Source organism: Trichosurus vulpecula, chromosome 3 (assembly GCF_011100635.1).
Source record: "Trichosurus vulpecula isolate mTriVul1 chromosome 3, mTriVul1.pri, whole genome shotgun sequence".
Taxonomy (NCBI): Eukaryota; Metazoa; Chordata; class Mammalia; order Diprotodontia; family Phalangeridae; genus Trichosurus; species Trichosurus vulpecula.
Window position 1 is genome coordinate 158,268,714 of NC_050575.1, and position 144,179 is coordinate 158,412,892.

Below are 144,179 nucleotides of genomic sequence, written 5' to 3' on the forward strand. Positions count from 1 at the left end.
CCATGAGCCTTAGAGTTAAGAGAACTGGTTCAAGGCTCAGCTCTACTGTTGCTTAGCTAAGTGAAGTTGGACAGGTCACTCAATCACTTTGGGTCTCAGGTTCCTCATACAGAAAATGGGAATGACTTTCCTTATATACCCTCCTGCACAGGGTAGTAGTGAAGACAACAGGCAGACTGTCAAATGCCATAGAAATGTGCAATATAATTGTCCTTAGTCATTTCCATCTCCAAGAGTCCCTGGGGCATCTGACATGAGGCATAGACCTGGCCTGGCCCACGGGTAAATTCTAGACTTTAGCCAGTGTGATCTCATTGGTGTTCATGGTCCTCTCTTCTCAGGAGGGAGGGAGCCCTGGCTGGTTTCATTTTGCAGTTGATTCATCTTCACATGATCATGAGTCAGGAGAGCTGGCCTTGGTTTTATCCTGACTTGGCCTAGCCTCTTCACCTTTTTGGGCATCAGTTTCCCCAGGTTGTTAAATGGGAAGAGTCATGCTTGTTATCCTTCTCCCTGGGGATGTTGATGGGGTAACTAATAAAGTATTGTCAAGCACTTTGGCATTTCAATAGCACCTCATCCTTGGACTGAGGATGCTAACAGCTGAGCTTCTCCAACACTCTGGCCTGGGGAGTGGAGAGAGCCCAGCTGTCAGGCACCCACCCAAAACCCACTTTCCTTCTGGCAGCAACAGTGAGTTTTTATAGAAGAAGGCATGTGCAGGCAACTAAGCAGTGTGGCTATGTGGGGGAAAGATGGGTCCCATGGGCAACCTTGACCAGTCTTCCTCAGTTTTCCTGGGCAGCACTGTATTTCCCCCAGGACCTTAGAGGGAACCTGCCCTGAGGGATCCTTTGGGAGGAGGTAGGGGAAGTACATCAAGGCCCAAGTCCTCACACACACACAAAACCCCAATTTTTGTCCTCAAGTAACATACCTTTCAAACAACTATATAAAAATAGTTACAGAGTATATTAAAAATAATCCGAATGGGAAAGACATTATCAGCTTTGGGGACCAGGAAAGGCCTCTTGTAGGAAGTAGGTTTTGGGATAATAATAATGTTATTGTTGTTGTTAAGTTGCTTAAGTCATATCTGACACTCCGTGACCCCATTTGGGGTTTTCTTGGCAGAGATACTGGAGTGGTTGGCCATTTCCTTCTCTAGCTCAATTTACAGATGAGGAAACTGAGGCAAACAGGGTTAAGTGACTTGCCCAGGGTCACACAGCTACTAAGTATCTGAGGCTGGATTTGAACTCAGTCCCAGCACTCTATCCACAGTGTTGAGTCTTAAAAGAAGCCAGTGGGAACCAAGAGGTGGAGGTGAGGGGGCAGAAGATTGAAGGCACAGAGGATAACCAGTGCAAAGAAAACAGAGATGGGAGATAGAGGAAGCGTGTGTGTGAGGAACTGCAGTGTGACCAGATCATAGAGGATATGTAGAGGAGAAGAGGATGAGAAGACTGGAAAGGTAGAAGGGGTCTAGGCTGGGAATTTAATTTAAATGGAAAATAGAGGACTTTATATTAGGTCTTAGAGGAACTAGGGAGCCCTTAGAGCTCTTCGGGCCATGGGAGGAGGGGTGACATGGTCAGACCCTCCCTTTAGAACAATCACCTTGGGAGATGAGTGGAGGATGGGGTGTAGTGGAGAGAGACTTGAGAGAGGGATAGAAATTGGGAAGCTATGACAGTGGCCAGGTCAATGGCGGCCTAACCTAGTGTTGTGGCTGTGAGGTGCGAGAATAGGAGGTAAAGGCAAGAAGTAAAGGTAGAAATGAGGGGCAGGTAGGTGGCATAGTGGATAGACTGCCAGCCCTAGAGTTTGAATTTGAATTTGAACCTGAGTTAAAGTCCGGCTTCAGATACTTACTAGGTGTGTGACTCTAGGCAAGTCACTTAACCCCAATTGCCTTGAAAAAAAAAATGAAGATAGAAATGAAAAGATTTGGCAATGAGTTGGACATATGAGATAAATAACAATGAGGAATCAAGGATTACCCCCCTAGGTTTGGGGCCTTGGTGCCTGGAAAGATGATTGACAGTAAAGGAGAAGGGAGAGTTTCTGGGGGAAGGATGAGTTCTGTTTTGGACAGGTCGAGTTTAATATGTCTACGGGACATCTGTTTCTCCATATCCAAGAGGCAGTTAAAAATGCACAACTGTAGCTTAGGAGAGAGACTGTGGCTGGACATATAGATGTGAGAATTCTCTGCATAGATATGACAATAGAACACATGGAATCTGATGAGGTCACAAATAAGATGGAAGGAGAAGAGACTCCCGGACAGAGCCTTGGAGGATCTCCACAGTTAATTGTTGTTTGTCCTTCATTTTGAAAGAGGACCAGTGATATAACAGGGTGATGCCTTGACTTGAGAGTGAATTAGATTTAAGTGAGGCAAAGTCATCAGTCTCACTCTCTCTTCCAGGTCATCAAAATTCAGTGGCAAGAGTAAAGTCAAGACAGCTGGAGATGGCCCAGGATGCAGCGCATGACCTTGGTGTCTTCGATGTCTGACCAAACTCTAAGTGCTCCACAGCCCTTGCTGCAGCTACTGTTAGTGGGCATGACAGGAATGAAGAACCGGCAAAGGAGACTGAGAAAGAATGATTGGATAACCAGGAGACAGTAGTGTCATGAAAACTTAGAGCGGAAAGAGAATTCAGGAGGAGAAGGTGATCAACAGTGTCAGAGCTCAAGCACAGTTAGGATGGCGAAAAGGCCATTCGATTTGCCTATTAAGAAGTCATTGGTAACTGATGAGGGTAATGTTAATTGAATGATGAAGTCAGAAGAGGAAGTGTTGGTATCACCTATACATAGCTTTTTCAAGGAATTTAGACAGAAAGGGAGGAGAAATCTAGGACAATAATTACTGGGGATGGTCAAATCAAGTGAGGTTAGGGTTTTTTTTTTTGGAGAGGGGAAGGCAGGGCAATTAGGGTTAAGTGACTTGCCCAAGGTCACACAGCTAGTAAGTATGTCAAGTGTCTGAGGTCGAATTTTAACTCAGGTCCTCCTGACTCCAGGGCTGGTGCTCTACTCACTGAGCCACCTAGCTGCCCTCAAGTGAGGGTTTTTTAAAGATGGAGGAGATATGGGCATGTTAGTTGAAAGCAGGGAAGGAAGCGGTAGATATGGAGAGACTGAACATTAGAGAGGGACATAGAGGAGTCAGTCTGCTGGAGAAGAGGAAGGTGGATATAATTAAGGGTGCATGTTGAGCTGTTTGCCTTGGAAAGGAGATAGGCCACTTCTTCACATGAGACGGGGTGAAGGAGGACCTAATGGAGGAAGAAACCTGAGTGATGTGAGATGAGGAACAAGAGAGAAGGGAGGGTTTTCATCCAATAACCTTTTTTTGTCCTAGTATAAGATGAGGTCCTCATTCCAGGCAAAAGAGTTTAGACTTTTTTCTGTGGACAATAGGGAATCACTGGAAGATTAAAAAAATTAAAATTAAATATTTTGTTAAAAGTGGGCAAGGTTTTAAGTGGAGGAGAGATGTGGTGCATTAGGAAGATGATTCTGCCAGTTTGTTCAGAATGGGTTAGAGAGGAAGCACCTGGAGGCAGGGAGATGGATGAGGAGGCCATGATAATGGACCAGGGGCATTTTGGGAGGGGCAGTGAAGTAGAGGACAGCTGTGGGAATCGTGAGGAGGGTCTCCCCTCTCTGTACTCAACCTGCTTAGACTCCTAAGGCTCATCAAATACAGAACAGTTTCTTGTGTAAATGGTCCAGGCAGGGCCTTAGCAAAAAATGTCAAATTGGAGGATTTTGTCTTCCTCTTTGGAGCCTTCTCTCTCTTCCTCCACTTGATAATCTTGCCTCTTCCATGTGCTTTACAATTAATGCATTGTGGCATTGCAGTACATTGGATCTGGGGTAAAAAACCAGCTTAGTTACCTGTATGATTTGGGTAAGTCACATCCCTCCGCTTTCCCTCTGTTTTCTCATTTGTAAAAGGGCTAGAATGATGGATGATCTCTCTGGTACCTTCCAGCTCTAATTCTATCATCCTACGAATGTTGATTCTTTTGCTTCCAGACAATTCATAGGCCTTCTGAGATAAAGGCACATACTGTGTTACTGGTGAGGATTTGTCTCCCTCCCTGAAGTCCTCCTTTCCTATGTAATTTTTTCTATGCCCATCTCTGTGACCCATCTGTATATTAGGTCTACCTCTCCCAGATCTAGGCAGATCTCCCAGATCTTGCTCTCAGCTGTCTCTCAGCTAACCTTTTCTCTCCTTCAAGGCTTCAAATATTCCCCTTCTAGGGGCACTTGCATTTTAATAGATTTTGGTATATAGAGATATTTCTAAGGTAGTGTCACTTATTCAGTAGAGCTGTTCTAGTTATTCTAGGGTTCTAGTTGTTCTGGGATTCCTGAGTTGTCTGGAATTTCTGCCTCTGCTACTACCTTGTCATGACCTTGGGCAAATCACTTTCCCAGTCTGATAGTTTATGGCTTCATGAGCTAAAATCCCGTCTTTTCCAGTAAGTCTTTCCCAATTATCCATAGTGCTAGTTTCTTCCCTCTGTTGATTATCTCCAATTTATCCTGTCTAATCTATCATCTATCTGTCTACCAAGTCTCTATGTATCTTGTTTGTACATAATTGTTTGCACTTTGTCTCCCCCATTAGACTGTGAACTCCTTGAAATCAGGTATTGTCTTTTGCCTTTATATACTCAGTGCCTCAGCTCAGTGCCTGGCATATAGTAGGTGCTTAATAAATGCTAGAACGTATAGAGCTGTGGGTGGGAACAATTTTATGATTGAATTAATGCATTGGAGGTGTTACATTGCAATTACATTACATTGCTTTACAATTAATGCATTGAAGGCTTTAAGTTACAATTACATTATATTGCTTTACAATTAATGCATTGTGGCATTGCAGTACATTGGATTGGAATTCAAAGGATCTGGGGTAAAAAATCAGCTTAGTTGCCCGTATGATTTGGGTAAGCCACATCCCTCCACTTTCCCTCAGTTTTCTCATTTGTAAAAGGGCTAGAATGATGGATGATCTCTCTGGTACCTTCCAGCTCTAATTCTATCATCCTACGAATGTTGATTCTTTTGCTTCCAGACAATTCATAGGCCTTCTGAGATAAAGGCACATACTGTGTTACTGGTGAGGATTTGTCTTCCTCCCTGAAGTCCTCCTTTCTTACGTAATTTTTTCTATGCTCATCTCTGTGACCCATCTGTATATTAGGTCTTCCTCTCCCAGATCTAGGCACCCCAGGAATTTCTGGTGTATGGTGTTGTCATTTGGGAAGGGTGGAGTCTTTCTATATATTTTATATTTGGCGTCTTGTAGCCCTCACTAGCAGGCTGGTACCTGTCATGGGGAACTTGCCTCTCAGAAAGCCCTGGAGACTTTGACAACCATCAGTTTCTACAGTGGATTCTATCTAGGCCAGGCCCACCCAATTTAGGATGCCTGGAAGTCCCATGGGGGCTTTAGAACTTAGGATATTAGAACTGGAAAGCTCACAGGTGGAGAGCTAGAAAGGGCCAGTCCCACCATTGTATAGATGAGGAAACTGAGGCCTATGGAGGTTAAGTACTTAATCCAAAGTCCCACAGACAGTATACTTCAGAGATAGGAAGGGACTTTGGGACACAGAATGCCAAAATTGGAAGGTACCTTGGGACATAGACAATAGAATATTAGCAGGACCTTAGTCTAATACTTTCATTTTACAAATAGGAAAGGTGAGGACCATGGAGGAAAAATGATTTGCCCAATGCTACAACAGTGGCAAAGGCCCCTGGAAATTAAATTATATAGTTTCTGTGAGCTCTCATTCTCCTTGACCTCTCTGAAGCCTTTCACATTACAAATTGCCCTCTTCTCTTTGATAATCTCTTCTCTCTAGCTTTATGTGACACTGCTCTCTCTTGGTTCTCCTATCTGACTGCATCTTCTCTGTCTTCCTTGCTGGATCTTCATCCAGGTCATGTCCACTAACCATGGTTACCTCACAGGGCTCTGTTCAGGGTCCTCTTTTCCTCTCCCTCTATACTATTTCACTTGGTGAGCTCGTCATTTCCCATAGATTCAATAATCATCTCTATGGTGATGATTCTCGAAACTTCTTATCCAGCCCTGACCTCTCTGCTCACCTCTAGTCTCCTGTCTTTTAAAGTGGAAGCTGAAAGATCCTGCATGATCCTGACTGTAGTTCCACGATATTTGAATTGTTTCTTTTTGGCTGCTTGCAGTATTTTCTCTTTGATTTTGCAATTCTGAAATTTGGCTATAATATTTCTTGGAGTTTTCAGTTTGGGATCTCTTTCAGGGGGTGATTGGTGAATTCTTTCAATGACTATTTTGCCCTCTGGTTCTAGGACCTCTGGACAGTTGTCTTTGATAATTTCTTCGAAGATACTGTCAAGGCTCTTTTTTTTATCGTGGATTTCTGGTGGACCAATAACTCTTAAATTGTCTCTCCTGGATCTATTTTCCAGGTCAATTGTTTTCCCAATCAGATATTTTACATTTTTTTTCTATTTTTTCATTCTTTACATTTTGTTTTACTACTTCTTGATGCATCATAGAGTCATTAGCTTCCACCTGCTCAACTCTAATTTTTAATGAGTTACTGTCTTCATTTTGCTTTTGAGTCTCCTTTTCCAATTGGTTGATTTTACCTCTCAGGGTGTCATTTTCTCTATTTAGTTCTGAATCTCTGTAGCCATTTCGCCAATCTTATTCTTTAGGGACTTGATTTCGTCAGTGGATTTTTTTTTCCATTTTTTCTTTTACTTCCCTAATTTGGTTTTTAAAAATCCTCCTTTAGCTCTTCCAGTAATGCTTTTTGGGCTGGAGACCTTTTGAGGTATCAGATGTGGGTATAGTGTCATTGTTATCCTCTTCGGAATTGGTGTTTTGATCCTGCCTGTCTCCATAAAAAGAATTAATGGTCCTCGGTTTTTTTGTGTTCTTCATGTTGGTTAGCCTTTTCCTGGATTTACGATAAATTTCTGCTTTTGGGGCTCAGGGATCTCTGTCCCAGCTTTCTTATTCTGGGGATTGTGAGTCTCGTTGTTGGCTTTGTGAATTATAGCCTTCAGTTTCCTGAGGTGTGGGGGAGGGGGTCTGGCTGCCCGAAATCTCCTCTTCCTCTGGGGTTGTCCTCCAGCACTGTTGTTCTTCAGCAATGGTCTCAGCTTTTTGTTGTTTGAGCTGAGTGTCTGGCACTTCCCCTGGGGGAGCAAGAGTATGTTTGGGCTCTTGGTGTTGATGCTGGCTCTGCCCCTCTGGGACTCAGGTACTCCTACTACTTGGCCACTGAAGCCCCACTTCTGTCTCCTCTATTCCAGCGTTTTTGTTTTTGTTTTTTTTTCCCCCAAGGAATTCTCTGGGTGGGGAGGGGAGGGATTAGTGCCGTTTACCTGGACATTATGTCTCCCGGAAGTTCAAGAAGTGTTTTGTACCTTTGGGCTGCAAGCCTCAGGAGTTGGTATCTCACAGTCGGTTGCTCTGCCTCTCGTGGCTTCCACAGACTGCCATCCTGTGTTGGGAGGCCTGGGGATCTCCGCTGCTTTCGGGTGCCCGGCCTTCTCCCAGCCTGTCTCCCACGTGGGTCTGCTCACCTCTAGTCTCATATCTCCAACTGCCATCTTGAACTGGATGTGCCACAGACATTTTAAACTCGACATGTCCAAAACTAAACTTACTATATTTCTCCTCAAACCCTTCCCCACTTCTAGACTTCCCTTTTGCTGTTGAGGGTACCACCATCTTCCCAGTTACTACTCAGGCTTACAACCAAGATATCATCTTCTGCTCTCTCTTTCTCTCCCCCCCCCCCCCCGCCCCCTTAGACACACACACACACACACACACACACACACACACACACACACACACACCCCTTTCATATCTAATCGGTGGTCAAGTCCTATAGTTTCTATTTTCATAATATCTCTCTTTCCCCTTCTTTCCTTTGACATTTTGACATTGTGGCCACCCTGGTACAGGTCCTCATCACCCACACCTGAACTACTGCAATAACCTCCTATGCGTTTCCCTTCCTCACGTCTTTCCACACTCCAATCCATCCTCTTCTCAGCTGTCAAATTGATTCTCCTAAAACGTAGATCTGACCGTATCATCCCACTCCCATTCAATAAATTTCAGTGGCTCCCCATTACCCTCAGGATAAAGTATAAAATCCTCTGGCTTTCAAAGTCCTTTATAAATTCATTCCTTCTTACCTTTCCAGTCTTTTATTTTAATTTTCTTCCACTTAAAATACTTTATTTTTCCAATTACATGTAAAGATAGTTTTCAACATTCATTTTTATAAGATTTTGAGTTGACTCCCTTCCCTCCTTCCTCCCTAAGACAGCAAACAATCTGATATGGGTTGTATACATACAATTATGTTAAACATATTCCCACATTAGTTATGATGTGAAAGAAGAATTAGAACAAAATGAAAATACCACAAAAAGAAAAACAAAAAAAGCAAAAACAGTATGTTTTGATTTGCATTCAGACTCCATCGTTCTTTCTCTGGATGTGGATAACATTTTCTATCATGAGTCTTTTGGAACTGTTTTTAATCACTGTATTGCTGAGAAGAGCTAAGTCTATCAAAGTTGGTTATCACAAAATGTTGCTGTTCCTGTGTACAACATTCTCCTGGTTCTGCTCACTCCACTCAGAATCAGATCATGTAAATCTTTCCAGGCTTTTCTGAAATCCACCTGCTCATCATTTCTTATAGGATAATAGTATTCCATGACATTCATATAATACAACTTGTTCAGCCATTCCCCAATTGATGGGCATCCCCTCAATTTCCAATTCTTTGCCACTACAAAAAGAGCTGTTATAAACATTTTGTACATGTGGATCATTTTCCCTTTTTTAGTGATCTCTTTGAGATATAGACCTAGTAGCGGTATTGCTGGATCAAAGGATATACACAGTTTTATAGCCCTACTGGCATAGCTCCAAACTTCCCTTTTCATATCCTTTGACTATCTATCAACTGGGGAATGGCTTGTATTCTTACAAATTTGACTCAGTTCTCTATATATTTGAAAAATGAGGCCTTTATCAGAAACACTGGTTTTAAAAATGGTTTCCCAGCTTTCTGCTTTCATTCCAATCTTGGTTGCATTGGTTTTTATTTGTGCAAAACATTTTTAATTTAATGTAATCAAAATTAACCATTTTACATTTTTATAGTGTTCTCTATCTCTTGTTGGGCCTTCCTTTTCTTCCCTTCTCCGTAGATTTGACAGATAAATTATTCCTTGCTCTCCTAATTTGCTTATGGGATCACTCATTATGTCTAAATCACGTACCCATTTTGACCTTATCTTGGTAAACATTGTGAGATGTTGGTCTATGCCTAGTTTCTGCCATACTATTTTCCAGTTTTCCCAGGAGTTTTTGTCAAATGGTAAGTTCTTATCCCATTGAGTCTTTGGGTTTATCAAACAGTAGATTACTATAGTCATTGACTACTATGTCTTATGTACTTAACCTTTTCCACTAATCTACCACTCTACTTCTTAGCCAGTACCAGAGAGTTTTGATGATTGCTGCTTTATAATATACTTTTAGATCTGGTGTGGCTAGGTCATCTTTCTTTGCATTTTTTTTCATTAATTCCCTGGGTATTCTTGAACTTTTGTTCTTCCAGATGAATTTCATTATTATTTTTTCTAGCTCTATAAAACATTTTTTTGTAGTTTAATTGGTATGGCACTGAATAAGTAAATTAATTTAGGTAGAATTATCATTTATATTATATGAGCTTGACCTACCCATGAGCAATTGATATTTTCCAATTATTTAGATCTGACTTTATTTGTGTGAAATGTTTTGTAATTGTGTTCATATTGTTCCTGGGTTTGTCTTGGCAAGCAGACTCTCAAATATTTTATATTGTCTACAGTTATTTTAAATAGGATTTCTCTATTTCTCTTGCTGCTGGGCTTTATGGGTAATATATAGACGTGCTAATGATTTCTGTGAGTTTATTTTATATCCTGCAAGCTTCTAAAGTTGTTAATTATTTCAAGAAGTTTTTTAGTTTATTCTCTAGGATTCTCTAAGTATATCATCATATCATCTTCAAAGAGTGATAGCTTTGTTTCCTCATTGTCTATTCTAATTCCTTCAATTTCCTTTTCTTCTCTTAATGCTAAAGCTAACATTTCTAGTACAACATTAAACAACAGCGGTGAGAATGGGCATCCTTGCTTCACCCTTGATCTTATTGCAAAAGCTTCTAGCTTATTCCCATTACATATAATGCTTGCTGATGATTTTAGATAGATAATACTTATCATTTCAAGGAAAACTCCATTTATTCCTGTGCTATCTATTGTATTTAATAGGAATGGGTGCTGTATTTTGTCAAAAACTTTTTCTGCATCTACTGAGATAATCATATGATTTCTGTTAATTTTGTTATTAATATGGTAAATTATGCTGATAGTTTTCCTAATATTGAACCAGTCCTGCATTCCTGGTATAAATCCTATTTTGTCATAGTGTATTATCCTTCTGGTAAATTGCTTTTAATCTCTTTGATAATATTTAAAATTTTTCATTAGGGAAATTGGTCTATAATTTTCTTTCTCTGTTTTGGCTCTTCCTGGTTTAGGTATCATCACCATATTTGTTTCATAAAAGGAATTTAGTAGAATTCCTTTTCCACCTATTTTTCCAAATAGTTTATATGATACTGGAATTAATTGTTTTTTTTTTTTAAATGCTTGGTAGAATTCACTTAGAAATCCATCTGGCCTTGGAGATTTTTTCTTAGGGAGTTTGTTGATGACTTGTTCAATTTCTTTTTCTAAAATGGTGTTAAATATTTTATTTCCTTTTTTGTTAATCTAGACAATTTATATTTTTGTAAATATTTATCCATTTGACTTAGGTAGTCAGATTTATTGGCATACAGTTGGGCAAAATAGCTCCTAATTTTCGCTTTAATTTTCCTCCTCATTGGTGGCTAATTGATCCTTTTCAATTTTTGATACTGGTACTTTGGTTTTCTTTTTTTCCCAATCAAATCAACCAAAGGTTTGTCTGTTTTATTGTGCTTTCCCCCCATAAAACCAGTTTTTATTTTTATCAGTTCAATAGTTTTCTTACTTTCAATTTTATAAATCTCTCCTTTGATTTTCAGAATTTCTAATTTGGTATTTAATTGGGGATTTTTAAATTTGTTCTTTTCCTAGCTTTTTTAGTTGCATGTCCAATTCATTGATCTGCACTTTCTCTATTTTATTCATGTAAGCATTTAGAGATATAAAATTTCACCTAAGAACTGCTTTGGCTGCATCCCATAAATTTTGGTATGTGGTTGCATTATTGTCATTCTCTCTGATGAAATTATTGATTGTTTCCATGATTTGTTTTTTGACCCACTCATTCTTTAGGATTAGATTTTTTAGTTTCCAATTAAATTTTGTCTTTCCATGGCCCTTTATGACATATAATTTTTATTGCATCATGATCTGAAAAGGATGCATTTAATATTTCTGCCTTTCTGAATTTGATTGTGAGGTTTTTATGCCCTAATACGTGGTCAGTTTTGTGTAGTGCCATGTACTGCTGAGAAAAAGGTATGTTTCTATCACTATTTAGTTTTCTCCAGAGGTCTATCATATCTAACTTTTCTAAAATTCTATTCACCTCCTTCACTTCTTTCTTGTTTATTTTGTGGTTAGATTTATTTAGTTTTGAGAGGAGTAGGTTGAGGTCTGCCACAGTTTTGTTGTCTGTGTCTTCCTGTAATTCATTTAACTTCTCCTCTAAGAAGCTGGACACTATACCACTTGATGCATATATGTTTAGTATTGATATTACTTCATTGTCTATGGTACCTTTTAGCAAGATGTAGTTTCCTTCCTTATCTCTTTTAATTAGATCTATTTTTGCTTTTGCTTTGTCTGAGATCAGGATTGCTACCCTGGCTTTTTTTTTTTTTACTTCAGCTGAAGCATACTATATTCTGCTCCAGTCTTTCACCTTTACTCTGTTTGTATTCTGTGATTTCTTGTGTTTCTTGTAAACAACATATTGTGGGATTCTGGTTTTTAATTCACTCTGGTATCCACTTCTGTTTATGGGAGAATTCATCCCATTCACATTCATAGTTATGACTACTGTGTATTTCCCTCCATCCTATTTCCCTCCCTGTTTATGCTTTTCTTTCTCCTTTCACCCTGTCCCTCCTCACCAGTGTTTTGCTTCTGACCACTGCCTTCCTCAATCTGCCCTCCCTTCTATCAGCCTCCCTCCCTTTTCTTTCCCCTTTCCCCTCCTACTTCTGCCCTTCCTTCTATCAGCCCCTCTCCCATTTCTTTCCTTTTTCCTCTCCCATTTCCCTATAGGGTAAGATAAATTCATGTACCCAACTGAATGTGAATGTTATTCCCTTTGTGAGCCAAATCCAATGAGAATAAGGTTCAAGCAATGCTCCCTCCCTCCCTTCTTTCCCCCTACTGTAATGGGTCTTTTGCTCCTCTTAAAGTGATATAATTTACCCTATTTTGCTTCCCCCTTTCCTCTTCTCCCAGTACAATTCTTTTTCTTCACCCCTTAACTTTTTAGACATTATTATTTTTATTATTGGTAAGCCTTATTTTTCCAATCTCTTCATTTTTATTTGTTTATTTTAAAATTTTCATATTTTTATTATTTAATATTTTTAGTTTTCAACTTTGATTTCCACAAGATTTTGAATTACAAATTTTCTCCCCATTTTTACCCTCCCCCCAAGATGGCATATATTCTGATTGCCCCTTTCCCCAGTCTGTCCTCCTTGCCCCACCATTAGCTTTCTTTCTTGCCTTGGGATGAGCCATCTCCCTTCACTATGGAAGTTCCTTTGAATCTCTAAAGGCTGAGAAGGGGACTGCTTCGGGAGGCAGGAAACCTGGTCCTGGGAGCGGATGGAGAAGAGGCTGCTAATATCATACCAGCTCCCTCTGCTGACCTCTTCCCAGACTGCAGCTGACTGAGCAGGGATTACCGTTCCTTTTTATGGCTGAGGAAGCCTTCTTCTTGCTACAGTGATGGATGGGGTCTGAATCATAAATTTAGCTCCCACATCAGAGGTGTACTCCTCTCTCCATCCTGGGATTGTGCTGTTATAAGCATGTTGGCCTGAGGGATCTGACAGTCTGTTCCCAGGTACTCTTCCCACCTCCAACCACCAGGTACAGCCCTCAAACCACTTCCTTCGTGAAGTCTTCTGGGATCCATCTCTCCCTCCAACCTGTGAACTTTCTCTTTCACTCCAAACTCCTCCTAAGCCAAGATCAGTCTGACCTCCCTTGGGACCTTGTTCATCACTGTCTTAAGAGTAAGGTGGGGTGGTGGTGATGCCTGACATACATCAGGTATTTAATAAATGTACTTTGATGGATAAACTTTTGCTGTTCCCCACTACTTGTTTGCCTTTATCCTCCCTCCCACCCATCTGAATCTTACTTCAATGGCTAGATTAAGCCACATATCCCTATGACTCCTCCAAAATGCTTTCCTAATCACCACAGCTCACACTGACCTTTCCCTCCTCTGAGATCCTATTCATCCTTCAAGGCTTAAATCCAGTACTACCCCTTTCATTGAAGTCTTCCTTGAGACACCCCAGGAATCTCCTTTCCTTCAAATTCATACCATTTACATTTATCAGGAGGTTGACACATTCTACTCATGACTTGGCATTAGCTATTTTTTCGTATATGTGTAAATGAATCCTGTTTTCCGAATGAGGCAGAGCCAGGACCGTACTGTGTTTACTACCTTTGTATCTATCTTGATCCCTGAGCATAAGGCCTTTTTACATATTAGAGGCCTCAGCAAATATTTGCTGATTGGTTGAGAAAGAACATGTATGGGATGAACAATTCAAGAACAAAGAGTTATTGAAATTCATCTATCTATCCATCCATCTAGAGGTGACTGAGAACTTCAATTAAAAAACAAGAACATTTTGATAGCTACATTTCAATAAATTGGTTTCCTTTGTAATCCTATGTATTTTATGTATTTAAAATATGCATAAAATATGCATAAAACTATGCATAAAAATAGGATTCTGAGGAGGCGTTCATGCCAGAGAAAAGATGGTGCAGAAAAAGGGTAAAAACCCCAAAGTACTTGAGCACCTACCTTCCGCCTGGAATGTCATTTTCTTCTAATATCCCTTCCCCTAAAGTGAGATGTTAAAATCCTGCCCATGCTTTGAGATTGCCATCCAAATCCACCCTCCACCCACCATTCTTCTGAATCAAAATGGCACTTTGTACCTCCCTGAACCAGCTGATTGTTAAATTTTCAGGATGAGCATTTACACCTCAGAAATCTACAAATTAGGGAATACAAAATATTGTTTTTTGATTGTCTAGACTTAAAGTGTTGGAGAAAATCTTAATGCAAACTAAATTTAAAAGCAGAATATATTTTCTCCCCCACCCTTTTTTGGAGATCCAGTTGTTAAAACTTTTTCTATTGCTTTGTATAGACCTTATCCCCTTTACTAGACTGAGATTTCTGAGAGGGTAAGGATACAGGAGTCTTAATTCTTATTTTTTTTTTGCCTTTTAAAAAATTTTAGTATTTTATTTTTCCTCAATTATATATAAAAACAATTTTCAACATTAGTTTTCAAAATTTTGAATTCCAAATTCTCTCCCTCTCTCCCCACCCCTCCCCCCTTTGAGAAGGCAAACAATTTGATATAAGTTATACATGTGTAATCATGCAAAACATATTTCCATATTAGTCATGTTGTAAAAGAAAACATAGACCAAAAAAAACCCCCAAGAAAAATAAAGTTTAAAAATGTGCTGTAATCTACATTCAGACTCCATCAGTTCTTTCTTTGGGGATGGATAACATTTTTCATCATAACTTGTCTTGGATTATTGTATCGCTGAGAACAGCTAAGTCAGTCATACTTGATCATCTCACAGTACTGTCGTTTATTTGTACAACGTTCCAGGAATCTTGATTCTTGTACTGAATGAATGGCTAAATCATTTTCTCCATAGCCTTGTGGAGAAGCAGGAGCCAGGTTCTGGAAGCTTTACCGTCTAAGCTTTCCCCACCTTTACCCACTTTTCCCCTCCTCCACTTCTGGAGCAATCAATCAACAAGCATTTTAATAATTGCCTGCTATCATCCAGCCACTGTTTGTTCTAAGCACTGAGGATACAAGTATAAAGAATGCAGTGATACCTAATCCCAAAGAGTTCACATTTTTCTTGTTCAATCGTGTCCAACTCTTTGTAATACCATTTCAGATTTTCTTGGCAAAGATACCGGAGTGGTTTGTCATTTCTTTCTCCAGCTCATTTTACAGATGAGGACCCGAGGCAAAGAGGGTTAAGTGACTTGCCCAGGGTTGCAGAGCTAGGAAGGGTCTGAGGCTGGATTTGAACTCAGGAACATAAGTCTTCCTGACTCCAGGCCACTGTGCCACATTCTGACCATGATCAAATCAACTCTACCATTGTTCCTGGAAGGTTTGGGCCAATCTACCCTAAACACCCACAATACCTAAATATTGCCAGAATTCTCCCACCCTGGCCCCCCCTGCTCTGTTTTATTTCCTCCTTTTAGAATGTTTGCTCCTAGAGAGCCTGGCCTGACTTTGCTTTTTCTCTTGACTCTTAACAGTAGAAACATTGACCCTTTGGGATGGAAGAAAGTTCTAAGATAGTCTCATTTGTGGTAGCAAAAAACCTCAAACAAATAGATAGCCAAACAAATTGGGGCACAGCAACGTAATAGGATATTAAAGACTGTGAGAAACAATGGATTTGATGAATATAGGGAAGACTTATATGAACTGATGCAAAGTGAAGTGATCAGAACCAGGAAAACAATATTCCAAGTGACCACAATGATATAAATGGAAAGAACATCACCACAGAAACTCAGGGCTGTGAAATCATGGGAGACATTGGAAAATGCACCTCCCTTCTTTTCTTTCAGAGATGGAGGACTATGGGGATGAAATATTTCATACATTGTCAGACTTCATCGACATATTGGTTAGTTTTGTTAAACTGCTTTTAAAAATTCTCTTTTCTATACTTTGTTGTAATAATGATGATGATGATAATAGCCAACACTATAGAGCATTTACTATGTGCCAAGGCACTGCTGCTAAGTGCTTTACAGTTATCTCATTTGGTCCTCACAACAACTCTGGGAGATAGGTGCTATTATCATCCCCATTGCACAGGTGAAGAAAGTGAGACAGAGAGGTTAAGTGACTGACCCAGGGTCACATGACTAGGGATGGTGTAGTAGGTGGGGAGATGGGAAGGACATAATGAAGGTAAGGTAAAAATAAAGACAAAAAAACTTAATAATCCTTAAGGGTTTTTAACCTTTTTTGTCACGGGCCCCTTTGACAATATGGTAAAGCCTAATACTACTGTGGTTTGCTGCCTATATTCATAGTGGAAGGAAATGCAAAAGTTTGGTTGGAGGCTAATGAAAAGAGAAAAGTAATTTTTTTCCCATCCAAGTTCATGGATCCCGTAAAATCTATGGATTTTATGGGTCCCAGGTTAAAAGCCCTTGATCTAGATGGAGCCTTCTTTTCTTCTCCCATTACTCTCTTTTTACAGGGGGGGCGGAAATGAGACCTGGAAAGGACAAAGATGCCCCAAATTGTAGAATGATCTGGTGACAGAGACAGGCCTAGACCCGGGGTTTTCTGATACCCAGTCTAGTGTTTTTTCCCCCCACTATACCCTGATAAACTGGGTGGAGATCTGGAGGAAGAACCAGACCAGGAACCTTTGCTGGGGGAGACGGCATTTGAAATGTGGGGAAATCACCCCTTCCTTGTTTGGGTATCTGAGGGTTATCAGATGGGCTTGTTTGTTTCAATATTACCCAGCCACATTCTCCTAGCCAGAGTCATCAGTGAGGCTCCTGGTCTGCCTAGTAATTGGTAGCTTTGGGCAATATTGTTTAGCTTGTTTGGGAAATGCCCTATGCTTAAAGCAAAATCATCAGGGTTCAGCCCTTCGGGGGTAGGGGTGGAGAAGGCAGCGGTGGGTTACAGTCTCCCAGTAAATAAGTAGCAACCAAACACACTACAGAATTAAAATACTAGGTAGTTGGGATGCTATAATTGGTTTTAATTTCTGTACCGGGCATAATAATAGGTTATATAAGTGATACAGCTGAAAATGATAGGGGAGAATGCAGTAAATCATACCCCAGGATGACATTGCATCCCCACCTTTGCCAGGACGATGTGATGGGGACCTGGGAACTCACCCACCTCCAGCCAGAGTATTTAGAACTGGAGGGGGCCCTAGGAGTCATCCCATCCAAACCCCTCATTTTACAGATGAGGGAACTGAGGAGGAAGTGACTTCTCTCGGCAACACGGTGCATAAATAGCAGGGTCAGGATCTGAACCCAAGGAGGTGAACTTTCGACTGCTAAGCTAGTGATCTTTGCACTCTTGCATGTTGACTTTGGCTGTTCTGGGTCCTCTGCAGCATGGCCCCCTAGTACCTCCTCAACCTTTCTGCCCACAATCCCCAGCACGCCCTCTGGTCCAGTCGGATTGCTCTGTGTTTCCTGTCCACACATCTGAGGCACCGTTTTTCCTTGTGGGCCTTGGTCTCCTCATGTATAAAATAAGGGAGGATGTTAGACTGCATGGTTTTTTAAGCTCTCTTCCATTCCATTCCGCCCTCCATGTCGCACCTCCTCCTCTGCCTTGAATGCTCTCAATCTGTCCTCCTTTGCCTCTCTGAATTCTGACTTTCCTTCAAGGCCCAGTGAGAGCACACCTCCTTCAGGAAGCCTTCCCTTTGCAGTCAGGCCTTTGGTGACCGTGCCCCCCCTTCTGAAATCCTACAGCATTCATCATCTGTGCCACTCACTGCACATACAGCCAGGTCTGATGATGCTCGTTATCGATCTGTTCATATAGCGGCATTATTTTAAGAGAATCATTGTGAGGTTGGGGAAAGCCCTGAGGTGTGAGTCAAGAGAAACCTAGGTTCTAATGCAATGAAGACTGGCAAGTTTGAGGAACACAAAGAAGTCTGGGAGGATGTGGAGTAGAAAGCGAAGAGTGGATTACATGCTCAGCTCAGTCCTATGAAGAAGAATGTAGAGACATGAAAAATCCTGAAAAAGTGTAATGATGTTGAAATTAATGAATTCAAATGACTAAATTATTTAAATGAATTATTACTTAAATGAATAATTTAAATGAATGCTCTAAGCTACCAAACAACTCGCCATCCAGTCTTTACTTGAAGACCTCCACTGATTGGGACTTGGACCTCCCACCCCACTAGGCCCATTCAGTATTTGGGTAGCTCTAATGTTACAAAGCTCTTCATTCTATTGAGTAAAAAAAAAAATCTCTTTCCTATGACATGATGTTGTTTCTGCACTGTGAGGGAAAGACATTATGGACAGGGAAATAGGAGAGTGATGTTAATGGCGAAGACGCCTGAGAAGCCTTGATGCTGGGAAGGAGGTTTGGGGGCAGGTGGGCGGGGGACTGCTGCTTCCCAAAGAAATTTGTTATACGCACAACTGTCCCATCTTTGAACCCCAAACATACGCATGCCTCTATACCGCCACATCTCTCCCAGGACCCCACACCCCTACACGCAGTCACTCCTATCCATATTGCACCACCCTGCCACCCCAACAAACTCCAAAGCAAGTACGTACACAAGTGAGTATATAGCACATCACCTCACACTCGTGTGCCTCAATTCCATTTTATTACTGTCCATTCTGACAGCCTTCTCCTAGACCAGGGATGGGGAACCTGTGGTCTTGAGGCCACATGTAGTCCTCTAGGTCCTCGAGTGAAGCCCTATTCAGTCAAAGAGCTGCGCTTGAGGACCTGGGGGACTTGTGGCCTCAAGGCCACAGGTTCCCTACTCCTTGTCCTAGACCCTCTGGCTCTTATTCTTCCCTCCTTCATAGGTAGTCTCTCCATGTCCCTGAGAATACTTTCTCCCACCCCAACGCCCCCTTTGTTTTTCCAGAATCCTTTACCACCTGTGGCTTTTTCTCACGGTTCCCTCATTATTTCTTTAGGTGGAATGAACACTGGCTTTGGAGTCAGAGGACCTGGGTTCAAATTCTACCTCTGATGCTAAATACCTGTGTGATTTTAGGCGAGTCACTTGAACCTTTCTCTGCCTCAGTTTCCTTATCTGTGGAAAGTTGGATTAGGTGGGGTCTCTTCTAATTCTATATCTATGACCCTACACTCCCTCTTTCCACCCAAATCAACTAATTAAACTCACAGAAACTGGCCGTGCTAAAGATGTGTCCACAGGGCCTTGTTCTTGAACCCTTTCATATGGATGAACGTTTTCTCGGACTAGACTGTGAGTGTTTTGAAAGCAGAGACTATTCCATTGTTATCATTAATTCAGTCTGACCTTGGGTAAGCCTATCTAGGGCTCAGTTTCTTTCTCTGAAATCAAAGCATTGTTCTAGATTATATCTAAGGTCGCTTCTAGTCTTAATATTCAATGTACTATTTTCTTATGTTCCTTCTAATTCCGACATTCTATGATTAGTTATTTTAATATTCCATGGTCCAAGGTCCATTTTAGTCCTAGAATCTCAAGGTCTATATTCTAGTATAGGCATACTTTGCAAAAGCTTGTCTAGCCCAACAACAATGTTTTCAGCATATTATAACTAAACCTTTCATGTAAAGTCATGAAAGCCCACAGGAATCTCAGCTAATTGTTCAGGTATAACATTGTTCCTATGGGACTTAATGCCCCCAAATATAACTTTATCTAACATCAAATCAAACAATCCTGCAATGTAGGCACTTACAGGTGAGTAAACTGAGGCAAAGAGGTTAAGTTACTTGCCCAGGGTCACACAGCTTGTGAGTGTCTGAGGCTGGATTTGAACTCAGGTCTTCCTGACTTCAGGCCCCATGTTCTATCTATTATGCCACTAAGCTGTCCATTCATATTGAAGAAATTCAGGAATTGCAAGTGAGAAGGAAACAAAAGTAATTTTGTCATAGAGGTATACAACAGACCACTTGGACAGATGAAGGAAACAGATGAAAAAATTCAGGAAGTGGGACCATGAGGGGCAGAGAGATTGTGACTCATCTGAAATAGTACAAGACAGTAAGTGGCAGAGCCAGGATTAGGTCTCAGCTTCTCTGACCCCAGACCCAGGGCTTTTCCCACTCCATAGCACCACTCTGCTGGGCCCTCACAACACCAGCTCTCCTTCATACTTTAAGGAGTAGAGGCCTCAGTTGAATACCACTACTATCGGCTGAATTCTGCTCCCCACCTTCCCTTACCAGATGGGCAAGCAAAGTAGTTCTTGGAGGCATCTTTGCTCACAGGAAGTCACTAGAAATAGGGCCCGTCCCATCCTCAATCGCAGCAAATTTTCCCATTTTCCTAAGTTTCCATCTCTCCTCTACTCCAATCTCACGTAACATGTAACTATCACTCAATATTTTTTTTTTCAAAAAAGGAGTGGGGAGGGGACAAAAAAAGTCTTGTAAAGGAGTAGAGCCAAAAACGGGGTACCTGCATGTACTCATCCTCATTCTACAGATTTCTGGTCCTCAAGCCCCGGCCCCGCTACCTTTTCTAGGTCTAACATCCACTACCCTGGTCCCCCACAATTACAAGAGCTTATCCCCTTACAGGGAACCATATCTCAGGCACCTGAACTCTGCCTCGGGGCAGCTGAGAAACATCCCTGAATCTTAGTTCTGGGAGTCTTGGCAGAGGCTCCAGATCTACCACCTGTTGCTCTAGCTACATGATCAAGGAACAGAACAGGTTTGGCCATGTGTATTGTTTGCGTAGAGCAGAAAGAGCACATGTATATGTAAGACAAGTACAAGGGGCATATGATATTTTTTGGATGTGCCTTATTGATAATCATTCTTTTAAAAGTAGGGTAAGGGATTTGGGGGGAGCTGATATCTTGGACCTGATTCTGATCCATAAGGAGGTGGCTGCTAAAGTAGAAATGATAGGAACATTAGGGGCAAGGGATCATTTCATCTTAGAATTTGTGATTGAGGAGAAGAGGAAAGACAGGGATAGTCCAATATACACAGTCGATTTTGGAAGAGCAAATGTCAGAGGGCTTCAGAAAAGTGGTAAGTAGGATCCCTTGGTTTAAAATTCTTTAGGGGAAGTCAGTCAGTCCAAGAGGAAAGGGGAGCTCCTAAGAATGAAATTCTGAAGCTACAATTAGACAAAAATTCTGAGGAGTAAAAAGGGAGAAATGTATTTAGAGACTCATATGGATACACAGGGAACTCACTGGCTCACTTAGATTTTCACCGATTAAAGAAGCTTTTATTGGAAAAAAAAAGAGGGGGAAAAACTCACAGAAATCCTAGAGTAACTCTTAGTCCCAAAGAGCCTGAAATATAAATGCTCGGTGTCAACTCGTTTCAAGAATAAATGTTCCTCCAGCCTAGGCTCTCTCTGAGTCTTATCTCTGCCTGTTGTATTTTCTAGGGCCCACCCATGCCCAGATAGTGGAAGCTTCAGCCATTGCTCTTGGCTGCTCCTAACCAGCGTTCCCTTGGCATTGCTGTCTGGCTCCATGGTCTGGCAAGGTGAGGGAAAGACCCCTTAACAATGTCCTCATCTGCTGAGAGTTATGGCTTTGTCTTCGATGTGTCCCAGCTCTAGGGATACTTGTTTTTCACAGGGGATTCCCTTTTCACTTACTCAGGTTATAAACGGATACGGATTGAGATAGGAGCAAGGGCGAGTTTCACAGGATGAATGCAAAAGCCTGGCCCAGGCCTCGAAGAAAGGAAGGAAACAAGCATTTAGTAAGCACCTACTATGTGCCAGGAGCTTTACAAAAACTACCTCATTTGATCTTTGCAACAACCTCCCTTTCCCCACAACACAGGTTGGAAGTCCCCCTTTTTTTTTTTTGGCAGTTCTGGCTTTACCTAAGCAACTTCCACAGACCTCTACTTAAAGCAGTTTCTATGCAATGCAAATTTGCCAGCTGACACGGGGGAGGAAGGGAGGCAGGGAGGAAGGGGACCATGCTCCAGCTGGTGAAGGGAGCAGGGGACACAGAAGCAAGAGCAGAAGGAAGGAACACACAGGGCTGGGGCCAGCCTTGGGGTGGCCTGGCTTAATGGAGAGGAAGAACACAGGAGTGGGAGGGAGGCAGATGTGGGGGCCAGACACAGGTACAGACAGGAGAGGATGGGCAACATGTTGGGGGCAGGGACAGATATGTGGTACTCTGTGCGGACAGAGGGATGACAGACATGCAGGGGCCAGACGTACGGAGGTGGGGATGAGGTGGGTGGAGCAGGGCAAAGGTCTTCTCTCTTGTGGTCTCAGGCCAAGGCCATGATTTGTGGAAGCAGTGGCAGTCTCTCTGTTCCTCAAGTCTGTTCTGCTTTTACTTGGAGGATGTTTTATTTTTTGGGGGGGGTTCTTTTGGAGGTCAATGGTAGGTTGGAAGAGTGGAGGGGCATGAGGAGGAGGAGGAGGAGAGAGACAGAGACAGAGACAGAGAGACAGAGAGAGAGCCATACTGTACAGTAAAATTAACATAGGCGGTATTGCAGAATATGAATTTCTTTCAGAATTCTTTATGTAAAGCCAAATTCATATAAAGCAAGAACTGTATATTATCCCTCTATTACATTTTAGGAAACTGAGGCAGACAGAGGTTAAGTGATTTGCCCAGGATCACATAACTAATAAGTATCTAAGGCCAGATTTGAACTCTGGTATTTCTAACTCTGGGCCCAGTGCTTTACCCACTGCACCACCTAACTGCCTCATCTAAGAAGAGCGTCAAGAGTGCTGGCATTCAGAATGACCTGAGGAAGATGGGCAAGAACAGCTAAAAAGAGCCAAAAAAGGAGGCTTCCAACTTGTGTTGTAGGGAAAGGGAAGCTCCAAGAAAAGACATGATAGCTACTTGGGAAGGACAGGATAACAGACAATGGAGACCAGGGAGGAGGACCGCTTACAAGTCTAGCTGAGAGTTAAAACCCAAGCTAAATGAGGCAACAGCAAGAGAACACCAACCAGACCTAAATCTGTTCAAGTTATTGGAGTCATGACCAACTATACACCAGGGCACTGGAAAACCTGGCAGGTGAGATTATTGAACGGCTGTTCCTGATCTCTAAAAGATCACAGTAAACAGGACAGGTCTCAGATATCTGCACACAAATGCACAGATGATGAGTAACTAACACAATGCACCAGAGATCCACATTCCACTTGGTAGTACAATATTGATTATGTGTAATACTATTTCTGTGATGATCTGGGCTGTGATCACCACAGAACATAATGTGGAAGTATTTGAATAAATTAAAGACATCCAGAATAAAATAACGCTTTCTGCCGATCACTAGTTCCTCCAGACTGGCGGCCGTGGCAGAGGCGGTCATCCTTTGTGGTCAAAGAGGACCAGAATGACATCACTCTATTGGGTCAAGGTACAGAGTGTCTGACTGGCTGATCAGCGAGCTCAAACGACTCTACCACGGGTCGGGTACACACAGTCTTTAAGAACATTTGGAGGGGAGATGTCTCCAAATCTGAAGATCTCATGTTTCTTTTGAGATAATGCAATTCTGCTTTGCTCACAGAGCACAGCACCTTCTTTGATGAGGGCACACCCTGCTGGGCAAATGGAGACAAACGAAAACCATTTTTTTAAAAAGGAAGAGGGTAGTCTATGAACTATAAACCAGTGAGATTTACTTTAATGGCAAAGTTCTGCAATGTATTATTACAAGAATGGTTTGTGAGCATATAAAAAGGGAAGCGATGATTGCTAAGAAGCAGCATAGCTTTAACAAGAATAGGTCTGTCAGATTACCTATTTTGAACAGGCTATCAGACTAATTGGAGAGGCATCATGACATGTTGTAGTTCAGTCATTTGGTTGTGTCTGACTCTTCATGACCCCATGGACCGTAGCACGCCAGGCCCTCCTCCATATCCTAGTATCTCCAGAATACTAGACTTGGAATCAGGAAGACCTGGGTTCAAATCCTGCTGCTGATACTGGCTCCATGACCATGGGCAAGTTCTGAGCCTTAAGCAACCAAGCAACCAAGATTGTAAGTTATTGATGAGTTGTGACTTGTATCAGAGGAGGAAGTCCCTACCCCAATGAAATCACAGGTCCTAGATGTAGTGACAAGACTTGTAGATGAGGCTAGTATTGTAGATATGGTCGGTCTGGAGTTCAAGAAAGCATTTGACAAAGTTTCTCATGTTATCCTTGTGGACCAGAGGGAGAGATGTGGGTTAACTTATAGCACAACGGGGTAGATTTAGAACTGGTTGAATGATTGGAACAAAAGAGTGGTCATTAACGTCAACTTGGAGAGAGGGCTAGAATGAAATACCCTAGAGATTCATCCTCGGGCTTATGGTGCTTAACAGTTTTATGAGGGGTTTGGATAAAGGCATAGACTGGCATTTTTAGCCAATTTGTAGATGACATAAAGCTGGGGAAGATAGTTAACACATTGGAACACAGAATCAGAACCTAAATTTTTTTTTGGCTAGAATGATGGCCTGGATCTACTAAGATTAAACTTAACAGGGATAAATATAAAGTCCTACACTTGGATTTAAACATCAACTTCACAAACACAATATGGGGGTGGTGTAGTTGGATAAAATTTGTGTGAAAAAGATCATAGGTTTAGTGGACCACAAGCTCAAGCTTAGTCAACAGTTCCACACGGCAGCCAAGAATTCTGACCTGAAGTTGTTTTTGTAGAGACATCATGTCTAGAACAGGGGAGATGACAGCCCTGCTGCTCTCTGTCCTATCATCATATTACATTGTGTTAAGTTCTAGATTCTGCATTTTAAGCTGGAGGTTCTCCAGAGGAGTAGGACTAGGGTGGGCAAGGGAATGGAAACCATACCACATGGGGATCAATTGAAAGAACTGGAAATATTTAAGCTGGAGAAGACTTAGGGAGGATATGACCACTGGCTCCTCCCTGAAGCATTTGAAGGACTGTCACGTGGAAGAGGAATTGGACACATTCTCTTTGGCTCCAGTGGGTGGAACTAGAATAAGCAGACATTGCAAGGTGGGTCATTTCAACTCAATGCAAGGAAGAACTCTGGGACAATTAGGACTATGCCAAAATGGGATGAGCTGCCTTGGGAGCGGCAGAGTCCTCCCTCAGCAGAAGAAAGGCTGGATGACCATTTGTTGGGGATGTTGCAGAAGGGATTTCTATAGGATGGGTTGAACCAGCTGGACTTCCAGGTCCTTTGCAGCTCTCAAGATGCTGTACTCTCCAGTCCTGACATTGCATCTTTTAAGGTTCCTTCAGGCTTTAACAGTCTATGTCTGAAAGTCTCTTCAAGGTGTTTCTCCTAAGGTATCTTCCACCTCTACTACGCTCCAATGTCTACAGTTGTAGGATCTTTCTTGTTAAATACTTTACTGAAACGAGTGAACATCATGAGTGTGCTCTGGAATTGGGGAGGGGGCATCTGCTGGGTGGTATAACAGAGAATGCTAGTCCTTGGAAGTGATGATGGGTTTTGGACTAATCTGAACTAATTAGATACTAGTCTAAGTGAAAGTTCTTCTCCACCTGTGTTTATTTCTTATCCTTTTCTGGTTGGCTTGTCTGTTTTGCTCACACTGAGCCATGAGGCTGATGGTTCAGTTAGGCAGGGGCAGTACCTCTTTCTATCATTTTCATAGCCCCATGAGTTGGGAAAAATAGAAGGAAAATGTCTACTATAATGTCACATCCCCAAACACCCTAGACTTGGAGACAACCCATGGTCTCCTTCCATGGATGGAGACAAAATCTCCTCTATTCCCTTCCTTCTATATGGGAAGAGCTCCCCATTGGTTTATTCCCTCAGTGGAAAGAACCCTGGGGCCAAAAGCCTAGAGACTCGGAATCTATTCTTGGCTCTGCCACAAAAGACACTTCTCTTCCCTAGACCTAGTTCCACAAGGGGGAGGTTGGACGACATCATCTCTAAGGGTTCTTCCAGTTTTACCTTTTTAAGATCTTCTCCAGCTCTGACATTTTGGGTTCTAAGGTCTCCTCCAGCTTTCATTTACTATGTTCTAAGTCCTTCTTTGGCCAGGAGGCTACAACCCATCAAACTGATTTACAGAAATCTGAGAGAGTAGAAATGGAGGTGGAGGGTAGTGGTGCTAGAAAGCCTGGAATATGGGGGCAGATCTCTGGGCTTCTTAACTCTGCCCAAGCTTGGTGATAGAGAAGGTTATGAGAAGCACCTTCCTCTGAAGGCATGAGAGTAGGATGTCCTTCAACATCACTGTTGTATAACATTTTTTTATTATCATTATTCAATGTATGGAGTTGTATCTTGTGGCAGGTTATATCCCCCAAACCCTCATGCCTGAGGTATAGCAGACATAGCACAAACATTCATCTCAAGTCAGCAAACAATCCAAACATCATCTTCTTCCATGACAGGGAGGGGAAAAATACAGTGGAGTGAGCCCTCAACTTGGGATCTGCAGATTTGGGTTTGAATCCTGCTTCTGCCACCATTTAGCTGTGTGACCATAGGCAAGCTGCTTAATCTTTCTGACTCTCAATTTCTCTATCTGTAAAATGGGGATAAAAATCCCTACCTTGTCACCCTCATGGGGTTGCTGAAAGCATCCAATGAGACAATGGATGTGAAAGCCCTTTGTAAACTCTAAGACTTACAAGCAGCAATGAGCTTGGGGGACTGTAAGGCATTGAGTCAAAATTACGGGGACTATTATTATTATTTCTACCCTGAAACTTCAATGGTCAAGTGGAGTACAATTCAAAGGCTTAGAGGAGAAGCAGAGGGGGCAGCCTGAGGAGGAATCACCTGCTGGGGAATGTGCAAAAGTGAAACGGGTGCAGCCTTTGCAGACACCGCCTAAGAAGTAGGTGTGAAAGAGAGAGAGAGAAAGAGTATATGAAAAAGGGTGTAGATGTGTGTGCTAGAGAAAGGATGCGTATGTGAGAAAGAATGTCTGCGAGAAGGGAAGGTGTGTGAGCGGCCTGGGTCTTGGGTGGGCTTTCCAGGCAGGACAGCCCTGGCTGAGTGACATGGCTGCTTCCAGAAGCCCTTGACCCCAGTCCATCCAGGCAGGAGGGGAGCTGTACAGCAGATAGCTCCAGCCTCCTCATTCGGTCACATCGACAGACAGGAAGGCCTTGATCGCTGGGAACTTGCTGCAGGAGAAGTCAATGAGCAGCTGTTTGGTGCCGCTCCTGAGGGGAGTGATCTCAAACTTGAAGTTGGAACGCTCCTTAGGGCGTAGGGATGGCACCCTAAAGGGAAGAGAAAAGCAAGAATCATGAGGAGAGGTCAGGAGAAAAGAGACCAAGCCACTGCAATCACATGTCACCTGGGTGACACAGCTGTGGCCAGAACTCCACTGGAAGTCAGGAGACTCTCTGCCATTGCAGCCATGTGACCTTGGACAGGTCACTTCTCTCTATGGGCCTCAGTTTCCTCCTCAATTCTTCCTCCCAGACAGACTGTGATCTCTGAGGTCCTTTCCAGTTCTGATGTCTTATCTTCTATGATTTAAGTTCTCACGGCTGGTGGGTTGGTGACACCCAAGTAACATCCCTGCAGGGCGGCCAAGTTAGGAGCAGGACTTGGTGACAGCCTCCCAAGTCACTGACTCAGAGCTGGAAGGATCTCAGAAGTCACCTTGTCCAAACCCTCACTAAGTGCATAGATTTCCTCCACTTTTGGGAAAATAAGCCAAAACTCCTCTAGTGATGAGGAACTTGGTGCTTCTAGGGACCATTCATTTCATTGCTGGGAATGTTAGAAATCTTCTGTGTGGTGAGCTGAAGCCCCTTCCCCACTGGTCCTCAGCGTGTGGGCAGAACAAACCTAACCACTCCGTCCTGAGGCCCCGAACCAAGAGCGAGCCTGGAGGACACCCCAAGTGTCCTGTCACTGGGCCCTCTTCCTCCAGTCCCTCCTAGAATTAATAACGCCTAGTCCCGTGAGGGGCCTGGGGGCAACAAAGTCTCTATTTGGTTACAGGACTTTGGAACTTGAAGGTATCGTGGAGATGGTTATATTATTCTATGTGTTTTATAGGTCCCTATTCTTCAGAGGAGGAAATTGAGGACCAGAAGAAAGAAGTAATTTGCCTGAGGTCACAGATCAAGTTGGCAACCCAGCCTTAGATCTGGTGGGACCCAGAACTCTGTGTGTTTATGTGCCAGCACCTCAGGCCTTTGTGAGTGCCCGCTGGATGGTGCGGCTTCCTTGTCTCCTCCCTCCCACCCTTGTCCCACAGGCTATAACCCCTGGGTCTCTATAGGAATTGGCAAGGACAGGGTGGAGATAGGAGAAGGGGTGTAGAACACAGGCCCCAATTTGCCACACCTTAAGGATGGCACTGTCTCTGAGCCTTGGGAACTACAAAGGCCCTCCAATCACATTACATTTAATCAAACCGGATTCTTGAATCACACTAGTCCTAGCCCAGGGCTGAGGCCCCCAAAACTCACTTAATCCTGAGGTTGCCCCGCATGAGACCACTGCCTTCCACCGTGAGCACACAATTATTCACTGGTTCATCCAGGGGGTTGGCAAACAGAACACGCACATTTACAGGGGTCTGCACTCTGGCCTGGTCCAGCAACTGTGGAGAAAAGATGTAGATTACATTATGGCATCATCTCCCTAGCCCAACCAGTACCTGCTCCTCTGTACCTGACCTAGAAGGCAGAGGTGAGAGGATGGTGTAAGATGCAGTGGAGTGTTGGGGAAATGATTAGGAGTCAGGAAACCTGGCTTTTAATTCCAGCTCTGCCACTGACTTAGATTTAGAAACTTGGGACATTAGAGCAGAAAGGGCTCTCAGAGGTCATTCAGACCACAGACATCCATAGTGAGGCCCAGGGGCAACACTCTAGAGTAACTGTACTTGTAATTGGGAATAATTTAATGATGATTGGGTAATATTTAACAAAATAAATTTTAAAATACAATACAACATCAATAATGTTAATATGAGGTTTCTAAGTTTCCTGTGGACCTCTGAGATCTTTGGTGGTCCCGTTTCTATTTGAGTTTGATACCACCGAGCTAGACCAATGCTTATTTTTTAAGGATGAGGAAGCTGAGGCCCAGAGAGGAGAACTGACTTCTCCAAGGTCACCTGGAGATAATGACAGAGCCAGGAAAAGAACTCAGGATACTTGGTGGCTAGGTCAGGGTTCCTTCTATTATGCTCTACTTCCTCTCCCAATTTGACTTTGGGAAAAATATTTGAACACTGACTCAAGAAAATTGGAAGCTGGTTGATAATATTTTGCACTAATGTATGTAATAATAATAATAATAATAATAATCCCTTAACATGACATGTGAGTTTAAACTATTCAAATGGACCGGTGACCTCAATGCCATGGCCAGCCTAACCTGTTGGTGCCTCACTACACCATGTATTCATGTCCCTGCTCTTCTCCTCGTTCGCCAGAGGGATCCCCCAACATGCTGGGGCCTCCCTCGATTGCTCCTGACACCTTGTTGGTGATAGTGGAGGACAGAGGCTTATTCCTCACTCTCACTACCTGACTACACATTTTTTATTGGGCCTTTCTTCAAAAATATCCTTTTATTTGATGTTTCCTTACTTATCAGGTGTTCTAGCTGGCTCGCACCCCCCTCCCACCCTCCATGTCCTTCTCTACTGCTTGCTGTGGAACCTCATTTTAAATATTCTTCAGAGACTGTAGCGTTCCACATTGTGCTATGAGACAACCACGCTGGAGACCACTGGTATGGAAAAGATGGGTTGATGAAATGGGACTTTAAACCTGGTGATACTACTCTGAAACAGACATGTCTCATGAGTGTGTGCCAGAGACAGTCCATTTGTCACCCCATCAGGCTCTCCTTTAAATCAATCTGTGGTTAGAGGGGAGTCCCCTGTATGTTGTCACAGCACAGACTGGTCAGATATGGGGAAGAGTCCCCTATGGTAGAGGTGGGCTTTCCAGGGGCCACGGACAGAACCCTGATCTTGTACGACTTTGGTGGCTTTGTAATTGAATTGCTCATGTCCCAGCTGGCCCCTGGCTCTACTGCAGATACTGGCAGGGGAGAGACTGGCCCCACTTACCTCTCCTCCGCAGTGGCTGTCAGACTCCAGAGGCAGGGCCATGAGACCTTTGTGCCTCAGTGCTCTCCAGAGAGGACAGGGTGGGACCCTTGGGGAGTCATGCAAACTGGGTTCAAATTCCAGCACTTCCACTGCCTAAGAGGGCGACCCCACAGGGGATGCTGCATCCTCAGTTCTCTTGGTCTCAGGTTCATTTGTAAGGGGGGTGGATATACCTTGCTACATCCTAAGCTGGATCCTTCTGAGGATCCAAGAAGATAATGGAGGCAATTAATCCATGCTAATAATGTATTTTAATGGTAATGGGTAATAAGTGCATTTTATAAGTTGTAAAGTCCCACATATGTGTTAAGAACTTACTATTCCTATGGAATTTAAAGCTGGAAAGGCCATCAGAGGCCATCTAGTCTAACTTCTTCATTTGACAGCTGAAGAAACAGGCTCAGAGCATCACAGATCTGGGGCTGGAAGGGACCTCAGATGCCCTCTAGTTAAACCCCCTCATCTTATAGGGGAGTAAACTGAAGCTGTGGGAGGCTGTGACTTGCCCAAGGTCACACCAGTGGTGTGGAGCAGAACTGGATTTCAAACCCAGGCCATGAGACTCTGCTCAGTGTTACCATTTTAATATCTCTTTCTACTATAAGTAATTGTTGAGATATATAGGTTGGGGAGAACAGGTGAGGTCCCTGGAGAGGAAACCCCATTTCAAGCTAGAGAATCCTCCATTAGAATGAGGACTCAGCTTAGACTGAATTTGGAAAGACACAATCTCAGAGGCTCTTGTGGGCCAGCAGGCCTCCACATGTCTAGCCCCTGAGGGAGATGGGGCACTAGTCTGCCTTTTGCAGGATGAGTAGTCAAGAAGGGATCAAGCTTCTGAAAAGCTGGTAGCTGCTTCCCAAACAGGGCACTGGGTTACTCTGTAGAGTGTTGTCCTGGCTTCCTTCATTACCCCTATATTGTGTGGCTCCAGTGTGACCTGGGAAATTCACAGATGTGTCTTGAACCAAAGAGGTTGGTAAATGTTGGGACATAGGAAAAGGGGAAGGGAAAAGGGGAGTATGGTTATTTATCTCCTTGGGCATGTGAATATGGCACCAGTCTAGTACAAACCCTTGGGTTGAGACATGACTAGGTCCTAGGCAAGAGTCATGTCTGCACCAAGTTTCCTGGCTTTGTGCATATTTAGGAAGGATTTTCTTCTTTGAAAGAACTGAGGGTTGTGGAAATGGCAGTGGTTTCATCATCCTCAAGATGTGGCTGTACTAATTTCAAAGTAATGAGTGTGTATATGTATTGGTGAGGGTCCCCTTACCCTTAACCCTCACTCACAGGGTCTCTACCCTTTACTACTCCCACATCCCCCAATCCATAGCAGGAGCATCCTTCTACCTCCAGAGTGATGGAAGGGTTGTCCAAGATGACATCTCTCTCCACCACAACCTCGGCTTCATCTGTAACTTGACACACAGCAGTGATGCGGATCATGTTGTCTGCCGTCAAGAAGTTTTCATATTGAGCGTATGTGAGCCTCAATGGGTACTCCATCTCTGGAAGGAGAATTCTATGAATGAGTGTGTGTTTTCTTGGGAGGTGAACATGAAGCTGGCCTACTCTGGTGAAATGTTTTCTGGTCAATACTTGGGTGATTTCCCTCTTAGTTTTTATCACTGATAAAAATATCTCCTTCCCTGAGGGTGATGAGATGACCACACACCTAGTGCTGACAGCTGCCCTGGAATTAGGGTGGGACATCCACCATAAAGAAGCTGAGCAAACTCCCAAGAGGCCAGGCACATAAGGGAGAGTTTTCAGAAGCTAAAGCACTGTTGTTCCCTCCCTTTCCCAGAGAAGAATGAAGGACATGTAAGCCCCCAGGGCCTAGGCATGTCTGGGCCAAGAGGACTGCCCAACCTGTGAGTGATGCTCTCCTTCTTACCCTCACTCGCCAGAATCATAGAAAGTGGCTGGAGCCACAGGTTACATTTGAGTTAAACAGGAAAACCCACATGAGCCAGGATGGCATATCTCAAACTCAAAGCAAACTCTGAGGGTACCAGGTTAAGGAGAGGTATGAAGCTTAAACCTGCAGTTTCTGCACTGGTTTCAGACCCTCCCACCTGCCTACTAGTCTCACTACAAAGTTTTAGGGTGGATGTGGGTCTGTGCTCTTCACCCTCTTCCTCTGTAGGGGGGACTCTGGGGCATTCTGTCCATTTGGGTAATACCAATGCCACAGGTTTATGTATCACTTTATGATCCCAAGATGCTTCACACACATTTGACTGTCACAACAACCCTGTGAAGGAGGCAGTGCAGGGGTTATTATTCCCAATTTAATAGACAAGGAAACAGACTCAGAGAGAAATAATTTGCTTCTGGTTTCCTAGTGAGTTAATGGCAGAGATAGGCCTCAAGCCCAGGTGTACTGGGTCCTAGTCCAGTGCTCTTGGCTTCATACTTTGTTTCCATTTCCCCCAGAAGATGAGAGGGCTCAGGTTTCTTCCTTTCTTCTTTCTCCTCCTCTCCACCCTAGCCAGATGGTAAAGATATTCCAGGGCCTCTACCAGGGTCAGACTTCTCTGGGGATCAGTCTGGTCCATGTCCCTTACTCCAAGTACTCTCTGGAAACAGAGCTCCAGTCAATTACACAATCCCCAAAGTCAGACTGGGCAGGCCCATGCCTGAGAGAGGCAAAGAGAAAAATGATCGTCTTAGACCAGGCCTCCGAGGCTCATCAAGCCACTTCACCATTCCTGGCCTGTTTCCACATCTGTGAATGACGATGTTGAATTAGATGATCTCTATTGTCCTTTACAGCTCTGGCATTCTAGGATTCTACAGCAATAGCCCCCTACTCTGTCCCTCTCCCTGCCTCTAGTTCCAATCTAGCCTGCCAAGGCAAACTTCCTAAAGCACCTTCCTCCCCTGCTTGAGAATATTCAGCTGCTTTAAAAGCAATATCCCATTGCTTATAGGTGAAGTGCAAAGTCCTAAACTTGGCATTTAAAACTCTTTATAATCTGCTCTGGGCCAGCCTACCTGGGAGGCTGCTCAGAGGTAAAGAGAGGAGAGGGAGAGGGTGTGAAAACCTGAATTTAAATCTAGTCTCAGGCACTAGCTTTATGACTCTGGACAAGTCACTTAGCTGCTGTTTGCCTCAGTTTCCTCATCTGTAAATTGGGGAAAATAAAAGCACTTATCTCCCAGGGTTGGTGTGAGGATGAAATGAGATCTCTGAACTTCAGTTTCCCTACTTGTAAAATGGGGATAAGTTTTACAACAACAACAACAACGTACTATCTACCTCACACAGTTGTTGTGGGGGAAAATGTCATTTTTTTAAACCTTAAAACACTATTTTTTGCTATTATTATGATATTCTGCCACTAGGAGAAGGTATAAGGGAAGGGCTGCTATTACTATAGTTTCTTCCCAACCAGATCCCAGGGAAGAAGGATGCTGTAGTTCTGGTTCGGCAGAGGCCCCTGGAGCTCAGGAATTGTTCTGTAATATACAACCCAACTTTGAGAAAACCTTTCATTGGAGAACCTCAGAGCACTTGGGCCACTTCCCGGCCTGCCCCACTCTCTCTTGGACCATCTTTACCTCTCCTCACTAGTGACCTGGACTCTGGCCCTGGTCTCTCAGTGCTGATAGGTCAGTTTCTGTCTGATTTTGCAGGACCCAGATAAGGGCACGCTGGCAAAAGTTTAACAACCAGCAGTTTAATCTACATTACCAATATTTACACCATCACTTTCTTAAATCTAGACCAAAAAAGCAAATAACCCAAGCCCTGGTTTGTAATATTTGAAGATTTGCAAGGTGTAAATGCTCACCCTGAAAATTTAACAAATGGCTCTTGAGAGCTGGCACACCCTGGCTCTAGCCCCTGCTCTGTGTGCCCCTCTCCCCAGCCCTCTGTGCCCATTAGAACAGAAGTTCCTGGAGGGCGGGCTCTGTCTGGCTTGCTTGGATCTATACCCCTAGAGCTTAGCACAGCACCCAGCACATAGTAACTGCTTAATCAATGTTCTACCTATGAATGAATAAAGCATTTGTTAAGTGACTACTGTGTGCAAAGTGCTCTGCTAAGTGCTGGGAATATAAAGAGAAAAGTGAGATAGTCCCTGATTTAAGATGCTCAAGCTCTAATGGGAGAGACAACATAGCACTCTATCTCTATCATTCTCTGTATTTCTATATCTATCTATCCATTCATCTATCCATCTCTAGTCTGTCTCTAATCTACCTATCAATCTATATTCTATCTATCTATCTATCTATCTATCTATCTATCTATCTATCTATCTATCTATCATTATCTTGCCCTTCGATGCTTGTCCTCTCTCTCCATCTTTACTCATCTGGCCAATGTGGAATCCTTCAGGTCTCTTCTTGACTTGTACTACGTGCTACCACAGCCAGCTCCTATTATTTTCTATCCTGCAGCATGGAATCAATAAGCAATCAGTAAACCTTTTTTAAGCACCTACTATGTGCCAGGCATCGTTCTAGGTCCAGGGGATACAAGAACAAATGTGAAGCAGTCCCTGCTCTCAGGGACCTTTCATTCCATTGAGAGGGACAGCATTCCTACCTTCTTTAGAACAGTATTAATGCAGTGACTTTGGGCAAGTGGCTTGCCTCCTCTGAGCCTCAGGTCTGGTACCTATGTAGTGGGGGCAATAATCTCTGCAGTGCCCACCTTCTTTGTAAGGCTGCACATAAACCACCTCAGATAACATACATGTGAGAATTCTGTCAACTGTATATTGTGATAGAAGAGGAAATTATGAAGGAAAGGGCTCACAAATTACCTTCTTGAGGGTCCAGAGAAGCTGTGATGGAGTCCTTCCACACCTCATGTACCAGAGTCCCATTGTACACAATGGTCCAGGCTGTCATGTTCACCGAGATGGTCTTCAAGTCCTCACTCAGGTTTTTCAGCTGCAGGGACAGGTTGACTTCTTTCCCCACTTCCAGAACGCCATTGACCTTGAACTTCCCAGAGATGCTGGGTGACCTCACTGGGTTTTCTGTCCCAGCTGCTGTGGCGCCAAACCCAGAGCTGGGCTTCAGTTTCTGCAGAGCCTTCTTGAATACCTCCCTCTCCTCCTTGGAACCTGTACAAAGGAGGAGGGAGATGGTGTTGGAGGGAGTCTTAGGTGTGTGGAAGAGGCATTGTAACAATGGCAAGAGCACCAGACTGCAGGATTTGAGGTCTAGTCTTGCCTTTGCCATTGATTCGCTGGGTGACTTGGGGCAAGGTGTTTCCCTTCCTTGGGTTTCAGTATCTTCATCTGTAAAACAGGGAAGTCAGACTCCTGGACAATCTCTATTTAGGTTCCTTTCAGCTTTAAGATTCTACGTTTGCAACATTTATAAAGACTCTACCACAAAGCACTGGGCTAGGCTCTAGGGATACAAACATCAATACAAGACAGATGTTGCTCTTAAGGGACTTCCCATCTCAGGACAATTCCAGGCCTGACATTCTACGTTCCAAAGGCCACTCCACCTCTAACAGCCTCTATTTTAGGTTGTAACTGTTGGACTGTGAGCCAATGTAAAGCCCCAGTCCCTTACAGTGCCATACAAAATAAGGCATCTCAATGGAAAGAAGGGAGATGAAATTATTGGCCCTGCCCCTAATCTCCTCTCCTGTTTGCTGGAGGAAGCATCAGCTCCAGCTTTCAAGGGAGAAGAAGAGTCAATCAGATTACCAGAGCAGCCAGGTCCTTGCAGTGTTGGCTCCTCTTGGCTTTTTCCCATCCTTTAGTTGAGATGCAGGCTGAACACCTGGGGCCAAGAGCTATGCTGGCAACTGTATTTTTGTGCCCAAGCTGTCTGTGGAAAGAGGCTCCCACTGGGGCTGGGGCTATGTAGGTCAGCTGCTGGGGTTTGCCCAGGGATCTGGACTTCCTACTCCTGTTTTCAGTCTTTAGCATTTTTGTCATGCAAAATGCTTAGCAACTACTTTTATGAGCTAGTCCTTGGGGCACAGTTAGCATCATTAGGTGAGGAAATTGAGGTTGACTGGCAAAATGACTCGGCTTCATGTCACACAGGGGCTGGGGCAGAGCCCAGAACGCAGGTTAGGTCACCTGGATGCTACTGGGTCATTATTCCCCTTAAAGTGTCCAGGAAGGGGATAGAAGTACACAATCCAAGCTGCATGAGGCCCATGGGGGAAAAAGCAGCAGACTAACAGCCAGGTCCTGCATCTGCCAATGATTCTTGTGTGATCCTGGGTAAGTCATTTCACATTTCTGAGTTTCAGTTTTCCCATCTGTCAAATGGGGTTAATAATACCTGCCTTGCTTATATCATAGGGTTCTTGTGAAGCAAAAATAAGACACTGTATATGAAAACTTATACACAAATGCTTCCCTTTGTAACTACACTTTACAAAGTGCTTGTTACAATAAGTTGTGGTCTGTTTTTCAAAGAGTTCTTTTGTTTCTAGTCTCACCTTGTATTCCAGGCCTTTTGCATTAACATGACATTAACTTGGAATGGGTCACACACTCTTTAGAATGCTTGGGACATTTATTTGCTGAGACCTATTTTCAGTCTGCACTCTTAGGCACTTCTTTGCGATTTTGGGCTGGGGGATAGTCTCTACCCTTGGTTATAGAGTCTCTTCAGAATGGTGACATAAAGCTGATATAGTTGAGATTGTTGGTGGGGATGGAGCAGACAGTGTCTGTATGCAGAGGAATCTTCTTCCTGGCACTGAGTCTGCCCATGACTATTTCTCATGTAAGAACCATACAACAGACCATCAGAGCTGGAAAGTACTTTAGAACAGATGATGCTAGCTCTGAAAGGGACCTAGGTCATCTACTCCAACCCTCTCATGTTATAGATGAGGAAACTGAGGTCTGGAGAGAAGAGATTTATCTATAATCATACAGGGAGTTGATGGCACAGCCAGGACAAGACCTCAGGCCACCTGACTGCCAGTCTCCTGTTCTTTTCACTACCCTCTCTTGTCTATATTTCAAATCAGTGTGTATTAGGGGTGGGAGCAATTGTTCGTAACAAGGCTAGGGGGCTATCTGGAGCTGGGCAGGAAAGAGGCAGAATAAAAACCACTGTGTTAATCCTGTGAATCAGGCATCAGCCAACAGGAAGCTTTGGCATTACCTGTAGGGATAAGCTAGGCTGGCAGGGGCTGTCGATGGGCCCAAAGCAGTCTTAGCAAGGGAAGAGGGAGAGGGAGTAGAAAGGAATAGAAGAGGAGGACAAAATCTAGAGAAAGGAGAGAAAGAAAGATAAAAAAGGAGTTAATAAAGAGTACAAGCCTAGGAATCTAGAGACCTTGATTTTAGTTCTGGCTTTACTACTAATGAGCTGGGTGACCTCAGGCAAGTCACCACCTCTCTGGGACTCAGTTCCCCACCTGTGGAATTCACGAGTTGGACTATATTATGTCTCTAAGGTTCTTTTCAGCCAGAATATATATATATTCTATGTTCTCAGATTCTGCATTCCTTTTAGTTCTGACATTCTGTGGTCTGTGTCTTCAGTGACATTTTTAGATTCTACAGTCTAAGGCATCCCCAACAATGACATTCTTTGTTTTAGGCTCTAAGGTCCTTTTGACATTGTGCATCCATTCTGTGCTTTAATAAGATTCCTTCCTACTCTGACACAGACTGTAGTCTAGGATTCTACATGATTTCAGGTGCCATTCTGTGATGCCAGTTCCATAACTCACCCACTTAGGAAACATTTACTAAGGTCTGCTGGGGACAGAGCTCTTTGCTGGGCATGATGACAAAGATGACCAAACCTGGTCACTGATATCTTGAGGTCTAGATGGCTTTGATTTTTCTCCCCGTCTTTTCTTGCTTCCCTTCACAACAGCATCTCCTGGCTTACTTTTCAGTGACTGGTGCTTGTAGGCAACCCTGCCTTCTTCAGAGACAAGCCACTCCTTTCTTTTTCTTTTTTTTGAGGCTGTTCATATCATGTCACTTAACTGCTGAAAATTAAATGGCTCCCTATTGCCTACAGCACACAACCCAAACACAATACTGGCACCTGAGGGCATCCACCACCTGGTTTCAGTCAGCCTTTCTGCCCTATCATTAGTTCTCCCCTTCTTAATGTAGCCTGCGTGCTTTTGTTCCCATTGACCCATGTGTCAGAAAGCCTCATCTTTGCCATTCAAAATCCTACTTTGCTTTTAAGACCACCTCTTCCATGAAGCCTTTCCTGATCTCCCTGATAATTGCCATCTCTTTACTTCTACAATATTTCATAACTTGCTGACACTTATTTCATACTCTCTAAGAGAATTATTTGTAGACATGGCTTCTACCTCCACTAGCCAGGAAGCTTTATGAGAACAGAGATCATGCCTTATTCATCTCCCTATCCCTCAGGACATCAAATACCAGGAGTTATCCAGAGCAGGTGCTTATATATATTCGCCAAATGAGTGAATGAGAGAGTGAGTCCTGCCACACATATTTGCTAAATAAGTGAATGAGAGAGAGTGAGTCTTGCCACGTTTGGAATCACAGAGAATGAGATGGATGGCCCTCTTCCTGGGTATGATGGCCCCTGTCTCTGGACCAGGGCCCTCACCTTCAGCATATTTGTACTTGTCTGTGACATCCATGCGGGAATTGCTGCCCACGGCCTTTGTGCTGATGAATCTGCCCACAGAGCTGGTATTAGATGAGGTTTGTTTTTTGCTGTTATTAGGGCTGATAATCCAGGTGATCTGGTCAGCATTCACTTCCGAAAACACAAAGGGCATATCAAAATCCAGGTTCACATCACCCTGCCGGACGGCAGTGACAGAAGCAGGACCACACTGGAACACTCCTGGGGCACAAGAAGTCAGACAGAGCATGAAGATACAGCCCAGACATCCCTGCCCCTGTGCCATTCCCTCCATCCTGAGAAGGCCCTCCAATTATGTCTATGTCCTTCCTTTTTCTGCTCTGCCTCTCCAGATCCCATCTGTCCCTCAAGAACCTGATCAAGTCCTACTCCTTCATCAAGTCTTCCTTGAACACCTCATCTCAGAAGGATTGCTCCCTCTTCTCACCTCTGATAGATTATACTGCCTGTGCCACTCACTGAGTTCTCATCATAAGCTTCCCAGGATTGTTAGATTCAGACTGGGTTGAGACTCCTCATGGACAGGGTGCTGTAGCAGAGTCAAAGTGAGGCATGGCAGGTCCATCTTTGCATTGCTCCTCAAGGCTTCTACCCTTTGATGAGCACAGGCCCCAATCCTTATTCAAGAAGCACCAGAGCTGGCAGAAGGATCATTAATTTGGACTACATTAAAGAATGATCAATGTGACAGGCTATAATATAAAGCTAGAAACATTTTTGTTAAAGTATCAAAGGTGAGGGCAGGGAACACATCCTATCTGAATTTTGTAACTTCTTTGGCCCCAGCAAGATGTTCTACGTATAACAAGCTCTTGAGAAATATTTTCCCAATTGAATCCTTTAATATTAGGAAAAATCAAAGCTGAGACAAAGCATTTATTTCTGGGCCATGTAACTCTATAACTGAAACAGCAACAGACTTGCTGTCATAAGACTGGAGTTCAAATCTTAGATCTCTTCCTTACTACTTGTGTAACTTTGGTTAACTCAGGTCACCTTTCTCCATCTCGGAGGGAGTTGGATGACGTGATGTCCAAAGTCCCTGCCAATTCTAAGTCTTAGGAGCCTATGAAAAGTGAATGACCTCTATTTTGTGGAATTGCTGAGTGCCTTAGCCCTGAGGAGAATTTGAAAGGAGAAGACATGACCCCTGACCTCACGGAGGTCACTGTCTAGATAGGGACATAAGCCTCACAACAATGAGAAATTATGAGTCATACCAGGCTATGTGTGATCAGGGCCCAATGAGTGGTAAAAAAAATTAAGAGCTCTTTGAGTCTATATAAAGATGAACTTCTTTACAACCAAAGCTATTAAGACCAAAGAATGAGCTGCTTTGGGAGGCAGTGAGCTTTCCCCTGCTGGAGATCTTTAAGTTAAGGCTGAATGACATGTCATCAGGGCTGCCATAGATAGGGTTGGACTAGTTAACCAATGAATTCTTTTCTAATGATAAAAATTTTATGATTCTCTGAGTAAAATGGGAAGGAGAGATCAAAGAGGGCAGTAGCAGCTGGTGTAGGCTTCATACCAGACTTTAGTGGGGGTCTTGAAAGAGAGGTAGAATCTAGATTCAAAGAGAGAAGGAGTGGGGGCATTGTAGACACTGAGAAAAGATGTAGAAACAGGAGAACAAAAGGCATGCTTGTATTTGGGATGGAATGATGGCCACTCTGGAACAGAGGATCTGAGTTTGACAAATATGGGAGATAAAGTTGGGATATATAGGTAGTGAGGCTGGATTATGCAGTTCAGACTTCATCCTGAGGGAATATAGGAGCCAGTGGAATTTTGGAGGCAGAGAATGACATTCTGAAAGCATGTTTGTTTCTCTCTGGCAGATGTTAAATCCCAGGATGGCTTCCTGATACCTGTACTAGGGTAAGAGGCAGCTACCTTCCCGCCTTTAAGTGTTATGGGATCAGAGAATACAAAATCATTTTATTATCAGTCAAAACCAAACAGAATAAGGGGGCTAAATTTGCTAGGGAAAATATAATCTCAAAAACAAACTGAAATAACTTTGACATCATTTGTATCATCTTCCCCATTTCTCCCCATTAGTCAAAGATATAAAGATTTAGTTGAACCATGACCAATCTAAGAACCAAGAGAAACTCAGACTAATTTAATCTTACTAGGTTACCTTGACTTCTCTCCTGTGGAGTTGCATCCAACACTTGCCATCCATTATATTGTGAGTTCAAGTCAGTTCGAACAAACCATGCTTCATTCCAGACATGGAAGTTCCTGAATAACCAAATCATAGTTAACTTGGATCATCAGGGTAATATCAGCTAGCCCAATCCTCTCGTTTTACTAATAGATGTTATTAACACAAATGTTAAGTGACTACTCATTAGCAGAGACGATGAACAACTGTAATACAGAGAATAGGCATGTACACCCCAAGACAGTATACGTCAACTCTCCCCAAGACAATAACTATCACAGGGGTTTAGGGAAGGGAGAGATCCCGATGGTCAGGGATGGCTCCTTGGAGATTAGACTTGGATCACAGGATCACAGATCTGGAAGGTACCTCAGACACCATCTAGTCCAACTCCCTCATTTTACAGATGAAGAAACTGAGGCCACAATCTGAACCTAGCCACTGCATTCCATCAACCCTGTGAATCTGACATTCCAAATTCCTCCTTTTATGGGGTTAGCTAGGGCTAGGAAACCTTCATTATTACATGCTTCAATGTGAATATTCACAAAGGACTGTCTCACACTGGAGGGACAAGAAACTGTTCTTAGAGCTTCTCCAAATTCTCCCCCCCACCCCCCACCCCCATTAGTACCCTCTCCTTCTGAAAGTACTTGGCATTTATCTGTGCAGGTGCTGGAGCTCCCTAGTGGAAGCAAGGTCCAAGAGGACAGGCATTTCCTTTTCTTTTTGCCTCTGTACATCTGTCACCTAGAACGGCGCTGTGCACATGGCAGACACTCATAAATGTTTATTGAACTGAATTAGAGCCTTGCCTTTAGGCTGGGAGTCGGAATTAAGCCCTTGGGACAAAGCTGTTTTTCCAAACGGGTGTTTATCCATAAGGGTTTTCATTCAACAAGCATTTGTTACTTTGCTAGGTGCTTGGGATATAAAACTACAAATGAAACTAGCCATTGCCCTTCAGGAGCTTACATTTTACTGGGAGAATACAACATGTATACAAGCAAGCAAATACAAAATTGTATGAGACAACCTTAATGATGAGTGTGCCGATCAGGAAAAGTCTTGTGTAGGAGGTGATATCTGAGCTAGGGATTCTAAGAGGTGGAAGTGAGGAGGGAGTGCATTTTAGACGTAATAATACTTTATATAGTTCTAAGGGCTGCAAAGGTCTTTGCAAATATTATCTCACTTTATCCTTACAACGTTCCTGGGAGGTAGGCCCTGGGAGTTGGAGAGATGATCACTGAATCACTAGGAACCAATGAGATCACATAAAGGGTTGAGTACAGAGAAAGAAGAAGGCCCCGATCAGACCCTTGGGGGCCACTCACAATTAGGGGCTGAACTTGAATGATGAAACATCAAAGGAGACCCAGAAGGAACATTCAGATATATAGGAGGAGACTCAGGAGAAAACACTGTCACAGAAACCCAGGGACCACCCAGGGGACAGTAAACAGTGTCTAATGTTGCAAAGAGATCAAGAAAGATGAAGACTGAGAAAAAGTTGGGTTTAGTAATTAAGAGTCTTGGCCTGAAAGGGAAATGTTGATATTGAGCTGATAGGTAGCAATTCCTGCTCTGTTACCCATGGAGAAGAAATTAAAGTAATAACGCCGTGAGAACTTGGACTGTTCTTGGCATATGCCTTGCTCCTTTGGGCTCACAGAAACTAGAGCTGGGAGGGACCTAAGAATACAAAATATTAGAATACAGAAAACAAAAAGGTAGAACTGGTATGAATCTTAGACCGTAAAATGCTCGGACTGGAAGTGATCTCAGAGGCCATCTAGTCCAGTCAAGACCTAGAGAGGTGAAGTTACTTGTCCAAAGTCACACAGCTAGTTAGGAGCCCGTTTTTCAGTTCCATATTCCATTACTATACCAGACTGGCTCCAGTATGTAAATTTTTTATCTCGGGGAGTAGTCAGAAAGCAATTCCTGTTTCACAGGTTTTGAGACCGTCACAGGTTTTGAGACCGTGGAAATAGTAACAAGTGTCGGGGGTGGGGAGCAGTTGTGGGGAAAGTTTACAGGGAAAGTCACAGTAGGCAAATTTCCATCATTCCAGGCTGGAAGGTATAGAGCATGCCTATTTCTCTATATTACAGTAAGCAAGTCACTTCATTTCTTTGGGCCTCAGTTTCCTCATCTATACAGGGAATGATAGGGAAAAACTACATAATCTAAGGTCCTTTCCAGATCCGCCAGTCAATGTTCTAAGGGCCTGATGGTCAGTGTTTTATGGTTGATGACCTTACAAAAGGTCTCATAGGTCATAGATCAGTTTCCTAAATTTCTCTTCCTCAGAGGGTACTAGACAGCATTCTGTTTTGTGAGGGGGGAACCTCTCCCAGGTCTGTGGCCTCTGTTGGACTGACAGATACCCAGGAATGGGTTCTCTAGGAAGCAGGGCTTTACAAAAGTCCAGGGGAGGTGAGTACTCATCTTTGAAGGTATGAAGCTGGGGCCAGAAGAGGGCTGAGGTGGCTGGCTGATGAGTCAGAGATATAAAGGTACCTGAGCGAGTCCGAGCTAAGGTATGGGGATAATTGTCCAATCTGCCTAAAGTAGCCTGTTCCTGCCCCTTCTCTCCTCCTAGGGATTAGGTGGTGCAGCATACTACAGAACATGGCATGACATGACCTGGTGCACCTACTGCTTCTACCCGAGATGAAAAGTTGCATTTTTACACACCCGCTGGCCCTCCAACTGGATTGTAAGTGCCTTGAAGGCAGAGTGTGTCTTGTTCATCTTTTAACTTCAATGCACCCAATGTCCTCCAACTTTTATCACCTAATATACACAGTAGGTGTTCAAAAAATGTTTGTTGTTTATGACTGGATTGTGTTATCAGGAATAACATAAGCCGTGGGAATATTTAGACAGCTGGTCAGGCGGAAATGGGGGCGAAAGACAAGGAGTTAGAATAAATGGCCTTTTAGATACCTTCTCAGTCTGACCCTCTATAATCCTGTGAATCTAAGAAAAAAAGATTTTTTTCCTCAGATACTTAGTACCAGGGGAAACATTTAAGGGGTATTAGGATAAAATAGAAATAGTGTGCTGGGTTCAGAGTCAGGGGCCCTGGATTCAAGTCCATGCTCTCTTATATATGACCAGGGTGACCTTGGGAAAGTTGCTTTGCCTCAAATAAGGGGGTTGGACTGGATGAACTCTGAGACCCCTTTCAGTTTTCAATTTATGATCCTCTGAATGGGCCCCAATCCTGCTTCAATAAGAACAGGCCTAGGCATCCAAGGAGCTCCTTAAATACAAGAAATAAGCAAACCAGTTTGTGGATTTAGAAAACCAAGATAGCTCAGAGTCAAATGGAATGTACACAAAGACACATGTACCTAAGGGAAACATCAAGGTAAAAGTTAACCACAGCCTAAGCTGTTTCAGCTGATTTCCTTATGCTCATTGACTTGGCTGGGCCTGAGGCTTCATTTATGTTAGCAGACAAAGGAGTCACAGAAAAGCCCTGGGGAAGTAAGATATGGAACGGAAGACTCTCTCTGCCACCTTGTGTCAAACTACGGGATGAACGGCGTGATCTAAAAATGAGATTTAACCCTTGAGCTGCTGCTCTGTATTTGAGGACTGTTATGGCTGGAAGGGCCCTGAAGGATCATCTAGTTTAACTGGAGCTCATTTTATAAATGGCGAAACTGCAGTGTGGATTAGAGAAGGCATCTATCCAACATCATACGTGGAGCACGTGGGCTCCTGACTCTCAGCCAAGAGCTTTTTCCACTACTGGGGTCCCTCCCTCAGACAGACACATTTCCTACCTCCTCACAATTTAAAAAAAAATTGGCTTTGACTTGAAGATGTGTTTGGGTTGTAATTTCTGACTTGGGTGTTGGGTGGGGACAGGGGAAGGAAGGTTCAAATTTAAGAAAGGTCCTTTGAGGAATACTAAAGTTTCATTAGAGGCAATGACACCTTGTGTTGGCACAATATTGCTTTCCTTCTGATCTGACCAGCAGGATGGACACAATAGGGTGCCCTCCCAAAGGGAGGTCAGAATGGGGTATTCTGACTATCTTTGGCATCATGAGATGCAGACTGGTCTGCCCTGTGGTGATCACGTTGCTTGGCACACAGTTCAGCTAGCTGTACCAGTGAATTTGTCTAAAGAGGCGGCGATACTCCTTCCTCACCAGCCCTGTGATCAGATGCGACTGATGCCAATTGGGGATAACTGGGAGAAGGCCGGTGACAGACCATGACTACAACTTACTGTACTTGGGTTTGTAGGTCCTTGAGGTAAAATCAACTAATCTGGAAAGGGGGAACTTTGTGCCACAACGGATCAGAAAAACACTTTGGTTCTACTGAATCCCAGAATCTTAAGAGGTGAATGGGAATTTGGGGCTTCTAACTCCTGCCCAATCATGAATCCCCTCTATTATATATACACCAAAGGTATCTTAGCTTACAAAACAAATCAGTTTATTCCCTTGTTAGATGGTTCTGTTTGTCCTTGGAATAGTGAATTCTTATTATACTGAGCCAAAATTGGAGACCCTGAAACATCCCCTCATTGGTCCTAGTTCTGCCTTCTAGAAGCACCTGAGAAGTAAGTCTGCTCCTCATTCCCATGACAGCGGCAGATAGCTGAAGACAACAATTACGTCCCCACCCAAGTTTTCTCTTGTCTAGGCTACATAGCCCAGATTCTTTCAACTGATCCTCACATTTAGGGGCAGCTAGGTGGCACAGTGGATAGAGCATGTGGGCCTGGATTTGGGAAGACTTGAGTTCAAATCTGGCTTCATATGAGCCTGGGCAAGTCACCTAACCCGTCTGCCTCAGCTTCCTCATCTGTAAAATGGTGATAATAATAGCCCTACCTCCCTGAGGATCAAATGAGACAATCATTGTAAAGCACTTAGCACAGAGTAAGCGCTCTATAAATGGCAGTTATTAATACATGCCATGACTCTGAGGCCCCTCCCCCATCCTGGCCACCCTCCTTTCTTTGACCTGTTCCAGCTTGTTTCTGAACTTTCTAAAATGTGGTACCAGATGGATTCTGACCAAAAATAGTCGCATTAATACAGTTCAGGATAAAATCAAGATTATTTATTACCTGTTCATCACAGGATCCCATCTAAACACGAATAGCATTGGCATTGTGCTATGAATTCTTGCAAAGACAGGTTGTTATTACGTACCCAGCCCACATGGCTCTAGGCCCTCTTTCCCCAGATTAAGTAAAAGAGGGCGTGGCTTCCCTGGGAGGGGAGAGACATCTAGAGAATCAGAATTGTTAAGATGACGTTGGAGATCATTGGATCCCTTCCCCCCAATTTATATAGGAGGAAACGGAACCCTAGGGGAGAAATGCCTTGCCAGGGGCACAGAGCCAGATAAGGGCACAATCAGGATGAGCACCCGCATCTTCTGGTCTTTAGTTTCCACTACCTCTGGCCAATAAGAGAATGGGGGTAGAGATCAGACCCCACAGCTTTATGTGTAGCATTCCCATAATGCTTGGATGGGGGCACTCAGAGACCTTCAGGCTGCTTCTGGAGGAACATCCTGACAATAGCCCTGGCCTCCTACAAGGCTGATGAGAAGTTGGCTGCTATATGGTGATGTGCAAAGCTGCTCTGCTGGCATACTGGGGTGGGCTGGGCAGGTGTGGGGGTTAGGGGAGTGATGTGGAGTTCTGTACAGAGCTTTCCACTGCATCCCCCAGAAGGCATTTAAAATAATATCAGGTGGCAGTGAGGAATTCTGCAAAGAGCACTGGAACCCAGGAGCTCTAAGTAAAATTTCCAAAATATATTTTTCTTTTTATTAGGTTTGATTCCAAAGTGAGCAACCATTGTGATAGTGGGTTTCCTGAACAACCTGTTACCAAAACACTACATTGTGTGTTGCAGGCTATCAGATCATGTGCTGAAATATGTCAGAATGGTTTAATTTTAGACGTGTCATCAGTCTGTCTGTCATCATGAGTCTGTATTTCTCCTCCTCCTACCTATTTAACCCCTCACCCCACGTTTAGAACTGAGACTCTGAGGAACAACATAAACAAGGAGATGCCTGAGTTTTGTAGAGTCGGTACAGAGAAAAGGAGAGGTGCTTACCAAATGCTGTCACTCCCTCTGTCTAATGGGTTTCCTAGAGGGTCGTAGTAGACATCTATGGTCAAGTTTCGGTCTGTGTCGTGGGCTGAGTTAAAGTTGGTGATCACTCGGGCAGGAATCCCCAAACACCGAAGCACTGGAAGTCAAAAACCAGGGAGAAAGCTAAGATGACGATGATGATGATGGTGGTGGTGGTAGTGGTGACGATCTCCATTTATATAGTGTTTTACTGTTTACAGAAGCATTTCCTCACAATAATCTTAGGAGGCAGGTTTGTGGTGCAGGGGAGTCAGGAGATATGGGCTTGAATACAGGGCCTTTATGTAACTATTGGCAGCTCAGCTCAGTTCTGTGAACCACAGCTGCCTCATCTATAAAGTGTTGTTGACCGTGCTCATGCCACAGTGCCGTTTGAGAAAGGCACTTTGTAAACCTTAAAGTATCATTTACTTCTAACCTCTGTGCTCCGAGGCTCTGCAGTTTCATTTCGGGATGGCACAGGTCATAAGCTCCCTATGATTTAGCAGAGGTTTCCTAAGTGTTGCTGTGGTCGGGCCAACCAGGCGATTTTTTCCACATTTAGTTACATTAGTCTTTGGATAAGTCTCTTATTTTCCCCCTTTCTACAGGTAATAAGAGGATGATAACGATAACTTACATATGTATAGCCATTTAAGGCTCACTGAACTCACAGCAGCCCTGGTAGATAGGTGGTACAATATGATTATCCTCATTCTACTGACTCTCAGTGATGTTAAATTCACAAAGGGAATTGAGCAAAGTCAGAACTGGAACCCAAGACTCCTGACTCCTAATTCAGGAATGGGAGTTTGAGACAAGCTTTTGGGAGTGAGTTCACTATTCTGTACTGACCCAGCCAGGCTGCATTTCCCCAGGGTACCTGTGTTCAGGGTCCCGGCAAAGACCCAACACTGGCCAAAGCGGACAGGTTGAAAACGATTTTTTTTCCATTCCTTCAGGATCTCCACACTGCCATTCCAGTTCCTGGGGTCCTTGCCACCAGTGTAATCTCCACTCCAGTTCCCAGATAACACACCATTATCATCATTGCCATTGATCTGAAAAACACCTGTGTCCAGTCAGCTCCGCAGGTGGAGAGGGGGAAAGGTGGCAATGTGTGGAAAGTGGATGAGGAGAGGAAGAAGTCTCAGATGAGAAGAAGAGCTCAGCATGGTGTAGAGCAGAGGTTCTCAAACTTATCTGGCTTACTGTCCCCTTTGCAAAAAACAAAAATTATTCAGAGCCCTTCTGGAAATCTACTTTCTTTAGCCCTTTAATGTTTTTTTTTTTTTTAAAAATTCGCATCATTTCAAAAAAATATAAAATTTTCTTTAAGAAAATGACATCTTAAATTTAATAATTTATTATAAATTTGTGGGTTTTTTCCCTGCACTGAAATTCTGATGCTGCAATATTGTGTCATGTAGCCATATAGAATTGTATTGTAAACATGTCGTTACACACACATATTCAAGCTGATGCTTGCTGGACTTCCCAATAGTTCATGACATGCTGGTCTGCCAACACTTGCTTGTTAAGACCTATCCGTGGACTTGACCACTGATGGGCTATAACTTGCATTTTGTCTGTTTATTTGGAAAATAATCTAGTCAATACAGTTTTAATTCTGTTGTTATACAACAGATGAAAAATGTACAAATGGTTTTTCAAAATTTTCTTCTCTTCTTTCCTTATGTTTCCACCTCCTCTTATTTTTATTCAATGCCCCCCCATAACATTGCACCCGAGGCTACTGTCCCCCCCATCATTCCAGCACCCCATTGCCCACTTTGGGAACCGCTGAAAAGCAGTGGCTTGGAAGTCAAGAGACCTGGGTGCTCTTAACTCACTGCACGACTTTGGGCCAGTCACTTTCACTCTCTGGGTTTCAATTTCTACCTCTATAGACTTTGACATCCTTGGTATTACCCTGACTCTTTATGAATTAGCAGCAGTATGGAAAATTTTACATCAGTTTTAAAATTTAAATCTATTAAAACCTTTCTGTATTAAATGTATTTCCTATAAACAACCTATTGTTGGATTTTAATACATTTTGTAACCATTTCTTTTTTTAAAGCAGTTCAGTTCATTTATATTTAGCACTATAATTGTTAAATCTAGTTTTTTCCTCTCATTCTTTATTAAATTATTTTTAGATTTGCTAGAAGGTAATATTCTTGTTATTACTGTTATTAAACAAACTCATCAAAACCATTAAAACAAATTTCCTCTGTCTTATACTACTAACGATATTTGTGCAAAAGCCTTTTAATTTCGCATAATCAAAATTATATATTTTATCTTTATCGATCCATTTCCTAGTTTGGTGAAGAATTTTCTCCCTAGCCATAGTCGTGAAATATACCTTATTTCATTTTATTCTAACTTCTTTATGGTGCAACTTTTTATATTTAGGTCATAATTCTATTTTGAGCTTATCTGTGATAAATGGTGAAAAATGATGGTCTAAACCTAGTTTCTAGGGCAGCTAGGTGGGGCAGTAGATAGAGCTGGGCCAGAAGTCAGAAAGACTCATCTTTTTGAGTTCAAATCTAGCCTTAGACACTTACTAGCTGTGTGACCCTGAGCAAGTCACTTAACCATTTGCCTCGGTTTCCTCATCTGTAAAATCAACTGGAGAAGGAAATGGCAAAACCCCAAATGACATCATGAATCATCAGACGTGACTAAACAACAAGTCTAATTTTTGCCAAACTGCTTTCCAGTCTTCCCGGCACTGCTTGCAAGATATGGAGTTCTTCTATAAGTAGTTTATATTCTTGGGTTTCTTGGGTTATTGAATTAGATTGTCACTAATTCTTATTTATATATTATGTGCCACTAATATTTTTTTCTTGTTTTTATTTTTTACTAGTACCCAACAGTTTTGATAATTACTGCTTTACAATATAAAGTCTAGAAGTCTTATACTCTCTTTATTCTTTTTTAATTTTATTTCCTTTAAGATTCTATGCCTTTTGTTCCTCCAAATGAATTGTTATTATTTTCTCTGGCTGTATAGACTACTCCTTTGTTAGTCTGATTAACAGAGCATTAATTTTTAAATTAATTTAGGTAATACTGTCATTTTTATTACATTTGTATAGCTTAGCCATGAGCAGTGAATATCTCTTCAATTACTTGTCATTCTTTATTTTTTTAAAGAGTGCTTTGTGATTGTAGATCTGTATCTTGAGTGTTTCTTGGTAGACTGACTCCCAGATATTTTGCATATTTTGTAGCTATTTTGAATGGGCTTTCTCTTAAATTTCCTTTGGATTTTCTTATTGCTATACTTTTAAAGATATAGATTTCTAAGAACTCTCTACTTCACTTTCTTCAGAGAAGAGACTAATTTTGGAATGTTTTCCCTTTTATAAAATGTCAGGAGTGGACTAATAGGAGGTTCCTTTCAGCTTTGACAGTTAATGTTCCAGGGCCTCTTCCAGCAGCTGATTGATGTCTCTGATTTTATTTAGAACAAGCGGCCCAGAGACTAGCACTCTCCTGTTTGCAGGTGAGCCATGGACCTACAGACCTTTTTCCCCTCCTCCCATTTTGATGGGACCATCCTTTGAGATCATAAGATATGTTACAGACAGGCCAAGATGAAAGATTTCACCATCTGTCCCCATCTGCTGAATCACCAGGGCCCCACCATGGAAAGTGGTAATCAGCTGCGTTACCCAGGAGCTCTGATCCTTTCAAAGGGATGTGCAGGTGGTAATTAGTGTAGTTCACCCAGCCCAGCCTCGCTGTGAGTTTGGGAGGGATCATCGCCAAGGTGCAGCTCAGGAAACTTTGGTGAGATAAAGCGCTTTGCCTGAGGGGCTAGGAATGAGTCAGCAGCAGCAGCTGAAGCTGAACTTGGAGAATGTGGACTAAGGCAGGACTGAGCGCTGTGGAGGACCTCCCTGGCTGCCTCACCAGGCTGCAGCCTTCAGCTTTTCTGCACAAATCTCCCCTGAGTTTTAGCTTGGCCTTCAGGGCTCTCGCTTTTTCTGAAACCTCAGCTTTCAAAGTCTCACCTGCCCTCTGAAGCCTTCTCTGACCATCCTAAATGCTTATTGATTTTTAGAATATCGGAGTTACAGAGGGACAGCTGGGGCACAGCAGGGAAAGTCCCAGAAAACAGAGTTCTACACAAGGAAGGAAGGCATCTACTAAATGCTGTTGCTTCTTACTGTTGAGAGAGCAGAATTAAAGACTGTGAGTGGCAGGTGGCCTTAGAGGCCATCTAGTTCAATCCCTTCCTTTCACAAGTAAGAAATATGAGGCCCAAAGCAGCTGAGTGACTTGTCCACGGTCACACTGCTGTGATTCAAACCCTGGTCTTCTTATTCCAAATCCAGAGATCCTTTCACCTCACCATGATGTCCTGGCTTCTAGACCTACCCTTGCCATTGATTGAGCTTTATGTTAGGTAAGCTCCTTCTTTGTTACAGGCCTCCTTGTGTCCTCTTGTCAAATGAGGAGGTTAGGGGAGTTGATTTCTAAGGCTCCTAACTTTAGAATAGTCAATGAATTAGAAGCACTTGTGTGGCACAATGGATACAGCACTAGCCTTGGAGTCAGGAGGACCGGAGTTCAAATATGACCTCAAATACTCACTAGCTGTGTGACCCTGGACAAGTCACTTAATCTCAATTAGATCCAAAAATCTAATAATAATAATATAATTCTATATAATAATAATAATATAATTATAATAATAATAATATAATAATAATATAATCTAATAATAATTCTAAGAATTATTAGAAGAGATTTTAGTGACAAAGATGGAGTAAGAATACAGGGCTTCTGGCTAAGCATTTTGAAGAGAAAGTAATCTCCAGAAAGTGGGAGGGCAAAGTAGGATTTTTGTGGTGATGTTCCGAAGGCTCATCAGTAGAGAGGCCGGCATCCTAGACCAGACAGGCAGGGTTTCTGGCCTAGATCTAAAGAGTTATTTCAATTGACTTGTTAAAATGTTAAAAGTTAAGAAGTTCAAAGTCAGAGATATTGCCTTACCTTTCAACCTTTTAGCTAAGTCAAATTCACCAGCCAAGTGAGCTAACTAACAAGCTGAAAGGTAAAGAGATTTCTAGTTAATTAACCAGGTGACAGGTAACAAGTTAAAGCCATCCCTTTGACTTTGAACTTTTAAATGTTTATAGGGAGCCAAGTGGTACCATGGAAGGAGCCTCACCCACTGAGAGCGAGGAGCCCTGGACTGGAGCTCTGGCTGTGCTTGTAATTCTGGGTTTGATCTCGGGTGGTCGCCTCCTTTCTCTGGGCTACAGTTTTCCCACATGTAAGAAAAAGGTGATGTCAAAGACATCCTCCAGTTGTAACATTCTGAGGCGCTCAGATTCTTTAACTTCATCACCATGGCTGAACCAGTTCCAAGACAGCTGGCCACTCTCACAGGAAGAGGGCGGAAGCCGAAGGTGCCCTGATGAGGCTTCCTGCGGAGGTGGGCTGTACCAGGAATGTGATCTTGTAGAGCCCTCACTCCAGCACCCTGGGGCAGACTGTCACTGGGAACCATAGCCATCCTTCAAGGCCCAACTCCCATGCCACTTCAACCAAGAAAACTCCTCTGAGCACCCCCCACCCAATACTGTAAGGCTTTCCCATGAATGCTCATCACCATCTGTTTTGTAGAAGTTACTTTTTGTCTACTTCTAATCTGTTTTATTGGACAGTAAGCTCAACAGGGATGACATAGCAGAAAGAACATTGGATCTGGATTTGGAAGACCTGGGTTTAAATCTTAGTTTTCTAATTATTATCTGTGTAACCTTGGGAAAGTCAATGAACTGTTCTGGGGCTCAGTTTCCCCGTATGTAAAGTGAACCCTGTAACATGGGAGGTCCCTTCCAACCTCCATCCTGCCGTGTGTCTTTTATCTTGGCATCTCACCTAGAGCCACTACAGTACAGAACAGTCGTTTAGTAAATGCTTGCTTGCCTGCTGAATGGGTGAAGGCTTTTACATGATATGGCAGAGCTGGGGCCAGAATAATAATAGTTCACATTTCTAAGGCCTTTTGTGGTTTAAAAGGCACTTTCTTCACAACACACCTAAGAAGGAGGTGATATAAGAATTATCCTTATTTTATAGATTAGGAAACTAAAGCTCAGAAGGGAAAGTCATCTGCCCTGGGTCACCCAACCAGTGATTATTAGAGCTGCAAATGGAATCCAAGTCTTCTGAATCCAAGAACAGGGCACTTTCCCGAACCTCCAGTTGGAGGCAGCTAGGTGGCACAAAAGACAGAGTGCTGAGCCTAGAGTTAGGGAGCCCTGAGTTCAAATGCAGCCTCAGACACTTCATAGTTGTGTGACTCTGGACAAGTCACTTAACTTCTGTCTGACTCAGTTTCCTCAACTGCAAAATGGGGATAATATTTGTAAAGTGCTTGGCACAGTGCTTGACTTACAGTAGGTGCTGTATAAATGCTTCTTCTCTTCCCTTCCCTGTGCCATATGGAACACTGGGAGGAATGTCCTAATGTCCTCTCTCCTTTCTCCTAGGCTGGGTTCTGGCTCTTGATAGTACTAGACTTTGTAGACTGAACCCTGCCTTGTTTTCTGGGCCTGCTGGGCAGAGGCCCTGGCTACACTGACCATAAAGCCAGAAGAAGAAGAGCTATGAGACAGGGTCAGAGTTAGAATCGTCCAGGACCCCAGTTACAGGCTGGATAATACTTTTCTTACCATGCCACTCAGCACTCGGCCAACGTATTTAGGGTCATTTCTTCGGGCCACGTCAGTGATGGGGTCACGGCGAAAGTTGAGGCTCCTGTCCAGGATCGCGAGGACAATGTTCAGAATGTCTTCTTCATACTGTTCAGAAAGAGAAGCCTGGGGTTAATATTCAATATGTAACTTGTAATGAGGGAAGGAGAGAGGCACTAAGGGAGGGCCACAAGGTACACTCCAGGCTCTCTTTTCAAAGGCCCCCATGTAGGAGCAGTCAGCTGATGCTTTTCTTGCTTCCTCTTTGAGCTGGCTCACCCAAACTGTAGGAGAAAAGTATGCTGGGATGGCAGACCTGAGGCCCAGGTTCCAGATCTGCCATGAACTTGCGTGGCTTTACAGAGGTGACTTGATCTCTTGGTTAGACTAGATAATACCCAAGGTTTCTTCCAGCTTTAAATCCCATGACCCTATTAATAAAATCTGAAATGACTTAGGGGTTCAGCTGAGGGATAGGTTTGTGCTGCTGTGTAAGAATCTGAAAGATGAAGAGCAGTAGCTATCCACACCAGCAGAAAGCCAGCCAGTATATGAGTTTATTACAATGCTATCATCAAATCTAAAGTCACTGAGGCTGTCAGAGAACCACTGAATGTTACAGCTAGATGTAGCTTTAGAACATAAAGCATAAAATATTAGACTTACAAGGGCCTTTACATTACTCATAGCTCTAGAGCTAAAAGTGACCAAGGGCCAGATGATCCAAAGCCTTCGTTTTTTATTGATTAGGAATTTGAGACCCAGAAAGATGGGCCATCCCCACAACTCCCCTTACAGGCCTCTATCAGTCTGTGCCACCTCATGGTACAATTAATTAATTGCACCTGGGTCAACCCCCCCCCCCCCCACATATGGTCCTGTTGTCTTTCCAACCCTGAGGGGACAAAGGTCAGACTGTCTCCCCTCCTACCATGACTGTGCCCATGGTCAGACTGGCTCCTGCAATGATGCTGTCCACTGGATGCTCCCAAATTGTTTTTGTTCTAGGTAAAAACAGTCCTAGTCACGGCTCTGAACACCAGCCACAGAATGCCAAAGCTACAAGGGACCTTCTACACAGATGATAAATGTAGATCTGGCAGGGGCCTTCACGCCACCTAGTCTAACCCTTTCATTTTACAGAATGGTGAGTTAGAAAAGTCCTTACACTACAGAATGTCAGAGCCAGAAAGTACCTTAGAAAAGAAAGGGCTTTAAACTCTTAATGTGTATTAATAAAAGTTAATAAGGTATTTATTAAAAGCTCAGAACTGTACTAAGACTTTGGGACCCCTTGTAGAATATTAAAGCTGGAAGAGACCTTAAAACAAAGAATGCTAGAGCTAGCAAGGCTCTTAGAGATAATCTCCAACTCCTAGAGACACCTAGGTAGCATAGTGGATAGAATATAGGGCCCAAGAGACTGGAAGACCTAAGTTCAAATCTAGCCTGAGATACTTACTAGCTGTGTGACCCTGGGCAAGTCACTTAACCCTGTCTGCCTCAGTTTCCTCATCTGTAAAATGAGCTGGAGAAGGAAATGGCAAACCACTACAGTCTTTGCCAAGAAAACCCAAAAGGGGGTCATGAAGAGTCAGACACAACTGAAACAACTCAACAACAAAAGTCCAACCCCCTTATTTGAACCTTAGGCTCAAGGGAAGAAAATGACTTGGTCAAAGCTGTGTAACTGGTGGGTCCAACTACAAAACGTATCAAGCAAATTTTTCTAAGCTGGGAAAACCCAGGCACGCTGTGTACTTAGACTAGGAGTAGAAAGCGGGAGGAAGAGCAAGGCAGGAGCTTGGAGCTTTGAATGAGAGTGGGAGCCAAAAAGATTTGGATGTATTTTTCAGGCAAATGCCTAACACACAAGCTATATACAAATGAGAATCCAAATTATTCTTTGAAGTTAATCACTCAGGAAATATGTATGCAACCTTCGGCTGCTTTATTATTAACTTACCTGTCCAAAATTCCAGCCAACCATGTTGATTCGATTTGCGCTCCCTACGAATATGATACCAGCATCTTCTTCCACATATTCTTCTCTCTCTGCATTATTCGACATGAACACAGCATCCACTGGAGAACCCAAAAGAGGAAATATTTGAGGTGAGAAAGAATTAGAAAGGATCCTTTCCTTCTTCCACCCCCTTCCAGACAGCCCTCTGTGCTAGGGGACTGACTATTTTCAGGGAAGCCCCGCTCAGGCCTCACTGACACAGAATCTCTGAGTTGGAAGGGATCCCAGATATCCTCTAGTCCAAGAATCCTTAACCTGTGGTCCTGTGGAAGGATTCCACTTGGTCCGTGAACTTGTATGGGGAAAAAAAAATACATCTTTACATTCACTAATCTCTTCCTGACATTTAGCATTTCCTTAGATTGTGGTTTTAAAAACCAAACAACTAGTATTCTGTGAGGGGGTTCATTGGCTTTACCAGACTGCCAAAGGGGTCTATGACCCCATGCAGATGAAGAACTCTTGCTTAAATCCAACTCATATCTGAATAGGAATCGGTTCTATAACATCCTGACAAGTCTCCAGCAACTGCTTAAAGACCTCCGGTGAGGCAGAGTGTGCTCCTTTTGGCTAGCTCTAATCGCTGACACGTTTTTCTTTACATTAAGCTTAAATCTGCTCCTCTGCATCTTCTAGGTTTTGTTTCTGACTCTGCCCTTTAAAGCCAATTCATATGGAGCTAAAACCTTCTTCACATGACAGGTCTAGGCTTGATGCCTCTGACTGCCTGTTTATGCTCCGTGGAAACAGTGAATGCAGGTGGGAAGGGAAGTTGGAGAAAGGGTCTGCTGCCAACCAGCTCTAAATCCTATGACTAAAATGAACTGGGATGCTTTAGGGGTTCAGGCTGAAGAGATGAGGTAACTGTGCTGCAGTGCTGAGAAGTTGGAAAATGTGCAAGGAAGCCATTCAGTATTACTAGTTTACTGCAAATCTAAAGGCCATTGATGCTGTCAGAGAACTACTGAATGTTATATCACTGTCTTCTTGACTTAGTGGTACGGAAATATTGATACATAGAGTCCTTGTGCTAGAACTCACCTTTGAGAGTCTCTGACCCACTGCCCTGACTCCAGTGAGTATCACTGAACTTTAGAGCTATAACAAGCCTTTGACAGAACAGAGCTGTTTAGAGTTGCAAGAGACATCACAACTTAGAACAGAGAGTTTCAGAGCTGAAAGGGACCTTAAAGCATGGAAGGCAGAACATTAGACATGGAAATGACCTCAAAACACACAATGTCGGAATTAGAAAAAACACAGAACACACAACGTTCAAGTTGAAAGGATACTTAGGATGTTAAATATGACCAGAAGAAGCCTTTGAAATGACTTCCTAACCCCCTCATGGAGAAAGTGAGGCCCAGAGACAGGAAGCGAACTGCCCCAGGTGACCCCAAGTTAGCGGAAGAACCTAGCTTTCCTGCCTCCTGGGGCAGGGCTCTTTCCAATACCTCCTCTGTCTTCTGTGAGCAGCGAGATACACCTGGAGTGGGAGCCCAGCGGTGGACTAACGATGTGGGAGGGGGCTTGACTCCTACCTTGCAGCCAGGGGTTAAACAGCTGAACCCACGTCCCCAGAGTCGTGGAAGTGCTTCCGCTTTGAGAGGCAATCTGAACGCTGAGTGTGTATCGACCAATGGGGGAGGAGGCTGGACTGGAGATGTTGACGATCAGCGAGCCGTTGTTGTTGGACGAGAGTACTGCGCTCCAGGATCCGCTGCCGCCACTGTCACTTGACCCAGTAGACAGAGGAATCACGGCTTTGGTCCGGGCTGATTCAGAGGGGTTTGGGCCTTTCCAAAAACAACAGAGAACGATGGAATCCGTGTAGCACATACGAATAAGGATAGTAAGTGAAAATGAACATTGTCCTAGCCAGGGTCAGGCGGGGTCACTGAAGAAGTCATAGACTATTGCAGACAGAAGGGATCTTGGAACATGGAATATTATGTCTAATACCTCTCATTTTCTAGATGAGGAAACCGAGGCCTGGTGAAGGAAAAAAGACTTGCTTTTGGTTAAAAATCAAGTTAATGCACTAGAGATAAGAACCCAGGTCATATAATTCCCAGGAAAACTCTCTGAACTACTGCTGCCCCCCCCCCCCCCAAGTCACCAAATCAGATAATCTTAGAGCCTGAAGGGACAACTAGGTGGTACAGTGGAAATAGGAAGACCTGAGTTCAAATCCAGCCTAGACACTTGGTAGTTGTGTGACCCTGGGCAAGTCACTTAACCCCATTTGCCTCAGTTTCCTCATCTGTATAATGAGCTGGAGAAGGAAATGGCAAAACACTCCAGGATCTTTGCCAAGAAAACCCCAAATGGGGTCACAAAGAGTCGGACGTGACTGAAACATGAACAACAACAGAGTGTGAAGGGATCTTTGTCATTATCCAGCACAGACCTAGAGAAGTCACACCCACAGAGCCTAGATGTCTTCCTCCTGCTTGGTCCAGGGCTCTCTCTACTACATCATGTGTCTTCATGTTAGTCATACCATCCTGGAGCAGTACATTTAACATAACTTACTGAGTGCCTGCTGTCTGTGGAGCATTACGTTTGGCCCTGGGAGAGAGAAGAAAACGTAAGTGAGGTACCTGTTGAGGCTGTGAAGGTCAGCCTCTCCCCAGAGGCGATGGGTCTGTTGAAGTTCAGCCTCACTCTGAAGGGCTGGCCCCTCCTGGTGATCAGCTGGTCGCTGTAGAACTTGTCTGTGTGGTGAGCATTTTTGTTGGCTTGCATCTGCCAGTCGAAACCCGAGAGTTGCAAAGCTGTGAAAGGATAAAGGAGAAGCTGGGGACTCTGGGGTTTTTTACAGAACAATGATCAGGCAATCAACATTGGTCAATGGCTACGGGTGCTGTGCTTAGCACTGGGGAGACAGAAAGAGGCCAAAAAAGCCCCTGCCCTCAAGGAGCTTATGGTGTAATGAAGGGGACAACATGCACATGAGCATATACAATGTAAGCTACAGGAAATGATGAACAGATGGAAGGCACTGGAATTAAAAAGGTTTGGGGAAGGTTTCCTGTAGAAGGTGGGGTTTTAGTTGGGATTTAAAGGAAACCAGGAAGGTCAGTAGGTGGTACTCCTCTCTCTACTGAGAGAACGAACATTGCAGGAAGAGGGGACAACCAGAGAAAATGCCCAGAGCTGAGAGATAAAGTGTCTTGTTCATGGAACACCAGAAGGCCAGGGTCACTGAGTCAAAGAGTACACCCTGGAGAATAGGATATAAGAAGACTAGAAAAGTGGTAGGGTGATAAAGGGCTCCCAATGCCAGAGCTGTATTTGATCCTGGAGTCTAAGGAAGGAGCTAGAGAACCTGGGACACTCAGGATGGGAGCCACAGGCTAAAGCAGAGAAGGAAGGTGGAATTGGGAGCATTCAATCATGCATGAATTTATTTATTCATGAGACATTACTAAGCATATACTGCGGAAAACTCAGTGGTGCAGTGGATGGAGCACCGAGCTTGGAGTCAAGAAGACTCATCTTCCTGAGCTCAAATCTGGTCTCAGAAACTGACTAGCTATGTGACCCTGGATAAGTCACTTAACCCATTTGCCTCAGTTTCCTCATCTGTAAAATGAGCTGGAGAAGGAAATAGCAAACCACTCCAGTATCTTTGCCAAGAAAACCCTAAATGGGTTCACCAAGAGTCAGACACAACCAAAACAAGGCTGAACAACAAATGGGCATGGTAGTGGCATACAAATAATAATTCCCCTTTCTCCAGTACATTTTGACTTATAAAACACTGTCCATACAAGAGTCTATTGAGGTAGGCAGTATCAGTTTTATGATCCCATTTACAGATGAGAAAACTTGGATCCAGAGAATTGAAGTAGCTTGGGATGGTAGGAACTAGAACCGGGCAGGGGGTAGGATGTCAGATCTTAGGAACCATCTGGTCTATCTCATTTCATGGATTTGTCTGTGGTCACGGTATGGCTCAAGATTTCAAGGAAAAGGGACAGAGTCACACGGTCCACAATGAGGGAGTCCTTTACTTCATTTTACTGCCACCCTAGGTCTCAATCTCCACAGGATCATGGAGTTGGGATGGGGCCTTAGAAGGCCATCAAGTCTAACACCTCATTTTAAGATGAGGAAACAGGAGCACAAAGAGGTCAAGTGACCTACCTGGGGTCACAGAGCTAGTGAAGAGCCTGAGGAAGGATTTGAACCCAGGTCTTTCCTTCTCTAAGTCGGTGCTGCCTCCCATTAGTTATAGTACTAAGGAGTCAAGCTGTACACACAATCCCTCCCCTCCCCTTTCCAGGAAACCAGCCCCGCCCAAATCTGCAGGCCTATTCAGAGTAGCTGAACATAGTAAAGACCAGTATAGACTTATAATTAGGCAAACAAAAAACACTGGAACCTCTTGGTAAGGAGACCCCAGGGACAAAGATAAGCACTGGAATTGGCCACATTTACAGCCTCTGAAGTCTTCTTTCTCTCTCCTCCCTCTGCCAGGAAGAGCCTAGTCCAGGGGTGGGAACCTGCAGTCTCTAGGTCCTCAAGTGCAGCCCTTTCACTGAATCCTAACTTCACAGAACAAAGCCTTGGACCTGGGTGTTCTGTGTTCAAGGGTGGTGCCCTGGTGCTATGATTCTTAGTTCTCTCTCTCGACGATAAAGAAGGCTGGGATCCTTGCCTTTCCAGGGCTTGCGACTAAGAGGTGAGTTGGGACAGAAATCCAGATGAGGATCGTGTAAATTAATAATAATAATAATTGCTAATATTTATATAGAGCTCGCTATGTGCCAGGCATTTTATGATTATCATCTCATTTGGCCCTCACAACAACCCTGGGAGGTAGTTGCTATCGTTACCTCCATTTTACAGATGAGTAAACTGAGGCAATTCGGGATTAAGTGACTGGCACTAGGTCACTAGAGAGTTATTGTCTGAGGCCGGATATGGACTCAGGTGCTCTATCCACTGCTTAGCTAACCACAATGGCAGCTAACATTCATATAGCACTTACTGTATGCCAGGCACTGAGCTAAGGGCTTTACAAATATTGCCTCATTTGATCCTCATGACAACCTTGGGAGGTAGGTACTGTTCTTATCCCATCTTTTCAGATGAAGATACTGAGGCAGGGCCAGGGGTGGGGACCCTGCGGCCTTGAGGTCACATGTGGCCCTTCTAGGTCCTTGGGTGCAGCCTTTTGACTGAGTTTTACAAGAGTTTTACAAATTTTAGGTGACTTGCCCAGGGTCAAAAAGGTAGGAAGTGTCAGAAGCCAGATTTGAAATAGGGTCTTCCTGATTCCAGGCCCGGAGCTCCATCCATCAAGCCATGTGGCTGCACATGGTTCCTCTGTGGTCAAATGAGATGTTTCTGGCCCTATTTCCAGGGCTGTAGCTGAGCCTTTGAGTACTCTGAGGGCAGGGACTGTGGCCTATTCTTCGATGTGTCCCCAGAGGACTAAGCACAGGGCTGTGCACCATGTGAATGGGTGTGACATGACCCTAAGGAGGCCGGGGTGGGGGACACACCATCTCCCTGCCTTGATGCTACGCCCTAAGGACCATGGGACTTGTCATTCAGCTGACTTGTAGCTGAAACCTTTCTGAGGTGTGGCCGCCTCACTAGGGGTCCAGCTCCGGGACAGGACGGCCTACCTGACTTTTCGATTTGTATCCCAGCACTCCGCACTGAGTTATCAGTGCTTAATAACTGCCTCATTCTTTCACTCATTCAATCAATAACTATTTGCTGAACTGAGCTGAACAGCAGTAATTTCTCTCTTTCAGGTTGGGCAAAGGAAGAGATGGATGAAAGGTATTGCTCCTCCCTGCCCCATGGGGCATTCAATTTTATGATTAAATCTCAGGTTATTCTGGTCTCTTTTTCATTCTGAAAGCCCGGGCCAGTTCGTGCCTCTGATGAAGGAACGGTGGATTAGGGAAAAGAGTGTCTCTATAGTTCCAGCCCCTCCCTGACTCTACCCACCAGGAAGGACTGACAGCCCTAGGCAGGTAGAGCTGTCAGCAGGGAGGAGAAGACTCCAGGTATGGGGAGGACCCCTGTTGCCCGAGGACTATGAGTTCAATCAATTACATTCATTTCAATCCAGGGTTACAGGCCTCTAAGCTCCATGTTCTAGGCAGGGCCATCTCTAATGATAATGATGATGATGCTGGCGCACATTTATATAGCCCTTGAAAATTCACAAAAGGCTTTACTCATTTGAGTCAACTCCTTTGAGGTAGTAGCACATGTTACGATTCTCATTTTATAGATGAGAAAACCAAGGTTAAAAAATGCAAGGTGAAATGACGTACAAGGTCACACAGGTACTAAGTGTTGAAGCTGGGTCTTCAAAGCCAGATTTCCTAACTACAAGCTCAAAGTCCTTTCTACTGTATTGTATGTATAGTAAGCACCCAAGGCCACCCACAGGGAGCAAAAGAACAAATTTTGTTGTGAACTATTTTTCTCCCTCAATATTATTTGCATGTCAGTGAAACCAGGTTAAAGTGAAAAACACCAAAGACAGCCTTAGAAAGAAATTAGCAGGAACACCTGTTTGCAGTCCATTCTTAGGTGTCTAGGGCTGATGGGTCCCAGATTATATTATAAGTGCTTTACGTGTTTAGTTATGAACTCATGCACCTGGCTTGCAGCCCATCAGGATGAAACTGCATCCAGGGAAGGGTGCTCAGGACCCTAGTGGACAGAGTTCTCCCATTTAACCCTCTTAGTTTTCCTTCTTTAGCCAAAAAAGAGGTATTTTCACTTCATAGACCTTACAGTGTCAGAGCTAAACACTGCTATTAGAATGTCACTGTTGAAGAACCTCAAAAACACAGAACACTGAGTTCCGAGCTGAAGGGGACTTAGAGCATAAAATTTTAAGAGATGGAAAGTTTCACTGCATATTTATTAATCTACTAAGCACTGGGTACTCCAGATAAAAAAGTAGAAAATGACACACTTCCTGAGGGAGCTTAGAGTCTACCATGGAGCTATGCTACATACCCAAATAAATATAATTCAAGGTAGATTTTAATGGTCGCAAAGGAGAGATCCAGAATGCTGTAGGGCAACTTAAGGAGGAAGAGGACATTTACAGCACAGAACATACAATGTTAGAAGTGTAGGGGACATGAGAGACCATTTAGTCCAACCCTTTCATTTTACAGTGTGAGATCCAGAGAAGGGATTGACTTGGTCCTAGTTACACAGCTAGTAAGGAAGAGGTACTAGGGCCTAGGTATCCTGAATAGTCTGATACCAGCTGCCTCCAGGGAAGATGAATACATGGAGGGAAAGGCCTTTTTACTAACAGCCTCCCGATTGCACTGGCAATCTAGAAAAAGAGAGAAGGAGGCAAAGGGCATGGATTGACTTCTGTACCTATTTCTTTGGTCCCTCCCAGCAGCTAACTTAGGGTCTCTGTTCCCTTCTTCCTGTGGGGGAAGAGAGCGCCAGTTCTCATTTCAGTTCTATGGAATCACCATTTCCCCAGATGTTGATCATGCCGCCAGGGTTTTGGGGGCGAGAGGGAGAAAAGGATAATCTCTCTGACACAAATAAGGAGAAGTGCAGAGGCCAGGAGACTTGTAATGATAGTGGGGTGGGGAAGGAGATAGCTCCTTACTAATGAAAGAGGAATTCTCCAGAAATTTCCCTTGGTATGGAGTATAAGACTTGATTCAGTGAGCAAATCTTTTAATAAGCTAAAGCTGGAAAACAGGTCCACAAAAGATCCATCAGCACCTGGTAGAGTGGGAATGGTTCCCATTTCAGGTCATATGAGGTGAATCCTGCCCTAGATGGAGAGGAGTGGTTTCTGTCCCAGGTGAAAAGCCTTAGGGATGAGGGGAGTGAGAAGGTGGCTCCTCTTAGCCTAATAACAGAGCAAACAGATGCATAAGACATTAGCCATCTAGGACTGTTCCTAAGATACACTTGACTTAGTGGGCCTAATTCTAGCCTGGGTGGTTGTTCCTGTAGGGGAAGTCTAACAAAGAAACCCTATTTCCTAAAGGTTTAGAGTGAGATCTAGGGCCCTCCTATTGTTATATAGAAGGAAATGTCAAAATGCCTCTTCTCACAGAAAGCCAGTGATAGGGCATTAGAACACAGAATGTCAGAGTTGGAAGGGACTTTCAGAACACAGATTGTCAGAGCTGGAAAGGACCCTAGAACACACAAGGCTAGAGGTGGAAAGGACCTTAGAACATAGAATGTCAGAAGTAAAAGGCACTTTGGAGTCCATCTGGTTCAACTCCAGGTGAACCAGAGTCCTCTCTACAATATGCCCAATAAACGGTCAGCCAACCTTGGCTTGAAGAACCTCAATTCCCACAGCAAACATTCCAATTTGGATTAGTTATAAATGTCAGGAAGTCTACATCAAGGATAAATTTGCCTCTTTGGAATTTCCACCCATAGTTCCTACTTCTTTTCTCAGGGATCAACTACATTTAATATAGAATGCTAGCGAACACGGAACGTAGAGCTGAAAGGGGTAGTAGAGGTGTTTCATCTAGTTTAACTCATTTTTTTTAAAAAGAAAATAGGTCCAGGGGAAAAATGCAGGTTCATAAAGCAATGTAGTGGCAGAGTTAGGGCCTGAACCCAGTTTTCTTGATTCCCTATCTCTAGGAAACATGCTTTTAAGATGAAAGCTGGGATCCCTAGCTATATCCAGAAGCTGACAATCAGCAACTAGGGGGACTCCATGACCCTTGGCCTCCCCTAGGCAAAGATTAGTCAGGCAGGTCAGGAGAGACCCCTCATCAATCACTGCTCTCTGACTTCTAGGTGGTTTGGGGACAGCCTATTTTGCTTAAATAAATGATCATTCTCTTTTCTTTCTTTCTTTTTTCATGTCCTCTTTTCTGAGGCAAAGGTTGTCTTGTGCTTAACTTCGACTGGTTCCCGAAGACCATGGGAGAGGTTAGGATCCCCAGAGTTATCTCACAAGGAAGCAGCTTGCCCCAAACCTTACCCTCACCCCGATCTGGGGGTGATCCAGAGGCCAATCAGAGAAGTTTTCTCTCGTATCCACACCAGACTCAGACCCTTGGAAAACTGACTAATACTAGTTCACACATCTGTAGTACCTGACCTTTTACAAAACATTTCCCTTATAACAGCCCTATGACGTAAATCATACAAGTATTACTATTCCCATTTTACAGATGAGAAAACTAAAGCTGCAAGAGACGGACTTGTCCTAGTTATTAATGTGGCCGGGACTTCAAATCTAGCGTTCTTCTGACTGCTCAATGCTGCCTAACATCCATGCACCCACTAACCAAAGACAGAGCCAGAGAAGCCTCTGAAGATTGAGGCCATCCACAAGATAGAAGAACCTCTTCTAATAGGATTTTCAACCAGCTTTTAACTGAACAGTCAGATTTCATGCCTTAGTCCATGCTGCAATTTCCTTTAACTATATCGCAATTTCCAGGAATTTCTTCTGAATTTTTCTCTTTCAGAAAAATTACTGGGATTTCTGGGCCAGCGATATTCACCACTCCCCTCTCTCTCGTTCTGGTGAAAGCAATTGCTTCAGAAACATTCTTTTGGGCTCAAAGCATGTGGTGTGACTGCATATAAATCACTTCCCTACCCAGGCTTTCATTTGTACAGTGGGGATAATAATACCTGTACTACCTTCTTCGGGGGACTTCACTGAGGAAACACTTTGTCAAGTGTAAAACGCCAAAGGAATAATATCATTTTATTACTTGGTATAGTGCCTAGAACACAATGTTTAACAAATCCTTCCCCTCTTCCTTCCTTCCTCAACATACCTTGAGCACATAAGTGAAATTAAATAGAATAGTCTATGAACAACATGAATGTGCACTGTATCAATACATGACAGATGCCATTTTACCTTAGACTATGCTCTGAGAAGGCTAGGACTACAAATGTTCCAGGCTTCTAGAACTAGCTGGTTTTTCTGTATGTCTATGCTGTCGACCCTGACTGCCTCTCAGAAAGAGATGAAATCACACACACACACACACACACACACACACACACACACACAAGCACACGCACACGCACATGTACAGGCATGTACGTGCCTGTGTATTTATTCCAGTTTGGATCTGAGACAGCATGGTGTAAGGAGCAGACTACTGTCCTCTGGTCTGAGAATGAAAAAACAGATTCTAATCCCGGTCCTGCCACAAAATTGTGTCTATGTACTCTATGCAAATCATTCTGCTACTCTGTAAAATGAGCTGACATTCTATGTCCAAAAGTTGAGAAAACCTGTTCAAAGCTGGATAAAAATGACCTGAGAGTTTAACTAATGCCCCACCCAGAATCACAGAGCATCAGAGTTGGATGCGGCCTTGGTAGCCAATTAGCACAACCAGAACCTGAACAAGAATCCTCTCTATTGCTTCCCGAGGTGGTTGTTCAGCCTTTACTTAAAGACCTCCAGTGATGGGGAATCCACTGTTCCTGGGGCAGTCTATTTCATTTTTGGATCATTTGGATTATTCTAATCATTAGAAGACTTTCCTTACATCAAGCCTAAGTTTGCATCTGAATTAGCAATGAAGTCCTGAGTTTTTAATAAGGGATCAGGTAGAGGAGATAAAACAAACAAAAAACAAACCCCCCAAAACAACAAAACTGCACTAAGATTTTGGGGACACCCTGTATCTGTCCCAGGGTCCCAATACTTTCAAACCTTAGCTTAGGGGAGTTTCTAACAATGACATTAAAAAAATCCCCCAGAACAAAAAAACCCCAGCTCTCTTCCCACCTACTCCCATCATCTTTTCTCTCTAGGCAGGCTGTGTGCACCTCAGACAGTACCTATAATTGGCATTTGGGTAATATATGACAACCCCAGCCCTAAAATGAAAATCACATGATAAATGGGACACAAAAATGTTGCAATGAGTAAATGCTGCTATGCCCCCCCACCAAACACCCATCCCACTCCTCTCAAGCAGAAGTTCAAGGTTGCCACCACTTCTGGACAAAGGGCAATCATTAGAAGAGGGTACATGGACTTCTCTAATCTGTGTGTAATTGTAGGTTTGCCTGTAGTGTTGTTTAGGTGATTATGTTTCCATGTGCTGAGATGGAAAGCACAGGCATTTTGTTTCACATAAGCCAGAGAAATTCCCATTCCCTGGTCTTATACAATGATGGAGCTGGAAGGGACATCAGAAACCTCCTCGCCAGTCCAACTTCAACCAGAGGAGGGATGGATCTTCCACAATACTCCAAACAAGCAGCTGTCTAGCCTTTGAAGACCTCGGGGAAAAGAAAACTTACTCTGGAGGTGGCTCTAGCTTCAGATTGCTTTAATTTTTAGGAAAATTTTCCTTATGTTTTGAGTTCTAATATTCTATGCTTACCTGTTCATTCATTTCATCCATTCATTCACTCAACAAGCATTAAGAGCTTACTGTTTGCAAAGCATTGTAGGTAGTGGGCGTACAAAGACAAAAATGAATTAATCCCTGTCCTCAAGGAGCATACATTCTAGGGATAGGGGGAGTGAGAACAAAATATACACAGAGAAGCAAACACAAAACAGACACGAAGTTATCTGGGGGAGCAGGAGGTCAGATGGGCTCCTGTGGGAGGTAGCATTTGTGCTGCATTTTGTAGGAATCTGGGGGTACTAGGAGGCCAAGGTGGGGGAGGACATTCCAGTGTGGAGGACAACTTTGTGACCGGAGACCAAGAGATGGGGGTGTCATGTGTGGGGCATGGGCAAGTAGGTTAGTTTGGCAGGTGTGTACAGTGCACAAATGGAGTAATAGAGATGTAGTCTAGAGAAAGACTATGATGGGTTTGAAAAGCCAAATAGAGGAATTTTTATTTTACCTTACAGGCAAGGGGGAGACACCGGGGCTTTCTGAGCATAATAATTAATATTAACACTAGATAACACCTTCTATGTGCCAGGCACTGTGCTATGCACTTTATAATTATTATCTCAATCGATCCTCACAAGAACCCTGGGAAGTAGGTGCTGTCATATCCCACATTTTTACAGATGAGGAAATTGAGGCAGACAGGTTAAGTGACTTGCCCAGGGTCACAGAGCTAGTAAGTATCTGAGGCTGGATTCAAATTCTGGTATTCCTGACTCTAGGCCCAGGGGTCTATCCACTGAACCACCTAGCTCCTCCTTGGGTATGAGAGTGATGTGGTCAGACTTATGTTAAGGTCCCTTTCATTAGGTTCATTTCTATAAGCCTATGTGATCATAAGTCTCTTCCCTGCAAAGGCCACTCTGGCAAAGGCAACGCACTCCCTGCATAGAACAGCATGAGATCTGTATAATTTGTAGTCCTCCAGCCCTATGCTTCACAAACCATGAAGTGACTGGGGCTTGGCTCCCACATCTGGCTTAACATTTTCCCTTGGCAAGCTTTCTTGCCAGGTTTCACCACCATTCATGAGATTTTTTAGAGTTTGATTCATACCTTGTTTGGGTTTGGCTTGGCTATCACCCACCCTGGCTTAGCTGCAACACACAATAATTAGCCTTCTGGAGAGTAAAAGAGCTAACAAGCAAGTGCCTGAATCCTCGACAGCTGTTGTCATGCTGAAGACACTGCCTTCCTTCTCTTTTTCTTAATTTCCTTTTTCTTCCTTTCTCATTCTTTATTTCTTCTCTCTTTCTGGCTTTGTTTGCTTCCTCTCTCCCTTCCCCTTCCTCCCTCCTCCTCATCCCCTCTTTCTCTTTCCTCCTCCTCCCCACTTCCTCCTTCTCCTCCTCCTGCTTCTCCTCCTTCTACTTCTTTTCTGTCCATCTGTCTCTGTCTCTCTCTGTGTCCATCTCTCTGTCTGTCTCTGTCTCTGTCTCTTTTCCTTTCTTTCCCTAGCCCAAGAGCTATTTATAAAAACAACGATAATCTTGCACCTACCACCTGCTCTTTCTGCTACTGGAGTTTTGACATCACCAAATCACCTTCAAGTCAGGCTGTAGAACGCTTCCGGATGTGAGTTTACTTAAGTACATTCCTATAGTGCAGATGTTTCTTTTCAGTCAGCTTAGTTATGATAGCTGTTCTCCTAGAACAGGGAGCCTGTGAGAACTAGGAAGGTCCTTAGAACATTGAAAAACAATGCCAGAGAAGGAAGGGATCTTAGAGCAGAGAATGTTAAATCTGAGAGGGGCTGTACAAACTATCTATAGTCTAAAACCCTATTTTACAGACGAAGTTACTGAAGCCCAGACAAAGGAACTGACTTGTGCAAGGTGAATGTCAGAACAGGGACTAGAACCCAGGTCCTCTCACTCTCAGTCCTTCCACACCATGCTAAATTCAAGGTGGTTGTTTTTAGTGACTATTTTACTGACACTCAAGCAATATTATCACTGTTGAAAAATGCTAGGAAGCAGGTACTGTTGAGAAAAGATGACTAGAGTCTAAGATATTCCAACGAGGGCAAAACTGTTCTTTATAAATGGACATGTCTAATAACTGCTCAACAAATGCCTGCCATTCTCAGATTCATCCCAAACACACATCTGTCTGCTGCCTTGGAGATGGGAACCTCAGAACATGCCTTGCAACCCATGTGATAAGTGAGCCTTGGTGGACCCTTTCAGAAAACTAACCTTATCTACGAATCGCAAATAACAAGCTCACATTCTATGGTGCTTTACAGTTTCCAAATACTTTCTTAGCAGTAACCCTGAGGTAGACAGGATCACCATTATCGTCCCCATTTTATAGTAGGATACTGCGGCTCAGAAAGGTTAAGGTGAGTGGAGGAGTCTGCTCTGGAGAGCCCAGTTCTTTGGATTTCAAGTCCAAGTTTCTTTCCATTCTGCCATGCTGTCTTTCCAAGATGAAGGAGTGAACTAGAGCCCCCAAAGAAGTCCTCCTGAGCCAGACTGGAAGAGGTGGCTGGCTCCCTAGCAGTTAACCACTGGAGAAGTTTCCATCACACTTACCAGCCATGTCTCTCCAGCCTCTGCTTCTCCTCTGTGCTCCTCTTGGAATGGCTGAGATACTGTGCCAGCAGACAGGGTTGCTCCTGACTGCCTTACCATTTATAGAAGCCGCTCCTACACACACCAATTAGAATTATAACCAGGTGGGTGAGGCACCAGGTCATTCCTGTAGTGCCTGTAGCCTTCACTTACGACATACCTATCACCCACAGGAAGGTCACTATACTTAAGATACAAAAAGTAACTGGGGGAAAAAGGGGAGAGCAGGGGTCAGATAGTTGGATTTTTTTTTTTTAAAGACAGAGAAGTGATTTCAGGATGTGAATCCTGGAATTTAGTGTATGGCACCCTCTTCTCTATAAAGGTCCTTCTCAGGCCTGTTGAAAGGGGCCAAACAGTACATAAGTAAACTTTGCAAATCAGAAAAGGCAAAGACCTCTTTCTCTTTCCTGTACACTTATGCATGGGAACGTAAGATCCTAAGAATGGGAAAGGCACTTAGAAATTAGCTCGTTCAGTTCTCTCATTGAATAAGCAAGAAAATCAGTTCAAGAAAGGGAAGTGAAATGTGCATAGTCAGACCATAGGTGGGTGGAAGGGGCCAGAACCAGTCAGATTCCAGGTGTCCAGGCCAAGGGCTCTTTTCTCAGAATCAAATTAGGTTTTTATTTGTAAAAGGACCATAAACAGGATGGCCTAGTAGTTAGAAAGCAAGCTTCAAAGTCAGGAAGACTTGCGTTCAAGGTACATACAAGCTGTGTAACCCTGGGTGAATCCCTTAACCTTTCAATGTTCACAGATAACCCTCTAAAACTAAGCTGCAGAACAATCAGAATGACCTCCCTGTGAGTTCCCTGAACTGATGAATGTAGTCCAATTTTTTTAAATTTTATTCTTTCAGGATATTAGATGTCCTTTCTTTGCAGCCTAGTAGTAAATATTTCTGCTCATCGGTCCCTACCAGAGGGCAGGAAGACTGGAATTGCTCTATGTCGAGAACACACTACCTTGCCATATCAGAAGTTACACTAAGAAAAAAATGTGTGTGTATATATATATATATCCTATCATGTTATATAACTGGAAAGGACCTTAAAACATGAATGTCATGGCAGGCTAGCAGAAATATTAGGACGTTGAATTTCAGAGCTGGAAGGGCCCTTACATCACTAAAAATGCCAGACCTAGAAAAGACTTCAGAACAGACTGTCAGAATTAGAAGCGACTACAGAACATAGACTGTTGGAGCTGGAAGGGACCTCAGAACTGAACATGTCAGAGCTAGAAGGAATCTCAGAGCAGAGAATGACAGAGATGAAAGTGATTTCATAACATAGAATATAGAATGTCAGAACTGGACAGGTCTTAGAAGTAATCTGACCAATCTTAATTAACAGAGGAAGAAAGTGATGCAGGGAGAAGCAAGGAGACTTGCCCTAGTTCACAAAGTTAGGCAGTAACAGCTGAGAACTGAACTCAGATCTCCTTGACCTAGTTCTCAGATCTAGCTGCTGGCTAGTGACTTGGTCCAGTTACAACAGGAAGGTTCTGCACGCACGCACAAGGCAGAGTGTGGCCCTGTGTTTGCCCAGGCAGATGGCCAGGGAGATAGTATGGGTTGGCATGGAGCACGGTGTGTCTGGGCCCTATGGAGCACAGTTCACTGGGGTGTCCTACGGAGGCTCTAGGGAAGCAACATCTTGTGAAAAAGATCCTGGGGAAGTTGTGGTTCCCTTAGGAAACACATGCTTATCGTACCTATATATTTTGCTGAGAAACCACAGGTGCTCGGGAAGAAATGCCTTGATACATATAGTACATACAGCACTGTGGTTATTAAGTGTTTCATAGGTATTACTCACAGAATCTCAGACTCCCTCTTTTGAAAGAGGACAAGGTAGCTGTAATAGGCCCATTGGGTTAGTATGATTTAGTGACAGAACCAGGACTCAAAACTCGGTGCAGTGTTCTTCCTGCTACTCCACTGAGGGACCTAACACATGGGACCTGCCCAGTTGGCCCTTCTGGGAAATTGCCTTTATTGGGGAGGGTTTGCAGTTGAACCCTGTAACCTGAGAATGAGCTTTCCTCATTCCTCCCGGATTAGACTTCACTCTGATTCTCTGCTCTCCCCGTGTAGTTAGCCTCTTCTGTAATTAATGAGCATGCGGAAATTCTGGGCCACAATAAGAGTGGACATCTCCTGGGCTCTGATACCATGAGTCCCTTTAATGTCTCTAACTGAGGATTGCCCCACCATAGGGAGCCAGGGCCCAGGCCCGCAGGCTGATGACTGTAATTGGCTCAGGGTTGTGTCACAATTTCAGGGTAAATGATTTTAAATTCATAGGTGGAGTCATCTGTCTGTAAGCCTGATGGATTTCCTGCTTGGCCACACTCTATAACAAAGACATTAGAAAAATCAGATAGACAGAGGTTAATGCAGGATTTTTTAAGGAGAGGTCAATTAATCACTTCTATTTTTCCCTCTCTAATTGAGAAATTGAGGCTTTGCAATGGTTTTCTCAGCAGGAATAATTACCTGAAAATAGGGACTATTCAGCTAGAGATCTTTTCCATTTGCCCTCTTGCTGAGCTGAGTCCAAGACGAAGGTAAGGCTTGGGCTACAGCCAGGAAGGAACAGCAGTGGTCTTGTTATTATCCATAATAATAATACAGTTCATATTTATATAGCATATTAAGATTATAAAGTTTGTCACTACTATTCGGTGATAGAGGTTGTACAAGTACTATTACCCATTTTACAGATGAGGAAACTGAGGCTGAGAGCTTAACTGATTGGCCTGTGATCATTCAGCTAGCAGCCATCCTGGCCACAATTCTAACCTAGTTTATTGAATCCAAATCTATTGGTTTGTCTACTGTACTAGGCTGCCTTGGTGAAGGGTCATCTCCTCTCCTAAAAAAACCTTCAGTTGCTTATACATCCATACTCCACTTGGGCATTCAAATCCCTCCACAACTGGTCCAAATCTAACATCTATCCATTCATCCACCAAACATTTATTAAGCATCTACTATGTGTAATACATGCATCCCTGACCTCAAGGAGCACACGGTGTGGTAGGAAATCATAAGCCCCTTCCCCATTTCAAATCATAAACAGAGAATCATAAACAGAGGCAGACACACACAAACATAATACTTAAATACTTCAAGAATCTATGACTTATTAAGACGAATACTCCCACCAATGACTGACCTATAAATAAGCACTCATGAGAACTTGGCCCATCAAGCATTGTGCCAAGGGCTGGGGATACAGAGACAAAGCAAAAACAGTCCCTACCCTCAAGGAGCTTGCCTTCTAAAGTTGCAAATTGAGACCCTGCCATCAGTAAGTGGTTTTTGAGAGTTGTTTTGGTCCCCAAATTCATCACTGCAATCAATCTGGTAACAAATTTTTCCAAAATTAGCTAGTTCGACCCTCAGACAACAAACTTCTCACTGAGTCTATTATGTTGAGTCTAGGAGACATTGTTCTTTTAAGGTTCAAGAAAGATCCTATTTGGCACAAAACTGAGAAAAGAAACAAAACCCACTATGTAGCCACTTTGCCCAGTGCGGGTTTGTCTAACCAGGGGGATCTCTGCACCATTTGACCAAACTGGGTCAAGATTGAGTGGTTTGCCTCACCCCCTGCATCGCATAGCCCTGTTTTAGCTTTACCACAGGAAGAACAATTCTAACTAGTCCTGGTCACTGGCTGCGGTAGAGCCTGGTCAATTTCTAAGGGATGGCCCACTGTGAACTACGTTCTCCCATGCTAACTCCACAATAGGCCTGTGCCAGGGTTCTTGTTGTTGAGTTGTTTCAGTCATGTCTGACTCTTCGTGAGCCTATTTGGGGTTTTCTTGGCTTTGCCATTTCCTTCTCTAGCTTGTTTTACAGATGAGGAACTGAGGCAAACAGGGTTAAGTGACCTGCTCAGGTCACAAAGCTAATAAATATCTGAGGCTGGATATGAACTCAGGTCCTCCTGACTCCAGGCCCAGCACTCTATCTGTTGCCTGCCCTAGCTGCCCGCCATGATTCTTAGATATGTGCAATGATCCCTAAGCCAGGGAAGAGGAGTGGACTATTTCCATTCTTTTCTCTAGACAGTCAGGAAGAAATATGTATAAATCAATACTTTTTACTGGTGCTGAACAAGAGGATATACATATGTAAAAAAACACAACGTAGGGTGGAATAAAAAACATGAATAAAATATGAGGTGATGTTAAATAAGATACATTAATTTGCTTTGCTGCTTCAATCTCAGAACCATATGTCTGGTTTTTTTTTTACTTCTATTTCCAGAAATTAGCTCTATACTTTGCACATGGTAAGTACTTAATAAATACTTTTTAATTCATTCTTGGGGGCTAACTACATGAAATACTCAACTACCTAAAAGATATTTAACATATATTTATTTTATATAATGTAATAGAAATATGATGGAATATAAGAATGACTTACATAATTAAGATATGCATCTACATAAGAATATATGGAAACCTGATTTTGCAACAAAATAAGAAAAAGAAAAAAGAATAAACATCTATTAATGTTTACCAATCACTTCTTTTAACCAAAAAATTCTTATTTTTATTGATGCCTTTTGTTTTTATGTTATACTCATTTCTGAATATAATCCTTTCCTATCTAGAGATACTTCCCTTATAACAAAAATTTTTTAAAAGAGGGGAAAAATTTCAGCAAAATTAACTAATACATTGACTGTGCCTGAGAGTATACGTAATATTCCATATTCATAGTCCCCTTCTAGTATAAAGAAGGGAGGGAGGTGCATTTTTTCCTCTTGTCCAGGGCCAAGTTTGGTCATTATAATTACATAGAATTCTCCCTAATTATTTGTTGACCAATCACAGGTGTAATAAACCTATGCTTGGTCTAAGTACCTAACTTTGCCCTACCACCACACCCACATGCAAAGCCTTTCCAGTGTGGTAGGATCTGCCAGAGCTTGCACTTCACAGGTATATCCTCTCAGAACACAGGCTCATCTTCCTGACATGATGAGGCACTGAAGGCAACTTTCAATGAAAATAAATGTAACACAAATTAGAACCTGTTAAGCACATAAAAGGAGTATTAAGTCCTCTGAGGTCAAAGGAAGGAGAAATCACTTCCAGTTGGATGGGATCAGGGGAAGCTTTATGGGAATATGTACAGTAGGGCTTCGAAGATGGGCAGCATGTTAATAGGTGAAAATGGAGGGAGCAACACGGTAGGTGCAGGGAATACTGAGTAAAGGTATGAATGAAGAAAAGCACGGCACATGTTTGGGACACAGCAAGGGGCCCAGTTCAGCAAGAATGGAGACAGGAACATATGTCAGGGGGACGAGTGAGGGATCAAGATGAGACCCAACTATAGAGGGCCTTGAATACCAGGCTAACCTTTCTAACTTTTATCTCCCACTGCTCCCTTAAAGATAGGTAGCTACATGGTGCAATGGGTAGTTTTGGGACTGGAGTTGGGAAGACCTGAGTTCAAATCCGGCGTCAGACGCTTACTAGCTGTGTGACCCTGGGCAAGTCATTCCACCCCTATTTGCCTCAGTTCCTCAAGTGTGAAATGAGGAAACACCAGAGAAGGAACTGGCAAGCCTCTCCAGCATCTTTGCCAAGAAAACCCGAAGAGCCAGACACAACTGAATGACGGAACAGTTCCCTTAAGGAAACTCTGCCTCAGCCAAACTGGTCCACTTATCGAAAGACACATCCTGCTCATGTCTGCCTATGTCCTCTTTCCTGCTTAGCTGGGCTCACAGGGCTCTTCCTCTCCTCTGAGCTCCTGTACTACTTATTAAAGTACTTATTGCAAGCTGCTTTGCACTGTTCGTTATCTTTTTATTTACTTCTCCTATTTCTTCAGGGACAATGTAAGCTGTGGGAGGACAGAGGCTGTACATCTTACATCGCTGTAGCCTGCATAGTTCCTACCACCAAGAGAGACTTGTATACAGCAGGCATTCAATAATTGTTTGTTACTATCATTTGCTCTCTGTGGGCCTTAGTTTACCTAGCTGTAAGATGAGAAAGTCGATGATGTCATCTGAATGCAAACTAAAGCGTGCTATTTTTTCTCTTTCTCATTGTTTGTTTGAGTTTCCTTGCATGAAATGACTAATATGGAAATGTTTTACATGACCCACACAGACTACTTACTGTCTCAGGGAGGACAGAATTTAGAACTCACAACATAAAAACAACAAATACCAAAACTGCTTTTACACGTGACTGGGAGAAAATAAGTTATTAAAAAACAAAATGAGGAAGCTGAAGGAGTCGGTCTCCCCTGGCTCTGATGCTCTCTATGGTACAGGCCTCTCCAGCGCCTACATCCAGGCGCAGCCCGTGCTGTGAGAGTCTGTGATCCGGGGATTCTTTTCATTTTACCAATCTGCGGACCAATAATCACAAAGTATGGGGCGTCCCAAAGTCTCAGTGCAGACTTGAGCATTAACATTTTTGGGACACCCTGCAAATCCACAAGCGCTATACTAGGTGTTGGCTATTATCATGAATATAGTGGTGATTCTGGGCTGACTGAAGTCTCAGCTAGAGAGCAGAGTCCACCGGGAAAGTAGAAATGAAATGTAACGGACCCTGACTGGCGGAGGGGGTGGGGGGGGGTAAGTGGACAGGGTACTAATTTCTGAAGTCATCGGTCCTGGGTTAAAATCTTATCTGTGCATTTACTCCCTGTGTGACTGTGGGTGAGCCACTTAGCCTCCTGGGTCCTTTCCAGCTCTGGGTCTAGGATCCCAGGACGTTTGGGCCATTAGGACAAAGGGTTGCTCTTTCATCCGTTTCACACTTTTAATCATTTTCCCTTATAAAAGTTTTCCTATTAAATCCACACGTTCATAACTACCCATCAGTTTCTCTCTCCAACTAGCCTGCTATCCCTCTACTTAGAAATGTTAAACATTGCCTTTGAACTCTAAATTGGGAGTTCTTAAACTGGGGTCCAGGAACTTATTTTGAAACATTTTGGTAACTGCCTTCCAATATAATTAGTTTCTTTTGTAACACTATATCTATTATCTTATACATTTACAAACATGATTCTGAGAAGGGGTCCATAGGTGTCTCCACATTGCCCGAGGGGTCTCTGCCACACATGGTTAAGAGTCCTTGTTCTACAGCCTAGGTTACAACCACCCTACTTCAGGACCATCACATACCAGCACAGGATGTCTGGCTTTTTGCTGGACATTCCCCTACGCATCAGTTACTTATAAAGCCATCTGAGGTACTTTTCAAATATTCAGATGGATCTGTAACGTCACAGGTGTGTTTCCTCCAGTGCCATAGCCCGTAATGTTTCCACGTCTGCCTATCCTATGGGATTCTTGTCTATACTCTTCCATAAGTTTCCCAACGGGGGGTCCACCCAACGTGCTGAGCATCTTCCTTGTTTTCTCCTGTCGCGGGGAGGGTGCTGATGAGGAAAGCAGGCAGTATCTATCAGTCGCCCTTCATTCTCACCATATGACAAACCCACCTGCGCTTCACCAACAGTTTTTTGGATGACGCTCTTTATACTACTTCCCTTTGGTAATTTCTTTCCTGCAACCTGTTGCAGAGTACAGCTGGAATGTGGTCCATCTTGCTTGGACTCAGGTGCGCAGCAAGGCTGGGAAAAAACTTCATTAAATAGTTGGTACTTGAGCTGGACCACGAAGAAAGGTATTGCATTCAATAGGCAGTGTCTGGACAGCAAAGTGTGGAGAGTCTGTTCCAAGCGTAGGGTATGTTAAGAGCAAAAGCCTGAAGATGAGAGAAGCATATAAAGTGTATGGGATAATAAGCAGCCCAATTTGACTGGAATGGAAGAGAGCATGGAATCTCTGAAAGAATATTGAAATCAGACTAAAATCTGACCGTAAAGAGTTCTGAATGCTAGAAAAGTTTATATTTTATCCTGTAGGCCAATGCCAAAGGTTTCTGATAAAATATACCTTTGAATATAATGTGCTAAGTTCCATGAGACAGGTACAAAGTACATGTGGTAGAGGGTAACAGGGATGGTGACAGTGAAGAGTGGTCAGGGTTGGAGAAAAAGTTTTATTTATTTATTTTAACATTCATTTTTAAATTTCGAGTTCACATTCTCTCCCTCCCTCCAGTCCTTTCCCTGCTCATTGAGAAATCAAGCAACATGATGCCCATTATACATGTGATGTCATACAAAACATATTTCTATATTTGCCATGTTGTAAAAAAAGCAGGAAAAATAAAATAAAAAAAATATGCTTCAATCTGCACTCAGAAGTCATCAGTTCTCTTTTTGGAGGTGGAAAGTATTTTACCTATGAATTGAACAGAGCAGCTAAATCTTTTATAGTCGATCGTCTTTACCACATTGCTGTTACTGTGCACAATGTTCTCCTGGTTCTACTCACTTCACTCTGTATCAGTTCACATATGTCTTCCCAGATTTTTCTGACCCCATCTTGCAAATAATTTTTTATAGCACAATAGTATTCCATCACAATTGATGGGCAAACCCTTGATTTCCAATTCTTTGCCACCACAAAAAAGCTGCTAAAATATTTTTGGACACATTGGTCCTTTCTCTTTTAGGAGAGAAAGTTTTATTGAGGTGGTAACATTCAGTTGGGCTTTGAAGGGTAGATAGGACATTGACAGAGATGGCAGGGAGGGCATCATAGGCATAGAAAATATCATGAACAAAAGCACAGAATGGTACAAAAAATGGCATGTTTTGTGGGCACAGCAAGGAAACCATTCTGATAGAATTTCGACTGTTGAAGATGGGCTAGGGGGAGGAGGATGATGTTTCAGGCAAAGGGAAGAGTGAGGGCAAAGGTATAGGGACCAGACAATTAGAACACGATAGGGGAATAGAGGGTAGCCTGGTTTGTTGAGGAGCTTAGGGTATGTCAAAGGAAGCTGATCATCAATGACTAACTACTTCATTTCCCATCACCTTAGATAAGGACATCATTCCTGCTACCTTTACTCATAAAGCTTTGTAGACATTTTAAATTAAGTGGTGAATTCATTAACTAATTAACATCAACTAATCAGCAATGGATTCAGCATTAGTAGGGTTATTTTTATTGATCTTTTGCACAATCAGTTAGCTTTTGTTAGACAAATGACTAAGTGACCAGTTCCTAGGGGCAGAGTTAGCTGTTCTGTCTCTTTCTCAAGTGATATGAGAGGAGTTTCCTCATCAGAAGATTTGTATCTAGGTTTCAGGATAGGCCATAAACTGCAGTGGGAAAGAACCTGTCCCAGCATAACAGGGTTTCCTACAGCAAGGAAGTTCATACTTTCAAACTGGAATGGTGACTTACATGTTACACTACAACATCTTCCATTAGGAAATCTGTAGAGTAAGGGAGAAACAGGGTCGTGAGGAATAATTCATCAGTCAGAAGATCTGACCCTGGTCAAAGGCCCAAGGTCCAAATGGACCTGGGAATGCCCCAGTTTATAAACTGGAGGTGGTGCTCACGAATTCCCTTGAAGGGAATGGTATGAAAAATTATGTTACCTATTATTACTAGGTATATGCCCTGAGGACTATATGCACCTGATCTGTGGCAGAACCTTGAGAGCTCACTGTACCTGTACTCCAACAGAGTGATGTCATTGTGGTCCTCTTCCAGAATGAAGGACAACAATCATATACCTTGACAAAGTCAGAGACAAGGGGAAAGGTCTCATGTATACAAAAATATTTATAGCAGCATTTTTTGTAATAGCACAGAACTGGAAGGAAAGTAAGTGCCTACTGTGACAAAGATAGAAATTGTTAATGTTGGAGGGGCTGCAAGAAGACAAGAACACCAGAACATTGTTGGTGGAGCTATACATTGGCCCAACCATTCTCAAAAACTAAAACTATGCTTTTTAAAAAAAGTGACTAAAATGTCTATATCCTTTAATCCAGGGATCTTGTTGCTAGGAAAATAGCCCAAAGAGGTCACTGTCATAAAGAAAGGTCTCATGTAGATAAAAATGTTCAAAATAGCACTTTTTTTTTGGAGGGGGAAAGGCAGGGCAATTGGGGTTAAGTGACTTGCCCAAGGTCACACAGCTAGTAAGTGTGTCAAGTGTCTGAGGTCAGATTTAAACTCAGGTCCTCCTGACACCAGGGCCAGCACTCTACTCACTGTGCCACCTAGCTGCCGCCATAATAGCACTTTTGTAGTAGTGATGAACTAGTAACAAAATAGCTGTCCATTGGTGGGAAAATTAGCTAAACAAACTGTGGTACATGAATGTAATGCAACATTATTATACTGCAAGAAATGATGAATATGAAGAATTCAGAGAAACATGAGAAGACTTCTATGAACGGATGAGTAAAATAAACAGAACTAGGAAAATAATACACATGACTATAAGAATGTAAGGGCAGCTAGGTGGTGCAGTATATAGAGTGTTGGGCCTGGAGCCAGAAAAATCTGAATTCAAATCTGGCCTCAGATACTAGCTGTGTGACCCTAGGCAAGTCACTTAACCCTTTTTGCCTCTGTTTCTGTAAAATGAACTGGAGAAAAAAATGGCAAACTACTCCAGTGTCTTGGCCAAGAAAACCCCAAACGGGGTCATAACGAGTTGGATGTGACTGAAATGATGAAAAACAACAATGTAAATGAAAAAAAAAAAAACAAAAAAGAAATGGAATGCTGTATAATTATAATAACCAAACTTCTCCCCAGAGGAGAGCTGAGAAAAAGCACTTCCTTCTCTTCTTTGTAGAGGTTATGGATGTGGAACATCTTATGTTCTGTCAGACTTTGGCTGAACTGCATTTTTTCCTCTTTCTTTTTTGGTTTTTGCTACAAGAGATTGCTTGCTGGGTAGCAGAAGGAAATGAAGGTGATATAAAAAAAAGACATAAGAAAGTAGATGCCTATCTGTTAAGAAATTAAAAAACAAACTGGAATACGAATGTGATGAAATATCCCATTATAAACATTCCAAATATGAAGAATATTTGGGATAGGCCATAAACTGCAGTGGGAAAGAACCTGTCCCAGCATAACAGGGTTTCCTACAGCAAGGAAGTTCATACTTTCAAACTGGAATGGTGACTTACCATTTGTATGAAGTTTTGTATGAACTGATGCAGAGAAATGGGAACAGAACCAGGAGAATCAATGATCACAAAACCATATAAAAGAAATAAACAGTGAAAAATTTCAGGACTCTGGTTGATTCAGTGACCAATTGTGACTTGAGAGGATGTGATGATGAAGCACACCTCCTACCTACTGGCAAAAAGTTAATGGATAATAGGTGTAGAATGAAACATATATTTTCATACAGGGTTAATATGTTATTTTGCTTTGCTTGACTATTCTACTGGAGGGAAGAGAAGTGAATATGATGTTAAAAAAAAAAGAAAAGTGCATCAACATTTTAAAATGGTGCTATCCAGCTCATCTCTCTGGCAATTTATAGCACAAGAAGGGGATTCACCAGTTTTATGAATTTTCTCTCTCCCCCAGTTCACTTTGTCTCCTTTCCTATAGACCCTTCCTGCCTTTATTGTAAAACAATGGACTTCCTTTGTTGTACCAAAAACTTGAAACAGAGTGGGTTATCTTGAGTGGATAGGAGAAATCAAAGTGTCCCTTCATGGGTATAAAGGGCTCAGAGGCACCATACTTAGGCAGAGTGGAACCTGGGGTATCCCTAACCACCTTGGATCTAGGGAAATTCAGTGTGTGTGGCCCTTGCCTCCCTACATCGATATTTAGGCAATATTAGGTTGAAGTGAATACTAAGAGCAATGAAGGGCAGCCTGAGGAAAGGACAAGAACCAGTCCAACCCACTTTGCCTCAGTAATGGTAGAGTGGTTGTTGTACTTCAAGATTTGGTTGGAGATGGCTGAAGCCATCTCCTTGTTGCTGCCTTGAGTCCCAGCCCCTCTTCTGATAAACAAAGCCTACTAAGCACAGGCTGGGGAGAGTAACCCAGCTCCGCTGACTGTTTCTTCTGTGCTGCTGTCTTCTGCAGGATTAGCTGGAAAATCAGCTGCAAGTGCAGCATTCTCTCAGGGAGGGGCCTCTTGCATTAGACTGTATTCGGACATATTTCCCAAAGTCAATCTCTTGAAAGGATGATTCCAGTGAGATTGTGCTGTTCTAAGGATGACCTCTCTAGCTCTGACTCTGAGGTCAGGGAAGGTTCAGTCACTCTAGAGCCAGAATACTTCTCCAGATGTAGCTTCCCCTAACAGATCAGTGATGCACATTGCTTTGGGGATGTCTTACTGGAGGCAGCTGGCTACCACCTGGGAAACACTGCTTTGGGTGGCAGGATGTAGGCCAGGAGAAGCTGAGGTGGTACTAGAGATAGTACCCACAATACTGTAGGGACTGGAGACTTTACTGCTGTGTCTAGTAAATCATATGGCTCCCTCAGCAATAGGGTCCTCAATGGTTCCTAACAACACTGGTCTGGGGATTTGGGGACCCGGGTTCTATTCCTGTCCTTGTCCCTAACTTGCTGTGATCTTGGGCATGCTTCTTTTTCCTCTATGAACCTCAGACCTCCACTAGTAAAATCAAGGGGTTGGATTGTGAATTCTAAGGAATATGATATCTAAGACGTTCTGTGTTCCAAGGTCCTTTCCAACTCTAACATCTTTTGATTCTAGGAATTCCTCTCTTTTGTGTATGTTCCCAAGTTCAGCCTTTAATCTGGAAAGTCGATGGTTAAAATTACACCCTCTCCCCTGCAGGCCTTCAGAGGCAGTGGGGTCGAGTGTGAAAAGAGTACTGGACTTGGAGTCAGGAGAGACCTTCGTTCTCATCTCTCATATATACTGGCAGCATGACCACATGCAAGTCCCTTAACCTCTCTGAGGTTGTTTTTTTAATCTGTAAAATGGGGCTATCAATGCCTAGAATACTTATGTCACAGAGCTGTTATAAGGATTAAATAAAATAATGTATATTTGGCAACTTACAAATCTTAAAAGGCCATAAAGATCATCTTAGGGGAAGATTTTTAAAGACAAGGGTCGGGTTTTATAGGAAAACACTGGCCTCCCAATACCTTGTCTTAGGTGAAGGGTATTCCTAAGCTATGAACCTGATGAAGGCAGTAAGGGAAGTAAGGAGTGTAATGGCAGAATATCTCTCAGAGAACAATAGGTTCTCTCTCCTCTGTCTTTCCGTCTATCTGAAGGCTCTGATAAACTCATTCCTCTTGAAGAATGTCTCTTTCTATGGAAATTAGAACCAAGGCCAAATGAATGAAACTCTAATGGTGGAACTTCAAGTGTCCGTGGGACTAGGCATAGCAGCTATTTTGGGGGGCTAGGGAGTGGGGAACATATAGATCTTTTCTCATACCCAGAAATCATACCCCATGACCCTTTTCAAATATGCGCAATAATGCAGTTCATTCTTGGATGGTACTGACAACTCTGTACACCTCTGCATACCCTCTGTGAATATACAGCCATCAGCTTGCTGAGGGCTTTCAATTTTCTTTGAAAATCGGAGAATTTTTGAGTTAGAAAGGACCTGAAAGGCCATCAAGTACAACTTCTGTTTGACACAGGACTCTTCAATTTAGTTCTAGATTCACAAGGATTTGACTCAATGCACTTGCCAAAAATACCACAGACATCAAGTCCCACAGTCCCTGCGCATCCTTAGCAACTTTAACTTTTTTGTATCAAACTCTACCTCAACCAGTGGCTTACATATAGTAGGCATAAATTAACATCTGTTGACAGATCTGTTCCAAATGTTTTAGAGCAGAATTCAGTCATGTTTGTCCAAAATTCCTTGCAGTGGGAGGGCACCTTGACCTTTCAGAGCCTTCTCCCCTCACATCCTGTCAAGTTTGGGCTTGGACTGCATTTGCTATTTCATTTTGGGTATTGTATTCATGTCACTGAATTTTTTTGTTCTTGACTATCTTGAGTGATTGTTGGAATTCTCTCTCTCTTTTTTTTTTACCACCAGCTCACAGGTGTGTGTGTGTGTGTGTGTGTGTATGTGTGGATGACATTTTCGATCTTGACAAAGGATGGAATTCTGGCATCCTTATCTTCCCTTTAAGGTGGGGGTGGGGTGGGGTGTGGTCCTTCCCTGAAGTGGTAGGAACAGAGCCAGTCATGCAGTTAGGGCCAGGGCTAGTCTTACATTTTCCATCCCGCTAACCCGAGGCTCCTGGCTGGCATGGTCAAGGCTGCTTGTCCCTGGACCTAGCCCAGGAACGTTAGCACCTGGAATCCGCCACCCCTTCTCGCCCCACCTGATTTTCCCAGAATCACTGACTATTAGAGCCAGAAGGCACTGTATATATATTCTGTTCTACCCCTAGAACAGTGCCTCCAGCACCTAGCACACCACCTTGCACACGGCAACTTGCCTGACTTCACCTGGTCAATGGTTCCGTCATAGACACAGATCACAACTGAACCTTAGTAAACAATCTTGGTATCACAGGATCAAAAGATTTAGAATTGGAAGGGACCCAGACAGTATCTGATACACCTTCATATTACAGATGAGGAAATGAGGCCCGGAGGTTAAGTGACTTGTCCAAAGTCACACGGTAGTTAAATAACAGACCAGAATTTAAACCCAAGTTTTCTGACTCTAGAGCCAGTTTGCCAAATTAGACGCCCAGCTTCTAGGGATTTGCTAGGCTGGCCTGTGAACAATAGGTACTCAGTCCATTGACAGGCTTGTTCATTCAAAGGATTTCCAGCTTGATAGGATCTGCTAGAGCCTGCATTTCACTGGCAAAGCTTTTGAGGACCCAAGGTCAATTCCATGGAATCAAGGGAAGACTTTAGGCTGTAGGAGGGGAGGTACTTTGGCAAAGTTTATGCAGTTCCTTGGAGGCAGAACCAGGCCTGGAGTCCAGAGATCTTTCCACTACACTACGCTGCCTAGAGCCAGGAAGCAAAATATATTCTATAATGTTATCTCAAATAGTTTGGTGTCCCTTTTACTTTATCTCCATTCTCAAAAGTGGTGAGTGATCAGACCTGTAATTGGTATAAATTGGCATCCCTGTCTAACTCTGCTAATAGGGTTGCATTTGGTGCCATGATTCTTGATACAGGAGGGCATCTTGCCATTAATAACACCAAATGTTAACCATCTGCCACCAAGGAACAGGTAAGCCCAAGAGCCACAGGAATACCAGTATCCTCCAAACCACCAGGTTTGGTGCCAGCCAATGGGTTCTCTATCATTCCTCCTTTTCACTTCAAAACTGCAATTACTGCTTCCACTTCCTTCCCTCCTCACTTGAAACCTGGCTTCTGGCCCTGCCACTCAACTGAAACAGCTTTTCCCAAGGTTACTAAATATCTCTTAAGTACTTTTCACAGTTCTTGTCCTTCTTGACCTCTGCAGCTTTTGAAACTATGACCACCCCTCTTCCTGCTTCTCTGATCTATCTGATCACTCTATCTCAGTCTTCTTTGATGGTATATCATTCATTTATTGCTCCACTATTATAGCTGTCCCCCTGTATTCTGTCCTGGACCCCCTCTTCTCTCTATACTCTCTTCTTTAGCTATCACATCTGCTCCTACTCATTCAAGCACTATCTTTATGAATATTATTCCCAAATCTATATATCTAAATTTAACCATATCTCCTGAATTCCATTCTTACACCATCAACTGCTTGCCAGAAATCTGCTTCTGGATATCATACAGAGCATGTCCAAATAAATATGTACCAAACCAAACTCATCATTTTCCCTCCTTAAGCCAGTCTCTACTTCAAAATTCCCCATTTCCATTGGGAGTACCACAATCCTTGCAGCAACCTAAATGTGTAACCTTGTCACCACTGACTCTTCCTCTCTCTCCCTGCTGCCCACCATATCCATTAAGCTGCCAAATCCTCTCAATTTTACCTTCTCATCTCTCATCCATCTTCTTTCTACTCACACAGCTACTGCTCTAGGTCAGGCTCTCACCTATTTTCCCCTGGACTACTATAATAAGACTGCTAATTGGTCTTCCTGCTTTCAGTCTCTATCCTCTGTATTCTCCATACAGATGACAAAATAATGTTCCTAAAGTACAGATCTGGCCATGTCACTCCTCTATAGTCTATAAAATAAAACCCAAGCTGTTTAGCCTGGCATTTCAGACCCTCTGCAATCTGATTCCTCCTTTCCTTTCTGGACTTATTTCATACTACTCCCCTTCACAAACTGTATGTTCATCCAAAGTAGACCTGCCTTTGTACATTTATATCCTCCATGCCTGAAATGTCATCCCACCTCATTTCTGCATCTGAGAATCCTTATCTTCCTTAAAGGATTGGCTCAGGTGCCATCTCCTCCAAGATCCTTCTAGATGTCAGTACTCTCTCCTTTCTCAATTTTCTTTCCTCTATATTGGTATCCTCCCTTGTAAGCTCCCTGATGGTAGGGACCACTTTTATTCTTTGTATTCCCAGTGGCTAGCTCATAGTAAGTATTTAATAAATATTTGTTGAATTGGAACCCACAGATATATGCCTGACCAGCAGGGAAGGGCAGAAGAGAGAGTTATTGCCTATAGTGATCCTCTCCTGGACCACTCATTCCACTGTAGGAACAACGTGGAGCCAACACATAGTCTGAAAATCGGATTACTGGTGCTCTCAACTATGCCAGCTGATGGTGGTCATATCAATCCTGCTGGCCAGGTGCTGGCACTCAGAACATAAGACTCTGGTCCACAAGATCTCACAGACTCATAAGCCAATAGAACATTAAAACTGAAAGGAATTTAGCCTGACATCTTCCCTACAGAGAAGTAGCATGGTGTAGTGATGAGCACAGCATCTAGAGCCAGAAACCCTGGGTTTGAAAGATAGCTCTCCTAAATGCTACTTGAGTGGCTTTGGACAATCAACTTCACCTCTATGGGCCTCAGTTTCTTTATTTGTAAAATAAGGGGTTGGACTAGATCTTTAAGGTTCTTTCTAGCTCTATATCCTATGACCTACTTAATGATCTTATAATCCTAAAGGCAAACAGGCATTTTCCTGGTACAGTAAATGGAGTTTCTTTATATTTTTCCTAGGTGAAGGAGAGAGGACATATGGCTCATGGCTTAACGGGAATTTGATCTGAGCCTCTGCTTCCTGTGATTTCTCAAACCAGGCTAAAATAAAATAATTTTAAGAAATTCTCCAAATGGTTGGAAAAAGTTAGCAGTCTTTCCCATACCACATATGTAATTCTTCCTTTATATGTATTTTCCTCTCCATTCTGGTGCTGATGTCCCTGCTATGCCTTTCATTTGGCATTCCCATGTCTTTACCAACTCTGATGTTTTATGTTTTAAGGTCCTTCGTTACTCCAACATTCCACGTTCTGTCCAACTCTTAGGTTGCTGGGAATACCAAACTTTGAGAAAACATTTATTAAAACTCTGATTTCATTTCTGATAGTATCTGGAGGATGATCAAGCACTCTTTTCTCTCCTGAAGCTCTGGTTCTCAGCCAGCAGTTGCAATGCCAGGTGTTGCTTGGAGGTTTTCAGTGTGTATGCTTTTTTTCCACCTTCTTTGCCAAGTTAGGCTTACTACTGCCATTTATTAGTGTCTCATGGATGAATCCCTCTGCTTTGGTTGTCTTGATTAGATGATTAGAAGTTTGGCTACTGTTTGAGCAATGCAATTTGCAGAGTAATCTCTACTCTGCCTGGGGCTGGTGAGGCAGAATGCCAATGTAGAGTTTTTCCTGCTCTTCCAGGGGAGTGAGTTAGAATCTGATTTACAGAATCCTGGCAACTAGCCCTGAGTTAGAGTGACCTGAAGTCCCCTCTTCTTCTGAAGGGAGAGCAGGTCTCTCCCCATAGCTCCTGTAGTAAAATTTCCAAGGCTTTAATTTTAGAGCCAGATCTCACAGAAGATATTACTTTGATAGAGAAGTTTGAGAATCTTCTTTACACTAAAACCTTCTTGTTATCAATTTTAGGTAAATGCTCTCAGCAGAGATCCCACTTCTTCATCAGATGGGAGTCATGACACTTGGGTTCAGAGGTTGGATGTTTAACATTCTATTTCCAAAGTCCCTTTCAGCTCTAACACTCTATTTTCTAACAGTGTGGTATAGTAGTGACAGAAGTAGATTTGGAATTAGAAGACCTGACAATGAATCTCAGCTTCCCTACTTACCACCAATATGAACTTGGGAAAGTGACTTAACCTGTGTAGGCTTCAGTCTCATCATTTGTAAATTAAAGGAGTTGGACTAGATGGATTCCAAGGTGCCTTCCAGGTCAAACTCCATATTCCTAATGAAGACTGCTTCCAATTAAAACTCTATGATTTCACCATTCAGATGAAGTTTTTAAAGACTATTAAGGCTAATCACTTTCATTGATCCAAAAAATAAAGGGACACTCAAATTGAGCACGCATCATCACTTATGACTACCTACAAACCATGCAATGTCTCACCATACAAGTTTTCACCTGAAGAATTTAAATGAACTGAAAAGCATTTGCATTATTGAAAACCTGATTTATCACCGGCACTTACCATCCTTTTAGGGAGGTTCTGAGGGAAAACTAATAAAGACAGGCAATAAATTCCTTTGCAACACCAGCTGCTCTATAAAAGCTAAATAATCATTATCACCCATCAGTAGATTCGACTGTGGGGAGGTGCCTAGGCTGCAAAGAATAGCTCTAGGACTGGCCTTATCATTAAGACCTAGGCGGAAGCTGCATATTAATTAATTCCATGTATGTCTCTTGGGAAAGATTAGAGATTCAGATGTGTGAAGAAAAATGCCACCATAACCCAGGGAACCAGAGAAGTTAGACTCATGGAATGAAGGCAAAGCGAAATGAATTTTGGACATCTCTGGGTTGGGAGAATGATTGACAATTAGAAAAAAGAGGTGTTCAAATAGTCTCATAGGGATAACAATCAGAAAATCAGGTAGGAGCACCTTTGCTAGTACGTAAGCATCATAATTACTAATGCAGAGCAAAGGGATGATCCTGACTCCATTTCTCTTCCTTAAAGAGTATTCAGCCTCAAAGGTCCCTGACACTTCGTAGGAAACAACTGAAGAGACTTCAAAGGACTGGAACAACATTACTGGGCTATGAGGCCAAAGAGACTCCTCCCTTGCATCCTTCCATTCTATCAATGGACAGAATAGAAGGAAAAGACAATGGGAAGGATATGAATTTTAAATATTCTTTCTTAATCAAATGGATTTCCAGTGGTATTGACCATAGAAACCCTCATCTCCATATTGTATTCTCATAACTTTTTTTCCTCAAAACTAATATCCCAATTTTACAAAAAACTGAGTTACTATGTTTACAATATACAGGGAATATAGTATATCCAAATTTATTTTTTAATCTGGGGACACCAAACATTTTTTAATCATGGGGGGGAGGGGTGGTGAATTTTTTATTATTCATTTTGCAACATCTGACTGTATCCTCCTGTTGTTACTGCCTATTGAAATTTGAAGATGAGCATAAACTATTTTTAAAACCTTGCTTCTCTAACTCTAAATTCCAACTCTACGAGAAATCCTTTCCTCCTCTGAACCCTCACACATTGTATTTGTACTGCTCTCACATACTGTGTACCATATTTATTTGTATAGCTGATATATTCTGCCTTCCTCCCCCACTGCATTTCAAGTTCCTTAAGGGCAGGTACCTATGCTTTAATCACCTCCTTCAGTACCAAGCAGTGCCTTGCACATAGCAGGAGCTCAATAAACACTTGCTGACTTGAAAGGAGTTTGTAAACTAAACTGATCCTATTTTGCCCTGCTGATATCTTACCTATCCTTCAAGGTCTGCAAAAAAAAAAATACTATTCACCCCACAAAGCCTTTCCTGATCTGATCTGCATGCATTCGACTCATACCCCACCCAGCTAAGGTTCTCCTCCTTATCTGATAGAGCATTCTGTACTTCTCTTGTGTTTATATCATATTCTAATTGTTACCCTTCTCTGTGTATATGTCTTATCAGCCCGACAAACAATAAGCTTCTTGAGGGGTAGGGGAACTATGTCTTATTTAATTTTTTATCTTCCTCACTATCCAGAACAGTGTATTATACAGAGTTGGTGCTTAAAATGCTTATTTTCGAATGCAAAGGGCACTGGATTTGGAGCCAACCATAGAACCACAGAGTGTTAGAATTGAAAAGGACATTATAAATCATGAAATCTAGTCCCTTCATTACTGGGGAGAGTACTAACATACTTTCCTCTCCCACCAGAAGTTATTTTGTATAAATTTTTAATTTACCTATATGTGTACATGCTGTTTTCCCTCAACAGAATTTAAGTTTCTGGAGTGTAGGGGCATGATTCATTTTGTCACTGTATCTCTAGCACAGTGTTTGGCACACAGTGAGCACAGAAATGCTTGTTTTACTGAATTAGGAAGTGACTTGCTCAAACAGCTAGTAAATGGCAGAGCCAGGACCTGAATGCATGCTTTTGGTCCAGTGCTCTTTTCACTCCACCAACTTTTCTCTAATTACACGTAGATGAATAATTCTCTAGCTATTTGCAAATGTTTCTCCTTTATGCAGGCATCCTTCGATTTTTCCCAAGATGGACCTTACACTCACTTTACAGGAGGATCCATGTTTGAATAATCTCTCGTCACTCTTTCTTCCCTCTGGGTTACAGTGATGTTGATGTTTTTAGATGAGATCGGCCAGTTATTTCCCATAACTCCAGAAGCATGGTGACATTGAGATGATGGTTATCTACATCTGAGTCTTCCCTGTAAGAGACAAAGTCTATTTAGCCAGATTGTGCAATCATGGAAAAAACCATATAAAGTGTTGATTTGGATCAGAAACAAAACTTGTTCTGATGGAAGGTTCTCTAGTTTTTCTTCTATAAGATCTTATTAGCTTCACACTGGGCCCTAGTAACCATCGCTTTCCCTTGGCTGTATCTCCCATTTTCTGAGCTGTGTTCCTAGTATATAGGAGAACACAGTTAGAGAAAGGGCGAAAAATTAGCAATAGCGATGCTAAGGAAAGGATTGGCAGCTAGATGGTATAGCGGATAAAGCACTGGGCCTGGAGTTAGGAAGTTAGGAAGACCCGAGTTCAAATCCAGCCTCAGACATTTACTAGCTATGTGGCTGTGGGCCTCAGTTTCCTCTTATGGAAAATGAGCTGACAAATCACTCCAGTATCTTTGTCAAGAAAACCCCAAGTGGGGTCATGAAGAGCCAGACAGGACTGAAACTAAAGAATAATAAAAAGGAGAGAACAGATGATATCTTAATGTGACATTTACATTTCTGTAGCACTGTTGTTCTTAGCTAAGGCCTTGGTTCCCTCCTCCCCAGTATAACTGGAGGATCTATAAGGTCCTTTCCAGCTCTAAAATTCTGTGTTCTGAGACTTGCCGCCCCCCCCCCCCCCATTTTACACAAATATATGTATGGCCTTTTATACAGACTCAGAACATAGTTATGTCAAAACTGGAAGGGGCATCAGAATAGAAATTGTTAGAAGCAGATAGGCTCTTACAACAGAGAACATTAGCATATGAAACACTGGATCATAGAATATCAGAGATGAAGAGAAATTTTGAGCTTATCAGTCCAACACACATATATCTTGAATAAAAGCTGATCATAAACACCTTCATTTAATATGGGTTGGATTTTCCAGGAAGATTTAGAAATGCAAATCTAGGGCCTATTAAGTGGCAGTAAATGTAACAAGCCCTTAGGAAAATCCCAGTGAAGCCTAGTGCTATAATTAAAGTTCTTGCTTTCATTACTGTTGTGAAACCCTCATCTCCATATTGTATTCTCATAACTTTTTTTCCTCAAAACTAATATCCCAATTTTACAAAAAACTGAGTTACTATGTTTACAATATACAGGGAATATAGTATATCCAAATTTATTTTTTAATCTGGGGACACCAAACATTTTTTAATCATGGGGGGGAGGGGTGGTGAATTTTTTATTATTCATTTTGCAACATCTGACTGTATCCTCCTGTTGTTACTGCCTATTGAAATTTGAAGATGAGCATAAACTATTTTTAAAACCTTGCTTCTCTAACTCTAAATTCCAACTCTACGAGAAATCCTTTCCTCCTCTGAACCCTCACACATTGTATTTGTACTGCTCTCACATACTGTGTACCATATTTATTTGTATAGCTGATATATTCTGCCTTCCTCCCCCACTGCATTTCAAGTTCCTTAAGGGCAGGTACCTATGCTTTAATCACCTCCTTCAGTACCAAGCAGTGCCTTGCACATAGCAGGAGCTCAATAAACACTTGCTGACTTGAAAGGAGTTTGTAAACTAAACTGATCCTATTTTGCCCTGCTGATATCTTACCTATCCTTCAAGGTCTGCAAAAAAAAAAAAATACTATTCACCCCACAAAGCCTTTCCTGATCTGATCTGCATGCATTCGACTCATACCCCACCCAGCTAAGGTTCTCCTCCTTATCTGATAGAGCATTCTGTACTTCTCTTGTGTTTATATCATATTCTAATTGTTACCCTTCTCTGTGTATATGTCTTATCAGCCCGACAAACAATAAGCTTCTTGAGGGGTAGGGGAACTATGTCTTATTTAATTTTTTATCTTCCTCACTATCCAGAACAGTGTATTATACAGAGTTGGTGCTTAAAATGCTTATTTTCGAATGCAAAGGGCACTGGATTTGGAGCCAAAAGCTTAAGAGGCAATGAACTGAACCTTTCTAAGCTGCAACTTCCTGATTATCAAATAGGGCTGACTCCCACCTGCCATACCCACATCACAGTATGATGGTAATTATGAGGATGACATGTGATGATAAATGTGAAAGGGCTTTGAAACTGTAAAGTATTATAGAAGTATGAGTTCTTGCTATTATTGCATGATGATGAGCCCACGAAGTAGTGAAATGTATGCTTCGGTGTCTAATTCCACTATTAGCCCTCTGATCAAGAAAAGCTTTTTTTTTTTTTTTTTAACCTTCAGGGTTACAGAAATTCAGTCCAGGAAGGGACCTCTGAGGTCATCTAGTTAAAGCCATACCTGAAGTATGACCTATTAGTTAAGGCTGAATATTAAATTCCTTCTAGTTCTAACATTCTATTCTATGTTCACTTCCAGCCCTGCCACTCTGTGGTTTATTTTAAAGAATATTTTTTACTTTCTTTATTCACTGCTTCTGTTTGTGTTTTTGAAACTTATTCTCAGTCCTAAATTCTGGTTAGCTTACCAACTCTTCCTTACCTGTATGGGTCTCTTCTCCTCTAAAGCTTTCTTTTCCACCTTATCAAATTCGTAATTTAATCTTGTGGGTAGATAAGTCATAGGGGAAACTTCCAAATCAATCAGGTAACAGACTTGAGGAAGAAACTGCTCCAACCAAAACAATCCAACCAGTGTTAAGTATCTGTTATGTGCTAGGATTGTACTGGGTCCTGAAGACACAAAGACAAGCCAGAAGGGTTCCTACTTTCAACAAGCTTCTATTTTCCTAGGGGAAGGGGAACTGTTTTTAAAAAGAAAACTAGCAGAAATGCATAAAATGGAGGGGAGCCAAGATGGTTCAACCAAGCTTTTCCAAATTCCCCTCCAAACAACTCTAAAAATAACACCTCAAATTGAATTCTGGAGTGGTAGAAGCAACACAAGTTTTGGTGAAATAATTTTCCAGTCCAAGACAACTTAGGAGTTTGGCTAGAAGAGTCTGTCCTGCTGGGGAGGGGGAGGGCAGGCCTGGAGCACAGCACAGACTATGCAAGGCAGGCCTTGCCATGGTACCAGCATGGTGGCTGCATTGGTGGCAACAGCAGCTTTGGGAGTTCTCAGGGCATGTATGGTGGGGAGGGGGAGAAGGGGAGGAAACTGGATGGCTGGTCATAAGGAGACTGCAGGACACCCTTTGCTGGTGTTCGGTTCAAGACCCTGTGCTACTGCCATACATAATTTCTGGTCACAGTCCCAGGACCAAAAGGAGTAATAGCACTTGTGGAAGCAGGGGAGCAGGGACCCTGGTTGATGTTCTAGGGCAGAATGGAGTGCTTGTGGTCATTCACAGGGGAGTAGGGACCCTGGTCTCAATTCCAAGACAGAGGGGAGTACTAGCAATTTCAGCTGCAGGTCGGGTCATAGTCCTAGGGCAAGGAGGTGTGCTAGCACAAGTGGCAATAGGAGAACAAGGTCCTTCCTATGTAAAGACCAGAGCACAGGCCAGCAGAGCAGTGACCATACCTCTCCTTAGATCATGCAGCTTTGGAAGCACTGAAAACCTACAGACCTCTAGAGCTAGCTCTGAAAACAGCAGCATGAAAGGCCTGAAGCTTGGGACAATGCCCCTTCCACCCTAGGAGCAGAGCCCAACTTTAACAGGAAGTTAAAAGTCAAGAAATAGGCTGGAAAAACAAGCAAACAACAACAAAAGAACCTGACCATAACAAGTTACTGTGGAGACAGGGAAGATCAAGACACAAATCCAGAAGAAGACAATGATGTCAAAGCAGCTACAAGCAAAACCTAAAAGAAAAATGTGAATTGCATACAAGTCCAACAAGAATTTCTGAAAAAGCTCAAAAAGGCTTTTCAAAATCAAATAAGAGAAGTAAAAGAAAAACTGGAAAAGGAAATGAGTGATGGAAGAAAATTATGAAAATAGAGTCAACAGCTTGGTAAAAGAGGCACAAAAAAATACTGATAAAAAACACTTTAAAAAGCAGAATTGGCCAAATAGAAAAAGAGGTACAAAAATTCGTTGAAGAAAAGAACTCCTTAAGAAATAGAATTGGCCAAATGGAAAAGGAAGAAACGTAAAAGTTCACCGAAGAAAATAATTCCTTAAAAATTGGAATTCTGTGAGTGGAATCTAATGACTCCTTGGGATACCAAGAAACAATTAAAAAAAAATCAAAAGAATGAAAAAAATAGACTAAAATGTGAACTGCCTCATTGAAAAAACAAGTGACCTAGAAAATAGATTGAGAAGTAATTTAAGAATTATTGGGCTACCTGAAAGCCATGATAAAAGAAAAAGCCTAGACATCATATTTCAAGAAATTATCAAGGAAAACTGTCCTGATATGCTAAAACCAGAGGGTAAAATAACAATTGAAAGATTCCACCAATTACTTCCTAAAAGAGACCTCCAAAATGAAAACTCCCATGAATACTATAGCCAAATGCCAGAAAATATTGGAGAAAATATTACAAGTAGCCAGAAAGAAACAATTAAAAATTGTGGAGCCACAGTCAGGATCACACAAAATTTAGCAGCTTTCACATTAAAGACTTGGAATATGATATTCCAGAAGGCAAAGGAGCTAGGATTACAACCAAAAATAACCTATTCAACAAAACTGAGTATAATCCTTCAGGGGGAAAAATTGATATTTAATGAAATAGAGGACTTCCAAGCATTCCTCATGAAAAGAACAGTGCTGAACAGAAATAGTGCTGAATAGGAAATATTGAAAGAGAAGACTCCAGAGAAGCATAAAAGGTAAACATGAAAGAGAAATTATAAGGGAACCAATAAGGTTAAAATGTTTATATTCCCATATGGGAGGATGACAATTATAATTCCTGAGAACTTTATCATTACTAGGGCAATTAGAAGGTGTATACATAGATGTAGAACATGAGTGTGAGTTGACTATGACAAAATGATTAAAAAAATTAAGGAGTGACAAAGAAGAATGCATTGGGAGAAGGCAGAAGAGAGAGGGGGAAAATAAAAAAAAAATCTCATGTAAAAAAGGTACAAAAGCAAAAGCTTTTATAATGGAGGGGAAGATGGGGGTGGGGTAGGAAATGCTTGAGTTTCACTCTCATTGGAATTGGCTCAGAAGGAATAACATGCACACTCAGTTCAGTACAGAAATCTATAATACCCCATAGGGAAGGAGGAGGGGAAAAGGATAAGAGAAGGAGATGAGGTCTGATAGAAGGGAGGGCAGATTAAGGGAGGTAGTGGTCAGAAGCAAACACACTTTGGAGAAGGGACAAGGTAAAAAGAGAGACAAAAGGATAAGCAGGGGAATAAAGGATAAGTAGGGGATGGAAAGGAAACACATAGTAGTCATAACTATGAATGTGAATAGGATGAACAAACCCACAAAATGGAAGTCAGTAGCAGAATGGATTAGAAACCAGAATCCAACAATATGTTGTTTACAAACTGAGAGACACAGAGTAAAAATAAGGAGCTGGAGCTAAATCTGTTAAACTTCAGCTGAGGTAGAAAATCAGGGGTAGCAATCATAATCTCAGACAAAGCAAAAACAAAAATAGACCTAATTAAAAGGAATAAACAGGGTAACTACATTTTGATAAAAGGTACTACAGACAATGAAGTAATATCAATACTAAACACATGTGCACCAAATGCATAGCATTCAGATTCTTAAAGAAAAAGTTAAATGAATTACAAGAGGAAATAGACAATAAAACTATACTAGTAGGGGACCTCAAGTTTTCCCTCTCAGAAGCAGATATATCTAACCATAAAATAAATAAGAAAGAAGTTAAGGAGATAAATAGAATTTTAGAAAAATTAGATATAACAGACTGCTAGAGAAAACTGAATGGGAATAGAAAGGAGTATACCTTTTTTCAGAAGTACATGACACTTTCACAAAAATTGAACACATATTAGGGCATAAAAACCTCACAACCAAATACAGAAAAGCAGACATATTAAATGCATCCTTTTCAGACCATAATGCAATAAAATATATTCAATAAAAGGTTGTGGAAACAAAGACTAAAAATTAATTGGAAACCAAATAATCTAATCCTAAAAAGTGAGTGAGCCAAAGAATAAATAATAGAAACAAGAATTTCATTAAAGAGGATGACAACAATGAGAAAACACACCAAAATTAATGGGATGCACTGAAAGCTGTACTTAGGGGGAAACTTATATCTCTAAACACTTACATCAATAAAACACTGATGCACTATTGCTAGAGTTGTGAACTGATCCAACCATTCTGGAGAGCAATTTGGAACTATGCCCAACAGGCTATAAAACTGCATACCTTTGATCTAGCAATACCACTACTAGGTTTGTACCCCAAAGAGATCAAAGGAAAAGGAAAAGAGCCTATATGTACAAAAATATTTATAGCAGCTCTTTTTGTGGCAGCAAAGAACTGGAAATTGAAAGGATACCCATTAACTGGGGAGTGGTTGAACAAGCTGTAGTATACAATTGTGATGGAATATTATTATGCTTTAAGAAATGATGAGCAGAATGTGCTTTCAGAAAAAGCTGGGAAGACTTACATAAACTGATGCAAAGTGAAATTAGCAGAACCAGGAGACCACTGTATACAGCAACAGCAATACTGTACAATGGTCAACTATGAATAACTTAGCTATTCTGATCAATACAATGATCCAAGATAATTCTGAAGGACTTATGATAAAAAATGCTGCCTACCTCTAGGGAAAGAACTGATGGTGTGTGAATGCAGATTAGAGCATACTTTTAAATTTTTCTTTATTATTCTTTTTTTTTGTCTTTGTTTTCTTTTGCAACATAGCTAATATGGAAATGTTTTACATGACTGCACACGAATAATCTCTATCAATTGCTTGCTTTCTCAAGAAGGGGTGATGGGAGGAAGGAAGGGAGAGAATTTGGAACTCAAAATTTTAAAAAATGGATGTTAAAAATTTTTGTTTATATATAATTGAGAAAAAATTAAAATTAAATGTAAAAATAATTAAATGCATAAAACAAAACAAACACAAGTAGATACATGGTAATTTAAGGACTGAAAGATGGTTAACAATTACTGTGATCAAGAAATACTCCTGTAGGGGGTAGGGGCACTCAAGAAATCCAAACTGTTTGCTTAAAAACATAACTGCCGGAGGTGGAGCCAGGATGGTGGCTGGAAAGCAGTGAGATCCCCGCCAAGTCCCTCCAAAAACCTATAAAAAATGGCTCTGGACCGATTCTAGAACTGCAGAACCCACAAAACAGCAGAGGGAAGCAGGGCTCCAGCCCAGGACAGCCTGGATGGTCTCTGGGTGAGGTCTATCCCACACGGAACTGGGAGCTGGGAGCGGAGCAGAGCAGAGCCCAGCGTGAGCTGCTCGGACCAACCAGACCAGGAGCCGGGTGGAGCAGGCCCTAGCGCCCTGAGTCAGTGAGCTGCAGCAGTTACCAGACTTCTCAACCCACAAACACCAAAGACAGTGGAGAAGGTTAGTGGGAAAAGCTGCGGAAGTGCAAGGAGTTCGCAGTTCGGCTTCCAGCCCCGCGGGCAGCGGAGGTGGGCCAGCTACAGCTGCTGTTGCTTCTGGCCCCAGGCCCACCTGGTAGGAGGAATTAAGTGGCAGATCAGAGCAGGAGTGCACAGCCTGCTGAAGATCTAAGCCCAGTCCGGGTTGGGGGTTCTTGGGGAAGGAGGAGTGCTGGTATGGCAGAGCTGGCACACCTCCCCCAAACGTGGAACATAGAACTCTTTAGTCTACAAGCAGTCATACCCTGCTGAAAAACTCAAGGGTCAAGTTAGCTGGTTGGGAATATGGCCAGGCAGTGAAAACACACCCAGATTCAGTCTCAGACTTTGGATTCTTTCTTTGGTGACAAAGAAGACCAAAACATACAGCCTAAAGAAGTCAACAAAGTCATAGAGCCTACACCAAAAGCCTCCAAGAAAAACATGAACTGGTCCATGCCATGGAAGAGCTCAAAAAGGATTTGGAAAAGCAAGTTAGAGAAGTAGAGGAAAAATTGGGAAGAGAAATGAGAAGGATGCGAGAAAACCATGAAAAACAAGTCAATGACTTGCTAAAGGAGACCGAAAAAAATACTGAAAAATATACTGAAGAAAACAACACCTTAAAAAATAGACTAACTCAAATGGCAAAAGGGCTCCAAAAAGCCAATGAGGAGAAGAATGCCTTGAAAGGCAGAATTAGTCAAATGGAAAAGGAGGTCCAACGAACCACTGAAGAAAACACTACCATAAAAAGTAGATTGGAGCAAGTGGAAGCTAGTGACTTTATGAGAAATCAAGATATTATAAAACAGAACAAAGGAATGAAAAAATAGAAGACAATGTGAAATATCTCATTGGAAAAACCACTGACCTGGAAAATAGATCCAGGAGAGATAATTTAAAAATTATTGGACTACCTGAAAGCCATGATCAAAAAAAGAGCCTAGATATCATCTTTCAAGAAATTATCAAGGAGAACTGCCCTGATATTCTAAAGCCACACGGCAAAATAGAAATTGAAAGAATCCACCGATCGCCTCCTCAAATAGATCCCAAAAAGAAATCTCCTAGGAATATTGTCGCCAAATTCCAGAGCTCCCAGATCAAGGAGAAAATACTGCAAGCAGCCAGAAAGAAACAATTTGAGTATTGTGGAAACACAATTAGAATAATCCAAGATCTGGCAGCTTCTACATTAAGAGATCGAAGGGCTTGGAATATGATATTCCGGAGGTCAATGAAGCTAGGATTAAAACCTAGAATCACCTACCCAGCAAAACTGAGTATTATGCTCCAAGGCAAAATATGGATTTTCAATAAAATAGAGGACTTTCAAGCTTTCTCAGTGAAAAGACCAGAGCTGAATAGAAAATTTGACTTTCAAACACAAGAATCAAGAGAAGCATGAAAAGGTAAAAAAGAAAGAGAAATCATAAGGGACTTACTAAAGTTGAACTGTTTTGTTTACCTTCCTACATAGAAAGATGATGTGTATGATTCATGAGACCTCAATATCATAGTAGCTGAAAGGAATATGCATATATATATACATATTTATGTATATATATATATATAAGTGAATGTGCATGTATGTATATATGTATGTGTGTATATATATATATGTATATATATATATATATATATATATATATATAGAGAGAGAGAGAGAGAGAGAGAGAGAGAGAGAGAGCGGACACAGGGTGAGTTGAAGATGAAGGGAAGATATCTAAAAGAAATAAAATCAAATTAAGGGATGAGAGAGGAATATATTGAGAGAGGGAGATAGGGAGAGATAGAATGGGGTAGATTATCTCGCATAAAGGTGGCAAGAGGAAGCAGTTCTGTGGGAGGAGGGGAGAGGGCAGGTGAGGGGGGAATGAGTGAATCTTGCTCTCATCAAATTTGGCCTGAGCAGGGAATACCATACATACTCAATTGGGTATCTTACCCCACAGGAAAGAAGAGGGAAGAAGATAAAAAAAGGTAGGGGAGGATGGAGGGGAGGGCAGATGGGGGTGGAGGTAATCAAAAACAAACACTTTGGAAAGGGGACAGGGTCAAGGGAGAAAATTCAATAAAGGGGGATGGGTTGGGAAGGAGCAAAATATAGTTAGTCTTTCACAACATGAGTATTGTGGAAGGGTTATACATAATGATACACATGTGGCCTATGTTGAATTGCTTGACTTCATAGGGAATGGGTGGGTGGGAAGGGAAGAGGGGAGAGAATTTGGAACTCAAAGTTTTAAAAACAGATGTTCAAAACCAAAAAAAAAAAGTTTTTGCATGCAACTAGAAAATAAGATACACAGGCAATGGGGCGTAGAAATTTATCTTGCCCTACAAGAAAAGAAGGGAAAAGGAGATGGGAGGGGAGTGGGGTGACAGAAGGGAGAGCTGACTGGGGAACAGGGCAACCAGAATATACGTCATCTTGGAGTGGGGGGGAGGGTAGAAATGGGGAGAAAATTTGTAATTCAAACTCTTGTGAAAATCAATGCTGAAAACTAAATATGTTAAATAAATAAATTAAAAAAAACATAACTGCCATTTATTTTCTTCTTGTTAGTTTTTTAAAATCCCTCAGATTCAGAAATACTATCAGGGATCATCTAGAGACCAATACCTTCACTTTCCCTAGGTGAGGCAATCAAAACCCAGAGGCATTAAAAGGGTTTGTTCAAGATCTGTGTTCTGTGTTCTAAGGTCCTTACAAACTCTAAGATGTTGTAAATGGTCAGGAGCTGATGAAAAAAGGACAGTCTCTTCAGGGCAGCATGAGGGAATGGGCACTAGGCTGGATCAAAGAGTGGACATCAGAGGAAGTAACAGTAGGCAAAAGGAGGGCAGGGAGATGAAGAAGAGCTCTGAACAAGGGTAGAGTGATGGATAGCCATGGAAAGAGGAAAGGAACCATGAAAGTTTTTGTGAAAGGTTAAAGTAGAGAGTTAGTGGAGGGAAGTTTCCTGAGAGAGGAAAATCACTTTAATGCAGTGTTGATTCATTTTCCCTCTGTCTCTTTGAGGTTTAGAAACACATCTTAGTAACCTAATTGCCCCCAAATTACAGCCAAGCATTGACCACACTCCCCTTTGTGGAATGCCTGACTCTTTCTGGCTTTTGATGATGTTATTATGTCTTAATTCTCCCTTTCTTTCTTTACTGGGAACAGTAACTCAGTTGTTCCCAACAAGGTTGTCCTCAAGTTATTTACTGGCAACCTCCATATGATAGAATCACAGAATGTCTGAGCTGGAGAAGACCTCGTATCATAGTTCATATTTGTACCATGATGTAATGTACAGGGTGTTCCTAAAGTCTGGACACATAGACAATTGATGGCAATTGGAGTTATCGCATCGAGTTCACATGAATCTTGCAAAGCGCATCAACCTTTGCATCACAAATGAATTGAAGATGTTATTTGTTAATATTCCAATTAAATAAAATGTTGAAAATTTCATTCATTTCTCAAAAATATGTATTTTTGCCTATATGTCCAGACTTTAGGAACACCCTGTACAAAGAATGATGCTTTCCTCACAATAGGCCCAAAGCTGGCATTGCAAATATTATTATCCAAATTTTTACAAATGAGGAAACTGAGGCTCAGGGAAGTTAAGTGACTGCAATATTAGAGTGAGGCTCTGAATCCATGTCTCTGTTGAATTCCACTACCCTCAACATAGAATATCAAAGGGGCCTTAGAAACAACCTTATCTGGCACCTACATCTTATCGATGAGGAAAACAGTGAGAGACAATTGCCTTTGACGGAGCCTGGATCAAAGCCAGTTCATGACCCCCAAGGCTAGTAGTATCTTCACTGTATTTCCCCAGGGCTTTCTGTGGATTCTCCTTTTTCATCTCAGCAGAACCCCTATGCCCTGAGATTGCCAGGCATGTCTGCTAGGGGCATGGGGTCGTTCATGCTTAGAGCTTCCTATGCCTAGAGCAAGTCTGTATCTCTGAGCAACCTTTCTGCTCCCCTGACACCTGAGCCCTTTGCTCAGGCTCCTTCAAATTTATTTTGACTGAGGAGATGAGGCTTAGGAGGGATCTGCGCATATTCGCCAGAAAAGCCCTGAACTCCATAGCCCACTCTCCAGGTAGAGTGGTCATATTCTTATAGGAGGAAGTGAAGTTCCTTCTTTAAACAAAAGCAACTCTGAGAAGAACTGGCAGCTGACTTCTGGAATAAATGGTCTAGGGTAATCATGATTTTCAAAAAAGGAAAGACATTGAAGTCCACACACTATAGGATGGTGAGCTTTGATTCCTGGTAACATTTTAGAACATATTATTAAATAATAGTTTAACGAAAAGCTAGAAAAGGAAGATGTGATCACAAAGTGACAACTCATCAAGAAAAGGGCATATCAAACAAACTTCATTTCCATTTTGAAAGAGTTACTAGACGGGAAGATCAGGGAAATGCTGTAAATATATTTTACCTGAATTTTAGCAGCACAATTTGGCAGCCTTTCATTGCTATCCTTGTGGAAAAAAATATATAGGCTAAATGATAGTACAATTAGGATTTGGAATTGGTTAAATGGTCAGACCCAGAAAGTAACCATCAATAATCCGATGCCAACGGGGAAAGATATCTCCAGTGGAGTGCCACAGCGATTTGTGCTTGGCTCTGTGTCAATATTTATATCTATTATTTGGATAAACGCATAGATGGAATGCACATCAAATCTGTAGATGACATGAACCTGTGAGAGAGAGAGAGAGAGAGAGAGAGAGAGAGAGAGCTAAAACAATATAACAGAATTGGTATTCAAAAGATCTCGACAGGCTAAAATAGTAGGCCTTATCTAATAAAATAAAACTTAATAGGAATAAATTTAAAGTCTTATATTGACTTCAAAAAATAAACACCCTAAGTACAAAATGATGAAGGTGTGGCTAAAAAGCAGTTTATTTGAAAAAGATCTGGGGATTTTGTGGGACTATAAGCTCAATGAATCAATTGCGTGATATAGCAACCAAGAAAACTAATGCAATCTTAGGCTATAATAAGAGGACCAAAGTCCTACTGTCTAGGACTTGACAACTATGTCCTGCCCCAGTTAGACTATACCTGAAGTATTGTATACAGCTTTGAGAGACATATTTTAAGAGACTCCTGATAAGCTACTGAATGTCCAGGGGAAGATAACTGGTTGAGTGAAGGGCATGAATTTTAAGCTAAATAAATATAAAGTTTTTACAAATTTCTATGTATGCACATGTCTCTTGAGGGCAGGGGCTGCTTCACTTAGCACCTAGCACCAGGCCTGGTGGATAGTTGAGTTGTAGAAACTGGTTACGTTTAGTGTGGAGAAAAAACTTAGAGAAGACAGGATAGCTGCCTTTAAATATTTGAACATGGAGGGCAGAATGAGCAGTAATGAGGGAAATTTGCAAAGACACAAATTCAGGCTTTTTCTTTATGAAAAAACGTCCTAACAATCACAGCTATTCCAAAGTGGAATGAGCTGCTGTGGGAGGTCATGGGCTCCTCCTCAGAAGCAGTCTTCATGGTAGAGGAGATTCTTAGTCAAGTGTGGGCTGGCCTCGAGGTCCTCAGGGGGCCTTTCCAATATGGAGACTCTATGGCTTCTGGATTTGCCTTTCTCATTGACTTGCTGTGGAATCTTAGGGAAATCATTTTTCTTTCTGGGCCTTAATCTATGAAAGAAAGGAGCAGTAATAGATGATCTTTAAGGTCTATTCTACCCTTTAAAAAAATCTATGATGCTAAATCCTTTCTCTTTTTTCTCTCCTCTCTCCCTCAGCCTGCTACAACAATCCCCAAAACTACTCCACCTTGCCTCCCTCTGGCTAGGAGCTGTGACTCATAGACAAGGATACTTTCTATAGTTTCTCCTTAGATTTTAAAAATTTGCTGCCAGTATTTACAGGCCATCAGAATGGGGTCTTGGTTCTACCCAGCATCCATATTCTAATGAATATCTTATAACTGTTCAGGCAGTATTTTCAGCCCTGGTCCTATTCTCCTTCCAGGTCCAGTCACAAAAGTTCTGATTCTCTGCTCTTGAAAACACCAGGGAGTCAATTTCTGCTTGTTCCCAGAATGGGCCTTGCCTGAGTAATGACAAGGCAAGTTTTCCCCACACCCTGTGTCTCGCCAACTCACTGTCACCCTGAGTGCCAGTAGGGCAGGCCAGAGCAGCCTCTAGGAGTGTATACACCCACCATATCCCCAGTCACTCTGCTAAGGGTTGCCACTGAGGTGAACCCTGGAACACATAGGAACAGAGGAGAGAACAAGATTTAAGAGAGCTAGTCTCCCTTCTCTCACCACAAAATGTGTCTCACTTGGCCTCTGTCTTACTTTTTACTTATCTTTCTATATTCTTCCTTAGGCTCTTGGGGAACGGTGTTCTATCATCTTGCAAGCAATGGAAATAGCACCGCACTTGGAATCAAAGGACTGGGCTGAAGTCCCAGCTCAGTCACTTACTACCTGGGTGACCTTGAGCAAGTCACTTAACCTTTGCGGGCCTGAGTTTCCTTATCTATAAGATGAGGGATTGGATTAGAAGCCCTCTAAGATCCCTGGTTCTAAGTATCTGATCTGGGAAATTGCTAAATCACTTATGGCATAAAATGGGGTGTTAAGTTGGGGTGAAGGTAAAGATGCCAGTGCTGTGGCTTTGGATGTGGCACTTTCCATTTCTCGGCCTTAAGAGACTTTTGTTTGTTTGTTTGAATAGAATGAGGGAGTTGGAGTAAACAGTCTCTAAGGTCCTTTCCAGCTCTGACATTCTATCGTTAACATTATGTTCAAAGAGCCCCTCTGGGTCAGTCATTCTAATAAACAGCATCTTCACCTTGGCCTACCCCAAAGGAAGAATGATCTAGTAGACTTCTCCACTGGATTGGGTCAAGAAGGCCATTTGTTGCTACTCTACAGGGGTGGCACTTCACATGAGTCATGTGAGCAAGATGGAGGCCTACACATTTTCTCTGATCCAGCTTCTCAAATCTTTTCAAAACAGAAATTATGTGACCAAGATAAAGCAACTTTCATTGTTTCCATGCTCTTCTAGCATTCAAAAAGAAGGTTAACAACCTCCCCCCAAAACTCCCAAACCCCAAAATGAACCCATGAACTGATGCTCACTGATCCCGAGCCCAGTTAGCACCTCTCTCCCACCTCGAACACAACTGCACTAGCAGAACGAAAGACACGACACAGGCTTAAAATGAAACCCAACCCCACGCCCCCGTCCTCTTTCCATTGGAGTGGAGACCCCAGCTCCAGGCTGTTGAAGATTGCCTGGGCTTCCATAGACAACCAGTGGGGCTCCAACCAGTCAGGAGCAAAAGCCTGATGGGCTGCGTAGTACCAGCACTGCAAAATTCTGAACTGCCGATGCAGGGGCAGACAACTCTGTGGCATCAGTGTAGCAAAGCTTTGAACTGCAAACACCAGGCCAGGGAAGTAAGAAACAGAGGGGCTGGGACAGGATGCCGTGTGTGTGTGTGTGTGTGTGTGTGTGTGTGTGTGTGTGTGAAGCATTCCACTATGTTTGAGGGAGAGAGCGCAGCACCTAATTGAGTCCAGCTATGACCATTCAAAAGTCACTTGGGGCAGAGACCTAGATGGTGAACTGTAAATTACCACGTGTGAGGGAAGGCTGAGACACTTTGAGATCCAGCCCCCAAGGACACCACCATCAGAGGGGACTGAGTCAGAAAGTGAATAGTTTTCTAGGGCTGTGGAAACCCCAGAGATGGGAGAGGTGGGGGAAGACTGAAATTACCAACAATCTCAGGAAGAATAAAACTCAAAGACCTTGAACACAAGCCGACAAATCAACAGGGAAAATACTAGCAACAGAAGGAAATATGGTCTCCAGATCTAATTAACCAGTTCAGGTATCTGTGAATCTATCTACTGCATGATGAAGAAAAGTGATACAACACTTAATGAGACAGAGGACCAAGCAGAATGTGGGGAGAACATGGAACCACAACACGCTATTCCTCAGGGGTTCAAAAGAGAAATGAGAATCATGAGGGAATAATTTATGGCCTGCACAGCAAAAATAATGGGTGGAATAGAAAGACTGGAATGTGCAATGGCAAGCCTCACCAGAGAAACAAAAGAGAGAACACTAGATCAGGAATGCAGGTGTGCACAAGCGAAAGGAAAGCTAGAAGAGAAGCAAAAAACAAAACAAAACAAGAACAATGAACCAGTAACTTTAAATGAAAATACGCTCCCTGTGCAAGCAAAACATTCTGATCCTGGAGATGGGATGTGCAGAGACAACCTAAGAATCATAAGTCTCCCAAAAAACAACAGAAAGAAAGATTTTAACATTACAGAAATAACACAAGAGAACTGCCCAGAATTTCTGAACACAGAAAATGAAATGGCAATTGAAAGAATTCACAGGTAACACCCCCCACAAAAAAAACAACAAACCCCAAACCCATGGCTACTATACAGGGGAACGAGGGACTCTAGTAGCACCTCACCCCCGATTATATACAATTATATACCTCCCCTTTAATGAGATGCACTACAGTAGGGTAGGGCTCTGTACTTGGAGTCTATTGTCTTTTGTTGTGGTTTGTCCTTCCTTCTCTAAGGGGACCCGCGACATCAGGAGGGTGAGGTCTTGACTTGTGAATGAATTGGATTTCAGTGAGGAGAGCTGTGCAAAGTCCTCAGCCTCCCTCTCTCCTCCAGGGTCATCCGAGTCCCAGACACAGATCAGGGTGACTGGAGATGGCCTTGGATGCAGTAGGAGACCTTGGCCTTTTTAAGTTAAGGTCTTTCCCAGGTCTCAGTTTGTTTGGGGTAATATCCATTCAGTGATTTGAGGCTACGTAAGATATGAGGCGAAAGATGGCCTAGTCTGCCTACTCAAAAAAAAAAAATCAAAGTGGGAAGGGAAGAACTTTAGAGTTTCTAGCCGGGACAGAAACAATTGCTATTTATACTTAGTCTGAGCCATCAAAACCCAAACAATGACCAAGTGAGACTTGGGCTGGACCTACTACTGGTCAATCAGTGAGAGCTGGAGTGATTTGGACTTTTCAGTGCTCTATTTCAAGAAATCATAAATGAGACTCCATGGGTCAAAAGAGGTATGGATCAAGTCTCAGGTCTGGTGCTTACCACTCTGTGACCTTGGGCGAGTTACTTCCCTTTTCTGGGCTTTAGGTTCTATGAAATGGGGATAATTATAATTGAGTCCAGAGGAGAACAACCAAGGTAGTAAAGGGCCTCATGTGCAAGTTATGTGAGAACAGCTGAAGGAGCTGGGCCTGGAGAAAAGAAAGCTTGAGGAATGGGAGGAACAGGAGAGCAGTCTCCAAAGCTCTGAAGGGCTGTCATGTGGGAGGGGATTTAGGCTTGTTCCCATGGGGCAGAACTCAGAGTAATGGGGGCATGGCACAACAAAGCAAGTTTAGACAATGTAAAGAAAAGCCTCCCAGTGAGGAGAAGTCACCCCAAATGGAACAGCCTGCCTTGGCCTGTGGTGGGTTCCCTCCTGTTGGATGTCTTTCTGAAGAGGTTGGATGCCCACTTACCTGGCATCTCATGGGACAGGAGGGGATTCTGGTTTAGGTGTGGATTAGACCAGAGACCACTGAGGTCTCTTCTAACTCAGAGCTTCTGCAGGTGGTTTGAGGAGCACCCAAGAGTTTATCAAGTGTTTTCCTCACAACAATACTGGCAAAGGTGGGGACTGAAAATAGGATTATCTCCATTTTATCAAGAGGAAACTGAGGCTCAGAGATGCTTATAAGGCTGGCCTGGGGCTCCATTGTATGCCATTCTGCCTCTTTTCTGAACTTGCTTTGGACCCATGTCTATTGTTCAGAAACCAAGCAGTTTTCTCTTTGAAGCTTTTTTTCCATTAAAATCACTGGCTACATAGGTACAATAGAATGAAATCAGTTTAAACAATGTCCCCAGTGCTACTCTTTCAGTGTGACTTAATTTTCACTCAAAAAATGCACCCAATCTCTCTGCTGTACACCTGCTGTTTATCTAAGTAGCTGTCAGCAACATAAAAACATACACCAATATCACACGGCACAGGGTATCCCCAGTGGAATAGGTCCTCAATCTCTCCCTTACTGATTCATCCTACACAGAGGCCAAATTTGTAATTCTAAAGACTTCATTTGGTTCCCTATTAAAACATAACAGATACAAGAAAAAAGGCCAAGATCGTCATCCTGGCATTCAATGTCAGGTACATAGAAAGTGGATTAGAATTATTTTTCTTAGCCATAGAAGGCAGAGTTAGGACTAACTGGAAGAAGTTTCAGAAAGGTAAATTTTGACTCAATATAAGGAAAAACTTGCTAGCACTCACAACAGTTCAATAATAGACCAAGCCACCTTGGGAGGATGAAAATTCCCCATAATTGTAAGTATAGAAGCAAAGCTTGGTTTACCTGTTGGAGACAGAGATTCCTGTACTTGGTAATGGGTTGGACCAGATGACCTGTAAGGTACCGTCCTCATCTGAGCTTTTATTTTTGTTTAACAGGAATATATAAATCATGACCATCTGGAGAACTAATGAAGATGTATAAAAGAACCTGACTTGTAGATTCTGTCAAAGTGACTTTGACTTATAGCTTATATTCTTGGTTACTGGGAGGAAAGAAAATGAAAGGATTAAGTTGCTCACTGGGAAGAAATAGAAGGATAGGAAACCCTTATCAGAGAAGCTAGTTTGTCTGCATTTTCCCTGTTCGGTTTTATGAATAACTATTTGGCAATGAGATTAGGTAGGAAGTAGGGGAAAATTGGGCAAGGAAATTTCTTCTCAGTTCCTTCTAAGAATTTAATCCTGTTCTAATCAAATATCTTTGGTTGATAAAATCAGGATAAAATTGGTTCATAATTAAGAAGAGCTGAGAGGGACCTTAAACCATAAAATGTTAGTACTAGAAGGGGCCTTTAGTTCAAACCTCTCATTTTGCAAAGGAAAAAAACAACCACAAATGAGGCCCTAAGAGGGGAAGTGTATATGGCCAGAATGAGACCAAGGGATGGCTGGCCTTGAAAACCCCTTAGCTGTCATTAGTCTTTCCTGTAGTCCATTACCTCTCTGGGGTTAGAAATTTTAATTTCAGTACTGCAGTCCCACTACAAAAAGTACCCAAGTAGATGGCTCAAAAATGGCAGGGCACTTTATTTTGCATATGTTTTACATATTTCCAATTTGTAGTCAAAATGCACAGAAGTCCCTCCCCACTCACTTCTTTGACTTCAGGGCAGAGTTGGACAGTGGTGTTTGTGTGCCTTAGTAAAGCTCTGCATCTTTATTGTGAAATATGCAACTTGACTTAGTACAACATAAATCCCTATGGGCCTTGGAGAACAGGATTTTCCGTCATTATAATTTATGTGCATTTATTTTTTAAAAATAATTTTTCAAAATGCCCCTTGTTGCGCCTCCTGCATTTTGTTCCTCAGGCGGCTCCTACCTTGTTGACCCTTAGTCCTCAGGTCTCTTGGGCCTTCCTGTGTTCAGTTAGGCTGTGGAGGCTTATAATTAAGTATTTCTTCATCCACATCCAGCAGCCTCCTGACTCACGAGGGCTTTCAGACGCCACTTAGCCCAAACCCTCATCGTACTGATGAGAAAAATGAGGTCCAGAGAAGAGGGAGCTTGCCCAAGGCCACAAAATGAGTGAGTGGCAGCTCTAGGAGTAAAGCTCAGGCCTCCTGAAGTCAAAGTCAATGCTGCTGTGGCTCCTTCCTCCTCCCTCTGCTCCTAAATCTCCAGAGGGTCAGGCAGCCTGGTACACTGAAAACAGAACCGATTTTGGAGTCATTAGATCTGAGCTCAAATCCCTACTCTGATACTTATTACCTATGTGACCTTTGGCAAATCACTTAACCACCTTACGCCTCAATTTCCTCATCTGTAAAATAAAGGGAATGATCTAGATGGCTTTTAGAGGTGCCTTGCAGCCCCAGTTCAATGGTGCTATGATAAACCCTTGAATTTGTCAGTGCTCACTCTCTTAGGAATTGTTTCTTTAGGCAACAATAAAGCCCTGCTAGAAATGACTGTCAGAGCTGAAATGCAACTTAAAGACCACCTACTCCAACCTTTTCGTTCTGAAGAGGAAGAAACTTAGTTATACAAAGTGATTTGCTCAAGGTCTCACTGCAATGCTTAGTGGGTGGGCAGTTTCGGTTAATTTAATTTTCCAGTTGACTGAGGCTTAACTCAAAAAACTTCTTGTCCAAACTTTAGTTTACTATATTTCTACTCTGAATTCAGTTAAACAAATGATTGTTAAGCTTTTATTCTGTGCAATGTACAGTGCTAGATCCAGGGAGATAGGGTGACATGAAGATGTGAAAAAAAATAACATGGTCCCTTGCTGTTCATGAGATTGAAATCTATTTAGGACCAGTGAGTGGTCCTAAAGGTGTGGTCCAAGAATCTCCTTTTCAGAGTATCTCTGAAGTAAAATACTAAGACTTTTCATTTCTAATTGGCGATACCAATAAAAAATCCACATAAAAACTCTTTGGGATCCTCAAAATTTTTTTAAGAATATAAAGGGCTCTCAAGACCAAAAAGTTTGAGAACTGCTATACTAATGGAATAAGACTTTCCTGACTTATTAAACAAAGTACAGCAAACACGATTTAATTTTGCTTTGTAGTATCTTAGCAGGTCTTAGTTTCCCTATATAATTCTTTAGGATAATTTCACCATCTTGCTGAAGATGCAGGGTGGGCCGAGGAAATAGGGATTCCAGGCATATTATGGCCGGTCCTCCGCCATCCCACCAACAAATCCCTGAGATGTACTTATGTACTAAGACAACTCTTGTATTCATTTTATGTGAATACACACACATATACACCATCTATTGCACATATATATGTATACATGCACATATTCACATATATACAATACATATATATTGCTTTCCATGATAGAATATAAGCTCTTAAGAGCTGAAGTGGTTTCATTTTTTGTGTTTATATCCCAACTACACTCCTGACTTTCTGGATTACTTTTCAGCTGTGCCCTAACTTCTTTCTCATTGCCTCCTCCTCCCACTGGTGAGTTCCTGGCCAGAACCTCCATTTGAGGAAAAGCCCAGGCCAGCCGCACTCACTTCTTTGTTTGTTTGTTTATTTGTTTGTTTTTTTGGGGGGGGCCAGGGCAATTGGGGTTAAGTGACTTGTCCAAGGTCACACAGCTAATACATGTGTCAAGTGTCTGAGGCCAAATTCGAACTCAGGTCCTCTGACTCCAGGGCTGGTGTTCTACTCACTGCGCCATCTAGCTTCCCCCAGCCATGCTCACTTCTAATCCAGCCTCCCCCCTGACTCCTCAGACTTCACGTCTTGCCCTACAGGGATCCATTTCCTGCTCCTTGACTCTCCTGCCCTTACCCCCTTACCCTCCTCCACCTTTACATTAGAATATAAATTTCTTCAGAGAGCAGGGACTATTTTTTTTGCTTCTATTTGTATTCCTACAATCCAGCACAGTGCCTGTGACATAGTATGCTTTTAATAAATGATCTATCCATCTGCTTTTTTCTTTCATTTTTTCTTCTTTCTTTCCTTCCTTCCTTCTTTCCTTCCTCTCTCTCTTTCTCTCTCTCTCTCTCCCCCCTTCCCTCCCTCCCTTCAGAACATAGCACAGTGCCTGGCACATAGTAGGCTATAATAGATGCTTGCTCATTGATGAAACCCATTTCTGAACTAAACAAGTAATTGTCAATGAAAATGAAGAATTATTTCCACATCGATTATAATAATTGTATACAACAGTTTAATCAATGTAAATGTGTTGTAACAAAGAGGGGACCAAAAGATCCCAGAAAGTGCCTTAGTCAGCAAACATCTGACTTGACAACTAGAGTGATGGCTGTCAGAAATACTAGATTAGAATAGAAACTTATTTGTAAAATCATATGAAAAAGGATGATGGATTATTATTAGAAGTATTATCTCATAAAGCAAAGAAAAGCAGTGGAGGGTAAAACCAATTTAAAGAAATCCTGGCAAGACATCCAACTAAGCAAAGCTATCCCAAGGGCATTTAAGGATAAAGATGGAAGGGCAAACAGGGAGAACAAAAAAAAAGGGAAAAGATTTGTAAAAATTACTATAACAAACTATTTTCTCTACAAAGGACTGTGACATTCAGGTATTGACATACAAAGTGTCTGAGGTAGGAGAAGATAGGAAAGGTGTTGGAAAAAATCTCATTAATCATCTTATTAATACCTTAATATCAAAAGAAAAAGAACAGCAAGTGGTGCAGTGGATAGACAGCTGGGCCTGGGGTCAGGAAGACCTAGCTTTGTGATTCTGGGCAATTCATTTAACCCTGTTTGCCTCAGTTTCCTCATCTGTAAAATGAACTGGAGAAGGAAATGGCAAAGCACTCCAGTATCTTTGCCGAGAAAACCCCAAACGGGGTCATGAAGAGTCAGAGTGACTAATCAACTAAATAACAACCACCAAAAGAAAGAAAAAAGGTCATTGAGAGAATATCAATAATTACAGACCTAGACGTCTGCTCTCCCATGTATACAAAATCTTCACGTGAGTCATTCTCAATCAGGGTATCATTATGGAGCACGAAGGCTTTCCTAAGTGATACTGAACAATGGACCACATCTTTCTATTTCACAATGATTAAAAGATACAGAGAACATAAGATCACCCTGTGGTTATTGTTTGCTGATTATGAAACGGCATTTAATCCAGTAGAACAAATGTTTTTTCCTTAAAGTCTTTTTTTTAAACAAAGTGTCTCCTGTCCTTACAACAACATTCGAGATTCCCTGAATGATATAACAACAGAAACAATATGTTCAATGACCCTGTAATCATAAACAGGTGGGGCATAAAACAGGGATGTATACTCACCAAAGGGCATTCACCACTGTGATGGAGAAGATCCTGCACACCCTCTAAGGTAAAGAGAGAGTCCCTGTGATTGGTAAGGGTCTACAGATGCTTCTGTTTGCAGATGCCTCCAAAATTGCAAAGTCTTCTGCAAAAAGATCTGTAACCACTCAAAGGAGTTTGGCCTGACCATCCACAAAAGGATAAAGTAGATAAAGAATATTTTGCCCAAATTACAAAATGCATTTGGATGGACAATTTATAGAGCTTGTATATCTAGGACATATAGAAGGACAATGAACTGGGCCTAGAGTTTAACAGGAAGAGAATGAATGGGCTGTACAATCTTTGTGAAATTGAAGTTATTTCTCATGAAAGCAAAGGTACACCTTTAGGGGAGAAAAAAGTTTTTAATTGCTATCATTTGTTCTTAAATCACCTAGATTTTATGCTATGTTCTTTCCCTAACTTTGTCCCAGAGAACCATCCCTTAGAATAAAGAATTTTTAAAAAAGGGGTAAGGAAAAAAAGCTCAGCAAAACTAACCAATACATCAAAAAAGTCTGAAATCATATGTGGTATTTCCTACCTACAGTCCCATACTTCTGCAGAGAAGTGAGGGTAGGTGTCTTCTCACGCATTTTCTTTAAGGTCAAATTTGGTCATTATAATTTTGCACTCAGTCCTTATTGTTTTATTGTAGTTGATAGCGTGTATATTTTTCCCCATCTCTGTTTATTTCACTTTGCATTGGTTCATGTCTTTCTGTACTTCTTTGTATTCATCAGATTCATCATTTCTTACAGCACAATGATATTCCATTACATTCATATACCACCATTTGTTTAGCCATTCCCCAATTGACAGAAGGCCTATCTTTTTAATACTAACACACTCCCTGTATTGTTGTACGGTAGTGAGGCATGTCTCTGACTAAAAATGAATATCATATAGTGGACAATGGAAAGGTGCGTAGTGGATGTGAGCAGGCTAAAACATACAACCAACCAATCAGGAACTTCAAAGAACCGAAGCAAAACATGCCATCAAGAAAAGACAATGGACTGGTTATGTAGGAAGAGTGACAGGTAGATGGCCAGAGCATTCTGCTTGTATTCTCATGAAGTCAAGAAAAGTGAGGAAGGCCTTTGAGAATTTATGAAAGGACATGACCAAGAGTTAGCTGCCCACAGGCATGGATAGGTTTCAATCTGCATTGTTGGGAGGGGACTTCCAAATCAGTGAGATCACAGCCCCATCTGAGTAACACTGTGTTTCTGTTACAGGCTTCTTTCTTCTACAAGTGGACATGAGAGCTGAGGAGAGTTGGAATGGTTTGGGGACATGTCAGGGAGAATAATTTCCCTTTAGAGGACAGTCCTAGTTACTTGGCTTCCAAGTAATACCAGTTTTATATGACCTTGCACACTGAAAGTTATTCAGCATTTTGGAACAAGAACAGGCTCTGGAGTCAGGAGACCTGGGTTCAAATCCTGCCTCTGATTTTGTGTGACTGACACCTCAGTTTCCTCATCTGTAAAAATGAGGAGGTTGGACTCAGTGGTCTCTGAAGTTCATTCCAGCTCTAGATCTATAATTCTGATTTACAAACTAAATTAAAATTTGCTTTTTTTTTTTTTTAGCGAGATCCAGGTACGTTACTAGCTGTCTTTTAGGTATTAAAAAAAAAGATATTAGGCCTTCTCAGGTATGTCACTAGTATAGACATGGTGGTTTAAAAAAAAAAAAACCAAACACCGAACCAAAATCCTTAATAACCTAGGGTTGCATTAGAGGAGTCCAGAACAAGAGAGGTGATAGTATCCTGGTCAGATCACATCTGAGATATTGTGTTCCTCTCTGAGAGCTACAGTTTAGGTAGGAAACTGACAAGCTAGAATTGGTGTAGAGAAGGGCTTCTGAACAGTTTTTGTGTCATAGATCCCTTTGGCAGTCCGGTGAAATTTATGGACCCCGTTTCAGAATACTGTTTTATTATTATTATAATTACTACATTCATAATTGAAGGAAATGATCAATTTTATTTAGAGGTTAGTGAAAATAAAGATGTAATTTTTTTCCCATCTAAGTTTATAAACCTCCTAAAATCTATCCACAGGAGCCCAGGTGGCCCTCAGTTTGTTCTGCTTAGCCCTATGGGGTAGAACTAGGAAGTGGAAATTTTTGAGGTAGATTTTGGTTTGATGTAAGGAAAAATTTCCTGGCTGTTTAAAAGTGGAATGGGCTGTTTCAGGAAACTGAGTCTCCCAACACTAAAGGTCATTAAGCAGAGACTGGAAGGTGACTTCTTATAAATGTAGAGAGAATAATGAAGTAGCATTTATTCAGAACTCCTCCTGACTCTGTCATCTTCATGGTAATGTCCTTAAAGGCCAGATTTAAATATAATCAGGTTGGAGGACTAAAACTATATTTACACCCAAAAAAGTACACATTGTATAAGGGAAGTAGCCATGCTATACCAGAAAATGCCTTGGTTTGGGTTCTGCTCTCTGCCATTAAATCGCCACGTGACCTTAGCTAAGTCATTACCCTTCTCTTGAGTCTGTTTCCTCCTCTATCAAATGAAGATATGGGTTAGATGTTCTTTAAGGTCTATAATTCTTTTCTGCTCTAATGTTGTAATATTTTGGTAGGTTTCTAATTTTGTAATTCTAGCTAAAAATCAGAATAGATTATATCATCCATAATCAGGCAAATTTCATGTTAAACTAGTACTTTGTTATTACTATTGTATCAAGGTTACAACTTGATTTTTCTTCCCCTATCCTTTCTTTCCATTAGTACTGGCATTAATGCTCCATACCAAGAACAGATGACAGTAGGAAAGGGAGACAGAGAAACAGACAGAGTCAAGGAGTGGCTCAGGCCACCTGAAACTTTGGCTGGGCTCCTATTTGGGGAAAACTGAGGAAAATAGTCAATTTTCTAAAAAAATTACCTAGAGATGATCTCTTCTCACCATGAGAGTACAAAAGAAGAATTCCTTGTGTCAGCAATTTCTCCCTTTGAGATCTGATCCTAAGTGCGACCAATGATCCCTTCCAGGTGTGTGATTGCTTTCCAGCAATAGCTTTACTGTGAGCACATGCAAACTGACTCATGGACTCTTAAAAAAGAAGTTTCGAATGTTTTGTCATAACATCTTATTAGTGTGTTTTCTGTGGGGAAGGGAGAAGAGACTCTAAGAACAAAAGAGAATAGTGAGGTGGGGAAGGGCAAATAAAAACTTTAAGAGAATAGGAAATGGGCTAATCGAAACTATACAAGAATATGAAACATGTTGGGTTAAAATCACAAGTCATGATAGCGCTTACTTTGCTGGTTCTATCTCAGGGTTACAACCAGATCAATGGGAGATGTTGGAAGCTGCACTTTAGCTGCATCATATTTCACAGAAATCCATGTCAGAATTCTAAAAGGTTCTTAGCATTACTCCAACCTCTCATTTTATAGAGGGCAAAACTGAGGTCCAGAGAAGTGACTTGCCCATAGTCAAAAGGCTAGGAAGTAGTAGAGTCAGCACTTGAACCCAGTACTCTGATGCCAAGTCCAGTATTTTTTTCTACTGCAGCAGCTGCCTTAACTAATCCTTTGCCCTCCCATCCTACCCCACCCCACCCCACCCCAGCATACCATGCCCTACTCCACCCTCTGAGTTCGAAGTCAGAAAGATGTAGGTCTCCAAATTCCCCTAACAAAAGGGATTATCTTGGAGTGATGAAATTTCTTGTCACTGTTGAACTGAATTACTACTTGCTTGGGATCAGAAAGTTACCAGGCAGGGAGCTCTAGATACTATGAGATCTGGAAGTTCATTAGTGCTGATCCTATAGAACAGAAAATTCTTATCTTTTCTCCATGTAGAGCTGGAGAAAGCCATCTGGACTCTTTTGTTGTTGTATATTCATTTTTCAGTCATGTCCAACTCTTCGCAATCCCATTTGGGTTTTCTTGGCAAAGATACTGGAGTGGTTTGCCATTTCATTCTCCAGCTCATTTTACAGATGAGGAAACTGAGGCAAACAAGGTTAAGTAAGGGAGTAAGTTAAATAAGCCAGTGTCTGAGGCCAGATTTGAACTCAGGAAGATGAGTCTTCCTGATTCCAGGCCTGGTGCTCCATCTACTGCACCACCTACTTGCCCTCACCTGGCCTTTCACCTGTGCTAGTTTGGGCACTGCCCCCACCCGCCTACTTGGCTGTCCTCCTAGATCTGGCCTGGGCACATAACTAAAGATGAGTTAAATATATGGGGGCCATCCACATGCATCCAAATTCCTTTGTTCCTTGCTTAGGCTGTCCTTAATCATCCTGGATATACAATCTTGCTCTCTACCCTTTGACAATATCTGGACAATATCCACTCTGGTAGATTTATAATTTCACTTCCACAAATGACCAATTACTTATATCACAAGCTCTATTCTAAGTGCTAAAGAAAGGACAAAGAATTAATATCATAGTTTTTGCCCTGAAGCAGCTTGTAATCTAGTGAGGGGATGGCTACAGATAAATAATTATAATACAAGCCCAAATGTAAGTACTATAAGAGACATTACACTTTATATTTATATAGGGCTTTAAGATCGACAAAGGACTTTACATAGGTCATTTCATTTAGCCCTCACTTCAGCCTCTTGAGAGAGGCGGCGGGATCACAGGATTTAGGGATAGAAGACACCTTAGACATTGTTTAGCATACACCCTTCATTTTATAAGTGTAGAAACTGAAGCTGAGAAGGAGTCAATGACTTGTGCCAGGTCACACAACCCACAGGTCTCCTAACCCCACTCAGTCTCTGACTCCCCTGACTTTTCCACCTGGCCCCCATGGCTTCTCACACTGGAAATCTTTACCCCTGTGCAGGGACCTTGGTCTAAGATGTGTCCCGGCCAGGCAGCCAGGCATGGTTACTTCTCAGCCAGTTCTGCTCCTGACTTTCCAGGCCTTTACAACTTGTCTTTTACACGGGTACCTCCCCCTACCTATCTGCTTTTTAGCTCCCTTTTATATGTTGTCTGTCCCCACTATAATGCAAGCTCCTCAAGGGCAGGAACTGTCTTGTTCTTATATTTGTATTTCCAAAGGTTTAGGACACTGCTTGGCACACAAAAAATGCTTTAAAAATGTTTTATGTAATCTAGTCTAAGTGATAGAACTGCATTTGAACCCAAATCTTTTGATTGAGTCCTATATTCTTTTCACTACAGGCAATTGCCTCTCAAAGTGCTTTGGGAATGCAAAAGAGGGAGAGATCATATCTAGCTTTAGTGGCTGGTGTGGTGAAGAGAAGATATGATAGAAGAAGAGGTATCTGAGATGAACCTCGATGGATGAGTAGAATTTCTAGAGGCAAATATAGGCAGGGTGTATGTGTGTGTGTGTGTGTGTGTGTGTGTGTGTGTGTGTGTGTGTGTGTGTTTGTGAGCTCACATACACACCTGTGCATGCATGTGTATAAAGATTCCAAGCTGAAAAGGCAGGCCTCTTTCAGTTCTAAGATTCTGTGCTCTGTGTTCTAAGGTCCCGTCCAACTCTCAAATCCTATGGTGCTCCTCCCGCCAGGTACAGAGGTGTCACAGCTGTTCTCACCAGCCACTTGGGAAGGTAGGTTAGTAGTGACAGCAAGAGCAGTTACTGAGCTCAATCTCATGGCCACCCTGTAACACCCCCAGGGGTCTAGGACGAGACTCTGAACATAGCATTTACTATCTGAATTCAAAAAACTCAGCAATCTCTTAATCACCTTCTAGCATTAACTACATTTTACTTAGAGGAAAACAGGAGGAAAGGCTAAGTACAGCTAGCTCAGTATCACACAGTTAAGAAGTATCTGAGGCAGAATTTGAACTCAAGTCTTTCTGACTTTAAGCCCAACACTATCCACTGTTGCACCTAGCTGACTGTCCAGAAGGCCAGTGGAGAGATACACAGTGCTTCAAGAAAAGTTCTAGATGGGAAGAGCCTTTAATCAGGAACGTTAGATTAGGAAAAAGGAAACGGTGCCCACGTGAACCTTAAGAGGAAAAGAAGGATTTCAATAGATGGGGATGTGGAGTGAATTGCAGGGATAACCTACAGGATTGTACTGAAGTGCAAGAGGCCATAATGTCTCACCCTCCTTTCCACTCTTCACTCCTCTCCTTCTTTCCTAGTTTGTTTGAATCTATCTCTTTTTCTCCTGCCCTGTACATTTCACCGACTTATCCATGCATTTAAATATTTATCAAAGGTTTTTGAATAAAGGAATAATATGGGAAGAGACAGACTTTGGAGAAACAACTGTCCCTCTTTGTGATAGCACAGAACCAGAAACAAAACAGGTGTCTGTTAACAGGTGAGTATCTGAAACACTGTGGTATAAGGCTGCATTGTGTGGTATTTTAGTAGAAAGGAATAAAAAATAGGAATTCAGAGAAATGGAAAAATTTGCAAACTGATGCAGAGTGAAATAACAAGAACCAAAAGAATAATATATACAATGCCTACAAAAATATATATATAAAAAGATCCCTAAATTAGGAAGTCAAATTGAGTAACTGAAAAACCAATGAAGATTCTGGAAAAGAGATATTGAAATACACTTCTCTCTTCTTTGCAGAAAGGCAGAGGACTACTGGGGCATCATTGTGCATATGTTATCAGATAGGGTCACCATACTGGAGGTTTGGGCTTGCTCTTTTCTTTTTTGGTCACAAGAGAGGGTTAAATCTGGAAAGGGAGAAGGATTTTTCCCTGAAATGACTATGATGTAAAGACAAAGGTATCAATAAAATGTATTTTTAAAAACAAAACAATGAAGGTCCTCAAGAGCAGTTAATAAAATATTCTTCCTTCAGGCAGAGAGGTGGAGGACTACTAAGGCAGAATATCACATACCTTTTGGTCACTAAATCTAATATTTTTGCTTTTTCTTCTTTGTTAAAATGGGAGTTCAATCTGGAGGAGGCAAGATGGGCTTTTTTTTTTTTTTTTTACTGCCAGGAATGACTATGAAGTAAAGAGAAAGAACATCAATAAAACATGTATTTTTAAGACAGTTGTGCCTTAATACAAATGTTTATCAACTGCCTACTACGTGCAAAACTCTGACTTGGGGCTGCTCTGCATACCAGGTGCTCTGTGAACTAGGCAGGTAAACTGCTCTGCTGGATTCTTGAGCCTGAGGCAAGAGAGGGCAGCCTGTCTCACCTTGTTATGTGGTACAAGTGTGCCAGTTTATTCAGCATTTACATGAGGCCTTTAGAACCACAGTACTGTACTCTGTGGTATTCCTGAATTAACTCTCACCATGGAACCTTCTTCCTGCCAACATTGTCCAGACTAAAAAGCCAAATGTAACTGTGCTCAGCCCTTGGGATGGCTTCTTCCTTACTTTGATTAGACTAGGCTCCAGGCTCACTGGTCTCCAAGCATCTTCTCTAAGAATAGTCAGACATAGAATGCATTTCTCCGAAATGATGAGGGAACACCTGTGAAATGAATATTGTTTATAGTTGTTACTAAGGAAATGGGGGCAAAAGAGTTATAATCCAGATAGTCAGGAATAAATTTCAGATAGGACTTCTATCTCTCCCTGGTATCCCTTTTGTTGTCTATGTGATTTTCTAATTTGTAGAACCCTAAGTAAAGGAAGGAAGGTAGAAAGATCTTGGACTGAGAGCCCAGAGACTTAGTTTGTAGTCTTCGCTCTGCACTAACTTGTTCTGTGATCCTGGGAACTCTCTGTGCACATCAGGTTCCTTGTCAGTAAAATGAGAAGGCTGGATGAGATAACCTCTAAGGAACTTCCTCTAATGCTATGAAAACTCTGTTTATACAACTTTGAACTTCAGTGACTTAGAGAGCAGCAAAAGTAGCAAGGGGATACTGGATTCTAGTCTTCTTCAATCCCCAAAGCAGAGAGTGTGTGTAGAATTCACTGTAAATTCTGTCCATCCTCCTACTGTATTTCTGTGCACTGAAGTTATCTGCGTATGTGCTGTATCTTTCTACTGGATTGTAAAATTCATGGCAGTCATGACTTCTCTAAGCTTTGCATCTCCCCTAGGGCTTAGCATACCTATAGCACTTAAGCACTCAATAATTGTTTGTTGAACTGAATTGAATGGGGAAAAAATCCTAGACAGGGAAAAATACCACCTCTAGTAGCATCTTCAAACGCAAAAAAAAAAAAAAAATTAACTGTGGGGAAGACAAGAATTTTTCAAGGTCCATTTCAAATGCCACCTCTCTCATAAAACCTTAAGCTGAACTCTGAAAATGATTTCCTATAAACTGGCTTAACAACTTAGATTTATCACACTATTTGGACCTCACAAAAATCCTACAAGGCAAGTCCTACAGGTGTATCAATTATCTTCATTTTCCTGATGAGGGAAAGAAGGCTTGGAGGATCTAAGTGACTTGCTTGTGTTCACTCAGCTACCACGGGTCATTGGTGGGATTTAAACCTAGGTCTTCCTTACTTCAACTGCATCATTCTATTCATTGTGACAATTTTCACTGCACTTTTCACATTCTACCACGTATTAGTTACTTGCATACATATTGTTAGACCATAAGAATGCAAGCTCCTTAAAATCAGTCTTTAGTTCTTGCTTATATCTCCACTATCTATCAGAGCAGTGGGTGTTCAATAGATATTCACTGAATGTTGAATTTTCCTTATAATAGAAAGGGTAAACACTTGGGGTTAGAAAACTTGGGTTCAAATCTTGGCTCTGATATTTATTAGTTGTGTAATTTTTAAGTCATACTGTCTGGGCCTCAGTTTGCTCAACTGTAAAATAGGGTTAATGACATTGTACCAGTGACCTCACATGTTGTTGTGAGGAAAGTGCTTGGTAAACTTTGAAGTACTAGAGGAAGGTGAACTATTTTACTACCGTTACTGCTTCTATGACCATGGGCACTTTCCTCCAATGCCTCAGCATGGCAGGGAAGTGACCCTTGGCCCTGGAGGGCCCTGGTGGATTTGACCAGGCTTGATTATGGACCCAAGGACCAATTTAGTTAGGCAAATCTGGAGAAGTGCCTCCCCAGACAGTGAGTCACAAGGAATGGTTATTTTTGGTGGCAACAACTGATGAAACATGAAGGCATTTTCCTCTACATCAGTGGAGTGCCCACATAAAGAAATTACATTTTTGTCAAAGTATCAAAATATCATGGAACCATAAAACGTGAGAGTTAGAAGGAAACTCAAAGGTCATCTAATCCAACTCCCTCATTTTACAGAGGGCAGCTAGATGACATGATGGATACAGTGCTGAGCCTGGAGTCAGGAAGACCTGAGTTCAAATTCGGTCTCAGGCATTTACTAGCTATGTGACCCTGGGCAAGTCACTTAACCCTGTTTGCCTCAGTTTCCTCATCTGTAAAATGAGTCGGAGAAGGAAATGGCAAATCACTACAGTATATTTGCCAAGAAAACTCCATAAGGGCTCACAGAGTTGGATATGACTGAAACAACCAAACAAGTAATAATACATGATGGAATGTGAAAATTGCAATGATAATTGTGTCATAATGCATAAAATGCTGAGTTCAAATCCTACCAATGACCTTTAGTAGCTGAGTGAACATGGGCAAGTCACTTAGGTCCTCTCAGCCTCCTTTCCCTCGTCAGTAAAATGGAGAAAACCCATATGCCTGCAGGAATTACCTCACAAAGTTGTTGTGATGTTGAAATAGTGTAATAAATAATCTATTTTGCATAGATTTAGAACTAGAAGGGACCTTGTAGGTCAACTAGTCCAATTCCATCATTTTTTTATTTTATTATTGAATATTTTTAGTTTTCAGCATTGATTTCCACAAGATTTTGAATTACAAATTTTCTCCCCATTTCTACCCTCTTCCCCACTCCAAGATGGCATATATTCTGATTGCCCTGTTCCCTAGTCTGCCCTCCCTGCTGTCACCCCACTCCCCCCCATCCCCTTTTCCTTCACTTTCTTGAAGGGCAAGATAGATTTCTATGCCCCATTGCCTGTATATCTTATTTCCCAGTTGCATGCAAAAACAACTTTTTTTTTTGAACATCTGCTTTTAAAACTTTGAATTCCAAATTCTCTCCCCTCTTCCCTCCCCACCCACCCTCCCTAAGAAGGCAAGCAATTGAACATAGGTCACATGTATATCATTATGCGAAACCCTTCCACAATACTCATGTTGTGAAAGACTAACTATATTTTGCTCCCTCCTATCCTGTCCCCCTTTATTCAATTTTCTCCCTTGACCCTGTCCCTTTTCAAAAGTGTTTGCTTTTGATTACCTCCTCCCCCTATCTGCCCTCCCTCTATTGTCCCCCACCCCTTTTCCCCCCCTTCCTCCTTCTTTCCTGTGGGGTAAGATACCCAATTGAGTGTGTATGTTATTCCCTCCTCGTCAAATCTGATGACAGCAAGATTCATTCATTCTCCCTCGCCTGCCCCCTATTCCCTTCCAACAAATGGCTTTTTCTTGCCACTTTTATGTGAGATAATTTACCCCACTGTATATCATCCCTTCATATGCAACTCACCTTGTGCCCCCCTATATATATATATATATATATATATATATATATATATATATATATATATATATGTGTGTGTGTGTGTGTGTGTGTATATATATATATATGTATATATTCCCTTCAGCTACCCTAATACTGAGGTCTCATGAATTACACACATCATCTTTCCATGTAGAAATGTACAGAAAACAGTTCAACTTCAGTAAGTCCCTTATGATTTCTCTTTCCTGTTTACTTTTTCATGCTTCTCTTGATTCTTGTGTCTGAAAAGTCAAATTTTCTGTTCAGCTCTGGTCTTTTCACTGAGAAAGCTTGAAAGTCCTCTATTTTGTTGAAAATCCATATTTTGCTTTGGAGTATGGCACTCAGTTTTGTTTCTTGGTTTTAATTCTAGCTCCATTGACCTCCAGAATATCATATTCCAAGCCCTTCGATCCCTTAATGTAGAAGCTGCTAGATCTTGTATTATCCTGATTGTGTTTCCACAATACTCAAATTGTCTCTTTCTGGCTGCTTGTAATATTTTCTCCTCGATCTGGGAGCGCTGGGATTTGGTGACAATATTCCTAGGAGTTTTCTTTTTGGGATCTTTTTCAAGAGGTGATTGGTGGATTCTTTCAATTTCTATTTTACCCTCTGGCTCTAGAATATCAGGGCAGTCTTTCTTGATAATTTCTTGAAAGATGATATCTAGGCTCTTTTTTTGATCATGGCTTTCAGGTAGTCCAATAATTTTTAAATCATCTCTCCTGGATGTATTCTCCAGGTCAGGGGTTTTTCCAATGAGACATTTCACATTGTCTTCCATTTTTTCATTCCTTTGGTTCTGTTTTATAATATCTTGATTTCTCATAAAGTCACTAGCTTCCACTTGCTCCAATCTAATTTTTAAGGTAGTATTTTCTTCAGTAGTCTTTTGGACTTCCTTTTCCATTTGGCTAATTCTGCCTTTCAAGGCATTCTTCTCCTCATTGGCTTTTTGGAGCTCTTTTGCCATTTGAGTTAGTCTCTTTTTAAAGGTGTTATTTTCTTCAGTATTTTTTTGGATCTCCTTTAGCAAGTCATTGCCTTGTTTTTTATGGTTTTCTCGCATCACTCTCATTTCTCTTCGCAATTTTTCCTCTATTTCTCTTACTTGCTTTTCCAAATCCTTTTTGAGGTCTTCCATGGCCTGAGACCAATTCATATTTTTCTTGGAGGCGTTTGATGTAGGCTCTTTGACTTTGTTGACTTTGTTTTGGTCTTCTTTGTCACCAAAAAAAGATTCCAAAGTTTAAGTCTGAATCTGAGACCGTTTTTGCTGCCTTTTCATGTTCCCAGCCAAGTACTTGACCCTTGAGCTTTCTGTCAGGGTATGACTGCTGGTAGAGTAGAGAGTACTTTGTCCCAAGCTTGAGGGGCTGTGCTGTTGTTTTCAGAGCTATGTCTACACAGCAAGCTCTGCCACACCGGCGCTCCTTCTCCCCCAAGAACCGCCAACCAGGATTTCAGCCCAGATCCAGGCAGGGCAAAGCAGGCTTTGCACTCCCACTCTAATCCGCTGCTTAATTCCTCCCACCAGGTGGGTCTGGGGCTGGAAACAACTGCAGCTGTAGCTCTGGAAGCAGCCTCAGAGCTGCACCACCTCTGCTGCCCCCAGAGCAGTAGCTGACCTTGAACACCTTTCACTCTGTCCCAGAAGTTTTTACTACTAACCTGCTCTGTTGTCTTCGGTATTTGTGGGTTGAGAAGTCTGGTAACTGCCACAGCTCAATGATTCAGGGCCCTCCTGGCGGTCTGGTCAGTCCTGGTCGGCCCATGCTGGGCTCTGTTCCACTCCACTCCCAGCCCCGTGCAATAGACCCTTCCCAGCAACCATCCAAGCTGTCCTGGGCTGGAGTCCTGCTTCCCTCTGCTATTTCGTGGGTTCTGCAGCTCTAGAATTTGTTCAGGGCCATTTTTATAGGTGTTTGGAGGGACCTGGGGGAGAGCTTTAGGCAAGTCCCTGCTTTCCAGCTGCCATCTTGGCTCCGCCCCCTCCCCACCCCCATCATTTTAAAGATAAGGAAACAGATGAACCCAGAGAGGTTAAGTGATTTGCTCAGTCTCAAAAGACAGTGTGGGACCCAGGCAGGACTCGAAACTAGGTCCTCTGATTCCAAATCGGAGTTCTTTCCACTCTACCACCCTGCCTCCCAGAAAGGGGAAATAACTAAACTGATTTGCATCAGATGACTTTGGTTAAACAAACATTTAAGATAGCACTGAGCATACAAAGACAGAAATGAAATAATCTCTGCCCTCAAGTCGCTTATATTCTGTGGGGAGTTGGGAGGGAGGATGCAACATTATAGTAGTAGGAGGACAAGTGAGGAGAAAGAGAGCATCCACAACTAGGTGGATCAGGAGAAGATTCATGGAGGAGGCATCGCCAAACCTTAGTGCTGGAGAAAGACAAGGCCTTTGAGAGGTGGAGATGAGGACGGAGGCCATTCCAGCCTTGGGGGATGACTTGTGTGAATGTACAGAGGCAGAAGATGGTGTGTCAAATTTGGGATAACAGGTAGTTTGTCCAGTTTGGCCAGAACATAGAGTTTGTGAAGGGGAGTAGCATAAAATAAGTCTGGAAAGGAAAGGAGGCTAGAGATTGTTGAGGGTCTGAAAGGCTGTGCTAAGGAGTTTGTGTTTTAAATCTACAGGCAGTGGTGACCCACTGATGGGTTTTGAGCATGGGTGTGATATGGTCAGACCTCTGCTTTGGAAAGACAGTTTGTAAGCTATATGTTAGAAGAATTGGAGAAGGGAGAGACAGGAAGCAGGGAGATAATTAGGTTGTTAACAAGAGTCCAAGCCAGAGGTTGGGTGGTAGCTGTGTAAACGGAGGGAAGGGGATAGACAAAAGAAACGCTGTGGTGGTAGAATTGACAAGATTTGACGATGTATTAGTTATGGGGTGGGGTGAGGGAGAGGGAAACCTCGAGGATGACTATGAGCTTATTAACCCGGGTGACTAGGAGAATAGTAGTTCCCTTTGAAGAAACTGAGAAGTTTAGAAAACTTGTGATCAGAGAGAGAAATAAATTTCATTTTGGACACACTGAGCTTGAGATACTAATGGAGCCTTAAGGAAGTATCAGGCATTTGACAATGCATGATTGGAATGCAGGAGAGAGATCTGGGCTGGATATGCAGATCTGGGAATTGTGTGCATAAATGCTTGAATACATAGGAGTTCATGCAGTTAAAAGGGGAGAGAGTATAAAGAGAGAAGAGAACCCAGCACAGAGCCCCAGAGAATGAATACTTGTGCTAAGGGAAGGAGATGACAGAGTTTTCTAGGTGGTAGAATCAGGACTTTCGCTCACCCCTTGTGACTCACAAGTCCAGTGCTTTTTCTATACCTTGGGGTTCATTACTGACAACATCGCACTGAGTGGCAACATCATGCCAAGCATCTCCCTTAGAGGAGAAAGACTCACAAACTAATTCTGACTCCACTTTCTTTATTTGTAGCTCTCAACTCACTACATGTATGTGTATAAATATGTACATATATATACACACATACACACACATATATATTATATATACATACACATATATGTATGCATGCACGCATTGGAGTTTTGCCTAATGGAGGCACAACAACTTAAAAGACTGAAAAAGGCCCAGAGCTTCTTGGAGAAAAGGCATGATGCGACCTGGGTGTGGTCAGCCCCACAAAAGGAGACTCTGGTGACTGGATCAGAGCTGCTTTGCACAGTGCTTCATACTGGTCCACTTGCAAACAAGAACTTTAAAACATGCTTTCAGATGTTGATGATTGCTCCATGCAAGGATGGGATTCTCCTCTGGTAAATCCAAAAGCTAAGAACAAAAGTAGTATTATCTGGTGATGCACAGTTACCAAAAACCTATAAAAGGAAAGTGGCTTGCTCTTGGCAGGGATCCATGAAGGTAACAGGTAATGTGAGGAGTGAAGGGTGATGCACTATGCACTTTTGATCTTTTTCTCAATCTGTTTTGTTCAAGAATCTGCCCATCCTTTCAGCCAGGCCCTTGCTCCAGGTGGCCTCAGTCACTGAGGCGGGTTTCTGGGAGAGGCTGCTGTTTTGACAAGAGACTGGTGTACCTGGTGCTGCTCTGAGGGCTGCCCAGGTCTAGGAGTATAGGTGGAGTCTGTCTAAGAAGAGTGAGGGGTTCTGAGGTGGCATTTTTCCTTTATAAGTCATAGTTTCTACCTTGTAAAACATCATTATAGCCAGTGTCTTGGTAGAATATCAGACCTGGATAGCCTTCCTTCATTATTAGGTCTACCACTTCCCAAGAATTTGGAGGGAGGGATCCTTCCTGGGAGTATGGCTTTCCCTGTGATTCTCTCCCAGGTTCCTCAGCAAAAAACCCAGTATCTTGAGTAGAACAAATACATGTTAAGTACTTTTAAAGTGTAGTAAGACTTTCTACACAACGAATGTTCACCATCACAGGTCATAGAATCCCAGAGGCAGAAGGAACTTCTGAGGTGATCCAATCCAACTTCTAACTTGAGAGCATGAATCCCCTTTGTAGCATCTCTGACAAGGTCTTCCAGCCTCTGCTTTTGAATACCTCCAGTAGCACAGAGTTTCTATCTAGAGGCAGCCATTGTGGCATGTCTCTGATTAGGAAAGTCTTTCTGATACTGAGATACCTGCCTCTTTTTATTTTTCATCCAGTGGCCCTAGTTATGCCTTCTAGGACTAAATACAAACCTAATCCCTTTTTATATGACAACCTTTGATATTTTGAAGGAAATGAGTTTTACTTAATAGGTTCCTCGGTATTTAATCTCTCTGTCCAGTCATTTGAGTTCAATACATTCCTGGTTCAGGTTCTTTTCTAAATGACTAGGAACTATGTACTGACAGTTCTTGATTTATGTAAATTCACATTATGTAAGTAAAAAATTCTGAAAGAAATCTACATTCCAAAAAAAAAGTCTAAGCTAATTTTTATTACAATTTATAATAGCTTTTTTTTTGGAGGGGGAAGGCAGGGCAATTGGGATTAAGTGACTTGCCCAAGGTCACACAGCTAGTAAGTGTGTCAAGTATCTGAGGCCAGGTCGTCCTGACTCCATGGCTGGTGCTCTACTCACTGCGCCATCTAGCTATCCCCCTAAGCAAATTTTACTATACAGTACTGTGCTCTCTCCATTACTTTCCTTCCTCTCAGACAGTCTTCCTCCCAAAAAAACCTTTTAAAAACCCTCCAAGTGAAAGCAAAAGTATAGACATGGTGAGACCATCATCACTTTGGCTGGTGGAATGGGTGCTTGGTTTGCGATCTCCGCCACAGAGACCTTTCTCTGACTGACTCCCCCAACTTGCCCCTCTCTCCTATCTGTCTTCTATCTACTATGTCTGTTCCTAGCCCTCAAATGTTGCTCATCCTCTCCTGTCTGTGTCCCTGTTCATCTCTGATATGTCTGCCAACCATGTGCTCTTCCTCTTGGTTCGGCCAGGCCCTCATGTGTCTGGCTCCAGCGCCGAGTGTTCCTCCTCCTGCTCTGGCTTCTCTGTCCCTGGCCCCAACAGCCTCCATGTGTCCTTTGTGGCTCCCTCCCTCCCTGCCTCTGTTCCCCATCTGCAGACAAATTTGCATTATGTAAATATCACTTTATGTAGAGGTCTGCAGAGCAGTAACCATTTACACAAAGCAAGAACCATCTGTATTTCAATCTTAGTTCTTCCCTGCTGCTAACCCCATATGATATAATGGACACTGAAGACAAAATACCCTTCTGCTTTGGGTTTCAAATTTCAAAATGTAGCTCTTGGACCCTAGTTATTCTTAGTCTATGATCCATAAGCATATTCTTCATTCCAACTGAAGAGTCCCATGATCCCTAGGTCCTACCTTGTCTTTCATCTTTCTTTCATTTGGGCCTTGGCACTCTTTAGTCTAAACACACTCAATCTTTGCTTTTCTTTGATCCATCCGCTCTTAGCACTTAACTCTTACTCAGCACACAGAAGCATGTAAATTATTTACAAAGGATATACAGCAGATGACATCTTAGATCTCCAAGAAGGATATATGAGAAGTTTTCCTCACATGAGCTGTTAGCAGAAAGCAATTATTAAAGGACTTAGAGCAAATGATAGTTCCTTTCCTGCTTCAGTAGTGGGCACAGTGCTGTTAATAGTTTATAAATGCAGATGCTCATCCAGCCAGCCACCATTCTTGGAGATAAGCCACAGCTAGAACAGTCTTTTTCCCTGTGGGTTCTGTCCAAGTTTCATCCCACTCTCTTTCAAGATGACAAGGATTAAGGCTCATGGTCTAGAACTCTAGGGAGAATAGAAGTGTGCTTGATGCAGGTAAGGCAACTAAGTATTTTTAGAACAGGAAGGAACCTTGGAACTCCTCTAGTTCAACCCTCTCATTTTACTGATGAAAAAACTAGGGTAAAACAGCTTGCCAAAGGGTACTTGGGAAGTGATGGGGATAGAAACAGCACTCATGTCTTCTAATTTCCAGTTCAATATTCTTTTTACTATAACATGAATTTCCAAGGACAAGAAAAATAAGAAGCTTAAGTATTTTATTCAAGAAGAAACATAAGATCGCATGTGATCTTATCTTAATAAGAACCAATAATCAAAAGCTGGGTGTATAACTAAAAAGAAGCAGGTAAACAGTACTATTACTATAATACAAGTGTGACTTGCTTTAAGAAAACAATATAAGAAAATTCAGACTTGGAAAACATCACAATTAGGACTGTTGGTGAAAGGATCTGTCAGACGATGATGAATAATAGCTAACATTTACATAGAACTTACTGGGTGCACTTTACAAATATGATCTTATTTGATCCTCACAACTCTGGGAGATAGGTGCTGTTATAATCCCCATTTTACAGATGAGGAAACTGAGGCAAACAGAATTTAAGGGACTTGCCCATGGTCACATAGCTAGTAACTGTCTGAGGTCAGATTTGTACTTCATAAGCACATTTTAAATTATTTTATTAAAATACAGCTCGCTGCACATCAGAGCTTGAAGGGGGCTCAAGTTGTCTATTCCAATGCAGACTTAATCTAGAATCCCCTGTACACAAGTTGTTACTTGGCCCAAGCCTGAAGACTTCCACTGAGGGCAAACTCATTGCCTCTAAGGTGGCCCATGCTGCTTCTGGACAATTCTAATTATCAGGAAATTTTGCCTGATACAGAGACTAAATTTGCTTCCTTGTAACTCCTATTCATTTCTCCCAGTTATGCCCATTGGAGCCAAGCAGAACCAATGCAATTTCTCTTCCATAAGTCAGCCCTTTGACTCCGTGTTTCCCCTAAGTCTTCTCTTCTCCAAACTAAATGTATCTAGTTTCTTCAACTATTCCTTGTTGGGCGTAGCTGCAAATCTCAGCATGCCAGCAAGAGTTGGAAAGGCTTCAGAAGATAATCTTGTTCAACCCCATCACTGCGCTGAGAAACTGGTGCCCAGTGAAAGGAAGTAAGTTGTTCAAGATCACACACCAAGTTTAGGCAAAGCTGAGACTACTTATGTCTCCTGACTCCCAGTCCACTAAATCACACTGGTAAGAACTGTGTAAAGAGTAAGGAGGGCAGGGGAAGTGTGACAGAAACTAAATCCAACGTAGCTATTTAGTTTAGTTTTCTCTTCCTACCAAAAGTACTAGAAATAAAAGAAGAAATGGGAGAGTGGAGTAGAGTCCTCTAGCTCTTCTAGGGCACTTTACTAATCAAACCCATTGAAGCTGTGCTTTCTGCCAGGCCCCAGAGAAGGCCTTCAGGATGATGACTGGGAAGGGTGGAGGATTATGGTTGTTTTGGTCATGGGCCGTTGGGAGTACATGCCTAAGAGGGAGGAGGAATAGCTACATCTCCATCTCTATTTACTGCTGGGTGGAACATTCTTAGCATGCAAGTGCTTATTTGCACTTCTGTCCTAATGCGAATGAAGCATGGAAAGAATCTCATCTCCTCTAGAGAAAGAAAAGAGCCACTCCTTGTGATGAGGCTCTCAAGGTTGCTTTTCTTAAAAGAGAGAGATTCTTAAAAGAGACAGATAGGTAAAGACAAACAGCAGAAGATGGAAAATCAATTCTAGCCTAAATTTCAAAGGAAGTACTTTGCTGTGGCCCAGTAAAGGAAGGCTTGAAAGAAAATGTCCTAAGGCAAAAAAGAATTGGAAATATCTTGAATCTAGTCAAATCACAAATTTAATTTCCATTAGTATGTCAAATTCTCTCAAAATGTGGTCAACATTAAATATAAGACCCAGTGCTTGGTTCTGGGGATGAAAATAGAAGTGAAATAAGACGTGGTCCCAGACTCAAGGTGTTCACAATCAAGTTGTAGAAAGAAAACATATATACACATAAAAAGTTAAATTATAAGACAAAAGAACTAAATAACAACATAAGACAACATAAGAAATATGACAAGTCTGCATAGGATTATGTGGCATAGCCAACAAAAGTTCAGAGAAGGGAGAGTTTGCTGTGGGAAAAGAGTAGTCTTGTAATGTAAAGTGATTGTATAGATGTGACGTATTATTATCACTCAGATTATCATCTGAGTTGTAGTTTAAAAGGGTAAGATCTAGGGCCAGGAGAGGGTATTCCAGGTAGGAGGTACATGATTTGTATTATATTTTCTTTAACAATCTTAACCAAAACCATTCCCTTAAAATTGATACTTTATAGGCTCAAAAGCCCTTTATTAGTATCAAAGGCCTAGGAAGAAAAATATGGCCTTTTATTTGGGACACAATATATACACCAAATGATGGTAGCAAAGTGCCAAGATGGTATTTTATAGCTCTATTTTTATTTTTTGACAAAATAATAAGATGCTTAAAGTTGCGAGATAGTCATGAAGGGGGAGACATTGCTCAGAAATATGCCTGGGTTCTCTGTCAACATACGGATCACTGAGGAAAACCTTTCAAATCTCTTTTTTTCTGACTGCTTTGTCCTCATGTGTGAATGTGTCACTGGCAGGTTTAACTAAATTCAACACTACTGTGGACCCCACACATTGTTGCGTGACTTGGCAACTTAACTCAATAGAAGGGGGAGAGGATTCTGGCTGTTTCCCAGGAACAAGAAGAACAGGAGGCATGGCATCACGGCTACTGTATTGTTCCCCAAACAAGCATTTATCGAGTAGCTACTAGACACTCATCATAGATGTTCTAAGAGGGGATTTCTGAACTGGACAGTGTGTTAAGCTCGATAACCTCTAAGGTCCTTTCTGCCTCTGTTCTAGTGCTCACAAGGAAGAAAGAGTGGGGAAAAGATGTCACAAAAGAAAGAGATGATTTATCTCATTTTCAATCGTTACTGACTTCTGATACAATCAATAGACTTGTACTTTAGTAGTTATTCAGTGGGATTGGCTGCCTAAAGATATTTATCAAGATTTGAGGGCTAATCCAAAATGTTATAGCTTGTGGCAGTAAAAGCTGACAGCTTCAAATCTATTGCAGGAAACATTCCAAAAAGCCATGAGATCACTAACACTTATACCTGCCTATAAGATTAGAATCATAGAATAAAAAAGCCTAAAGGGAGAGTCTAACCCCATCATTTTATAAATGGGGAAACTGAGTGAAAGAGAAGAGAAGTAACTTGCCTAAGGTTACATAGCAAGTTATTGGGAAAGTCAGAACTCAAACTCAGTCTCTCCATGCAGTGTTCTTTGAACTACATGCAATGGCTAGCAAAGAGGGACTTTTCACTGTTTTTTCTTTTGGAGTGCTTCTCAGCACTAAGGCAACCAAGTGCCCTTGATTGAGCCTTGCCTTTGATTGAATCAAGAGTCTTTGATGACCTGCTTAAGTCACAAGAAAGCCTAAGTCACATGAGTTTGAGTCACATGGTTGTGACACCCTCTGACCCTGAAGAAGTGTATATATACTCTGAAGTTAGTGTTTTGCTTTGGGGCTCACTCATTGGAAGAGTGTTCCTGTGATTTGGCCAGATGAGACTCTGGGGAGCTGTTAAGGAGCCTCCGGCTTTGAAAACCCAGATATTGGTGCTTCTCTCTCTAATAACTATGTATGTATTGCTATGGACAGACAGTTAGAAGGCCTGTCTGCTGATTTGTGTTATTTGCTCTGTTTATATTTTTTCTGCTTGCAATTTCTGTTTGTGTTTTTTCTGAAGTTCAAGGCGCTGACTTTTTCCCCTGAACTAAGTGAATGATATATGTATGTTTAATTAAAGTGAGATTGTAAACCCCTTAAAGTTGCTTTCCATAGAAAAGCAGATCAAAGAACCTGTGCTAGCAGCCCTCCTGTGTGATGGTGTTATTGGCCTTACACCTCCACAGCAGCTGCAAGCAGCATTGTTGTCATACTACATCACACTATCTCACAAACCTAGCGTACAACCAAAAATCTGTATGGACCACTGGGGACCCATCTTAGCATCTGAAACATTCTTAGTTTCCAATTGCCTCTGAATATTCAACTGCCTAGACTCTCCTTGCTCTGGAGTAGTAGGCAGTAAGTAGTCTGAACACAAGGTAGATCAAGAAAAATGATTACAGTTTCCTGACAGTACTTTCCTATATAATTTTAACTACATAAAATTAAAAAGGCTTTGCACACACCAAAAATCCAATATAGCTAAGATGAAAAGGGAATTGATTAACTAGGAAAAATCTTTGCAGTGTTTCTCTGGTAAAAGTCCTATTATACACATACACAAACACACACACACACTATCCAAATTTGTCAGAACCAAAGCCATTCCCCAGATGACTAAGGATATGAATAGGCAGTTCTCAACAGAAGAAATCCAGGCTATCTATAGCCTATGAAAATGTTCCAAATTACTAATAGAGAAATGAAAATTAAAGCAATTCAGAGGTTCTTTAACCCATCAGATTGGCAAAGATGACAAAAAAGAAAATGACAAATGTTGGAAGGGCTGAAGGAAAATAGGCATATTGATTCACTGTTGGTAGAGCTATGAATGGGTCTAATTATTTTGGAAAGCAATTTGGAATTATGCATAAAAAGTAAACATTGTATACTTTTGACCAAGGTATACCACTGCTAGGCCTATCACCTTATGAGATAAGAGGAAAAGGACTCATATGTATAAAAATATTTATAACAGCTCTTTTGTGGTAGCAAAAAACTGGAAATTACAAGGATGCTGATCAACTGGATAATGGCTAAACAAAATGTTGTATGTGAATGTGCTACTATTATGCCATAAGAAATGATGAAAGGAATGGTTTCAGAGAAACCTGGGAAACCTTGTCTGAATTGATGCAGTCAAATGAGTAAAACTAGAAGTACAATTTAATTTAAAATTTAATTAAGAATTCTTATCAACTAAGTGATCAGATAATTTGAGGGGACTGATTAAGAAGAATGATGCCTAATAGGGAGATGATGGACTAATATGCAGAATAATATGTTTTTGGGTGCAACTAATGTAGGAATATGTTTTATTTGACTTTGCCCATGTGTTACAGGGTTTCTTTTCTTTCTTTCCTTCCTTCCTTCTTTTTAGTAGGTTGGGGGTGGGGGGTCAAAGGGAAAAAAAAATAAATGCTTGATAATCGGAATTCTTTTTTAAAAATTCCTATGAGAAAGCAATGACCTAGTAGTCAGAAACCTAGTCCTAGTCTCAGCTTTACCTCTAACTTGCTGTGTGACCTCATGAAAAATAACTTCCCCTCTCTAAAATGAGGCCCTTTTTCTCATCTTTATAGTGAAGAGGTTAGACAAAATTATCTTGATGGTCCCTTCCACCTCAGCCATTATATGTTCAAGATTCTTTTCTAGGTCTGTCCTTTATGTTTTAAGGCTGAATCATATGGAATTTGTAGTACATTGAATTTCCTACACTGTATGTTCTAATCTTCCTTTTATCACGGAAATTCTAGGTTCTAAGGTCTTTTCTATGATTTTCATTCCCCAGTGGATAAATGGTCAAAATTCTCAAAAGAATTTCAAACTAAAAACATGAAAAACTGCTCCAAAAATGAGAAAGGAAATGCAAATCAAAACAACTGTGAGTTTTTACCACAAAGATGACCAAAGATAGGGATAGTCAAGGTTGAAACAGTTGAGAAAAAAGGGGGGGTTAATATGCATTGCTGGTAGAGTTATGAAATGTGTGCAACCATTCTGGAAAACAATTTGGAATTATACTAAGAAAGTGCCTAAAATTCCATATCCTTTGACTCAAAGATTCCACTGCTAGGCATATGTCCCAAAGAAGTCAATGATTAGAAAACTGCCACCTGCCTTCCCCATAACCAAAATATTTATAGAAGCATTTTTTATAGTAGCAAAGAAATGGAAGCAAAGTAGATGCTCATCAATTGGGAAATGGTTAAACAAATTATGATACACTAATGTAATTGAACACTACCATACCGTATGAAATGATGAATGCAGAAATTCATGGTTAGACATATGTTAACTGGAGCAAAGTGAAATAAGCAGAACTAGAAACAAAATTCACAACGACTACAACCATATAACTGAAAAAGATAGCAAAGAAAACTGAAACTGAATGTGGCAAAATTATAATGACCAAGCCTAATAAAGAAAAAATATGAAAAGTCATTTTTCCTTGCTTCTTTGCAGAGGTAGGGGAATGATGGGTATAGAACACCGCGTATAGCATCAAACTTTTTTGATATGTTGGTTAGTTTTGCTGAACTGTTTAATCTCTTTTTAAAATTCTTTGTTATGAAGGATAGCTCTTTAAGGGTGATGGGGGAAGGAAACACTGTGAAATGTAGGTGATGTAAAGACAAAATAGATCAATAAAAGCTATCTTAAAAAGAAAATATGATTATGATAAATAAAGAAAAACTTGGTAAGACTTATGTGAACCAAACCAGGAAAACAATACATACAACTACAACAATATAAATAGAAAGAACAACAAAAACTAAAACAAAATGCTGGGAAACAATGATGAAGCTTGGTCCCAAAGAAGAAACATGAGGTCACCTCCCTTCCTTCATCTCAGGAGAGAGGGAGAGATTATGGGTGTGTAATACTATATATAATGTCAGCCTTGGTTGATGCATTTGTTAGTTTTGATGAACTTTTTTTTTCTCCTTTTAATTCTTTGTTATGAGATGGTTCTCTGGGAATGACAGGGATATATTAGAAAATATAGGCAATGTAAAAACAAGAAATTAATAAAAATTAAAACAAAAATGCAATTTCAATTTATAGAAGCAGAGAGAAAAATTCTTTGAGTTGTTGCGAAATGAAAAGGGGAAGCAAATAAAGGTACCCCTCTCCTCTCTGGGACAGGAGCTTCATTATTCCTTTAGAAACAGCAACAGCTAAACAAATCATGGTACACGAATGTAAGGGAATAGTATCACACTGATGAGGATGAAGAATTCAGAGAACTATGTGAAGATTTATATGAACTGATGCAGTGAAATAAGTAGAACCAGAAAAACAACTTGCTGAATGTTCCTCACACGGCTGCCAAATGATATTCCTAAAACAGAGAGATCTGACCACATCATTTCCTGCTCAATAAACTCGAATAGCAACTTTTACTTTGAAGATTACATATATCATTGTTTAGCATTCAAAGCCCTTCACAATATGGCTCCAAACCCCCTTTCCCCTTTATTCCTCCTGCGTTTCTACAGTGTGGCCAAGCTGGCCTTCTTGCTGTTGCTCACACATACTGCAGTCTCTGTGCTTTTGCATAGGTTGTCCCTCAAGCTTGGAATCTCCCTCTCCTCATATATGTCTCTTGGATCCCGAGTTTCCCTGAGTTCATTTCAAGTGCCATCTCCTCCTACATGAAGTTTTTTTCCTGATCCTCTCAGCTGCTAGTTTTTCTTTAGCCAAATTACTGTGTACTTATTTATTTTCCCTATATTTTTGTGTACATGTTGTTTCCCCTATAGAAAGTTCTTTCAATGTAGGGACTATTTCATTTACGTTTCTGAATCCCGAGCACCTAATTCAGTTATCAAACCACAGGTACTTAATGTTTGTTAACTGACAATATAAATGTAAATAACAAAAACCCTCAACTGAACATGGTATAATTATTATGACTATGTGTGGCTCCAGAGAAGAGCTGAAAAAATTCACCTCCCTCTTTGCACTGAAGAGGTGGGAGAATACGGGTGTGGAATACTACATATGCTGTCAGTTGGTTCATTTTGCTAAACTGTTTTTTTCCTTTTCTTTTTTTTATTACAAGGGATAGATTGCTGCATAGGGGAAGAGATAAATTGAGAAATGAATGTGACATAAGAAATGCTAGTATCTTCCTTGTGATATTACCTTCCATTTATCATGTGTGTGTATGTGTATATACACAGGTAAACATATATGTATATACACATTACATATAAACAAAAAATAGTACAATTATATATAATACATATAAACAAAATTTACAATTTTTTGTATGTTGTCTGCTCCATTAGAATGTGAGTTCCTTTCCGGCAGAGATCTTGGTGTTCTTGGATTGTTTGGGTTTTTTTTTTTTTTGCTTTTCTTTGTATTCCTAGCACTTAATATAGTTCCTGGAATACAATAAGCTCTTAATAAACAATTGACTGATGAAAGATATCAATAAAAACTAGAACATTAAAAAAAGGAATAGCAACAATGCTCTGGGAGAAAAGAGATAGAAAAGGAACCTAACGCTGGAGAACATCACTCTTCCCGCCCCACCCCCAGTCCCCCATACTAATCAGGGGTCCATTCTAACCATTCTTGTGTGCCTCCAAGAGAAACCTGAACTTTCAGAATGCTGATACCTTAGGATTATACTGTCAAACAACACACTAATAATAGAAAAGGAAATTGCATCAAGAAGCCAGCTCATCCTTTGGGAGATGAGCATATAGAGTCTGTCGTCAGCATTACATGAGGCTCCAGTCTCAGCAGGAAGTCTATAAAAATAATTCTGCTGCCCAGCCTTCTCTGGGGAGATATGACGTCTTTGCCAGGTTTAAGGCTCTTTCACTTATTAGAATCTATTTCAATGACATCCGTGTTCTGAATGCTGTACAGAGAGGACTAGATGATTCTGAAGGTCCTTCCTAATTCAAAACAATTTGTGCTTCTGCTAAACTAGGTCACAGGATGGCTGACCACTCAGAGTAAATAAAAATAAACCTTATTACTCCACTTCAGTTTTGTTCAGTTTAACATATGATGAAAGACAAGAAAGGGGTACTTACCATCATGAGTCAAAGTAGGGCTTCTGCAAACAACACAGACTGGGAAGCTTCTATAAATATATGTTGCCACTCAAAGCTGAAGGAAGGTAGCAAAGCCCCCAGTCTGACTTCCAGGAGATAGCTACAATGTTTAGCAAACAAGGCACTTCTATCTAAACAAAGTACAGCTAACAGAATACCATCCTAGACAAGTTTGGAAAAATGGGGTGGGAAGATTTTTTTCCTGAAGACTTATTTTTTCTAATAAAGTTATGTGAGTGTGTGGTAGAAGTGTTTTCTCCTCTCAAATTCCCCAAATACAATTAATTGAATCTGAGATTCAGCAAGCCTTGGTTTAAGACCCAGCTCTGACACTGTGTGACTCTAGGCAAGTTACTTAACTTAGTTATGAGTCAATTTCTTCATCTAGGAAATTGGGACAATAACCTTGGAACTACTTTGAAGTTCACTGTGAGAACCGCACCTTATAAATGTAAACTGGTATTATTACAAAGAAGCCATATTGATGCTCTCTCAAATACCCTAACTTCCTAGTTCCTCAATCTACTCATTTCCCATGACTCCATGCTACCTCACCTACATTATTACCCACAAATATCCTACCTCCATCATATAGTTTATGATGATAATCTTTTGTTATTACATCTGTCAATGACATCTATTTTCTGTATACTGCATAGAGAGGACCACATGATTCTGCAGGTCCCTTCTGGCTTGGACATTTTATTTTATGCCTCATGCCTCTTAACCCTGTTCTTTATCCTCTCCTAGATGTTCAATCTTTCCACCTTTCAGTTCTTTTGGAAATTGGCTACATTCTCCTCTTCCCTATTCTGATCTGCTGGTGAGTCAGTTCATCTCCATACTATCCTCTATGCTTGAATCACTCACCCACTTGTCCTATTACCAATCATGATTTGTCAAATTCCATCTTTGGTTATTTCCATTATCTACATCCTATGCTTCAATCCACATGCTGCCATAATTCACCACTGCTGACAGGGAACACTAAAATTTGTTACACCATCTCAAATGGGTCCTCACTGAAGCAAGACAAACATCCTTTTACACCTTCCTAATGAATTCATTATCACGCTCACCACAATGGCTATTCCAGATCTTTCCATCCCTCCTCTAACAGCAGCACTCCCCCTGCAGCTGAGGCTCTCACATAGTACTCAAAGGCCATTCACAGAACTCCCTCCTCTTCCTTCCTTATCTCACATTACTCCCACCTCCTGTTTAACTTGTCTCACATGAAGAGGTGACCCTTTACCTTGCCAAGGTAAACTCAACGTGTACCACTGATGCTATCCCCTCCCTTCTTTTCCACCTGATCGTTCCTTCTATTATCCCCACTCTCTAATCTTCATTCTCTATTCAAAACTCTTCAGCTGCCTATAACCACACCTATTTCTCTCCCATCCTTAAACCCTCAACTTGATCTGTTCTTGCTAGTTATCATCCTATATCTCTCCTCTCTTTGAAGGTGAAAATTTCTTGAGAAATTCACCTGGATTGGGGCCTCCACTTCCTCTCCTCTCACTGTCTTCTAAACGCTCTGCAGTCTGAATCATTCAATAGAAACTGCTCTTTCTGATTTAAGTGCCAAATCTAACGGTGTTTTCTTAAACTTCATCCTTTTTTGACCTCTACACAACTTTTGATACTGTCAATTACATTCTTCTGCCAGATACTTTCCTCTCTAGGCAATACTGCTCTCTCCTACTTCTTCTCCTTCCCATCTGTTCTTTGCTGATCTTCAGGTTATCCTGGGTCCTCTTCTCTTCTCTCTATAGTACCTTGCTTGGTAACCTCATTATCAGCTATGGGTTTAATTACAATCTCTATGCAGATAATCCCAGATCCATATATTCAGCCCTAATCTCTCTCCTGCATTTGTCTTGTATTATGAATCTCCCTTTGGATGTCCTATAGACATTTCAAACTCAACGTGTTCAAAACAGAATTCATTATCTTCCCCTCACACCCGCTTCTGCTCCCTTCCCAACTTTACCATTACTGTTGAGGCTATCAACATCTTCCCAATTACCCAAAGATGTGTAAAAGAAAAATATTAATACTAATAATGTACTCTGTGATTTTAGGCTCATCTGCCAGAAATAATTTTATATAGTATATATCCAAGTCATTCTAGCTGCCTCTCAAACTTTTTTTTTTCTGGGACCTATTTCTATGCCCTTCAGATCTCAAGGGTTCCTACTGACAGGATGAGTACAGGATTTTCCAGTTTTGTATGCAAAAAGAAAAACATGGGCTATTTCTGTTAAAGGGGGTATTACTGTTCTTGAATATCACAACTGTGCAGTCATTCCTGACTCTTCAATCTCTCTTACCCCACATACCACATATTCAATCTGTTGTGAAGACTTGATTGTACCTTCACAACCTCTCTCAAATCTGTCCCCTTCTTTTTAAACCATATAACTCCAGTTCAAGCCCTAATCACCTCTTGTCTGGACTACTGAAATTTACCTAGTTTAGCTTCCGCCAGGTTTCTTCCCCCTCTGGTCCATCCTCCACACAGCTGCCAGTGATAGTCCTGAAGTGTAGGTCTTACCATGTCACTCTGTCCAATAAACTCCAGTTGTTCCCTGTTACCTCTCAGATCAAATACAAACTCCTTTGGCATTTAAAAGTCCATTCACAGTCTGGCTCCAATCTACCTTTCTAGACTTATTATATATCACTCTCCTTCACAAACTTTAAGATCCAGTCAAAAACATTTTTTTTTTGCCGTTTCTCCCATGCAACAATCCATCTTCCATCTCTTGAGTCTTTACATGGGCTGTCCCCCATGCCTGGAATGTATTTCCTCATCCCTGTCTCTTAGAACGACTGGTTTCCTTCAAAGCTCAGCTCAGATGCCATCTCTTTTGTGAACTTTTTCAGAACCTCTCAGTTTTGAATACCAACACCCCATCCAAAAAACCACCACCCTACATCATGTAGATGAGTCTATAAATGTATATACTGTCTTCCCTAATGGAGTGTAAGTTGAACGCAGAGACAGTTTCCTGTGTCTTTTTACCTCCAGTACCTAACAGCGTCTGGCATATAACTGGCATTTATTAAATGTTTGTTGCTTGATTGGGCTTTTCAGTTGTGATACCTTGCTAAGTGAATTAGAACCCGATGCTCAAGTAGCAGTTCTAGTACTAATTCCTCATGTAAAGCAAAGAGAAAAATCATTTTGCTCACCCTCTCTCAAGCCTCTCCCCGCTCTAGTACATCCTAAACTCAACTGTTAAAGTAAATTTCCCTAAATTGAAGGTCTGACCATGTCACCCCCTCTATTTAGTACACTCAAGGGGCTCCTTATCACCTCCAGGAAAAAAATATAGATTCCTGTTTGGCACTGAAAGCCCTTTACCAAGTAGACCCCTCCTAGGTTTCCAGTCTCTTACACCTCACTGTCCCTACAATCCAGTAACACTGACCTTGTTGTTGCTGTCTGGATACTTTTGTATTCTGCAGTCAGAATCTCTGGATTCTGCGCATTTTTTCTTTCTTTTTAAAATTTCATTTTATTCTATGTTAACAAACACCAAAAAGAGGACATTTCCATACATAACATAAAAAAGAAAACAAGACATATTTGAAACTGCAAATCTCTATTGCTTAGCTTGCTCTTTTAAAAAATATACAACTGATTCAGCGTGCTACTTTCAAAGTTATCCTGTTCGTGTTCCCTTCTGAATTTCCTTCTCTTCATTTTACTTCTTTTTTGGGTTTTCAATTCAATTTCATTTTCAATTACAAATTTTCTTCCTTCCTACTCTCTCCCTCACTGAGAAAGCAAGAAAAATAAAAACTATTACAAATATGTATGGATATGAAAAACAAACTGCTGCATTGCAAAAGCAAGAAAAAGAAAAAGAATAGAAGCTTCAATCTGCACTCTGTTGGATTCTGAATTTTCAATGGCTGTCCCCCATACCTGGAATTCTCTCCTTCCTTATCCCTGTCTACTGACTTCCCTCAAGTCCCAATTTCTCCTGTATTTACCTTTTTTCTAAGTGGTTGTTCGAATTACTTGTGAGCTCTTTTGAGAACTGGGACTATTCTTTGCCTTTCTTTGTATCCCTAGGACTTAGTACAGTGCGTGGCACATGTTGTCCAGTCGTTCTTCAGTCATGACTCTCCGTGACCCCATTTGGGGTTTTCTAGGCAGAGATACTGGAGTGGTTCGCATTTCCTTCTCCGGCTCATTTTACAGATAAGGAAACTGAGGCAGACAGGGTTATGTGACTTGCCCAGGGTCACACAGCTAGTAGGTGTTTGAGGCCAGATCTGAACTCAGGAAGATGAGTCTTCCTGACTTGCAGGCCCAGAGCCACTCTATCCACTCACTGCTCCACCTAGCTAGTAGGTGTTAACAAAAAAAGCCATAGTGGGTTAGAGATCCGTAATCTGTCTGGGTTTGTGTCCTCATCTGTACGTAAATTAATGATAAGAAATCACATTTCTACAGTATTATGTATTTTACAAAGCTCTCTCTTTACAAAAATCGAGGTAGAGAGCACACCCTTACTGTACAAATGAGAAAAACCGCGGTGCAGAACCATTAAGTGTATGCCCCCTCCTTCCGGCGCTCTTCCCCTCCCCCAAGCCTGTCACGACTTAGGGGCTAACGGGATTTGGAGCTGGAAAGCACCTGAGAGGGATCGATCACCCAACCCAAAGCCCTGATGAGGAAACGGGTCTGGAGGTGTCTAAGGCCACTGTATAAGTATCGGAGCCAGGACTGGAACCAGGCACTTGCCCCCTCGGGGACCCTGCGCGCGAACAGGCCTGGCTCTGGCGGCCATGACACCGCCTCCCCGCCCAGGCCAAGCCGCCTGCCTCCGGATGCGCCTCCTCACTGCCCCTCTCTAGGCCTCTTCGGCTCTCAGGACAACGCAGGCCCGTCACCCTGGGACGCTGCTGCCCCCTGCCGGCCTCCTCTGAACTAAGCCGAGCACGCCCTCGCCGGACTGCCGGACCGCCGGACCCCCGCCCTCGCCCCACCTCCGGAAGCCGAGAAGAGCACTGCTCCCCGTTCCCCTCCCAACTCCGACCGCTCCAGCGGCTGCCATCGACGCATCCTCACCCCAAGGGCTGCCACCCGATGTGCCATCCTAAACTCCTTTCCCCTGTGCCTGAGGCGCTTCGGCCCTTTCCCGAGATTCCGGTGTTTAACCGGCTAGTCTTCCCCTCTTCCCCCCGACTCCGAGGCCCCAAGTCTGTGGGGGCTGAAATAGGCTCGCCTCCCATTACGGGGCGCTGGTGTAGTCGCCGGACTCGCGTTGCCATGGTAACGTTCCACCTGAGGAGGATGGAACGGGAGTCACGAGTCTGGCGCGGCACATGTGAGAAGTGGGGGGAGGAACTTTCTCAGGAGAACAAGTGGATATGTTGGGAATACATATGTGGGCAGATGAGGCTGGAGGGTG

General features: G+C 42.1%; 1 protein-coding gene across 1 annotated transcript; it reads right to left on the minus strand.

Annotated features, from left to right (window-relative positions):
- Window positions 1–27,223: 27,223 nt before the first annotated feature.
- On the minus strand, window positions 27,224–63,409 carry TGM3 (transglutaminase 3). Its single transcript, XM_036749856.1, has 14 exons — window positions 63,388–63,409; window positions 63,165–63,239; window positions 58,510–58,683; window positions 57,448–57,702; window positions 55,847–55,965; window positions 53,860–53,988; window positions 48,033–48,210; window positions 47,132–47,267; window positions 40,992–41,095; window positions 38,804–39,046; window positions 35,023–35,328; window positions 31,592–31,749; window positions 28,578–28,711; window positions 27,224–27,371 (listed from the first exon to the last, which is right to left on the minus strand). The coding sequence occupies exons 1-14, from the start codon at window positions 63,407–63,409 to the stop codon at window positions 27,224–27,226; spliced, it is 2,181 nt and encodes a 726-aa protein (XP_036605751.1).
- Window positions 63,410–144,179: the final 80,770 nt, after the last annotated feature.

What these genes read in the sequence shown, in the direction of transcription:
- TGM3 (XM_036749856.1), bottom strand. Translation starts at nt 63,409, where the DNA reads ATGATCAACATCTGGGGAAATG. An exon ending in GCCGAGTGCTGAGTGGCATG is followed by an intron (nt 48,211 to 53,859) that starts GTAAGAAAAGTA and finishes GGTGTTTTTCAG; the next exon opens with ATCAATGGCAATGATGATAA. An exon ending in ACCCTTCCATCACTCTGGAG is followed by an intron (nt 28,712 to 31,591) that starts GTAGAAGGATGC and finishes TTTTCTCCACAG; the next exon opens with TTGCTGGACCAGGCCAGAGT.